This window comes from Tetrao urogallus (genome assembly GCF_951394365.1).
Source record: "Tetrao urogallus genome assembly, chromosome: 10".
NCBI classification, from domain to species: domain Eukaryota; kingdom Metazoa; phylum Chordata; class Aves; order Galliformes; family Phasianidae; genus Tetrao; species Tetrao urogallus.
In genome coordinates this window covers 6,031,998-6,176,176 of record NC_136823.1, presented here as the reverse complement: position 1 = coordinate 6,176,176, position 144,179 = coordinate 6,031,998, and the positions used below count along the sequence as shown (strand labels likewise).

Sequence of the window (144,179 nt, the reverse complement as noted above, 5' to 3'; positions counted from 1 at the left end):
AAACGCAATGTAATTCATGTAATTCCTTCGTTGTTTTTTTTTTTAAATAAAAATGTGGGAGCAAATTAATAAATGTTAATAAATGGCAACATTTTCTGCTTAAACCCTGGAGTGCATATTTAATATTCAGATTTCTGTCTCCTCTAAAATTAATAAGAACAACTGGAAATTAAATATGAAATAATTGAACTGTTTTTAAAAATACACAGGCTTGATACAAAAACAACTTCTACTCAGCAAGCTAAAAAATGGAAAATAAAGTACATGGTTATTCTCCCAGCCTCAAGTGATTTGTGGCTCAAGGTTTTACAAGCTCAGATTCAAATTCAGATCAAATGTTTGGGAAGGAACTTTGCTCATTCTGACTCCTGAGCTGACTCATCCTGTCCTGACTCACTTTACCCTGGAAGGTTGATCTGTGAAAGGCTCTTATCAGGCCTGTTTCTGGAAAACAATACGTTCTCTCTCTTACAGACCTCTGATAGCATCAATAAAACAGCAGCTCCAAGGGAATTGCCATCTGTTACTTCGAAGTTCAGGATGTCTTCACAGCTCTTGCATAAGATTTTGTGAAAGAAGTTGAAAATCATTCTATAATCAAATGACTCTTCTCTCTGACTGCTCTGGTAGGTTTCTTTTGGTCTCTATATCAACTGCACTTTTCAAACCTCTGGTGATATAACTCAGTGGTTTCTCTATCAGTTTACATCTGCACAGATTCTAACCACTGCAACCAGGGCTCTCCTCCCTGCCTTCTCTCACTTTTTCTAACATGATCTTCTCTATATCTTTCATTTTCTGTCTCCTCCTGTTCTTGTCTTTATTTCTTTTAATCCTTCTGTTTATCCTGGAGACAACCTCCCCAGTTTCTAAGCCACAGTGAATTTTAAGTTCTTATTCAAATTCTTCCTTCAAACACTCTCCTTCCCTAAAGTTATCTAAGAACACTTTACTGCAACTCCCGCAACCTTCAAATGATCCAAATGATCCTGATGTTTCATTTGCTGTTCTGTATGTTGCTTTAAAAATGGCCCGTCCCTCCATCCTAGGAAATTCCTATGTATCCCTCCGTATTACTGTGCAAGACCCACTTCACTGACACTACACAAATAAGCAATACATTTGGTAAGTTAAAAGAAAAGCCTGAAATTACTGCAGACCATTTGGTAGAAGCAGTAAATAAGGAGCAATTAATACTATTATCATTTACAGTTAGAATATATACGCTATCCAGAAGTCTGGCAGTTCAAAGGAGAGCTAAGAACTATATCAGTAGGCTGTTTTGTCTTGAATAATTAGTTTTATACAAGAACATTGATCAAAGGCATTGGTAGCAAGTTTACTGAAGTGTTCATCATGTACAAAGACCCTGGGAAATTGCTCAGACCTGAACTCAGCTCAGCCAAAATCAGGTAAGCCATAAATAATCAGAGTTAAAGATGAACTGTCAGATCTGAACAAAGGAATTCCACACACAGGAAAGAATGGCTACAGTCTCAACAGCAATGGATGTTTTTTAATTAGGACCCTTGCCGGACTTAAGAACTTCAGTACGCAAGATAGAGAAGGAGTCATCATCATCATACATGTTCCAAACAGCCACTTACCTTGCGGCTGCAGCTACTAATAGATGTGCTGTAGAAAACAAAGTAGTCTGGCTTCCTCATTTCATTAATCAAAATCCATAATTTTGGAGGGAGAAAGAGCAGGTCATTCGTGTGAATGCTGTCCGATGCCAAAAAGAGCCTACAATGACAGAAATGCAAGCTTTCTTAATATCATAAACAAAAATAAAGTGAAATATCAGAAGTTGTGGGGAGAAGTTCATAATGTTTTGTTGAAAACAGAGAAAACAATTCAGGCTTTCTGGAAGAAGTTCTTTCCTTCTCATCCTGCTGAAGTATGGGACAAGATTAGTAAATATTTATCTTCTGTATTTTTTGCACGTCTACAACTGGGTAATAAAAGGTCATCCCAAGGGGAAATAAACATAATATATTTCCCATGGAATCTTCTCTATTTGTGAACAATCTGTCACAATATGCCTTTCTGTTTTTCTGAATTGCTGGCAGAAGATTCATTGAGGACAGTTTGTGATACCAGTTCATGCTCTTCAGACACGCTCGGTACGGAAGTGAATGGAAAGCACTAATTCGTTTAAGTGAGCAACTGTCAGAGGCCAGTGACTTTTGACCCTCACTGATCAGGCTGAAAGTAAAGAGACTACATACCTCTGCCAAACTTTTGAGTCACTCTGAATTATGTTCAGCACTGCACTGTTTTAACCCTGTAGAATAGCTGATTTAATGTTGATGTAGCAGCTTATAGCACATACTTTTCATACTCCTGATTAAATTAATTCAATCCTAATTGAACTAGCTTTACAAGTCCATAAGACACATTTCCAATCTAAACTAAACCAAAATGTATGTTAGTTCAACGTGCACCTGCTGAAGTCACTGGAAATATATTAAGTCATTATTTCTTTTTCTGGGGATCAGGGAGGGAACCACAGAAGTTAACATCAAAACTGTTCTCTAAAAACTGTTTTTTTCCTCATGATTAGCATAAGGAAAAATAAATTAAAGGACCAACTAGATAACTAGATATTGCTTGAATTACTTACTAGTCCCTAGTAATAGTTACACTAAGAGCAGTAATCTTTCCCTTTCCAGAAATGGAGCAAATGGGAGCATTAGTCCTCTTGCTCTTTCATGCCACCAATCAACATACTAAGTAGTGTTTGTCACTAACAAAAAGTTACACTTTTTCATTCTTTGTTAAAGTTCAAATTCAAGACAAAACTCCAAGGAACTGAATTTGACCTTGAACTGATTCCAAATATTTGCGTGTGCACTCCTAGTTGAAAGAAAAATCAGGGATCCTGGCTCAGGGGTGAAATGGAAGCCTTGTTTGAACTATAGAATTAGAGCAGCTTGAGAAAAATGATCGCATAGTATAGGAACATAAATTAAAAGCAAATCATGAAAACAATGAAGTTTAAAAAAAAAAATCACTTTCTGTTAAAAGTCAATTATTTTGCTAGAAGGTCAAATATATTTTCAGTAATAACATTGTTCACCAGTAGACCATGAAGACCTGTGCATGTCTGAAATATGTAGATCTTTTAATACGTGCAGCAGAAACTGAATGTTGGAACGGTGTCAAACAGCCTCTGCAAAATTACAATGCAAGTTTGACCACATGAAGTAATCAAAGTCTCAGTTTATTAAAATGTGTTATTTATGACTTACAGAAAATATTTCTTGTCCGCAGAAGAAAAATGAGTTAAGAATTAACCCTTTTTAATATTAAAAGTTTCTTTTTTACATTAAATTTACAGATAACTATTCGCAAAGCGGACAAAACAGAGATGCAAAGTCTCCCACATTACCATCAACTGGATTCACTCTCTAACTAATAAATCTTCTGATGCACATAGTCTTTTTACAGAACCATAACACCCTATCCTGCTGGCTAGGCTTGCTGACATTCTGTCTGTAACGATTCCCTTGGCTGCTGGCACTGTAAGACACCGTACCATAACTGCAACTGAGCAAACAGTGATTTGCAGGGTTGCCTTAAAATGGTTAATGGTTGTCTTAGACCAATGCTCCTCAAGATCTTTTGTCAAAAGTAAGACAAAGTACATTGAGTCCTCCTGGATCAACTTATTCAGCACGAATACTGCTTTCCTCAACAGCAACAATAAAACAAACAGAAAAGAAAAAAACCCAAAAAACATCAGGATTTCATATTCTTTAGTTTTTAGTTTTAGGGTCGACTCTTTCTGTTTACAACTATATCTTAGTCAAAAAACTAAGGGCCAGTGTAACACCCCTTCAGTCCCAATGCCCCCTAAAATCTGTACAGTTGCAAAAGCAGCATTTTGAAAAGCATGGTTTCATCTCACCTGACATGGAAAACTCACGGCCAAAATTTGCCTCTACAAACACTTAGCAGTAAACCACTACCATGGCAGCTTACGCTTCCAGCCTGAAGGCAAAGCCAGGCTTTCTAGATATGTACATGAGTCTCCAATGGCTGCTTGATTAATACAGACAGGAGAAATTGAGCAAAAAGTCAGTGCTCGATATGCCTCTGCAGTCTTGGACTCCTACAGGGAGCCTTACTGCATGACAATACTGCCTGTTCGAGGAAGATGTGCATTACTCACACATGGACACACTTTCACCTTCAGCTTTTCAGCAAAAGTGAAGAAATATATTTTTACATGAAAAAATAATATAGAAAAAAACCCACATTTATACTTGAACGTAATTGACAGTGCAAATCGTTACAGTCCAAGATCTCCTTACTGGGGTTTCCTAATAAGGACTGCTTGGTTCAATATCACATGACAAGGTCAAGTGACAGCCAGGTTACCAATTGCATTAATACAACCAACATGTCCCACGTTCATACAGAACAGATTGAGAAAAAGTGGGAGATATTCACTGCACTCCACATTCGTGTATTGAATACACAGAAAGCAATAATTATAACTACGGAAAGTGTTAACTTACATTGCAATAAAATGAAGTTTTAAACAATTCTTCTGTTCTTGCCCATGTTGACTAATAAGTATTAGAAAAGGGAATGTCTAGATTCAGGCAGGGTTAAAAAGGCACACAGATGGCCTTAACTAGGCCTAGCACAGCAGGGTCAATGTGGCAGCGCCAATAGTATGAAAGAACAAGGCTCTGAGCCTTCACTCACAGTTGTAAAAAGTGTCTCAAGTTAGCGTTTAATTGAACTAGTTTGGTTGTATTAAAGGCTTACATAAGAGTACACAGTTAGGCAAGGAAATATCTTCAATATAGTGATCTTGTTGTTAGAATACAGGAAGATGCTTTTTTAACAAAAACACTTTGTATTGCATCTGTTCAGTGAGGTTTTTGGGGTTCTGTTTTTATTTCAAAGGCACAATATTGAAATGATAGTGGGTTTAACGCTTTCCAAATGCTTTCAAGTCTGAATACTTCAGACCTGATGTAAGTCTTCCCTTAGGGATTTAATGTATTTAATTATCTCTGAAGTTTTATCCATCATAATAGCTAAGTGAAATCATTGCTCTTGTATAGAACAAAGAGAAGCCAAATATATAAATCAATATTTGATTTTTTAAAGTTATTTACCAGAGCAACACACGACAGTCATTGAAGCAGTAAAAGAATTCCTAATAATTATTTTTAGAAAGAGATAACAAAAGGACATTTCTGAATAATGCTAATTCTTTCAGAGAGGCAGAAATACACTCAAGCAGCAAAGTGGGAGAGAGAAAGAGAGAGAGATGAATAATGATTACTTTTAATTATTCCTGCATTCATTCCAACCACAGGATCAGGTAGGACTTGAAAGGCTGCAGCTTATATGAAAGTGATCCTAAAGTTGCCCCAGCCACAAAAGACTTTTATAGTAACCCAAGGTAGCCAGTGTTTCATGAGTATTGCTCCACTAAAAACTTCATTCTCATCATTTTCCCTATGGTTGCCTACTAACACAGTCTCTGAAGTTCTGAAAGTGCACAGGCAGACTGATCATTTTCCACTTCTACTCCTTCAACCAGTCACAGCCCTCCATCACCAAGGTGCACAGAACTACAGATCCCGACGTAATCAGTCTGAAACTAGATTCAGAATCGTCTTTTAGCAAAGGTGTGATTTTTCTTATCATTTCCCCTACAAGTATGAAGAGGCTGGAGGAAATAAGTTCTTTCCCAGAACTTCAGTGCAGCCTGGAGCCACCATCTGCCTCCTGCTCTCCAAATCCAAACTCTGATCTGTCTTAAAGACCAGCCCAGGCTCCCTTATCTTCTGCTTCTCCAGTTGTAGTTGTCCCCATCCTGTGAAGTACATTCATCTGTAGTCTCATCCTTCATTGCCTGAACATCAGGAAACTTGTAGACTTTACCTGTGATCTGTGTGGGTGATTGCCTCTACTTCAAAGGCAAAGACCCCAGCTGCACCCCGCTTCCACTTTCCCCTGATAAATGACCTGTGTATCCCTCTCCTTGTCTCTACCTTATGAGTAGAGGTGACCCCTTGACCTCTATACGACCTGATATAACCTGTCACCTCCGGACACATCAGATAAGATCAAATGAGCACTGAACTGGAATTTGCAGTTTGTAATTTTGCCACTTCTGCCTTATATGTAAGGATAACTTGATTAAGCCACTCCATTTTTGCACTCCAATTTAACACAAATATTATATCACATCTCGTTAAGCAGTAGACTGCTGCAAGTGCACTTCTATAACATTTTAATCTAAACTGTGAACTGTAAATCCATGTGGAATTTGGGTACTGAGGCTGTAGAACACGTCACTTCACCTTCTAAAACTTTGTTTTGCATTACGTGCATTTCCTATCGTATTACTAAATACGCAGACTACAAGGAGTACAATTTGAATCATTTCCCAGGCAGGCATAAGAAACTGGGTTAATTCTCAAGTTCATTAATCAATGGTTTACCTCTTGGCATTAATTCCTCATTCTCCTCCACTGAGTGGTGGTGCTTGGAGCGAGCTGTCACTGGCCGCCAGCTGTACTGCCATTGAAGCTGAGAGCTGGCAGAGCAGTCAGAAAAGGAACTATTATATTAGCATTTCATGCTGACATGCCATTATTGGAGTCAATACTGGCATAAAAGTGGGCTGACAAAATGGAGAACGAGGACATGAATTCTGCTTTAATGTGGCATCTTTTCTACAGTACCTGCAAATAGATGCATTTTCCCTCCAGGATTTGAGATGCTCGCAGATTAGGAGGGCCACACCCTGCTTAGAGAGAGAAAGGCAACGCCACTCCTCTGATAAGCAAATTCAAAGCATTTCCTTGGATTTATGAACTCTGTGTTTCCCAACCCATGTAGTTTTTGCCCATGTAAGTTATGATCTGGACCTCATCTTCTGTTCCATTGCAAAACATGCAAAGGCAAACATGTTATTGCAGAAATACAATATGAAGATATTCAATAGATATCAGCAATTGTTGTTTCATTCTACTCCATATTATTGCACACAACTGTGAAATAGCTACTTTTTAAAAGGAGATCGATACAGAATTCCCAATTTACAAGTAAGAAAACCAAAGCACACAAAAGAGAACAACTTGCCCAAATTCCCAAAGGGAACCAGGGCTCCTCAGGGAATAGAATCCAGGGGTCCATGTCACAGAATCACTGTTTGATGTCATGCATTTGGTAAATATCATGGACAACACCAAATGGTAAACAATCTACTTCAGATATGCATTGTGAAACATCCTGATAAGCAGACTTGTTGTTTACTGTGAAAAAGATACAGTGATGCACAGTGAGACTGTGCCACACACATTGGATCAGCTGCTCAGTTCCAAATGAAGAGGCCCAACTGAGGTAAAATAATTATCCCAACAAGATTGTTAGAATCTGAGTTACTGGGCTGGACTTTTTGTTTGGTTGTTGTTTTTTTTTAAATCTCGTTTGTTTGAAGGTAACCCTGCAGCAATTAGATACCAATCACATCACCACCACAAAGTTATAAACAGGAAGGAAGATACAGTCCAACACTGCACCCAGGTTTCTCTAATCCCTTTTTCCTTTCAGGCAAATTCCAGGCTATTCTCACCTGCCTGCTGTACCCTCGCTGATCAATTATCCTGTTGAACTGAAAGTGAACCTGCTGCAAAGGGTTAAGGTGGCTGCACTCTCGTATAGTCAGTTGCATTGAAAACAAGTTGTATAAACCGTACCAGAAAAGAGAAATAATAATACAGATGTCTTCCTTAGAAAAGTTCTAACGTAGACTGTTTGTTTCTTCTCATTGAGGAAAAGGATCATAATGTAATTAAGGGTAAAAATTATGATAACTCTAGAAAGGATGAAGGTTTTCTGTAAGACTACCACTTTATCAGGCCTTAAAAGTATGCAGAAGCATGCCATGAACACAACAGCTTTCTGAGGCATCAGTTCATCTGTTTAGGGTATTTAGGGGAAGACAATGGCCAATGGAAGTCTGAAGCTCCTTTCACTATACTTAAGGAGGGGTATTGAGGGCAAAGGAGAGGAGAAATTTTCGAGGCTGAGTTTTGGCTGTCCCAGTGCAGAATCACAAGCACCAAGTGGACAGGACAGTGGTCACACTTCGGAAAGCATTCTCTACTTGCCTGCTTTGTTGAAGGTGTCAGTGCCGTTTACTGGTAAAAGTAATGGCTACGCTAGGACGACTATACTCTGCAAACAGCATCCTGCCTTACCAAACTCGCTGAATATCCTTTAGAACATAAATATTTTCTGTTACTAACAACCTGGACTAATCTTGAACTGTCTATTTTTATATATGACTCAGTCTTCTGGAAAAGCCTGCAATACACAGGTTAGGACACTGAATAATTCATGCTGTTCAAAGTTTTGCATCTTGTGTTTTGCATTCAGACTCTCTCCTCTGATTTAAATTTAACAGTTTATTCTCTCACTCCCCGTCTTCCAGAAGATGATTAAATTTTTGCTTTCCAGAAAAAGATAACATTTTATTTTTACGGCAGTGCTTTGTTTTCAAGAATTCTGTCTCTGGAATTTGTGAGAATTATCTTGATCTGGAAAAGATTCCCCCTTCCTTCATTCATACCTCAGGCACGTAGTAACAAGACAAGGTATTTGACGAATGTCAGAGAACAAATCTCAGCAGCATGCTGATAGAGTACTGACATACAGTGGTGACATGTGTTATCTTCTGGGCCAGACTGATGCACCGTATGATTATGCATGCCATCCTGTACCAACTCAGCTTGAACTGGAGACAATGGCAACAGAAGATGTTAACACTCATGATCTCATGAGAAAATGAACCTGCCATTTCACAACCAGGTGAAGCACTAACAAGTATTTGCACTGTCCTAGCTATAAACCTAAAAACTCTTTTCAACAGATATGATTAATTTGCTGCTTCTGCAGTATTACCAACCCCTCACTCTTTCAAAATTTGTGAGTCGAGCCCCAAAAGCTCATGTGACAGGCTTAAAGGAGGGGGTCTTTCTCTCTCTCCATATGTGCATAAAGACACATATGGACTACCATTTGCCTTTGGGATATCAAATCTCAAGGATATATGTTAAAATTTTCAAATTTTTAGAGAATTTAAGTAGGTGTTTTTAAAAAGCATATTAAATTATGAGATGAAAGATTACATTCAAATATCCAGTTCAAATGATATTCAGATAATGCACCAGTGAAGTTCATTGTGAAGTGAAAGTTTTCAGTTTGATTAAATTTTCTTCACTGGTTTCAAAGATTAAGCGACAGGTTTTCTTCCACAATCAGTTTGCTTAGTGGGGAGTCTATTCTAATAAAAGATTATTCTAACAAAAGGACATCTGATCATCTTTGTTATTAAATTAGTAAGTGAAGAACCTGAAGAAACTCAGAAGCTGAGTTTGGATTTTTCTTCATAATTTGCTCAGAAACATGTTATCCTCAACAAAGCAGTAACCAGACTGGGAACTTTCTAAAGTTAGATCCTCCTCATTTTGGTTAAGACAACATACAGTACTCAACTTTTTCTTAAAGAAACATTTTCCATTTTAAAATGTTTAGGAAAACCAACATATCAATAACCAAAGTGGTTAATTGAATCCTAACTCAAATACTTCCTAAAGTTGAGAGAAGCCTACCGATTTCAATCCAGTTGCAAATGACACTGAGTTGACAGCACTCAGGATGGCCATGCACCAATTTCTGAAGAGTCCACACAAACAGAAGTGTCATCGTGTGCTTTATTTGAATTACTTTTTTTCCCAAGAAAGTACATTGCCAATTTGCACTGGGTTACTGCATCATAAAATACAGCTACTTAAAATGTTGGAAGGTATCAGTGCCCAGCCTAGCTATATGAAGTAGCTCAATTACTGTTATATCTATCTGAAAGGGAGACACAGAGATCAAGCAAGAGTCCAGGAGTTATCCTTGACTTGAGTCATCCTTTTAAGCTCTGCACAAACTTGGCACCTCCATTTTACAAGACATCAGTGCTTTTTGCAGTGGAGCTGAGCTCTTGGAAGAAACACAGGGAGGTAGGCTGTATTAAATTGAACTACTTGCTTTGAACATACCTTCTACGTTTGCTAAAGTACAATAAATGCCTCGATGAGACTCAGTTTCAGAAGTAAAAAGGTGCTAATTCTGTGTAGGTGTTAATTCTGCTCACAGAGTTTACACTTTGAACACTGCCTATCTTTCATTTTCTCAGTTTGGACAAGCCAAAAGATTACTTTTGATTTTCAAGGTGCTGAGTGCTCTTATCTTGCTTTAATTTGCTACAGCCTCCCTTTTCAATGGGAGCTGAGGGTACTCAGCACCTTTACAAATTCATTTGGTGTCTTACAAAATCAAGGAGGTATTGTTCAGATCCATGTAGTTCAGCACAGCAGCAAACAGCAATGACTATTCCATGGTGCTGTTCTGCCATACATATTGATACTAACACTTAAAGAAGCCTAAGTCAGATACTGGTTTTCCTTCTCATTTGCTCCACTGTGTATCTTTAATGAGTTTTATTTTTCTTAAGGCCAAGGAAATTTCATGTACAGTGCCACATTTGCACAGGAGATGTAGGAATTTCCTACATCCATTGTGTATAATAGATATTCTGGCACTGAGACATGGAACTCCCACACTACTACTATATTAGTCTAAAACAAGCACAGGCAGATCAGAAAGACAACAAGCTGTGATAATAGAACATAATGAATGCGTAACACAGCTTCCAAGTATTTGGAAATGCTTTCCTACAACATCTTAACTACCATGCCAGAAGTGTTGCTTCTCAGACCTGTGGGGGATAATTCTCCATGTCAAATTCTGTAGTGTCAGCTCATATGAACATAGGGAAGCAAGCAAACAAACAATCAAAAAGTCGATCCAGTTAGAAAAATCACTATCTTAAACAGGGACATAATGTGTCCCTATGCAGCACAGACACATCAGAAAAATATTTGTCTGTAAAAAGATGAGAAATTGGGGAAACAAATGCACACTTTTAATTGATAGTAGTTGGGCGTAAGAAATATTCCCCTAGAATGCTAATCCCATATGCCTACTTCCACTTTTTATTAAAGCAATCATAAAACTGCCACGGTAACTTTCATTCATTACTTTCTAGGACTAAAAACAGGATCTAGCCCATAAATAATAGCCTCTAGGCCCATAAAGAGTTAGTTTTTCCCTTAAGTTTGCCTTGATCACAACAGACTGTTGACTTTGCTCTTGCATTTTTGTTTTTGCTTACAAAATCACTACATTTATACATTAAGACAACACATGAGATATTTCCCCTCTAAGTAGAAAATGGATTTGTAACTCAACAGTGCAATCTGGCTTTTCAATACTGCTCTATATATGAAGAAGGCGAAAAAATCACACTGAAAATTTTCATTCCAGCAGGTTCATTCCCTTGCCTGGGCAGAAACAAGATGCAATTTATGATATTTTCATGTGATTTATCAGAATAGATAAAACAGAAGTAAATCCCTGAGTAGCAGACCTAATGCAGTTTGATTGACCTCTGATCCTTGGCTTATGGTTGGACTTCCTGTCATCTCAAAATATAAAATTGTTTTCCTGTAGTTGAAGTGTTCAGACCATTTTTCACTTGTTTCTCTAGTAAGTGCTCAGCCTCTGCTGCTGTCTGTTCCCATACACTTGACCATCTGTTTTCATAGAACTTAAAGGAAGTATTGCCACTTCACCAAATCTAGCTGGAAATAAGTTCAGAACTGGAGAGTGATGGGAGAATCCCAACAGTTCCTTGGAAAATGAGCTGAAATATAATGGTTGGGGAAACAAGAAAAATGACAACAAAAAGCCTTCCTTAGCTATTTAACTTAATTGTCTACATAGACTCTAATAGCTCACTCTCTTTTTAAAACTTAGCATATGCTGTTGTAATCATTAAATAAAAACAGGGTTCAGGTATGCAAGATAAGCTTGTGGATAGTGTGAAAGAAAAATAACTTTCAGGAATACTATACTTGAGTATTTACATTCCTGTTTTTATAATTATCTTAATTAAAAAGTAATTATTTCACTTACAGATAAGCTTATCTCTAACATGAAACTACCTGTCTACAATTAAAAAAAAAAAAAGAAAAAAAAAAAAAAAAGAAAAGCATAAATATTGCATTTTTTTACTGTCTTTAATGGCCTCTCTGTACTTCAAATACCGTCTTCACCAGAAGGAAAATGTACTGTTATACTGAATTGGTATTCATAGTTTGTAAAAAGAAGTCAGTTTTCTAATAACGGAAGCAGGATTTCCAGAAGAACAGAATGAGCAAACAAAAACATGCTTTCACTTCGTGACAAAAATATAAACTGCTAATACAGGGTTAGACATGAATATTTTAACTTGACAACAGTAAAGTGAAGACTCCCTCGTCAAAAATGAATTGTCTTCTCTTAAATGTCTTTCTCCATCGTTGCACTGTGCTTCAGGCCTGAGGCCTTCACCTTGTCAGTCCTGGAAATGTGGAGCCAGGTGCAAGCAGGATTGCTGTTTCTGCATCTGATTAGAGTTAGCAAGCAGGCACATTATAAATTTATCTGTTTTGGTTGGCATTCATGCTCCAGGGTCCCTTTTTCAAGATGGAACTGAGTATCTTAAGACCTCTTAGATGTGTTGTAATGTGACATAAATGGCTGCTTCTATTTGTAGGGAAATAAAACCAGGCAAATATGACATAGAACATGTTTAGGATATGTACTTTCACAGGGAATGATTTGTCTTCCAGTCCCTTCACACCTGAACTGTGATAAACCATAAATCAAAGTAGGAGTGAGAAAGCAAAACAGTGTAATAACCTCACAGAAGTTGCTGGGTTATTGTTCTGGATGGAGAACTGGCAGGTAGGTGGGTCTACAAAATTGGTTACTGCACAGAACTTAGCTCACATATTTTGAATACCACTTAGAAATAAATTAAGCAAGGTCTTAGGAAGCTGTCAAAGCCACACTGAGCCTTTAGTACTACTCATTGGGTCCAGAGGAAGTATACACCAATATGAACACTGTCTCTAGTACGTATGCTGTTAAAGTACATCAGCTATGGCATCTTCTAAACCACTTATTCTCCCAGTCTAGACTAATCTGTTTTTTTTTTTTTTTGTTTTTTTTTTTTTAAGAGAGAGGAAAAAACAAAAAACAAACAATTGATCAATCAAACAAACAAATCAGCAACAACAAAAACCACAGGTAAAATGCCACACTCAGTTATCCGAATGTTTTACTTCCAAGCTGAACCTGAGCTTGTTTCTACTTCAATCAGAGTAACCTGGGAACAAGAACAGTAACTGGATTTTTAGTAAGACACTGTCTTCACTGGCATCAGTTGCTAAACTGCTTGCAGAGAGGGTGATGAGGCACTGCCTCCTCATATCAACAGATTTCTGCTTTCTGTTTTACATCATAGGTCCAGTGGCAGCTACTGCTTTATATGTCATGATGGAAGGCATTACATTTGTGGCATTAAAACAAGAAGCTGTAATCACAAGAAATGTGGAAGTCCCTATGACAGGTGCAAAGCAGGACGCAGAGGAATGGCCTTTCCTGCTTTAGGGGTGACACAAGCACAGCACACTTTGCATTAGTGGCACTTCACCCATCTGAAACACGCTCCCTGAATGCTAACTCACACCGCTTCTGCTGCTCCTGCTTGTTCCACCACAAGAACTTCTATGTTTACTTTTATGCTTCAAAGGTTATTACTTCTATTAGTCACAGGGAGTAGGATCAATAGCATACATTAGGCGTTTGTACTAGCAGCTACCTCATTGCAGTGATATGAACATTCACTAATTTCTGTCACGTTATGTTACCAGACTGTTGGAAGAGTGATAGTGAGGTTTTGCTGTATGTTGTTAATCATGTCACTGTTACTCAGCAGAATATACTTCCCTTAAAAACAAAACGGACACAGAAAGACTACAGCACCACTGCACCTAAGTCTGTATAAATTACACTTGTAAACAACTGGAGCTATGAGACAGAACATGACAGCACTATTTAGGCAAAGCCTGTGGACAGGATACACCACTGACAAGATTTTTTATTTCTGCAGCATGTTATGAGATGTAGCCTCGAGGAGGAGGGCACAGGGGCTCTTATTCCAGCAGACAAATAACAAGAATTTGCTAAATATTGGCAAAGTTTTGAATGATCAAAACAACTGGATTTTTCCCCGAATTATTTTTGCCTGAACTCTTTTCACTTGTTCAGCCTTAATTACTGCTACTAGAAATGGAGCTGAAGAACATGGAAAATAAATTGCATGCATACATAGATCTCTGCAACACGCAGAAAGCCCTCTTTTCAAAACAGGTTTCCTTTGTCTCTATTCTGCCCTCCAGTGGTTTAAGCATAGACAGGTCGGAATAGATGCAAAAGCAGCACCAACCAGAGCATACCAACTTATTTCTCAGGCTGGCTAACGTACTGATGGATGTAAGAAACAGGAATCATTGAATGCTAAAATTGTAATATATATATATAAAACAAAGCAGCACCACCTTAAAAATTAGGGAGACAAAGTTCCATCTCCTGTCCCCAACGTTAACTTACCTCCTAAATCCATGAGCTGGTTTCCAAACTACAAAACAGGTGAGTTGAACTACGTAGTCATTTCTTAAACTTCTAAGTTACATTTTCATGCCTTTGTGGTACTATGAAATTTTAAGTTCTTAAAGTATCTGATTACGTAGGATTTAATAAAGAAAAAAGGCACATGCCAAGACAGCATTTGTTCCTTGCCATTACGGATAGTCTAGCTGCTGAGGAGGAGGTTAAAAAGGGAAGAAAAAAAGTATATCCTTTCCTCAGCCACAGCAAGTAGATGAATAGTGGTCATTTCTGTGCCGGTGATACAGGGACTTTTGTTTCACTTTGAGAAAGCCTGGGGGTGGGAAAGCATCTTCCACTGAAAATTAAGGACGAAATCCCCCAGTGCTCATACCACCTAGCACCCTTAACGATAAAATACTACAGCATTGTTCAGCCCAGATAAGTACTTAAATGTGATGTGGACAGAAACTCATATTCTGCTGATCAGGGAGTGCACAAGTCTTAATAGGGAGACTGCATGCTCTGCTCTTCCTTCCAGATTTCGCCTCTCCGTTTCCATTCATAGCCTAAGCAAAGACCTTGGTAAGTTCTAGTGTCTATGGCTAAAACTGTTCCCTTCTCTTGCATATCACTTGCCTCAGTTCCACAGCTACTGCATTTTTTATGCTAAAGATCCCTAGAGGTTCCTATTTCTGTCTCTGCTTATACCCAGAAAATACCCTGCATTGAGACCTGCACTTAAACAGGACCTAGACCTCAGTCCATGCCCTTACAGAAAGTTGTGGTGGTAGGCATTATTAAAGAGCGCCTTACACAGAAGCAAGACTGAACTCTTTAGAAAATAAGTACAAATTTGTTTTAAGCTCTAATAAGCAGTAGAGGATGTTATTTTTGTAGTAGCCTGAAGTTAAGAAGTAGGAGATATGAGCTCAGCTGCCTTCCAGAGGGAGGTAGAAGGCCATAACCCTCGCCTTCCCAACAAAACTGTTTATTTGGCTGTTGTCCTGTCTGTGGAATATACACAGAGCGGCATGTAATTCAACATTCACTGGGAAAAAAACTTGTAACATACTCATCTTGGAGAGGTTAGGGTTGTGAGTAAAGTGAGATTAGTCTAAGTCCTGTTCCTGGCTCCCATATTTCCCCTTACACATTTTAGATTTTAAAAGGGCCGAGACAGAGACTTGAAGCTCACGTGCTGCTAGAAGGGACTGTGAGCTATGAGAGAGAAGACAAGACGACCACAAATTCTTTTGCCTGGACCTTGTTCTAAGGGAACAGGAAGTCACAGAATGGAATTGCACCTAATGTATGCTTTCACCAGTCTAGGTAATACTAAAAACATATGTCTAGTTAATAACATAGCTTTCCCATTCAAAAGGGAATGGCTGAAACTTAGCCAGCCCTGTTTACCCTCAGGTTGTGACTACAGCTTTATGATACATATTAATAATTGCACACATGAAATAAGGACTTTTCATCAGAGACCACTGACAATTACTACAAACCTTATAAAGGGAGCTTGAAAAAGGAAGCACAAAGTGAACATGAAGCTTGACAGAGGCATTGCAGCATGTGTCTTAAAGGAGCTAGATTCCTGAATTACTTTGCAGCCCGGAGCATAACTTTTGATACGTGAAGAACACCCCAACACCATGGTGATGAGTAGTACGAAAAACCTTATAAGAGGTAAAAATCTGTTCTTGTTTCACCTCCTGCTATTTCTGAATGCTTCACTTTCAATCAGTTACATCCACTATGCAAGGTTTCCTCCATGAGAGCACATGAAACTGGTCCAGTTTAAGTGCTGGTGAGGCTGACAGCACAAAGATTTGAAATTTATGAGCTAAATTTTCCTTTCTATGTCACCAAAGTAACTGAAATAGGGAAGGGAGTTTCTCTGATCTCACCAAACTAACCATGAAGGGAGGGTAATATTTGGCTCTAACTGAGAACGTTAAAACATTTTGATTGATCCTTGTGAGCTGTTAGGAAATGCCATCAGTACCTGAGCACCGACACAATTGTTGTTTTGGGTAAACTTCTGTTGTGTCCGGAACCAAGATTATACAAAACACAATAAGAAATGGAGAATGGGGCTCCAGCTTCCCATTCCTGTCCCACCACATGACACACATTTTTCCAAAGGGAACATTTAAACATTCTCTGTTTAATGCTTAATCGCAGATGTGCGGAAAAGGGGAAGGAAAAAAAGAGAATTAATGATTGCATTACTAAAATTAGTTACAACCTCCTGCAAAATTATTCCCTTAATTTACAAAACTGAGAGCAGACGTAGAGAAAGAGATGGGAACAATTCTTACTAGTTTTTAATAATTGTTAATAATAATCTCCATTGTTATTGTTACAATAAATCCCCTAAAGCAGTGCTTGTTTCATTATTAGTTCCTCCAGTGATCAGGAGAACACTGTTTTTTGTGGGTTTTTTTTTGTTAGTGTAATGCTAAGAACTTGTATTTTGTATGATTTTCACAATCCATAAAAATCCTGCAAATGCCATCTACTCCACTGACTCTTTTCTAGTTCATTAGGAAGTCTTCTCAGCCATTCAAACAGAATGTCTCTGGTTCATTTCCCATCACTTGGTATTACGAAAAACAGCCTGGCATTTAGTCAAACTAGGACAGCTTTACTGATAAAGCCACTGGGGGAAGCAAATAATTTGTCAAATCTCACTGCTCCTAAACATAAAGAGCACTGCAAATCAATACAAGGAAGTGTTCTCAGTTTGATTCTGACTGTAGAGAGGAAAGGGCAGCACCGTGTTCACTGTCTCCATGCTAACTGAGCAAGAGTGCATTCTCCAACATATCTACTTCTTACCAGAAAGGAAATGTGCAAGATACCATGTAAAAGTCAAGGGGCAGAAAGGAGAATTAAGAAAAGTTTTCTTGAACTGTACCTTTTTTAGGTGAACACCCCCATCCCTTCCTTAAGTCAACACTGCTGACTGTATGTCATCTGACAGATTAAGAACTGAACAGCTTCTCACTTCAGTGAATCTTGGTGAACTTAAATTTCATACCAGAGTATCTGTAAATGTATTACCAAAATATAAATCTACTGTGAGACCCTTAGATGCATGTGCCAGTATTACATTTTATCAGACACAACAGTCGTTGATGTTTTGTAAAGAAATTCAGAGCATTCATGCAGTCCATTTGCCAAAATAACATTCAAGTCTCCAAACTGTTACTTGTGTCATTCACCAAAACGTTTACATTTGTAAACAAATATTTGTATCTGTTACTATGATATCGGAACTTTTGCCAACTCATGCACTAATACTACAACCAGGAGTGTTTACCAACCTCCTAAAGCAGAAGTGGTCTCTTCAAATATGCCTGAAGACTTTGCTGAGAGCTCTCCTGCTTCTGAAAGGACAGTGAAGGAGGTGAGTTTTACGCCACTTAATCAGCAACGAATTGTCACAACTTGTTTAGGTTTGTTGGCAGCTTGGTAGTTATGTCAAAGAGGTCAATTTTATGCCTCCTATGAATACTAAGTATGATAACATGATTGCAGTGTTGACAGTTCTATCTACATCATCTAAAACTATGCAGTGAAGAAATCCAACTTTCCTGCACTTCTGCTTCCTTTTGATGTCTCAAAGCTGATCCTTGCTATGAAAAAGGAATGCAAGTGCATTCTTTTTTTTTTTTTGCGTGATGACGGCCTGCAGACAAAGAGTTCAACCAATTTATACATTATGTTGGTTTCATGTTTTTCAGAAATACACGAACCCACAAACAGGGCCTCTGTATGGCTAAAGATTTAACATAGTAATTCCTCCTCTCTGTGTGTGCTACGCCTTTCTACCAAAGGCACATTTCTCAACCTCTCTGAACAGTTTGCCTCTGTCCCCTTAAAGCCACTCAGTGCTACCCTACAGTCTGTTTTCAGATTGGGCTGATAGCCACCAGACTCTTGCTGGGCCAGTGTAGCTGAGGGCAGCACGTTCCATCTTCAGGACACCCCTGCCCTAGCATAGGGGCTTCTACCCTGATCTACTTTGGAAGGTAGCAACAGAACGAGGCCAGTTCAGTTGTTCCTTTGGCACAGGTTCACTGCCAGCAGCTGGTTCTGTGTGCAGGGTTATGTAACCAGCTGTGGGCAGCCTGCCACAGCAAGACAGCTCTCATCCAGGAGGTGCAGGCTCCATGCAATCTTTCAGCACTGAGGATTAGCCAAATTAACGTAAGCCCTTTAACTTTCCTGTTTGTGGGCTCCTCTGCTCCCCTAAAGCTTCAGTAATAACAGCATTAGATTTGTATGTTTTAGTAACGTTGACAACATTTACACAAGCCAAAAAACAATATGCATGCGTAACAAACATTTCACTGGGTTGAGCGTTAAGAATACCATGCAAACCACCATTTATTTACCCCCAATCCTTTGTTGCAGCAGCATACAATATTTCAGAGCTCATTGTCTTTGACAAAATCTCCTAATGCCAGAACTCTCAACCAGCCAATTCATTCTAATTCTTCCACCAGGGCAAGTACTCCAGTTTACAACACACAAAGGAGCACATTCTTAAGGAAATTTTCCCCATCTGTCGTGTTTACATTTGCATTCTGAGAGGAAAAATAGGAAAAAAACATTTTTTTTTTTTTGTAAAAGAGAGAGCATGAAATGATTATGACAAGAATCAGATGTACGGTTTTGTTCTTAAAGTGAACACTAGAAATGTGAACTAGAATGATTCTTTAAGGAGAGTATGTTCTGCAGTAGCTGAATATCAGCTTCTACCTAGAAGATGCAGAAGTGCTGTAATGATGACAGAGCTGTTAAGTCATCCATCCCTGTGCCCAAGGCAACTGACTTTCAGTTTGTCTGAAGAACTGAGAAACAGCTGCCTGCATGCTCTTAGGTATACTGTGAAAACTGAAGGCCTGTTCTGGATTTCAGTTGTTTCTTATAGGTCATAACCGAGAACAAGGGGCAGCAGATGAGTCTCTCTGAGGCTAGCAACAACTCAACTGGGTGTAAAAGAGTTGAAAGTGGAGGTGGAAACACAGGTGGTTAGACCATTCACCCCAGCAGCAGTTCTGCTCTGTGCTCCTGTTCTCACTCCCAGTAACGGGTCCTAACCACCATATAGCAGCTTTACTGAGTGGTCGTGTTCACTTCCCTTCCGCTGGACCCAGGGCATAATTCAAAAATGCTTTTACTGAAACAGCACAGTAATGAGTCCACACTGCTGAGATTAGAGTGCTTGCCTGCAAGGGAACAGTTCTGTGATCTGAACTCTGTTTCCAAGATTGCTGCTATATTTGGAACACAGAATGTAGTGCTTTAAAGGCAAAGAGCTAGTCCTGGGAGAAGGAAACTGAAATCTTTCCTCCTAAATGATTTCCCTGAGTCATGCTCACTCTGTCCCCTCTATTTGGCCCAATAAAAATTATTTACTACAGAGCTCAGCAGGAGCTGGGAAGACTGCCTGTGCCCAGGCTAGTCTGCTGGTTTTGGCATTCTCCTTCAAGATGGGACCTGAGGATGTTAATACAACCAGACAGAGGAGGAAATTCTGTATATCTCATTTCCTGACAAATCCCTTAGGACACTGAACAGCATATTTCAGAAAAACAATCGTTATTTGCTTATTTATTTTAAATAATACCAATCACTCTTTTGCATTTCTGCAAAAAGCCTGACCCTATCCGTGCCTCAGAATACAAATTTTCCAGGTCACGTTTCCCATTTAGGATGATATTTTTTTTGAACCCAGTAATCATACTGGTAGTAGCACTGAAAATGATATTTTCTAGGACAGAAAAGGATTGTAAAAATCTTTTGTCTGAAAATGATTTTTGGAACACAAAATCACTCAGTTCCAGCTTTGTGAGACTAATCTCCAAGACTGAATGTTTTAAACCAAAGTAGATGAATTGGTAAAAAAATGAAATAATGCCCCACAGTATCAATTTAACCAATGTATAACATACTGCAATATGGCATCAAGGCATTTACATACCTTAGGAAAAACGTCTCCTTACTAAAGCCATAGATAATATAGCATTCCAAACAGAGACTTTACAAAGAAAAATGATGCCCATTTACCTTGAGTCAGTAACATTATTCCCATGTTATATTTAGCTAACAGACAAAAGTTACAGGGCGTGAACAGTCTTTAGCAGGAATATCCTTTGGCAGCAGATTCACTGGGAGACATTGGTTGTGGCCTTGGGAGGAGAAGGCTGCAAGATTAGCCTTTCCCTTCTGGCAGGAGGAATGCCCACTACCTTGCTGATTACAACAGTCACAATTAACAGTGTTAGAAAAGGTTAGTGGAGGGGCATTAATATATGCTGGAAAGTTCATGTTCGTATACTAGAAGCAAATTGGATAAGAGTAATAAATGGCTCATCATCTCTCTTCAGGACTATAAACTGTGTCCCTCTTCTTCAGCCACTTCTCTCAGACTTTGCATTCAAATACTAATGCACTCGATGCACCCATGCCCAGTGTGCAAAACGCATGCAGAAAAGAGCTTCTACAGCTTTGCTTTGGCAGCACAATCCTCAGTGCAACTGTTAGCATGACCTGCGCTATGCATGTCCATCTGGTCTGAAACATGCCAAGTAGAAAAAGAGATGGGGGGAGAGGATAGATGTGAGATGTAAAGAAGCATCAATGAATCAGCCGTCCTAATCACCTAACTGAAAGACGCCATATTTTCCTATGCAGTTATAATTTAAAAACAAACAAACGAAAAAAACCAGTATTGGTAGAGAAAAGATGGATCAAGTTTGCTGCATTTTTTTTTCTTCCAGCTATTGTTTAAATAGAGAATTTAAAGGTCTTCCCAGTATCAGATTATTGCTGGATTAGCATAATCATATCCAATTGCATTCATCCCTGATAAAGTGAGATGATGTATCCACATCTCTATATTTCTTTTTCTGGAGTACTGTAATGCAGCCCTATGTCTTAATCAATAGATCACAAAGATGCACCACAGTTCCAAAGTTACTGAGGAGTAACAGGTGATGTTTTCCATCTACAGTTTATGTATTCAAGAGAGAACTAAATGACGCACACAACAGGCAGACTGACTAGCTGCTGCATACACACAGATTGATGATAGAACTGACTCATGGGCCTCTGCAGCACAGCCTTAAAGAGCACTTGCCAAGCAGACAAATCCCTAAATGAAAAATAATCACTCATGCAAAGAGCATTTCATAAGTGCATGTGTGGCTGGATATATAAAGAGACATTGAATTAGGGAAATATAATTGTTGCTAAAAATAAAGAAATGTATCTGTGCTTCTGCAAAGCTATGTTACAGTGGTAAAGTTCCACATCTGCAAGAAAACTCCCTTCCTGTCCTTTTGCAACCAGCTGACAGGGTTGGTTTGTTGCTCTTTCAGTTAGTAACAGCCATGCACAGAAACACATAGCAATCTTGGTGCTGTTGAAAAGAAAATAATTTTTTGTTTGTTTTTTAGTTACAAAAAGAATCACAGAATCACAGAATCACCCGGGTTGGAAGGGACCTCAAGGATCATGTAGTTCCAACCCCCTGCCTAGCAGGGCCAAACATACACATTTAGACCAGGTTGCCCAGGACCCCGTCCAACCTGGCCTTGAACACGTCCAAGGATGGGGCATCCACAACCTCCCTGGGCAGCCCGTTCCAGGGCCTAACCACTCTCCTTGTAAAGAACTTCCCCCTAACGTCCAACCTAATCTTCCCTCCTTCAGCTTGGATCCATTTCCCCTAGTCCTGCTATTGTCAGCCCTTTTGAAGAGTTTACTCCCCTCCTGGGTGTAGGTTCCCTTCAGGTATTGATAGGCTGCAATGAGGTCGCCCCCCAGCCTTCTCTTCTCCAGGCTGAACAAGCCCAACTCCCTCAGCCTGTCCTCATAGGGGAGGACATAGGTGCTCCAGCCCCCTGATCATCTTAGTCGCCCTCCTCTGGACCCTTTCCAAAATCTCCATGTCTTTCTTGTACTGAGGGCTCCACACCTGGACACAGTACTCCAGATGGGGCCTCACAAGAGCCGAGTAGAGAGGGACGATCACCTCCCTGTCCCTGCTGACCACCCCTCTCCTGATGGAGCCCAGGATCCCATTTGCCTTTCGAGCTGCCAGAGCGCACTGCTGGCTCATGTTAAGTCTCTCGTCCATCAGGACCCCCAGGTCCTTCTCTGCTGAGCTGCTCTCAAGGACCACTCCTCCCAGCCTGTACAGGTGCCTAGGGTTCTTCCGGCCCAAATGCAAAACCTTGCACTTTGCCGTGTTGAACCTCATTAGGTTCACCCGAGCCCAGCTTTCCAGTCTGTCGAGGTCCCTCTGAATGGCATCCCTTCCTTCCACCGTATCAACCGCACCACTCAGCTTGGTGTCATCAGCAAACTTGCTGAGGGTGCACTCAATTCCCTCATCGATGTCATTAATAAAGATGTTAAAGAGCACCGGTCCCAAGACAGACCCTAGTCTGTGTATACATTAATCTTTATCAAAAAAAAGGAGAAACGAGTTCTATTCCCTGAAATCTCTGATCTCATGACATGTGCAGTTTCTCTCTTGGCTGTCAGGCTTAATACTATAATGCAGAGCATTGCTATGAAAGCAGTTATTCATTCCCCTAGGCAGGTATCTGAAGCCCTGAAAATGGCTGAGTAAAAGGACTGGGCAGCATCCCAGTATTCATACCTAGCTTCCCAAGAGTGCTTGGTTTCCCGCTGTTTCCTACTTGTAAATGCTTAGGAAGGAAATGGAAAATACATCTTTTGATGTACCCAGTGGACTCTTCAGGATACCCAGTGAAGAATGCAGGAAGAATCGAACCACGGTGAGTTAGGAACTACAATGGTTTTGAGGTACACACCAGCTTAATATAGGCAGTGTTCAATCAAGATACTAAGCATGTCCACTCTTGAGAACTTAAGCTGCAACTGCCTGAGAAGTGCTGCCAAGATGAGAAACCTTAAAGGAAGATCCTGGATGGAACTGCTGCGGGTTAACGAGCAGAGATGAACAGCTGGAAAAGGGCTCCTTCACCTCACATTAAGTTATCTTGGATTAACCTAAATACACGTAGGGTATGCTCTCCTTTCTACATTTATATCCAGTGGTAATATCTGGGAAATAATCTGAGATCTGAGTACACAGTCAAGAAAGGGAAGGATGAAGACTGCTCTTAAAACGCTCTCAGAGATTCTGAAAAGGACAAATGACACCACCTTTTTCTAGCCCCCAAAGGTCTTTTGTACTTCTGCGAGCCTTCCCCAGGGAGGATATGACTGTCCCTAGAAAACTGACAGAGAGAATTTGCAGCAGGAGCGTATGATAGCAGCTTCCACGGCCAGGAGCGGTTATGTCAGGGGTGATGGCCAGGACCTGGGCAGAGGAAGGAAGCGTTGACAGCATAGCAGGTCTCCAAGAGTCTAGAAGACATAGAATCACAGAAAGGTTTGGGCGGGAAAGGACCTTAAAGATTATCTTGTTCCAATCCTCACTGATCTTCACGATTCACCCAGGACAGGCAGTCAGGGAAGTCAAATACTACCTGCCTGTTGCTAATGCTCTGAGTGCCCCAGACTTGGAAGTTACTCCAGCAGGGTTATGCATGCAGAAAAGCACAGTGATCTGACTATACTGCCTACCATGTTCAACACATCTTATGTTGAATGAGCTGTAAAACAGAAAACTTTCATGAAGGAATAGATCCGTCAAAATTGACACCTGAAAATAGCACAGACTAAAGCACATGAAACACTGTTTTCCACTGAGACGACAGTGGGCAAGCTCTATCTGTAAGTCAGGTTTTGGCAATAAGCCATTAACTGTTCTAATATTTGTAACGATGATCTGCAGTCTGATATTTCTACTGAGAGAAAACAGAAGGGGATCTTGGGGAGTGGTGAAGTGAAAACAATATATTATGATGAGAGAGCAAAAAATATAATGGAAACGCATGGCAAATAAAAATTAAATTACACAGTAATAAAGGAAATTGAATTAATCGTTTATAACCAGTTATAATTTATTTTTAGTGATTCAAAAGACAATGATGTTTAATAGAACATACAGTTCCATATATATCAATGTCCAAGTCCTTTTCACACCCTTTCCTATATTTATAATTAAGAAGGAAGTCTTCCGATGACGCGCCTCAGGAAGAATGAGAAATTACTTAGGTAAGTTAAATAGCAGTTTCAAGTCCTCCTGGAAAATAAATTATGATCAGAGGTCACATTCATCAGTAGGACTAAATAGAATGAGAGAAACTCTTTGGACATACAATTTGCTTATAAATAAGCCATTTATATATTTGTCCAGTCTCCCCAATGTATGGCACAAATAAATATCTTCAAATGGTGAGCTTCCTATGAACTGCCAAGAATTTGCTTTCAAAGGGCTGTTTTTGTTACTTGGTGAGCAGAGATCCCACAGTAAAAATACAGCAGTACAAAATGGTGGCTTCAGTTATGTTAGTGAAATAGGAGAGTCTTCAGGCATTGGATAGCATTTTCAAATATAATCCAAAAATTGGTACTCATCTGACACCTGACCCTGGCCAGTGAAGTCAGCAGAATAGCTGGCTGAATGCTGTATGCAAGCAAAAAGCAAAACTCCTCCTGCTCTAAGCACAACTGCATTTACCTAGGAACATCCCCCAACAGCTCACATCTCCTCATTAATAAGATCTGAATGTAAAGCATGCACATAACGATCAGGGCTGTGTACAAAGCGTAGGCAGGGAGAAGCCAAAAATGCAATTTAATTGAAACATTCTAAAGCAATTTAATGCTAAACAGTAGCATCTAAATTTCACAGTTTTTACTTCTGTGAATGAGCTTTAATGAGTCATTATAAACAAATACATTTGACTGTTTCCATCTCTGAACATCATAAAAATGCTTGCAGTGCAAACTCTCACAGTCTGTTTCCATTGTACTTATTGGATCCTGAATCTTATCTGGATAGAGAATTTTCTTGTCTCCTTGTAATATATTTTGTATTTGTAAATTTGTTTGTCAGTTTTGTAAACCTCCAAGGCCTCTCTTTTTCTGGAGGAGAGCAAGCCTCTGAGGAAAGACTTTTTCAACCTACAAGTATTTTAATTCTCTAAGTTAGTCTCCTCGTGGAAAACCTGACGAAAATGAAGTGATGATAAAGAGAAGATATGGGAAATGAACTCTCAACATCACTTCATTTTCTAACCTCCAAGATCTGCCTTCTTCCTGCAGTCACAAATTATATTTTGATACTATTTACCATTCTATATGGCATCCATATTATAAATTATGGATGACTTTTACATATTATGCTAATATTCAGTTCTATATTTGTCTAGAATTTTGTTTGTCTTTTACTCAGCTTTAATATACCCCTGAGATTACCATTTTCTTTACATAATCAGTCCCATAACTCTCACTATGAGAAAAACAAGTCAGTAATGCTTTTGACAAATCTATAGAACACAGGAGAGAACAAACTGCTTGTAACATGTTACCACCAGAACTTCTGTTCTGTTGCTTTTTTTTTCTTTCCTGCATTGTAAGATAATTATAAGGTCCAGCCTGAAATGACCTGGGATTTACCCACCTGAGTTACTGTTTTTCATCTTTCAGCTTCTTGCCTCTGATTGCAAATAAATAAATAAAAAGTAAAAAGTAAGAAATGGGTGTTCTTTGGGTGGATGCTGGAAATAGTTCTTTATCTTGGCCCACGCAACTGAATTTGTGGCCCTCCTGGGCAAAATGGGAATAGAAAGGTCCAGAGGAAAAAAAAAAAAAAAAAGACCCGAATAGTCTTTAAGCTGTCATCGTTCACCCAGTCCAGCCCAGGTTTGATAATACCATTTTGCAAGATAAGTGCTAAGAGGGGAGGTTCATGCAGTAGGGCACCAGCATCTGGGAACAGTGCCCAGTACCTCTCCCAGGTCACTATGCTACTTGGGAGACTAAGCCAGCAGCATTAGAAAACAGAACAACACCAAGGAGTTGCTATTATTGATCAAATGAACCCTGTATCTAAAACCTGGAATAGCTTTGAACTTGTATAATTTTGAACAGGGGTATCTGGATGAGTAAAGCTTGCATAAACACTGAGGAAGTCAGTTCTACTGGTGTCAGGGAGGCTGTGCAGCGTGCCTGGGTTTGCCCTTCTCAGAGCAACCGCTGGAGCCTCTGACGTGCCTAGATGTAATCTAGCTTGTTTTGGTGACGCATGCTCACAGGTCACATCTTGTGCGTAACATGAGGTGACAGATGTAAGGAAGTAGGGCACATCAGTTATCTTGAATCAGCAGATTTCATCTTTTAAAGTTTACAGTGAAAGTTTCCTTCAGAAATACCTCCTTTTCCCTATCACTATTTTCATTTGTTAATGAAAAAAAAGTGATGTGCCAGGGTCAGCAACGTACTTGGCACATGCCTTTCCCAAGGAAAGAGGTGACGCAATGACACAGACGGCCCCACAGCACAGAAAGCTGCAGATCACAGCCTGGCTCTGGCATTTGTCTCTGTGGCCATGTCCCTCTGTTTGCACTCTCCAGCCCTCCCAACTCACAGCCCTGACCCCTCAGTTTCTTTTCCCCAACCCACCCATGTTTTGCCCTTACCTCCTGTGGCCCTGGAGGAAGCCTGTCCTGTCACATCCCAGCCTCCTGCAATGCTCTCTGCTGGCTCCATGCTGTCCCCTGTCCCAAGGACATCTTACCCTGCACCAAGCAGAGAGTCTGTGCTGATCAGCTGAGGGAATGCACCCACAGTGAGGGGGGGGGGGGACATTGCCACACACTGAGCTGTGTCATGGGACGCCTGCTGAGGGAACACACTGTGCCCCTAAAACCTGCCCCTAAAACCAGCCCTTGCCTGCTCTGTGCCAACTGCCCCTTTCCAGGTGGCTGCTGACCCCACTGTATCTAGTGGGAAGAATACCCTCAACATCCCACCCCTCTCAGCACATCCCACTCACTAGGCCTACCTCATCCTTGCTCCTCCCTCTGTGTGGAGCTGCAGGTCAAGCCTGGCTATGGCTGCCTCCTCTCATGCCTCTGCCATGCCTCAGTCCTAGTTCTGCAGCTCCTCAGATCCAGCCCTGCCACAGGGGAAAAGTTTTATTTCACTTTCCCCACCAAAGGAGGTTTAAAACACCCAGAAAAATCTCAATCCCCTTCTCCACATCCCCCTGCCCCCAATCTCCTAAGAAACCCTATTGCAGGAATAAACACCTTTTGAAGTTTTAAAATTGCTGGCTTAGGATAAATGCGATACTTTCTGTTCCTTTCTCTTAGAAGGAACAGAGAGAGGAAATTGCTGGGAAAACCCTGTAAGAACCTAATGACTTCGCTGGAAGGTGCAGGAAAAATTACTGCCAGGCAATGCAAGAGTATCAGAAACCACTAGATGTCATCATCGATGCATAAAAAACAATGGACTGTTAAAATTTGAGCTGAAAATGCCTTATGGCTTTCAGCAAAGTTACTACCTATATATGACAACATTTTTTAAAAACAGTTGGCTTACCAAAGACATTTCTATGTCCAAAAATCCCAAGCATACTTGGGCGGTGGAGAGACTGTAACTTCTGTGCAACCCTCCCCAAGTTCTGGGAGTGAGGACAAAATGCTTTTGAGTAATTCTGGACAGTTTCAGCTACATGCATTCTGCCAAGACTGCAACTGCCACTCAAACTTCAGCTTGAGTTGGCCATCAGGTAAAATAGAAATCTGCCTTGTTGGCAGGGCCCTCTGCTGCTTTTGAGATACTGCTCTGCAATGTCTCCTAACCCTCTGTCTTGCAAATGCCATTAAACTCTTCTAGTTTCTTTAAATGAGAGTAAGCTCATGTTCCCCAAGGATGCTGAGGCAGAGGACACTTGTAGAAGCAGGTTTTCAAGGAGAGGCCAAAACTAAATGGACTATGTGTGTGTGAAGAGGTGTCTGTTCCTCAAGCAGCACAGTGAAAAAATTGTATCAGGGATGACATAGAGAGGTGGATACTGCTGCGCAGAAGAGGCAGATGGAAGAGTGGAAGTAGACAAAGAAATATGTGCTAGTAGCCCCTCTGATGTCTTGACGGTGGAAGCAAGGATAAGGTGGCACTTTGTGTACTTCATGATAATGAAACGAAGTGAGAAGTAAAAGATAAAACTGACATCAAAAACCCTCTGTAAGATAAGAATTTACCATGTGGGAAAGAAACCTGAAAGAGTTTTACATATACACACACACCTCCATTTATACCAGTAAATCACATTAGTGGGACTAAACTGATTTTAAAGAGAAAAATGCCTTAAAAATGTCCCTAAGTTACCTAAATCATGAAAATCCCTAACTGTTCTGCTTCTTGTTCTTCCCTGAAGAACCTTGTCTGCACATTAATTTGCTGAAAGCCAGAAATCTAGTAAAAATGTAAGTTTTCCTCACTAACAGCTGGGAAACCAACATTAGTTTCAGCAGCTTGCTGAGTAATGGAGTTAGGGGACTTAAGGTTGACAGATATGTCACACAACTGAGTTGAAGGGCAGCACTATCGCTTTTATTTAACTCCCTGACTCACATACCCTTCAGACACAGCTCAGAAGGCATCACTTGGCGTATCTCCTTAATCTGGAAGGATATTTCTATGAAAAGATGATCACAGAAACATTGCTTTAAATTAAACTATGAGCTAGCACTGTAATACTTGCACATCAGACACTTGCACAACTAACAAGTTCCAGGAATAGGAAAACTTCACTGAGAGAAATAAGTTTACTCACCAGCATCAGCCATTAACCCAGGAAGGAGCCAGAATCAAGTGAAATGCGTTTAAGGTCAATGCCAACATTTTTACCCAAATACTTTTGGAACAAATTGGACAACTTGAATCATCATGAGTCGTCATTTATATGTATATATATATATATATATTTTTTTTTTTTCCTGGGGGTTCCTTTGCAGTTCTGACATCATCATCAATCTGGGCAGAAGTTAGTGGTCAGCTACACAGTTATGGCCTACTTCCATCCCTTTTCAGAATGGAAACTGCAACTCTAAAGTGAGGCTCTTCTCTAAGGCAACTGAATTGAGTGAAACTTGAGTGAAACAACTGTGATAGTCACCTTACAGCTAGCATTAAACTTCCTACTGCTGCTGACCTATCACGCTCAATAAAGCTCATGATAAAGAAATACTGAATTTGCCACTCAGTAGGTATCGGGCTGACCGATAACCTGGTTAAAGCTTTGTCCGCAGTCATCCAGGGGCTGTCAACACACAGAGGATGAGAATGCCCACTGTCTGAAGACTGAACTGTCTACATCACTGACTGAAGAACCATTTCTGAATAAAACAGACTCAAGTTCTGCAGAGAGTAGATTATTGCAACTATCCAAAAGCAATGAAATCAATTGTTCTGAAAGTAACAGAAGGCTGATATTTAAACTTGTAATGTCCATTTTGGACAACTACAAGCAGAGGCTCTTTTAAACATGTGGTCTAGAAAGTCAACAAGTATTTTTGGATTCATTATCGTACTGCTTGTATGTGGTGTAATCCTTTCATTCAAAGTTTCTAAAGACTTTGCAATAAACTCAGCAATACATCTCAGCTGTTTGATACACGAAGATACCTAACAAGCCTGGTGAGACCTCCAGGAGAGAGGATTGTGAAAAGAATCCAGAAATACTTTCAACTCACAGAGATACAAATTTGCTTTGTTTCTCTATTAATATATGACCTATTATTCATAAAGGCAAGAGAACATAGGATTAGAGCCCTGAAGAAGCCCTGAAACTGCATTTTCTCCTCCTTTCTGAGGTTTCTCACTGCCCTTGGTTATGTCTCTGGCTCACAGATGGACAGCTGAAGATTGACTTGAAGCATCAGCCACAAGCACAATTGAAATAAGAGCAGAAAACACGTGCAGAACAAAGGCCTGGTCTTGGCTCACATAGGACAACTCCATGTCTTCAGAGTCTTTAAGGAAGTTCGTAGTTTTCAAGAACCATTCATTCTGGGTGCTTCAGGCTTTGGCACCCAAGATACCCTACTCCATATCCCACTCCAGAAATCACACATAAATTGTGTTTCCAGTAAAATGTGATATTTCTCAAGGTCTGCCAACTAGAATAAGGAGGAAGAAACTGATCTTTGTAATGGAATGAACTGGTTTAAATGCACAAAGGAACACTGAAATACAATGATTTTACTTTTATTCTTCTGGTTTTATAGTTCATGGACAGACTTACAAATTAGAAATTCTGATACTGAAAATTGGCTGATGAAAACATGTTTTTTTGGAGTGGATTTTGAGTTTGATTGCTCGATACAGCAGATTATTCATTTACAACCAACATCTAAGAACTTCCTTTTGCATTTGCAATTAGTGTTGTTGATTAAATGCATACTGGGGAAACGTGCTCTTTGTGGCATGAACATGTTTATAGCTTTTAAGAAATCCACCACTTTGCCAACGGACACTGGAACTGATGGGCAAAGGAGAGCAAGTGCTGGCAAATTTAATTCCAGTCATATGATTGACGTTGGCATGGTATGGCTCATTAAAATCCATAATGTTTATTTCCAATATACAGCTGGCAGGGATCCCAAGACCCCACTCTGTCAGCAAGTATAGTTTTCTGCTGGGTTAGACCTGTGGGCCACTAGCAGACTAAAACAAGTATTTTTCCTTGCAAATGAAAAGAAGGTAAGCAGTATCTTTAAACAGGGAGAAGATATTAAAAGATGTGGTCTACATAGACGCAAGGTTCAACATTTTGCTGCTACCCCTTTCCCTCAGTATTGAACTAAAAAGGCATTGGCTAGAACCAAACTCCTGACTTAGAACGCAGACTTCAAGGTAATGCAAACTGGCATGTCTTCACTGCATGGCATTTGCAGTATAAGCATCCAAAAAGCAGAAATGCTACTCCTCCTTACCTGCTGGCCAACCTAGCTCTCTTGTGCTTTTACTTCTCAGAAATAAAGTCAAGGACAGCAGTCAGTGATGGAAATCACTTTACTGACACATCTGTGTTTGAATTTCGTGCAGGTCTTAACTGTATGTTACTTTCTCCCCTGTCACTTCTCTTATTCCTGCCTAAAGTACAGTTCTCCCCCTTCTGCAGAAGAAATCAATTTTTAAATCCTCTGAGCTCATCTTCTAGTGATAGTACACACCAGAGCAGTACAAGCTGTATGCTACTCAGAGTACTGTGCTCCGCAGGGCCTCATTTTTCCCATAAAGATAGCTTCAGACACAAAATGCCTGAGGTTATTTAGCCAGGCACTGAGAGACTAGTCTGGAGTACTAACCATCTCCATGGTGGATGCTACAAGGCAGCAAGAGGCAGAAAGCAATCAAGTTGATATTTATGTAAGAAACTGCATGAAGTTCTCTACAGCCCACATATTCTTTTTAGAACATCATGAGTACAGACACGTATGACTCAACTGCATAGAGCTCCATGCTGCTGTGACTGCAAACTGCTCAGTTTGAAGCTGGCTCATGATTAGATGCACATGCGGCAGTCACATTTTTGATTGCCATTTAAATCTAACTGAACAGTCCACACAGCATCTAACATAACATCTGCCAAGTGTTTGAATTAGAAAAGTAATAGTTTATAAAGAAATAAAATGAAGTCCCCACCTCCAAACACACAAAACACTACCAACAAGAATTTGCTTTCACTGAAAGATGATGAACAGTTATAAAGGGACTCCTGAAGACATTTACTATCTCAGCCTCGGTTTATTCAGCCCATTTCCAGTTTGGCTTCTTATGGCAAGATTTTCACTCCTGCCACCATTTGTGGAAGGAGCATGCTGCCTCCATTATCCAGCCTCCTGGATGAATGCCTCTTGATCTTCTTGGAGTTTGTCCTACTGTGGAGAATCCACCTGGCCAGTGCACCTGGTTTGGCCTCCCAAGGGGAAAGAAAAACAACTATGTTTTAAATGGAAAAAAAATATCACGCATTAATCTAATATAGAAAAACACAGCAAAGCACTTTAACCCTTCAGTGAAAGCAAGGAACTTGGTGCAAAGCCAAATCCTAACTGAAAATCTCTGGCTTCAATGAGAGCATGGCTAAGCTTCTTTGAAGGTACTACAAAGCACCCCATAGAAGCATCAGAACAACCTTGCTGTGACAAGAGTTGTGATTCTTTCTCAGCTTCTGGGGAAACCAAAGAAACAACAACCCACCACCAACCTGCACCAACATCTGAAACAGACACATTGTAGCAGACAGTAGGATTAATTACACAAATGAACCACTTCAGGGGAAAAACAAGGACAAAGTAGAAGCAAGCGATGAAGGCACAAGGAACACATAAGTGTTAATGACTTCTGAAGGGGTAATGATGCACTCAGATATTACTTTCACAGTCATAACTCTGTGCTATTTATTTTTATGAATTTTTTAAGTTCTTTTTTTTAAATAGGCAAGAGCACACTGCACAATATTTTCCCAGACTAATCCAGTCCACCTCAGCATTTGTATTGTAAATGATTATTTTGGGATTGACGTGTATATATATATATATATATTCAAAAATACGTAGATAGAAGCTTGACACATAGGCTTACAGACAAGGAGCTCTTAGAAAATGTTTAAAAACAAGAATCCCTTGTCTCTGTAGCTTATAAGAAAGTACAAGCACAAAAGTTGACAAAAATGAAAATGAAGAAGCCTTTCTTTGGAATGTGTTGTTTTTTTTTTCCTTTCACGATAACAACTGAGCAAACAGAATGAAAGACTGCAGCTCTGCATAGGGTACATACACGTCACTAAGGAGCTATACTCACTTTGGGCTCTGAACAAGGGTAGCTGATTTGCCAAATCAGGTAAGCAAGCTTTGCCTGCTGTACTGCTCTCCTCTTTCTTTCCCATACTTAGATATAGTTCCAGAAATAAGCATCTAAGGAGGTACAGGAGCAGCAAACTTGGAACTCTTCAAGAGCATCTCAAGGCCTGTGAATAGCAAGGCAAAGCTGTGCTGCTGTTACTGAATATAACTGACCTTACTCATACAAATGAAGTAGTTATTAAGCCGTCCCTCCTTAAGGCCTGAAGGAGTCTACCTCCTGCCCATCAGTGCAGATTCGACCTTTTAGCAAAGGGGCTTGTGAAAAGATATGGAGTAGATTCCCTCCTCTGTAAATTCTCTTAGATTTGAATTAATGTGGAGGTGGAACTGCAGGACTTGCAGACCTTGTAAAAGATGGATTTATGGGGCAAGTAGGTTGTAAATGAACGCTGTGTTTTGGTAAACATGAGCATTACATTCATTGTGATTTAAGCATATTTTAATATGCATATTTGAAATTGTTCCAAGAGGAAGTTGGATTTATGTTACTCTCTTTATGATCTTCTGTGCATCATTCACTCTAGCAGCCAGTGCTTGCCAAAATTTAATCTGCCTGGGATTTAAAAAAATAAATATTACATAAATAAGTAACTCAATAATCAGCGTGGTTGGCTAACATCCCAAGGCATGATTAACCTGCCAAAGCCATGAAGCAGAGCTGAGTGCTGAGCTGCATTCTACATAGGCCTCATCTCTTTCGAGGTCGAAGGAAACAAAAAACCTTTCATAAAATATTTCAGTAATAAGATAATTTATGTGGCTCCTTTTTTAACGAGTTACTATGATGCTTTTTTGCCATCTAAACACAAAGCTAAGCTTAACTGGCATCTCCTTTTACCTCAGGGGAGCACATACCCCAGCCCATCCTCACACTTAAACTGCACCCTCAGGACAACTTCTCACTGGAAGCAAGTGACCAGGCATGCACTTCTACAGTTAAGCTTCACCTGGTTCATGCATCCTTGAAGCACACTATGATCAGTAGATCTCAGGCTTGTAGAACTGGCTTCCATATTTTGTTTTTTTTTGCTACTGCTTCACTAGGACTCCATGCAAGTCATTTCATCTCTCTGGCATTCCATCTGACTCATCTAGACAGATCTGCATCTAGGATCAGGAGAGTCTGTAACCAGCTTTGAAGTATCTGGCCTAATTAACAAATTTTAGTTGAGAAGGGATCTGTAATCCTAATAAAAGGAAATGTCACAGTACAAAAAATAGCCTTCCACTTGCCTCTAGGGAGGGGAAAAAAAGTCTTCCCAAGCTACTCTAGAGCACCTGAATAAAATATTTTCACTCCAGTCTGATTTCAGAAGCCTTTCATATTGATTTGTCACAGCATTGCAGCAGTTGAACTCAATTCTGCTTTAGAAGTGATCTACAGCGTACCGTAGCTCTTTTCACTTCCTTTTCTCATTTTTCAACACTAACAATACCTGTAGGATTACTAGACAGATATTCCTTGCTAACTTGCTTCTGGTGTTAACATGCCGATTGAAGTCAAAAGCTGTTCTCTGTGTCTGATTCTGCTGGGAGCTGTGGAAATGACTGCAGCATACCCAGATATTCAGTGCTAAATGCAGCCACTCTAGAAGAAACTTCTCGTCTCTGTGTGAAAACATCAGATTGTCATGCACAGTGCTCAGGCTTATCTCTGTTTAGGGCAAGTGTTTGTCTAGGTTTCCCCTGGCCTCACAGCGGTCTTGTGGTCAGTGTGCATCACTGTGACATGGTTTTGGTTTCTGTTGTGAGGAGTTAGTCCAAAACATTTTGAAACATAACGCCCATCTTACGGGCTGCACAGGTGACCATTTCCTGGCATGAATATAAGCGTATGTGCTGTTTGCCCTGAAATGCTTGAAGGTTCAAGTCAGCCTGGGATGTGCAAGGAGGAAGGACAGCAGGTAATTCCTGCAGCAGGGCACCCCCAAGACTGCACAGAACCCATCTGTGAAAGAGCAGAATGGTTCACAGCACAGGCAGCATCCAAAAGATGACATGAGTGAACAGACAGGGACCTCAGAACAAACCAGAAGATAAAGTTATTGCTTGCATTGACAATCCCCATTTTTCACGTTGATAAGCCTCTGCTGCAGTACCACTCACTGTTTTTGTGTCACCTGTATGCGAACAAATGAAGGACAGAAACAAGCAAACAAAAATTCCTACATCCATGGGGAAAAAAAAAAAAAATTGTTATATGTAAGTATTAATTAGAACACATTTCTACAGAGATAAAAACAGATTTACTGACACCTCATGAAAAATCCTAGTGTGTGCTTGCCCTCACACTTCTTAGTTATCCTGCAAGGCTGCTGCTGCACAGAGGACTAAGTATTTTTTCTTAGCCATTCATCACAACCTTACACTGCAAATCAAAGCAATTCCTCCCCACCAAGCAAGAATGCTGAGCAGAGCACTAGGTGGTAGCCGTGAGCCGCTGTAGAGAGCAGGGCTGGCTTCACACTGAGACCCACAGCACAGTGAAGAGAAAAATGTGAAATATGTGAAGTAATAACATATCACTGATGTGCATAGACGTTTTGATTTGGAACAGCCCTCTGGGTCAGGGAAGGTACGTCCCATAGGTAGGGGCAGGCAGCAGCCCAGGGCTCTGTGGCTGAGGGAGTTCCAGGCACAGCCCACAGTGGTGGGCATCTCCCAAGGTCTCTGAGGGCACTGCCCCAGCAATGGTGGTGATGGATTCAGGGAAGAGATCACCTTCACCAAATCACAGTTTGAAATCTACTAGACACCATGATGAAAGAAATACCAGTAGAGTCTACGGCTGAAAGGGATGAAAACTCCTACAACACCCTCACATAAACTGTGAATTCTTCTCCTAGAAGCCGTAGTTTAGGAGAGAATAAGCTTGGATTTTCATGGCTACTTGGAATGAAGTGAATCCAAACTCTGTTTCTCTGTCAGGTAGAAAGTGATCTTCCCATTTTTTTCTTTTATTTTTTGTTTTGCTCTTGATCTGCGTTCTTTTCAAGACTGCCATACAAAACTTCACACCTTCGAAGAAATACTTCACAGCAAATTTCTAAACTCCTTTACTGTCTTCCTATTTCTAGAAGATATTTTGTATTAACATTATATATACATATAAATGGATACTCCCCCTAATTCATCCAAGCTATCAGTCCAAGATGAAAAAAACTGAAGGTAGAAGTTGGAGCAATGCAGTGAGACTGCAGCATAAAGTTAAGTGGAAGAAAAGAAAAAAGCAATCTATTTGGCTTGATTTATGTTTCAGTACCACATTAAAGGCAACAATAAACTGAAGGTCAAGAGCTGATATGCATTGTTGACGGGCAACGCATCCCCTGCCTGCTGTACACCAGCTGGGTTAGAACAGCAAGCTGATTGAGCTGCTGTACCAGCCTGCTTTGGTAACTGCAGTAACACCAGAACAGGAGATTCCAGCATTATTCTGAATCACCCACAGTTATTAATTTCTGCCCAATCCTTCTGTGGTGGTTTTCCCCACCAATCCTTCACAGAGCTGATGCATTGCCTTTCAGTCCTATTGAGTGCGCCTGTTCTACAGAGATGTACTCTTCCCAGCCACTTGACTAACGAAGCCAACTGAGAAGCCAGCAGGAATCTAGATGTCTCAAAGCCCAACAAATGTTTTCAGCAAAACAGTCTTCTGATGAACAAAATTCTGCAACAGAGCCCGCTTAGCAGCAGGAGCAGTAATGGGAGTAATAGGGTAGCACAGTGCTAACTGTGGTGCACACTGACTGTGGCTCTGCCTGACATTGATTGATTAAGAGACTGAAACTCTGACTGTGGCACTAGGCTGTTAAGAATAAAACAAACTTTCGCTTCTCATTTGCACACATCCATCATGAGCAGACAAGTGTTAGCTTCTGTAGCAAGAATTGCAGGATTTTTGGTTTTACTTTTTGGGATATGTGTAAATGATATTACTGATTTTTCTTGTTTGTTTCCTGAAGTTTTTTTTAGTTCAATTTTTTTTTTTTTTTTTCAAGGATCCTTAAAGAAGAAATGTAGAACTTGGTAACCCAGCTCAGCTATCAAGGATTCATCACCTAGTTGAGAACTTGGCTAGAGATCTGGAAGGGAGTGGCTGTAATTCCCTGGGGATGCAGTAGTCAGTCCCCACCCCAGGACAGCCATCAGCACCTACCAATGTGTCAGAATCTTGTTTGCATCACAAGACTCTGAAGCCCTGCCCTAAATGGACAACATATATGAATTCTATGAAGGGCATCTCTATGGGATCAGTCTGTGCATTTCAGGATGCTGCCAACTTTAGCTACTGCGCAGTGCATACACTTCCATCTGTGTTAGCTTTGAGATTCACAGTGGTTGTAGCTATTGTAGCTTGGTTATTGAGCATGTTAGCAAGCAAAGTCTGTATTTTAGACAATGACAGCTTGTAAGAGAAAAAAAGAAAAAAAGACAGGAGGGTCCACCTTACTTTGGCCTCCGCTTTTGTCACTGAATATAATGCAAGCACTTCATTCAGTGACACTATTATGAGCAGTTGTGGAAACATGACTTAGAACTTCATCAAGACATCAAACCACAAAAAATGAATCAATAGGATCAAGCAAAGTTTCTACAGTGTAAGGATTATCCTCAGGAATAACCACAATGCCACAAATTTCTGAAGAGGTAATGGCTCTCAGCAGAGGCTCAAGAATTCAATATTAAAAAGCATTTAATACTGCAATTTGAAAATGTCATCATAAGTAGAGACTGAGTATGAAAACAAGAACAACTCAGCTAAACATTTAAGCAAGTAAATTATTATCAGTTGAATTATATCTTATCCTACACATGGCTCACCTGGGAGTGGTTTGCTAAACCCAAACTCTCAGGACCACTGACATTTAAGTATCAGATCACAATTACAATGTAATCAGATTGTGAAGAGAGCCCATGGTTTTTTGAGAACTGAACACCACCCTTAGATATATTTGGATCCAGTCTACTTCTCCTCCTTCTTTCCTAACCTTCATTTGTCTTTGAAAACAATATGGATTTCCATTACGATCAAATTGAAGTCCATTCAGAAGCTTTCCATTTTGCGATATGGCCTATTTGCAAAATACAAAAGCAAAAAACTTCTACAAAAGTTTCAGGAGAACTTTACCCAACCGGGACATTTCAGCTATTTGAAACATGACAATCATCCAAAGTCTTCACCATCCTCACAGTGCTACTGCAGCACCAGTGTAAGGAGATAGCTATTGGAAAAACTCTCAGAGACTTCATCCAACGGCAGCACCTCTTGCTTTGTTCACTGCTTCACCCTGCACAGCTTCTCTTTCAACCTGTCTCATCCCCTTACTGTATATTGTCATAACCTTGCTGCTTGGCAAACAGACAGCCCCTTTATCACATCATTGTGCATCTTTCAATGTTATGATGATCCAAAATGCTGCAGCTTTACACAGGAGCACATAATCTCCACTGCAAATGAGAAATGGAAGCTCCCAAAGGTTAAACACTGTCGTCTTTATATCTTTATTGGCCTCAGAAAAAAATACTATGTAAATTTAGATATCAGTTAACAGCATTAAAATAATAAATTTAATTGCCATTGTACTGATGAGCTACCCAAATAGGTAACAGCAGCTTTGATTATTTTCAGGCTTGTGAACTATTGCAGTTCCCTAGCAGCATAAACATAATGTATTACATTCTTGACTAAAACAGACCTCAAAAGTAAGACTAAAAGTCATCACTTGCTGGTGTCTGCACTTCCAAGTTAAAATTAGCCTGCCGCAAGCATTCTCATTGCAAAAAAAGGAGGAGAAAGAAAAAGCCTATATGTTCATGCAAGAGAAAAATACAAAAGAGTGCGAGTGTAGCCAAAGCTAATCCATTCACGAAGTCGAGCAGCTATCTGCAGAATGCTTTTTTGGAGTACTCAATCAGCTCAGACAGCTAGGATGCTTTCCTCTTCAAAGCACGCCAGCCTTTCATCTACGATGGCTTTGTGCATAAGTAAAGTATTTTTAGCAATGCATTGACTGATTTGACATTGAGAGAACTGAGGACTTTGTCAAACTGGGAAAACTTGGATTGCTAGTAGTTGTCCTGTACCAAAGACTTCCTGGGCCTGGTTTCTCCTCTGAGAGCAGCCTGGAAGCACTCATAGGCTCTATAATAATTTACATTTTTAGATCATGCATTAAAAGCAAACAATAGAAACCCAGGAAGAACAGGCTTTTATCCTTCCTTGCCCTGTTCTCCTAGAGAATGCTAAAGCATTCATGCTTGGATCTCTCTCTTCCTATTGCAAATTCAGGAGTTTGACAGAGACAAGTCCAAAGACACTGCAACAGGAAAGCTGCCTGGTACTTGAGGCGATATAAAAAAAAAAAAAAAAAAAAAAAAACAGAAAGAACAAAATCTGTCCACCAATATAACCCAGCTGTCCAGTGAACACGGAACCATTGGAGCAGACGAATCCTAGCAGCATTTGCAATAGCAAAGGCGGTTTTCACAGAAAATTTCGGATTTCTTGGCTATTCCTACTGCAGAAAACAGCCCTTTGCAGCCACAGCACTCAGGCAGCTTGGCAAGCCTGGGCAAGAAATTGCCTCAACCCAGCAGTCTTGTGATGTATAATTGAGGAAAGTGGCTGGATGGTATCCTTCTCTCACTGTCCCTGCTAACTTCCCTGTACCAGAGATACTTTATCAGCGCCTTGAACAAAGCTGATATAGGAAAGATACACTGCATACTGATATTGCACTGTACAAGAAATACCAGGATCCACAGGATCCACACTTACAAAGTGATACTTTCACCTTCGTAACCAAGGGAAGTAAGAGCTAAAGTCTTTAAGATATTATATTAGTATTCTGCAACTGCAAACCCTGAATTCAGTACCCAGCTAAATAGATGTTGAGTATTATCTACATCACATAGAAAAGATCTGCACCATTTTTTTGCTATTAAGAACTGTAGGTTTTCATCATGCAAAGTACTACTGAAAGCATGACATTCTTAATGTCTAGCTGAGAAATGAGAGCTAATCAATATGCAAAGCCTTTAGTAAACCAGAAATCTTAAATTATGACTGTTATTAATTACATATAATTGAAACAATAAACTCCCTGAGATAAATCATATGTCAGTTGTAAATCTTACAAACATTTTCCTAACATTTATAAATAAGCTCTCATTTATAGGCATTTACAGATTAATGGAGAGCTATGGCTATAACTTCTTTGTAAGTAAACTATGTCAATGTCATGGTTATTCATAAATCTCTAGCCTGCACTTTTTTCTCTAATCAAAAGGAGCAGATTACAAATCAAGGCAATTTTTACTGTTTGTTGTATAGGTTTTAAGAATCAGAAATGGGCTTTGAAATCTCTAATTTCCCCAAAGGTTACGTAACAAAAGTGACAGAATTGCAGTTACTACAGCAATGTTTTTGATGGCTATATTTTTCCTCCAGAAGAAAGTAATTTGAATTTAGATTAAGACACTGTTATAACTTGCCTTATAAACTGTTGGATTAAAGTTCCCAATTCCTCTGTATGAAAGTTTGTCTGCATGAAACAAAATTAAAAACGTAGGAAGAGCACATGCATTTCACTGACCTTTACATTAGTTACACATTTGAATTTTAATGTATCTGTGATGCACACTTCAATTAAAGTGTAAACCAGAACTCTGAATTCAGATTCATGATCTGTGTATCACTGAAGCTTCATTCTAAACCCAGTTCTGCCAACAGGCTCCTTGGTGGTAGGAACACCATGGCTGCATAGCCCATAGTAGAAAACAGCTTTTATGTTAGAGGAGAGAACTTCCATTCAATTTATCAATTAAAAATAAAAACATTTTCCTCTGCTTATCTTCCTATTCAAGCAAAAGATCTAGCTGGCTTTGTAAATTGATACAGAATTCTCTTTTGCCTATACCTAATGGTTTTGTAGTATAGTTTCTCTGCAGTTTCCGTCAAGTATAGGATAGTACACACGTGCTCATCTTTCTGATGCAGAGATTTTACACAGTTCTTAGTGTTTAACTGAACTATTTGGAGATCAGAGGAGTTTTCCCAATTTGCTTGCTGCCACAAAAGACAAAGGCTGTATTTCTCCCACCCTCAACATTTCATGGGAGGCTATTCAGTAAATAATAAAAAAAACCCCTTCTGCACACACTACTGTGGGGTACACAAGGCTCAGAAACCAGTCTAAGTACTTTCTTCCATATAAAAATGGAAGGCAACAAGCATAATTTTAACAAATAATCACTCTAGGGGATATTAGAAATAATAGATTCCTCAGATTGCCTCTTTATTACCTTTCCTCCTAGGTCTTTAAGAACTGTATATTTATAGTGACTGAAATACATTCATCAAAATAACCATTACTGCAATGTTTCCAACATTTTCCTTTTATTTTTTTTTTTTCCTTCCACCTTCTCCTCTACTGCAAGCTACTCAATTCCAGAAGATGATAGAAATCACCTGTTTGAGGAGATTTCACTGGGGATTTCCATTGACTTTGATTAGATTACTCGTAAGAATAAATGAATTAAAGAACAAATTGGTTTCTTGGTTGCCCTGCTTCTCTTGAGAGGCCAGACCACCCTTGGAACTAAGCTTCTTCTGGAGAATGTGATGCATGGCCTACGTGGCCCTCAGGAATGAAGTAATCCAACTTGAAAAGCCTGCCTGTATCTGTATTTCATCAAGAAAGCATAATCATGACAGGAATCTCTGGTTTGCAGTTTTCTGTAAGTTTGTTTAGTTCTGAACAAAAACCTTGAGGTAGAGTACTGATATTACACTTTTCTTAGGTGTAGTGGCAGTACCCATCACGTTTTTTCTGACTATTTTGGCTGAGGAATGTAATGCACTACCTTACTTTGGATTAGTGGATACTCGTCTTTTTAAAGAGACCTTTATCCTCTGAAGCTGAGAAAGAGTTCTGGCAACAGTTTATCACAAATGACAAAAGATTTTAAAAATACTGTTCTCATTCTGGCATACCTATAATGCTTAGGTATTGTTTTCACTCAGAATGTTGTCTCAGAAGAGCCAAATTATTTGGCTTTAGTGGTGTGAACACAACCATAGAAGCCAAGCCTCAGAGCCTGACTGCTCACGCTTCAGGATCACCAGATCAGCACAGGGAAGCAAAGCTCCGAAAAGCAGAACTTTGAGAAAGAGGGCCTACCTGTAACACCAGAGTTAGGCATTAGCTAGCAATCTGCATTGTCCATCACCTCTGAAAGCTGTTTGCTGTCCATTGCAATTTTTGCATATTCTATTTAAAATAAATAGTGTTGGCTCAGCACATCCCTTAACTTGCACTTTGCTCCACCTCAGCAGTTTCATGCTTTTTTTTCTTTTTTGCAGCCAGGCTACATTAGTTACATAAATTTATGCCATAACTGAAGGTAGTGGCCACCAGCCATAAATTTACTGGGACTTGTAAAAACAAAAACATTTGCACAGCTAGAAAGAATTATGGGGCCAGAAAGGGTATGACAGCTGTAATATCACCTTTCTGTAATACTGTGCAGTACACAGGCAAGTTGTGAGAACAGAGAATCATAGAATGGTTTGGGTTGGAAGGGACCTTTAAGATCATCTAGTTCCAACTCCCCTGCTACAGGCAGGGACACCTCTCTCTAGACCAGGCTACTCACAGCCCCATCCAGCCTCTCCTGGAACTCTTCCAGGGAAGGGGCATCCACAGCCTTGCTAGAAAACCCATTCATGTCTCACCACCCTCACAATTAAGAATTTTTTCTCAATACCTTTTCTAGCTTAAAACCTTTTCCCCTCCTCCTGCTGTTACATGCCCTTATAGAAAACCTCTCTCCAGCTTTTCTGTAGGCCCCCCCCTTCAGGTATGGAAGGTCATCATAAGGTCCGCCCCCAGAGCCTTCTCCAGGCTGAAGAACAGTAGCTCTCTCAGCCTGTCCTTGTAGGGGAGGTGTTCCAGCCCTCTGATCACCTTTGTAGCCCTCCTCTGTACCCCCTCCTACAAATCCATGCCCTTCTTGTGGTGGAGACCCCAAAACTCGACACAGTGAGACTCCACCTGGAGTACAAGAACAGAGCAGAGGGGCAGAATCACCTTTCTCAACCTGCTGGTCACACTTCTCTTGATGCAACCTTCCTGGCTGCAAGCACACATTTCTGGCTCATATTAAATCTTTCAGCAAATGACACTCCCAAATCCTTCTCAGGGCTGCTCTCAAGCCATTATCTACCCAACTTGTATCTATGCTTGGGATTGCCTTGACCCAGGTGCAGGACCTTGCACATCACTAACTGCCCACTGAGAACAAAGAGCTCTACCTCAGATTTCAAACACAGCACCAGTCAAATTTCTCAACCTGATGCACTGACAATTTACACAACACAGACAGCTAATTAAGCAAGGTCACTGTGGGTATAACTCTAAACACAGTGGATTCCACAGAATGACTTGGAATCAGTGCAGGTTGTGCTAGCGCATCCTGAGCCTGGCAATGTGACTGAGGCTGCAGCTGAGTGAGGTGGAGGGTGCAGGTGTGGGATGCAATTCCTGTGTAGGCACTGCAGTAAGAAAACTGCTAATTAATTCAGTACCAAAATACTTGCTTAGGTAAAAGGCTGCTTCTGTAATCTGTGCAGATTTAAACAGCCAAATTGCAGCTTCGACATTGCTCTGTTTGCATTATTTTTCTGAAAGGCTCTAAGACTTTCATCTATGTGAAGAAATAACTGTAAATCATCTCAGTTCAGACATATGTGGTGGCACCCCCATGAAGCCCACACAGCAGAGTTCCCACTCCTGTCCTTAAAGCTTGCGTATCTCTAGAAACTCTCCTACCACCCCTTTCCCTCTCATTCATGAGAGCCCCTCTAGATCCACAATTTCAACGGAATGGAAAGCAAAAGCCAAGAATTTCCCTTTGTGTATCTGTGGGGTAAGGAGCGTGTCCCTAACACTACTTGGTGGTAGGCACCCAATAAAGTACAAAATGCAATTTCTTCCATTTCAAACAGAAAGAGAGGAAACTACAGCACAGTAGCAGCCTTTTGGGGTACCTTGCTGTGGGAACAAGGAGCAGTAGCCTGGGGCCGGGTCTGAATTAGAGCTTCATGGGACTGGTGTGACGGGCTGAGTTACTACAGAATCAACTTTAAGAGCTGCAATCCAGAAAAAGCAAAGGACTTTTGTTGGTTTTCCACTTTACAATCTATTGTTTCACACAGCGATGGATGGTTGAGAAGGAAAAATAAATAAATAAATAAATCCAATGAGCACCAAATTTTTCCTATTAAATTTTGAAGAAAGTCTGACTTAGAGGATCCTCAAGACTGTCCCTTCAATCGATTTGCTAAGATTTGCATTTCTATTCCTTATTACTATTAATTTCTATTTATAGAAGTTGGATAACAAAATATGATTTAATTATGATCATACAGTTTTCTAGCTTAACGCACAGCACATACACATATTTTCATGGCACTTGTATGAGACAGAAGACCATTACATTTCACCACATCTGAAAAAGAAAGGCTGATGGACCTCACAGGCAACCAATACTTTTCAGGCTGAATGCTTTGACTAATTTAGGGGAAAGGAGAAAAAGAAAGAAACTTCTTGAAGATATTCTAAAGCATAAACTGGTGATCTAAGGTTACATTGAATGTTTCCATGACCACAATAAACCCTGGTGTTCTAAACCTTTTGTGCACTTATGCCACATCTGTCTGGCTCAACAATCTTCTACAGAAAGGGCAACTAAGTACACGTAGTGTATTAAGTGTATTAAGCTTCTGCCTCAACCATAGGACAACATTTAAAGAAGGAAAAGAATAAAATAAAAGAAAGGAACTGTTGGGTTTTTTTTTCCCCCCTGTAATTATTCCTTGAATGCAAAATGCAGCATATCATTCACAGTCTTCTCACCCATCTGTTCTGGTATTCCCTCTGAAAGCTGCAAACAGTCCTTGACAGCAAGTGAGTTTGGTGTGGTTTTTTTTTTTTGGTTTGCTTTAGCTTATGTCAGTCCATAGTTTACAGAACAAGATCAGTGGCTGCTCTAGCTTCGCGTGGTTTGTATTTGTTCTTCATAACAAGTTCTTTCTGAAGATGCTGTACGTTTCTTATAGGACAGACACATTAAACCAAAACTGGGGAGATGATCATCTCCAAAAAAATCTGCAGACTTTCTGCATTTCTCAGGATCAGCACCTGGGGAGGTCATTAGGATAAACACTGCATTCATTCAATCTGTGGGGAGGCAGCAAACAACAGGAGAAATTATTCTGACCCTCTCCTCTTCTAAATGAGACTCGTGTTTTCCATCAGGAAGCTGGTAAAGGGAAACTTAAGCACTTTATTCACTGAACATATTAGGTTATTCTGCACTACAATACAGATGTGATATAGTACAGCCCCTAAACCAGTTCTGCCTACCAATGTGGTAGGACAAGACAACAAAAGCACTGTGAGGAAGCCTGAGCATTGAACTTCTGCAAGGCTAACTTTGCCTTGCAGAACTAACTGAAGTTACTTCAGCAAGCTTAACAGGACTCATAGGAGTATTTTTCAAATTACATTTTTATTAAGACATTTAGGTTAATATTCAGCTGCAACTTCTGTATTTTCCCCAACTATTTAGCAACTTCTCTGCATACAGTCTACATTAAAGGCATCTATTTTAGTTGGGGCTTGAATGCATTTCAATTCCGCTTCAAATAAATCACTTGATCGGTTTCCATCACTTACTATCCTATCGCTGCCTGTCCTAATAAGTAACACATTGAATTTATCACCACCTTCTGCCACCATTTATCATAATGTCGACTGCTATCATCCTTCAACAAACCTCACCTCAACACTGAGGATACATAGGATTTTGCCCATGTGAACATAAGAGACATAATTTCTGAAGCCCTTCTGATGTTAGTAACTCAGATGGCCTGTATTTTGGTTGGTTCCCTCCCCCTTCTTTTTCCAGGGGAGTTAAATGTGGCTTTACTGCCACAATAAGTACATTTATAGATATTGGACTATTTTTTTTTTTTCCATTCCTGTCTGTTACTTAAGGCCTAATAACAAACAATGAAGTTATTATTCAGTACATAGGACACCCCTAATTTAAATTAAGATCCAGTACAAATGACTGCTTATTGAAACTTGTTAGGTGAATAAACATTCAGCAACAGAACCCAGGAGGGTATCAAAATAAACTCTTCCTCTCCCATCCTTTGCTTAACTTCCCCAAAGCATCCAGGACAAAACATACGTGCCTTAGAGGTGGGTAAATGCAGACAATTTTATCAAGTAAGATAAGATTGGGAAAACAAGTCTACAAGTCAAAACCTACCAGTGTAATTTTGGTCATGAAGATCTTGGGATACAAGAGAGAGATAAAATTTGAAAGGGAAGAAATCATATCTTTGTTGCACATAAGGATGCAGTGTTAAAAAGCAGCAAGCTACAGGCTCAAAAATGCTTTTTCAGCTTGTATGTTTTAAAGCTTGTCTGGTGTTTGCTTTTTTTTTTTTTTCCAGGTACATCTCAAAAGTGATGCTATCTCTCCCTGCAGGCTTATAGCGCTTAAAATGTCAACTCTTCTTCAAGATGTCTGCTTTGTACCTTTCATCTGTTTGCACAGAAGAAGCTCTCTCCTGTCCTCTCCTGTCATCCCTCCCACACTCCTGTACATAATAGTTTCCAATTAATTGATTGTTTTTACATCAACATTAACCTCATTTCCCTACTCAAAACTAGTGGCAGAGACCACAGAGCGTGCCACATGAAATTCTGCCTATAGGACCCAGCACTCTAAGTAGGCAGAAGAAAACTTGCCAGTAAGCTCAGTGCAATATATGCATGATAAAATCAGTTTAAAAATCCTGAAGGAAAATCTAGAAAAGGATTTAAGGGTAAGACTTGTGGGTGTAGTAAAATTAGCTTCAGTTCTTCCCAGAAGAAATAAGAAAGACTAAAGCAAATTGGAAACATTCTAAACTTGTATTTCATGTGCTTAGATAGCATTTATTTTTATTGTATCTGAAAAAAAAAAAAAAAGTCTGTCACATGTCCATGCAGTGCATGTTAATGGACTGCACGTATCCCACTCTAGGGGAAAGCAAGGTGAATGGAGCTTAGCAGATTTGTCCACTTAGTGAATTCCATAGAAGTGCAAGGAATTAAGCTCTGGTCTCTTCCCAAGGAGGTGCCCACAGCACAGCAGCTCTCTGTCCTTTGAAAAGAGCATTCCCACAAACATCCAAAGCCAAAACAGCTCCCTTGGGTGAAGTCCCACCATGGTTTTGCAGAGGGCAGAAGGGAGACTAGGCCTTTTGGCAAGCAAAGCCACATACATGCTCACGCTCCTTGGCCTCACTCTGCCAGTGAGAAGCGGCCTGAATACAGATACAGCTTATACCCACTGAAATTCATTTATACACTGCTAAGATGCATGGTGACCCCAGCAATAAAGAAAATGAGGCCCAAGAAATCCATGTTCTGGGCTAGCCTCCATCTCAGCAGCATACCAGCAGTACCATCTTCCAAGAGCAAGGGACAAAGCCACAGACCAGGGCAACGATGCCTGCATCCCTAATGAAGATCACAATTTTCTCCCAGGCACAAATGGAAAAGATGCAATCTCTTGGCCACAGCTGCTACCTGAGACAGCCCAATCTTTAACAACCCACTCTCAACGTGCAGTCACATCACAAATGCTAGCCATGCTTGCGTATTCATCGCCAGCAAGAAATCCACCCACTCTTCTGGCTCCTTTCTTCAACATTATGTCAGTCTGCTATAAGCCAGTGAAGCCAGCTAGCTCTCTGCTCAAAGCCCTACGCTCATATAATCTAAAATAGTCCTTCCTTCTGTTCTTGCCAGCTTTCAGCAAGGGGGAAATCTTGCTTCTTACCTTTTTTTTTTTTTTTTTTTTTTTTTTTTTTAAAGCCAGCCACATGCCACACCGCAATGACTTCATCAAAGTCTACACGCTAATCTTGCCAACCCATTTGCTGGCAAGTGCATCTGCTGAACCATGGTAAGCCTCAGCACTTAAAATTTGATGGATATCATTCCTTGCAGCAATGTCTCAAAATGGGGCTTTCCAATTCTACATAGTGGAAAGTCTCCAAGAGCACATCTCCCCTAGCTTTCAGTATCCAGCACACAGAGATGGGGCTCACTGTGCAGATCAGATGGTCATGGCACAACAAATGGACTGGCCTGGAGGTGGGCTACTTCCCCAACTGCTACTCATTAGAAGTAGGTAATGACCCATACAGTTTATTGTTTTAAGGTCCTTAAAATGTTATACCATTAAAGCTAGTTTTAAATGTTTATTGTGCCTGTTAGCTAATCATTAGCTGACAACACGAGTAGGATAACTGCAACCAGTTCAGTCATGGCTTTTACCAATTGCACTTAGAATAAAGCCTTGGTTTTGTGGAACTTTATTTTTTTTGTGGGTGATCCCCTGTTTATTTTTCTTTTTAAGTGGTTCTTCCATTTATTCCCTCCCTTTGATAAACTGATTATAGGCTCTTGGAGTTTTCTTCTGAGTTGGATAGTTTGTTGTTTGCTGGAACAAGAAGAGAGGACAGTAGGACTTTTCTTAGGGAGCTCAAAAATCCTCTTTTAGTATAGTCTAGAAAATGAAGATCAAATCAGAGCATCTCCAATATTTCTAGGAGTCTTTACATGTACTACACATCTTAAGATGACTAAATACTGTTCAAGCAAACTGAGGTGTCTACAAAAAGAAAAAAATGTAAATTTTGTTTAACATAGGAAATCCTTTCATCTCAGCATTGAATTGAAATGTGAGAGTTATTGAAGATGTCAGCATTTCTACAGTAACAGTGATTATGAATCATCAAGGAAGAGGACTCAGAACTGCACATAGCCTATCCAACACCTTCAGACATAGGCTGCACTTCTGAGCTAACTGCCCCAGCCCAAGTTTCCTCTGGGAACCTCAGAACTCCAAGCACTGCGGTGAGCTCCTGGACCTCTGCCACAAAGCACAAAATATTCTTGGCAACAGCGATAAGGGCACTTGTTCCAAATAAGGAGAAATATAGAAACTGGTTTGTCTCAGCACCCTTGGAGCCAAGCAAACCTAGTCAAAACTCATGGAGACGGACATGGGAAGGAAAAAAGAAAAAACAGAAAGGCCCATATGAAGCAATACAGTGAACTTATGACTGTCTGTCTAGCCGGTACCCACAGATCTCATTAAGGAGCAACAATGATGAAATACATTGACAGCAAGCACAAAAATCTGATGAAAGACCTTGAAATGTTTATGCTAATACAGCGTTTCAGTTTCACATTCCACACAAGATTTTAAAATAATAGCAGTGCCAGAAAACAGAAGAATCATCTTAAAGTTTTGACTTGAAAGAAAGAAAAAAAATCCTGGCTGCCCAGTTTTCCAGTAACGCCTGTTTTGCAGGACAGGTTAAAGAAGTGGTTCAACTTGTTTGCAAGACAAACCAGAGGTGGAGTTACACACTTCATCAGGCTGCAGCATGGCCAAAACCTTGACTTAGAGTTTGGAGAAACAAGGTCCAGGGGAGCCCCTGGTAGCCAGCAGCAGAGCTGCACAGGTGGATGTGGCACAGCCTCATTTTACACCATGGAGAAAACCAGTCCACCACATTCACAGTTACTACACAAGTATTTACCAACAAGATACTGATGTGCAGAGAAAGAACAATTTAACATCTTGAAAACAAGAACTAAAAAAATACACATGGGGAGCTCACATGCAGTTTCAACTCCAAACAATTATTACTGAATCTGACTTGCCCCCATTCTATTTCCTCTCTGCTTTGAACAACTAATGGTCCAAGAAAAGCAATCAGCAGAAGAAAAACATATTCTCTCTATCTTCGAACTGCTGTGACAAGTTTAAATGCATCATTTTCTGTGCTCTCATAAAACATATTTCTTCAGTGGCTAAGATAAAAAATAAGGAGAAAAACAGTAGGAGAAGGTAGGGGGGAAACTATTATTTTATTAAGTAACTAGATCAGTGTTAGAAGAAAGTGAGCCTGCCCACAAATCTTCACATTATTGATTTTGAAAAGAAAGCTGCAGTACAACTGAGATAATAAAATACCTTGATTTGCATTTGAAAATGGCAATTCCTGCCTGCAATATAGCAATTTACAAAATAATTCAGTTAGTGTAATGGCAAAAACCACTGACAAGAGGCAAGTTCAGGAAAACAGTGGCTTCAGGTAGCAACTAGTCTTGGACTTTTTTTCCCCCCCCTCAAAATCTTCCAGTGTCAACAGGTAAAGAAATCATCCCATCAGCCCTTCACTTTCTATGACCAGTTCAATCATTACCATGCAACTACTTTCCCTGAAACATGTCTCCACTTCAGCTGTTCAAGACTGTCAGCTATATCACCATTAAAACGAGAAGCAAAAATGAGAATAAAAATAACCAGGTCCATATCCACAACATGCCTCGAACTGAGTGAAGGGCCTGAACATCGTGCCAGACACTACCATGGCTATGCCCACTGCCCTTCCCCAAGTTAACTGATAGAAGAGGTGATGCTTAGGGACATAAGCTGAAGAATTCAAAACCATCAAAAACTTTTACATAGAAAACATGTAAGAACAAGTATATAACATTAAACACCACATTTGATTTCTTCCACAAGTGCACTCAAAAAAAAAAAATTAAAAAAAAAAGGGAAAATAAGTCATTATTTATTAGTGATTTCCCACGGCACTCATTCAACCACATGTTCTCTGGTAATTCCCAGCAGCATCCAGAACAGCTGCCTTCAAACCTGCCACATTGCAGAGTTTAAAACTGTAGCGTAATTTAAATTGCTGTTCTTCAGATTCTGGACTAGCAGATCAATAGCACTGCTGTGAAACTAGCAAGCTGCTAACAATGGTGCAGTCTCTAAGCAATCAATGAAGAAAAGGTAGATGGGTTTTTGAATGATTGTGGTTTTGAACTTTTTATAGGGACAGATAGAGGAAAAATGCCTCCTACAATAGGGGGAAAACCAAGAAAACCATAGGATGCAACTGCAGAAGGGAAGAGAGGCTGCAAGTGGAATTCATAAATGGAAGAGATGAAGATTGCTGCTGATTTAGAAACACAAAATACAGTGTGGAAGTCCAGAGATCTCTACAAACAGGCAGACTGTGGGCACTGCTAAGTAGGGACTTCTGCAGTCCTGAGCAGATAAGTTTCATTTGTGCAAAGCAACTCAAGCCTCTCTGCACTGCATGCTGAAGACTTGGGCTCTATTTAAGTGACACACACATTTCCAGCACAACATACCTACAGCAGAGATGGGGAACACTTTGTACCTCCTTTTCTCTAAACACTTATCAATCAAAACAACTAAACAACAATAACAAACCAATCCAAACCAGCAGCCCACACTCTCTTCATACAGAATAAAGGACTAATGGAAAGGTTGGAGAAGTCTTATACTGTGTGATTAATACTAGTTGTCAGGTCTTTTTTTTTTTTTTTAAAGCATCTTTCCTCTTCTTCCCAACTTACAAGTAAAAAAGAGCCTTTAAAGAGTTGCATGGAGTAACCATAATCAAATACAGTCATCACTACCGTATGCGTCAGAATCCCTCAGATGTAATTCATGCAACACAACAGGCATCTGTCATGTACGTACCTCCCTTCCTCTCATCGGAGAGAAAATTAAGTTGCGATTAAAGCTCTGACTTCACTTAACTTTCACTTCAGTGGAGCTCTGCATCAACAGCTACAGAGAATATTGGTCATTATATACTTCTTTGTTTTTTAAATCAATAACTTTTCTTACGATGTCCTTATTTTCAAGGTAACTGAATTTTTTCATCGTTGTTTTAAATTTATTAGTGCTACCCAAATTAGCAGAAGATGGCTAGTGGTACATGGCATAAAAACTCTTGTGACCCCACTTGATCCCACCCCTTCCATCTCTGGCATCTGCTACACAAGACTTTCTGATCACCAGGAAGAAGGAATCAGCAGAATTTATGCCAGTCTTTAACCTTGGAATAATATCTATGTGACCACAACATACACAGTTGATACCACTGTTACAGAGTAAAGCAAGAGGGTGTATTTTATAACTCTTGTATTGAATGCAAGAGCTTCTGGAGGCTGTAACTAAGTGCAATAGATTTGCATCCAGTGGTAACTTGGACAGAGCCCAGAACAGATTCTGGATTTTCTGAGTCCCAGTCAAGTACTCAAGCCTTTCCAATTAATGGGATCACTTGCATCAGTAACTGCTGATTTTGTATAAATAAGAATGCAGGCTCTTGCATGTGCAAGTCCAGTTTGGAGAACCATCATCTAATATATGGGAAGATACAGGAGAGCGTATGCTATAGAAAAACTCACTCTACAAATACAACTCCTGTTACAGACTCCCCTGAACTGCAAATTCAAGTGCTATGCTGATTTCAGAAATCCTTGAAGATCACGACTGAGTTCCACACTTGTGCCCTCCCAACTCCAGTGATACCAAACATGAGTTACTACAGAATTACATTTTGCTCTCATCAATACCACAGCACATTCACATTAATTTACATTAGGCAATACAATATATTGGTTATAATACTGCTTACTTGGCCTAATTAGAAAAACATCTGAAGTGTAGAACATTGTTATTGCGACACATAGCTGATGATTACGCTGATGGCCAGTCACAGCCCCCCTTCCTACCCGCAGTAGGTATTTGAGACAGCATTGTATATTTACTCCAGAATTATACTCTTGTACATTAGACACTCTGAAGCTGCATGAAATACTGCTGGTCAATGTGAAAGCTATTTCTCAAAGGTACACCTGAAAGATAATAAGATTAATTGTAACAGTTCTCTGCAGCAGTTAAGATTAACTAGGATTATTCTTTTATAAGCCTGTGAAGGACATTGGTAAGAAGAGAGTGAACTTCACATTCACTGCAGCAGCTCAACATTCTATCTTAACTGCAGAACACAAAAAGTTCCCCATGGCAGCAAGGGAAGACATGTTTCAATCTACCCTGAAATGCATTTGGGAGTTGAGCTTTGCCATCCCAACTTAATGAGGGAACATCTTCACTTTCAAGGTGCAGTGACCAGTATCTACTGGGTATTACAGCTACAGTCAGATGTGGCCTGTTCTGTCTTATAGTTATAACAAGGATCTCTCACTTCTATGACTTTTATCCTTTGCTTAGAGAATATACTTTGCCATTGCTAACAAAAGCAAACTTTTCATCACGATACATTGCCTAGAAAGATGTGTGCTTGTCAACCCCATATCACTCTTTACATATTTGTTCAAATTCCCAAAATGGCAGCACTCTACTTCAAACATATTCCATTCTAAGGTTATCAGCCTTTTTCCCAAGCTGAAAGCATTCCATATACAACTCCTTGCCATCGATACAAGGGAGAATCCAGAGCATGTGTCTGCAACCAGTAGTTCTGTAAACACAATGAGCCAAAACCCCTGTTTGGAGCATAGCTCATTGGTGCCCACAATAACCAGAATGGCATCTCTACTCTTCCATTCTCTCAAAGCCTTAATATCTCCATTTAGCATATCTTCTCTTTAATTTAAGTGGAATCAGTTGTTAATATTTTCCACAATTACTTTCTAAAAATGATGACACAGAGAGAAGTTCACCACTATGCATGTTTTGCTATTATTCCAAAATAGAATGAGACTTCTAATTTATTGTGGGGAATTTTTGCAGTTAACACAGTTCTTGGCTATGTCTCAGAAGACTTGTTGATGTACAAAGGATCTTCTCCCCTCCCTCCCTTCTCAGTACATAGGGCACCACACTGACATCCTTTCCTCTTCATTCCCAGCTAAAAACAGAAAATCCATAACACATGTTAGAATTTATAACCTTATTCTATCAGGAGCTTTTACTCATGGTAAGCTAGCATTGCACCTTTCCTGAGAAGCCACCTGAGCCAGGTAGGCTGAAAGATACCATTCCTCCCATACACCAGGCAGCAATGAGCCCACAGAGCTCCGGAGCAAGGAGAGGCACCAACCTGCCATCTCTGGCAGTCTGTGTCAGGGTACATTGAACAAGAGCCCTTAAGGAACAAAAAATGAAGGACTCCTAAGCTCTGGAATGGTCCCACCCATAGATTACTATTTATAAAGCACAGGCAAATGAGAAAAAAGTTTTAGAAGACAAAAAGCTCAAGTTTGTGACTTTCATTTCACATGATGGAAACTGGATATAATTAAATCCTAGTTTTCAATAGCTGTTTCAAAATGAACGTCTCCATCACGCAGAGAATCCTAGAAGTGGGAAGACATTTTTATTTAACCTCAGAATCTATTTTTACTCTAGCATCCTAATTCCCCCCAGCTGGAACTTTCTCTTCCTCATAGCACAAGCAGGAATAATGGAAATATGAAAAAATAGAAAACAACTATAAAGAATAGGGAAGAAGAATCTGCAGCAGCTTCCCCCCATCCTGCAAACCAGATGAAAGCAACTTTTGCCCTTCAAAGGTCTAAAGGAAAAAACTTACCTACCCATAAAAGGACACTGGTTTTAATCACACACACAAGTCTTTACCTAGGACTACACAGAAACCCAGATTCATCACCATAAACATCACCAAATAACCATAACAATCTTACTTTTTTGTGTGTCTTGCTGTTCTTTGCTTTCCATCTTGTGCATGCAGCTTCAGCACTCTCTTCTTTCTAGACACACTCTGAAAAGCAGCACTTTTCAGAACACCACCACCACCTCCAATACCATACAAGCAAATAACAGCACAAGCACACACAGACCCAGCAGGCAAAGGAGAAATAGCCCTTGCCCAGTGCCCAGCTCCACCCAGAAGCTGATTGTAGGCAGGTGTTGCTACCAGCAAAGCACTACCAGCTGGGGACACAGAGCCAATTTGTTAGCTTCACAATGATCCCAGGCTCCCAGAGCTGAAGCAATCTACAGGTGAGCAGTGGCCCAGGTAATATCCATTAACAGGGAGCAGCTGTACCTCCTCCAAAGAAGTGTGTGTGCAGGGGAGCTATCTCCTCCTCGACTGACTGCTTCTCACAGCAGAGGAATGAGGAGAAGGCTCAGGATTTCCCCTGCTCCCTGCAATATCCCCACCTTGTACTGCTAATGTTTCAAATGGGACCTTTGCAGAAGAGCCCATCACGTGCCATAATATTAAAACCATTATTGCTGTTTATCCTTTATTACAGTATCAAATTCAAAAGATGATTCAAAATATAAAATCCCTAAGTTTGGAATCTTTCTCTGTCCCAACTTGCAAGAATAAGAGATACAAAGTGTTGCAGAAGTTGAACAGACCAGCAAGGCAGAGTTAGAGGCCGAGCAACACAAAGATATAAAGAAATAAAGGTGGATAAAGTTTTGTTCATCTGATCTTGGAGCTAATAGCAGAATTTGAGTCCACTAAAATTTACAGCTGACTCTTCAGTGATGTGCAACCATACTCCTACCCACCAGTATGAACAGAACGAGAAAGGCATAAGAAGAGCACTCTGATACCTGTTTTCTATATTAAACTCACAAAGGAATACTAGTACCAACTCATCAGTACCTGGAGTTATCCATATGTGTGTATTTCTACATACAAAGAGATAGGAAAATACTTCCTCCCTGGTGCAAAAAGGAAGCCATTCAAAATTCTAGCTAAAAAGCAGCTTTCTCACCCACGTACTGCTACTTACATGTTAAGAAAATTCCAGTCAAAAACACCCTTCATGTTTCAAACTGTAATTGACCCGCTCAAGTCTCCAGCACACACACAGGTTTTCATTTCTTTTTCCTTAGTCCTCAGGACTGCTGGATCACCCAAGAAATACAATCACCAAATACAAAGAGGTCATCTCATAGAGGCAGGGAGTAAATAATCTGAAAAATTAAACAGAACACCCATTGTTCAAAAAAGTCACATAAACCTCATTTCCAATCTTCCGTTCTACCACCAGTCTTTTCTTTGCTTGGACCAGTTGCAACAAGCAGCCATTTCTATATGTATCAAATGCCTGCTGTACACAGTGCTAATGATGACATTTTTTAATAACATACCATTTTTCTTATAATCGTGTGCAAAGCCTTTCCTAAAACTTTCTTCATCAACTACCTGTCTATAAAATGAAAAGTCTGTGCTACAAACTGCCAGGTCCTTAATATGATTGACTGCAGTTGTTTGTAGTCAGCAGAAGGTCTCTGAGTAACAAATGCCTTGTCCGTTTGTTCTCTGACAAGAAAGGCTGTTGGTGCATGAATATCATTTATACTCAATCACATACTAATGCTGATGGAAAACTCTGGGTTTCAGTGGCTCCTATGTGTCCCACTGGGGCATGGAGAAACATATCACCACTTAACATGTATGCAGCATAATGAATCTGGAAGGCTCTCCTATTCCTTCTTACAGTTGCCTTTTCATCTTTCCAGGCCTGTAGCTGTAAGATATGCATTAATTGAGATGACAAATTGCATAAACATGTGCTTCTCTGTCAGTATTTCTTTGCTAAAAGCTTATGAAACTGGTAGCTATGGAAAACAAAAGATAGATGGAAGATCGCTTTTACAAAATTACTTTTATAGACAAAAAAAAAAAAAAAAACAACCAACAAAACAAACAAAAACAAACCAAGACACTGAACGTATGCAAACGTTCAGATATCCCATATTTTACAACTGAGGAATAGCAATATTTCTTCTCTAGCAGTAAGTCTTTATGATGTGAGACACAGAAAGATTTCTGCTTTATCTTCAATAAGGGAGTCTGAATTAAATAAGTAATTTACCTGGAGTGGTAGAAGTTGGCCTTGGGACATAATGAACACAGTACATCTCCCCTCTCACCCTGTTGGTGGTAGTTGTAAGATTTTAAGATGTATTTCAAACAACTATTTTTACAATATAATAGAAGTATTGATTATAGCATAAAAAGCCGTAAGAATTTAATTTCTCTTTCTTTCTTTCTTTCTCTCTTTTTTAAAAAATTTTAAGTACACACCGGTCAAAATAAGAATGACTGTAGCAAAGAACAGATTATCAAAATGCAGTGTAAATATATTGTAGCTATGTTTTTCCATCAAAACATTTTACGGAGTAATTATGGCCAGAACAAAGGAAGTTCAGTGAGTTTCAACACTGGAGCTTTTCTTTTCCCTCAGAAAAGAGACTCTCTGATGTTCATTTCTAAATTCTAACAAACACTTTGATTATACTAAGCTTTACCACATCTGGCCTTCAGCTCTGGACCTCTTCCAGTTTCCTGTGGAACTAGAGGAAATCCAACTCAAAACTTAAGTTGTGCTGTTTCTAAACGGCATAATACAAACCACCAATTTAACTAGCATTTTCCTCTGCGTCATTTGGTAATACAACTGAAGTAACTTTCCTAAAGAACAGAAGCAACTCCCCTTTTGTTTATTTAAAATTGCAAATGATTCCTCAGCAGCACACACAGGACTTAAAATAAAGGGCAGCAGTTGATTATTTCCACATTTCCTCTTTGACTTTCCTTTAAGAATTATAATACATCTAGTCTACACAAATGGTTACCTAAACACAGTGCTTTTGTGCAGAGAAGAACTCAAGAACCTATAGCAAACTACTAAAAATGGCAGTGCGAGCTTTTCCCCTGAAGCACAATATCCTCTGAAGGCCAAGATCTTGCCAAAGTCTATCACAGGAGCAGTCCTACTAAAGCAAGGCTCAGTCATAGGCTTGTTCACTGGTGGAGTTTTCTTTTATTTATATATATTTTAAGGCAACATATTATAAAAGATGGAAGGAGGAAAACAAACCTGTAATAGGAGGTGAGTCAACTGTCAATGCATATGCACAGCCCTTGACACAGTATCTTAACAAGGAAAACTTCAGCGGCCAAACCATAAGTTTGTGTAGTAAAGAGAAACTGCTCAAGCCTTTTTTCTCCTAATGCAAAAAGCAATGCTCCTAAGTGAACATCTCTCCTCTCTAGTGTGACCTTGCAGATGTGACTAAACCTAAAAGTAATTTCTAAGAAAAGATTCCTGCATGTAACACAATGTATGTACTGCCTTTCTAACCCTTCTTTTGCTCATTGTCAAATGATGATGTGAAGAATTACATAAGAAAGCAAAACAACAAAGAAAAAAATTAACTTAATTTACACAACCAATAAAAAAAGTTTAAAGCAATGACAGAAAAATAACATAAAGGCTAGATACGTTAAATGCCAGTTCAACAATATTAAGCTTTGGTAGAACAGGTAAAGAGCATAGCACCAATAAATTCCAACGTCAATACATGCTTCAGTATGCATGAGCTGTGATGAAAATGTAAATTTTGGCAAGAAAAGTAGTGTATGTTCCCTGACGCCACAGTTTCATTTCGACATCTAACAAAAAGTCTTTAGGCTCTTTGACCTGTCGCTGAAGATAGACAATGCCCGTGTATGAGTTCAGCCTCCGGGTGCTGAAGTAGTTTTCTTCGTTTCCTTTGTTGATAGTAAGGATTATGTTGTCTCCAGCATAGGCAGGCGATGGTCCAATACGGAAGATGTGCGCTGGGACCATGATGTTGGTTTGGAAGTTCAGCTGGTAATAGGTGATACGCACCGGGGTATTTTGGCAGTCCAGATAATTAAAGCAACTGATTCGTTCGCACCTCCTATGAGAAGCAAAATGAAGAACTGTCAGTGTCCATGTAATGGGTAAATCATGTATGCATTTCAGAGAACTGCAACGTCAAGGAAGTCTTCAGCCTGTGCTAGGCAAACAAAAGTCCCATCCTTCACCTGTGAAATCACCAGCTGCTTACTCTGCTTTTATAGCATCCATAAAGAAATGGTAGAAGATAAAATTGTCAGAGTACAACAGAGGAAGAAAACAATCATGGCACAACAAACATAAGCACAGAGCTTGGAGGGAGTCTGATTCATCACTGACAGCGTAAGCTTGGGACAGTGCTCCAAGAAGATCAAAACAAGGGAAAACCAAGTCCTCAGCTTGAAAAGCTGCTAATCCTATTAGGCAGGAAAAGACTGTTTTAAGTGATAAGCAACTAAGATTTCCTACAGCAAATGCAGCTTTGCATTTCTGACGGAAAGAGATTCTCTCCAAGTTCCTCCATATTTCTGTTTCTCTTGCAACTCAACTGTTTCCCACTCTGCAACCCAGGAGTTTTTTAAACTTTCCTCTGGCTTTCCAAAGTGCTGGCAGGAAATGGGCAGGGAGATGCTGGGGCTCCCACGTCTTCTTAGTGGTTTAGGAACTGGGTGCTATGGAGTCCAACAGTTCCTGAACCTGCCAGCCTTCTTATCCTACTGCCCTTCAATGTTTCAAGCATCTCTGAGGAGCTGCAACACGAATTTTAACCAAGGAGCCCTAAAACCACTCAAGGAGTTGCAGCAGTAGATTTTTTAAAACTTAGATACAGAGTCCTTTTAGAGCTTTGGTGAGTATGGGAAAGTATGACTGAAGCTCTGGTGACTGCTGTTACAGCAGCAGGAGATAAATGGAATCTCTGGGGTCTGGAAGAAGGAAAAGAGAAAAACTGACAATTCTGTGCATGAAAACTCTATGTGCTCCAGGGACCAAAGCAGTTTATTACAGCTCTGAGTGCTTAGAACCACTCCCACACCAAAGTACTACAGAACTCCAACATGGCTACTACTGCAGTGGCCATACTTACATATCAGACACCTTTCTGTAGTTGGAGGGGCACTCAAAGGACAGGCAGCGGAAACTGCCCTGGATGTTATAGCAAGACTCCGCAGCTGAACAGTTGTGGGTTCCTATTGCACATTCATCAATATCTGAGGAGAAGAAATCAAAGGGAAAAGACATAGTAAGTAATCACAATTTTTGGGCTATAATGTGCTTACGAGATGGACTCTGTGTGCATAAGAAGCAAGTCAGGGTTTGGTTCTGTGAGCTGAGGGCTCCCACTTCAGCTGCTTGGTTGCTGTGTCCTCAAGTGATTCAGCTCACTGCCCACAGATTGGCTCTGTGAGAGCCCCAGAAGAAACACAGGATGTGAAATGCACAACAGGTAGGCTGTGTCAGGTTCACCATGTTGCTTTTTGGCTTTTGCTGTTACAACTGAAGCATATAGATTCCAATCCTGTTATAATTCATGTCTTCTGTGAGAAAAAAAAATTGTTTCCTTGACGTTATCAGTTAATAAAAGTAGTCAGTACCACTGCACATCACACACAATAAACAAGGGAGCCCACCATTCCCTTGTGCTTTTTGCAAGTCCTCTCTCTGCATGCCAAAGGCCATGGCCAGACATGGCCAGGGCTGACTTCTGCAATGGCCCAGGTTTGTTTCTTGTCTTTGCTAACATTTTCACACTCCTGTGAACCTTGCTAATCTCATTCCAAACATATCTGATGCAAAATGGGGTTTAACTTCCAGTGGAGAATAACCATGAGAAAGAAAAGTTTTAAAACCCAGTATCTTCCTGTCTTGACACTTCCCACTGCAACAAAACAAAACGTAAAAGGTTCAAATTGAACAAGAACATCTAGACAGAACCATGTGCGTTGTCATTTTCTTTCTTGGTCCTGATGCATCAGAAACTGCAGTAAGTAATGTTATAAGCTAGGCTAAAAGAAACAGAATAGTATAATCAGATAGTGGTAGGCTAAGGCAGCAGAAACCTTTTCAGAACAGCTAATCTGACCATCCCCGCAGTGCTCTGTAGGATCCCCACAGGCATGCGGACTGACAATGGCTTTTAAACAGTTTCATGAGTAGTTCCATGCTCAGAGCTAGCCTATGCCTTGCAAGATGTTTCTAAATGAATGAGATGCTCGTATGGTTTGGTGTGTGAGCACAGCAATGAGCTGAATAGCTGGCAAACATCTAACTAACTAGCATTTATATGGATTAAGTTAAGATTAATGCAATTAAATTAAATATGAGGATCCCCTCTTTATAAGAAATAATGCCACAGAAGACAACAAAGAACAGTTAAAGCTCAAAGACACTTAATGGCCTAGAGCATAAATGTTGGTCCCTAAATAACACATATACCCAAGCCATGGACCTCAAAACACTGAAAACCAGACGCAATAACAGGAATCTAGCTTAAACAGAAAATATTGGCAAGGACCTCACAGTCACATTGTGTACTCCCAAATGTCTAGACAACGCACGGAGGCTTTAAAATGAAATAAATGCTAACAGACGAACCACGTGAACTGTGCAGCACTCTGCAGTTCTGCCAGTTGTCACAGAGGACACAGACTCTTTGAAGGGAACCTATCACCTCCCTCTCCCCACATCGCCCCGGGATGAGAACTGATCTCATACACCGCGCTGACTGGTTTGTAAGTCTTGCAAAGAAAAGTATACAATAGGAAGTAAGAGAGAATCAAAGTAAATTAAATCCCTTGCTGATTCTCCAAAGTGCCTCTAGGTGAAAAGAAAATTTCTTCCATATTGTAATCATTGTCATGAAAACACTCACTTCACCAGTTTGGCTACGCTGCAAAATACCATACACAGTTTCTCCAAAAAGATCCATATGTCGAGATGCTTTTACATGAGACACGACTCATTTGTCTGAAAAAAACAGGGTACAAAGAATGTACCACCAGTAACTCCTAGCTCAGATGATAGGCAAGTGAGGCCAAATCCTCACCTGATGGAAGCCAACATGACCTTTTTTATTATAATCCAGCTGTTATCAATTCAGACTGTTTTTCTAACCATATTTTCAGGAGGCCTCAATACCTAACCCTGCCTAGACTTGTAACTACATGCTTGCAGACCTCAGAAGTCTGTGCTGTGTGTTCATTTGTGCAAAAAAAATGGCAAATATCCAAGTCTTCTTTCCAATGCCTGACAAAGTGCCAGCTTACCCAGCCGTCCACAGAGCTGCTGCACATCTGCTGAGTTCTGCAAGTAGACCAACTTCATGCTCTAAGGAGGCTGCACGTGCCAGATGGTATAGGTTCTTTGGAAAGGTTTTCTGTATGTTACCATTCAACTCAGCAAGGGCAGCTCCATGTAAAAGGAGCGCTTTTCACTAAGGCTGAGCATGCAGTGAGGATTCACATGATAGACAATGCAAGTGCAATCTATATGTGTGTGTGCCAAATGTTCTTCTTTCACCTCTACGCCAGGAGCACACTGGGTATCTCTGGCTCAGGAGGGCTGTGCTGGCAGATTAAGGCAATGACTCACACCATTAGCTCTGGAACACATCCTCGTCTCCAATCTCAGTGCTGGCTGAGGTGGCAACAAGCAGGCCAGCACTCAAAATTAACGGCAAACACAAAAGCCTGAGGAAAGTGACAGCTGCAGGTTTTCTGGAAGGTGACTTTTACATATAAATATAAGTGCACATGGATATAACTGGAGGTGGATTCTGAAGTCTTACTCAGAATCAGATTAAAAACAATAACAGCTTGGTAAGATTCTTATCGTTCAGTTCCTTTCTCTGGTCCAAGGCAGGTTCAAGTATGCTCATGCCATTTGTGATTTACACAGTGTAAATTCACTGCAGTTACCACCAAGAAAAGAATTTAAGCATAGGGAATACGTAACCGAATGCTATATGAAGCGTTCCTGAAAAAGTAAGAGCAGGAAATGCCTGGTAGTGAGTGTAACCGAATGCAGGAACGCGTGTAGAGTACATAGAGGTAATCAGATCTTCAATCTTCATTACAGAGTTAGTGCATCCTCTGGAAAAGGGGTATTTTTGCTTCAAAAACAGACAGCTGCACACCAGATGAAAAACATGAGGCACTCAGCATACATTTCTATGAATTTGGAGACAAGGGGTGTTGCAGGGGAGGACACATGTCAGTTACACTAATACCGAGAAACACCAACATAGTTAAGATTAGGTGTCAAACTTCACTGTGCCCACATCCCCATAACAGCTCCTACATTCACTTTCCTAGTTTTCTGGTGCAGGAAATCACAACTCACAATGAAGCCACAGATTTGCACATCTGGCACCTCCAAAAAAACAGATCCGATGAACCATGGTGCCCAGGCAAGCAACCGGATGTCTCAATTCAGGTGATGAGGTGAATTCCCATAGGAAATAATTAGCTCACATCTACAGCTAAATAGACTCACCATTCTTCTCTAAAATAGGGGATAAATGACACTGTTAACACCAATACCTGGCAATCTTGTCAAATACTGGCATTTTAACAATGGCTAACATCCAAAATAGAGACTTGATTAAATAATCTTATGTCTTAAATCATTCTGAGGATTAAACCTTCAAGACATACTCCTTTCAGTTCCTTAAACTCCTCCTTACCTCGACAGGTCCTTCCATTTGCTGCCATGGTATATCCCTGCTCAGGACAAGCACACTGGTAACTGCCAGGAACATTCACACAGCGGAAAGTGCAAAGAATGCCCGCGCTTTGCGTGCATTCATCGATATCTGGGGAAAACGAGCAAACAAACAGCAACAAAATACAATTACAAATATGAAAAGAAAAAAAAAAACATTAGAAATCTGAAAGGAAAGGCAGTAGAATGCAAGGAAATTTGTACATCATTCATTTCTAAAATATTCTTAAAGAAAAATGCAACCATGAAGATTTGACATTGCTCTAGTATGGCCGATGGTGCTTTCGGAAACATCAAACACCGAACTGCTCCTTGAACTCATGGAAAGGAACAGTGAGTCAGGGGACATTTGGGTTTGAAAATGCCATCCCAGTACCTTGGCAATTCATCCTCCAGGATTGTTTTTGGAGCTCTCTTGTGCTTGGAAGACTGTTCACCATTTCTTAAACAGAGACTCTCTAAAGTACGTGTCAGTATTGCTAACGTTAAGAGAAAATCTAAAGCCTTCCTCACTCCATTCTGATCATTCTGCTGCTCATTCACTCCTCACCAGCAGAAGTCAGAGAAAGCCTCCATCCAGACTTGGTTGAATGGTAGTTACAGCTGATGATACATAAGTAAACCCCTCTCCTGCCTCAAGTTTTTCAGCTGTAAGCTGTAGCCCCATGAAACAATAACATCACTGGTTGTATGGTACACTGGTACCTTCCAGCCCCAAGTGGGCATGAAAATGACTTGCAGTTACGATTTGCAGTTTCTGCAGCAGGGTGTAACTCACAATTATCCTCAGGCATCACCTGCAGCATCGGGTGCTGGTGAAATTTAGACAGCCCTTACTGTGAAGGAGTGATACGTACTCCACTTGACCGACAAAGCAGCAGCCTTACCTTTACAAGAATGGCCATCTTCTGCTAGCTGGAATCCTTGCCTGCAGTAACACTGATAGGAACCGTAAACATTGGCACACTCCTGGCTGCAGGGATTTGTATCACATTCATTCACATCTGCACCCAAAAATAAAGGTACAGACATTGCCTTATTGGTTCAGAACATGATCTCTCATTATTTCTTGCCTCCAAAATCAGCTATCAGATTCTACTGACAGAGTGGATAAAGATAAGCCAATATGTCCCAAGAAGACGTGTCTGCTCCCTGGACAGAGAACCAGGAGCACGAGGATGTACAATGCACCTGAATTTCATTTATGTATATGTCAATGTAAGCATGGAAACACTGGTATATGTATATGCCAAGGTAAGCATGCCAACATCTGTTTCGAACTTTATATGCTACAGTTAATTAAAAATAGGTTAAAAATAAACAAATCTTTTCATTCTATCTTTTTTTTTTTTTAAGTTTTGTCACTACTAAGTTTCATTTGTATTAAAATTTGAATGAAATCTCTCCTATTCTAACACTACCATTCTTTCCTTTTTTTCTCCTCTGGAAGGAAAGGAAAAGGTATTTGAGGGAAAAGAAGAAATTGCAGAAACAAAAACGAAACAATCAAAGCTTTGTTATAGCTGAAATATTTTAAACGGGATCCAAAAGCTTCTACAGAATTTTTGGTTGCTTTTTAAGTCACGGCAAAAGTGACTGTGGGACAAAAGATGTTCCACTATAACATTTCAATTGCAGTACTCCTATCTTTTGCAACAACAGAAATTTACAATAGCTCCAGATTTTTTATAAAAGAAAATAAATATTAAGAGAAGTTTTACTCATAGTGAGCACCAGTGAATTTGTAAAAGTAATGTATCCAAATCATATATACTGGAAGGTTTGTCATAAGAAACGTTCTTTAGTTGGAGAAGAGTATCTCGGTATGCATTAAAACCATAATCCCCTCTGCTTTGATACACCAATGTTTTCCAAAGCTTAAACAAAATGGTAATTGTGTTGCATAAGGCAGAGATGTCCAAAGCCAAGGCTGAACAATGGCCAATCACTTCTCACTCTATTGAAAAAAAAAGAAAAAAAAGAAAAAAAATGGAAGCTTAAGAGATTATAGCTGTACAATGAATTATTAATATAAGATGGGGTAGGAAAAGGTGCCCAGAATGATTTGTGTGTCTTAATCTTGTAAGGATATACTGGGAATCAGTTTTGCAAACCTGGCAGCTTTGCCCAGCTCCTGGGGAACAGAGCTTGTGTGGGAGCTATAGGGAAGACTTTCAGGTGCATTGCTGACTGGGTAAGTACAAGGCAGTAGGATGTGTCTGCTCCAATCTGAGTTTGAATGTTTAATTCAGTACCATGCATTTCAGCATGCATACATCATAGGCTTCCTGTATTTACACTTCATCTCAACTTCTCTAGAGCTCCTTGATTCACACTGCAAATTCACCCTCGTGGAAAACAAGTCTCATACCTTCACAATGCTTTCCATCATAAGACAAGTGGAAACCAGAAGAACAAGTGCAATGGTAGGAGCCAGGGGTGTTTTCACACGTGTGCTGACACAGGCGTCCAGGGTAATTCCAGCATTCATTTATATCTGACAAGATAACAAGGAAATATACAATTGACTTAGAAACAAAAGCATTAAAAGAGATGCAGGATATTTTTTTAAGTGTCAGAGATTGATTTGCAGAGCAGGAAATGCTGCAACCTCAGATTTTTTTCTGTTTGTGCTCTAATTGGTGTATAGCAGTGATAAAATACAAAATGCTCTATCATGGTCTCTTACGAAGGAAGTTGAGAAGACTTTAGAAAGACAAATTTCCTCAGCAGGAGAAGCATAACCTGCAGGAAAATACTTTGCAGATGACTTTAACTGATAACCTGCAGCCAAACTAAACCAAGGACACCTGGTCCACACCCATTGCAGAGGGGCAGAGCTCTAAATAGCTGGTCGACTGAGCGGCGGCTGCTTTGGAGTTGAATCCATTATCTTCTGAGGCACTGCATTGCAGAACTAATAACTGCACACTACAATGGTGCTAAATACTGCCTTGAGGTCCAAGGCTCAATCAATCAGTTTTTTCATCTCAGCCTGCACCTTACATACCAATGCAGCTCCTGCTGAATGCATCATACTGATAGCCCATCTTGCAGTCACAGCGATAAGCCCCAGGAAGGTTATGACAAATCTGTCCTTCGCCACAGCGGTGCACGCCAGTCTGACATTCATCCACATCTGAAGAACCAGAGAAAGCAATTAGTTTAAATAAAGTTTGCTAAACGTCACAATTTGTGGAAAGAAAATAAAAACAGAAGTAAACAACAAGGACAGAAAGTATACGATTTGTCTAATTGATGGCAGAGAGAGTATTGTTTTGCCCACTCAGTTCTTCTCAGAATCAGACTCACATATCTCTAAGCCAAACTTTTGAAAAGCAATGTTATTTTAAAAGTGAAAGTGGCAACTTTCAACGCAGTGGAGCTTTTCAGCACCTTCTGCATTTCAGTGTAAACACGTTTTAATTCTGATCACACCATACTATTTAAACACCCTGTTCTGATGCTCTGCCATTGTGTGAATCACCACGAGCTTTCTAAAGCAAACCAAGAACCAGCCAGAAATTCTGCTCATCCCTTAAACAAAAGCAATTGCTGTTGTCAATTCCTGTTGTCCTTTCAATCCTGCTTCTGTTGTGTACCTTTTGCTCTTCCCCACTGTTGATCTTTTTTACTTATCCCAGTCTACTCACACTTTTATTTCCCATAGTTTCTCATCTGAAATCCAACACCAACAAATTAGCTGCTTCTGCACTCACATGCACCACTTCCAATCTCATTTTAAAAACTCACAGATGGAGATGAAAGTTTTCAATACAGGCTGATTTACAAGACTCGCAACATGGCTAAATAGCTCATCAGTATTTAACAATTCTCTGTAACCATCTGTGACAAGAAGCATCAGAAAGTGTGATTAATCCACAGAAACTTGTATTTCTTCAAGTATTATGAGTACCGCCATTTCCTAAGCCATCAGATCCTGCTTCCTTCCTATTATCCACATCTTCAGTTACTTTGACAATCCAAGTCACTGTTCATGTAAAATTGTTTGGAATGTCAGTTTAAGGTAGGAGGATCTCCTTACTGCAGTGCTTTCAGTTACTGCCCTATTTCAACTCATAAATTCAAGCACTATTTCATTTCAAAGGGTTCCTGGACAGTTCTTCACCACGCAACAGCCTTCAGCTCTGGAAAGCAGTCACTTTCTATAGAATGATAGGGAAATGGGAGCAAGCTCCTTATAACAGAATCTTGGATTTGGAGAAACAGAAACTGTACCAACCATGGTGAGATGTGCAAATACTTCAGCAGAGATTCCTACCAATGCAGTCCCTGCCTGCACTGGGGCCGGTGATGGCAGAAATGCCAGTCACCCAGGGAAGGATTCCTGATAGGCTCATTTCTGCTGAAATGCTGTCTTCTCATTTTTTTTCTAAGATCAAAGGTAGTATCACTAGTATCACCACAAAGAAGTTTTAAATTGTGGATAAACATTTGTAAATTAGCAGTTTTATTTGCAATGAATTTGTGAGTGCAACCACCTCATTAGTTTATCCAAACTGTATCTCCTGCTGCATTCAGTCTTTAACTAGTGCTCATACGTCATCCCATCAGAACTGTGATGTACTTCATGATAGTTACAGTGCTTTTCAGTTAAATCTAAGAGGTAGCTTTTAATAATTCATTTACTGGATCAGAAGAACTATCATTTTGAAGACAGGAGAATCCTCTAAATAGAGATGACCACAGAAGCTTAGTTCTGCTGGACATGTCCAGATGGTGAATTTACTACAGTGACTACATCTGAACTGGGAATCTAGTTAACCATTGTAATGCCTTGATGAAAATAGCTTTTAGCATACAGATGGGAAGTTAGGGCCACATGTTCTTCATTTTCATCCCCATGCTTTCCACCTCCCCAAAGGAAGTCACACCAATAAATATGGAAAGAGACTGTAGACAGAGTTCACACAGCAGAAATCACCAGTCAACCTCAATCATTAGTTTTCCCAAACTAGAGCAGCACCCTTATATAACCTCCTTAAAAAGACTGTCAGTCACGTAATTTAAAGAAAAATGTATCATCAGTAATTAGAGTGGTAGCCCCAGAACCCTTGGATTCACCACGCTTCAAGTGGAGCAAATGTACCCAATCTCATTGTCTGTGATGAAACAGGACTGATAAAAATTAGAGGAAGAACTCTTTTTACACAACAGCTGGGACAGATGTTCATTTCATAACACTCAGAATATTTCAGGCTACTGTATTACAAGACAGCAGATGAGACCACACTGCTGTCCTAAGTTTAAGAAGCAACTCCCTAGAGCTGTATTAGGAAGCTTTCTCAGTTTCCTCAGGTACATTTTAACTGTCCCTGGCATCCCCCACTTAATTTTTTCCCATTTTCTCACTGGCAAAGGAGAGCTTGGACGGCCCTGGGGGAAAAATCATGAAGGATAATAAAAAGAAAATATGAGAAAGAGGAAATTTTTTTGCCTGGGGTCTTCTATCTATTCCAGCAGTTTTCACTGCAGGTCAGTAGACACGGCCAAGTTAGCAGATAGCCTCAAACATGGCTACCACCCACCTCCAGAATCATAAAAACAAATTTTATTTGCCATCCTTCCTTTTATTCAAAGGGAACTTAAGTAGAAATCATTAAGATTTCATCACTCTCAAGTGATCACAACAAGTGACATTACAAGTGTTAATGCCATTTGTTACAAGTGTTAATTTGCCAATTATGTTTCCAGCTCTTGTTTTATGACTTCCAACCCCATGCAGGACAGGACACAGGGATTCAGACATACAAAGCCAGCCTTACCAAGGATCAAGCTTTCAGCCTTCTTGTTCCTAATAGGGTCATTTATGGAACAAATGCTACTAAGATAGGACATACACTATTCTGACTAAGTAACTCCATACACCCACTGAAACAAATACAAGACAGTATCGAGCTGCACGCCAGTATATGTGAATATTCCAATATCCTCTTCACAAGACAATTAGAATTTATCCTAAATGTGCACAACTGGGTATGAATGGGGAACACCTGTAGTGCCACAAAGAACATGCACTCCTGAGTCCACAAAGTCATTCTTTCCAATATGCTGCATTGCACAGATTCAGGTCATACTGCTTACAGTGAGATACTGTGCAAAACAGTGAAGGATCATGATTCGAGTGGCAGAATGAGATTGAAAAGCAAATAAATCATATTCACTCCAGAAAGAAAGTCAGTAAATCTCATCAGCAGCTGAAAGCAAAGTCACTCATGGTACCCAGAATTCCCTGCAGCAGTGAAGCATCCTCGAGTGCAAACAAACCACTGAGCCACTTGGACAGCAAATGCATGTAACAAATTCCTACTGTTGGAAGTAACTCAAGACAGTTATTTTAGACCTGAAATGTACTTCTTCCTCTGAGAAGGCACCTGGGTGGAGACTGGAGCTTGGTCTTACCAACACATCGAGTTCCATCCTCATTGGAGTGGTAGCCTCTGCTGCATGTCAACATGTTCCTCTGGCAGGTGTAAGACCCAACAGTATTGATGCAGTTGAACCCTGGCTTACATGGCTCAGGAAGAGATGTGCATTCATTAATATCTAATGGGGGAAAAAAAAAAGAAAAAAGAATTAGAATAGTGAGAGAAGCTATTTAACCTTTCAGGTCTGTTTTCTTCCAGCTGTCGCTTCTTTTCCTTCATTTCAATTTATTGTTCTCTGAAGATAAAAGCTGAAGGAGGTCTGCTATGATAGCAGTTTAAAATTCAATATGCAAGTGTGCGTATCTCTAAGAGAGCAGCAATGTTTAACTTCACAGCAGATGTAAAGAAAAATACGTGCAGTCAATGCACACCCCTTGAACAGGCTAAAAGGGAGAGAAGTTTGGCAGTGCTGCTTTACGTGTGATTGGTCAAACTTACCAACACAGTTTCCTTCAGGATCTTGTAAAAACCCATCCATGCAACGTTGCTTTGACTCACAGTAGAATGACCCTTCTGTATTCTGACAAACGAAGTTTACCTTGCAGCTGTGAGTTCCGCTCTCGCACTCATCAATATCTGTTAAGCAGATCACAACACCAAATTGTGACTAGTCATTTTCAATAGACTTCCTGGCTTGTTTTTAACTTTACTCAGAAAGGAAGTTAGGAGGCATCATTTAAATAAAATATCCAAAACTGCCTTAGGGAGAATTGCTGTGTTTGTTCTTCAACAGCCACTTCAGCACAAGCTTCAGAACTTGGTAGGTTGTGCCACGGTTTGGTGCAGGTCCCTGCTGCTGCGTTCACAGCATCTGTTGCAAACTACAAATTCTGAAACATCTGCAGATTTCAATCCTGAAGGCTCAAATTAAAACTGAGTGTGAATAAAACATATGCAACACTATTTCAAAAGCAAAATAGTCTCATACAGTTTACATACCTCAAAAATTCTAGGTACAAGCAGCTTCCACTTATTTTGATAATAAAAGAGAACCTCACATGAACAGGGCTAGGACTTCATTTTGTATACAGGCACACATGAGGAACTCCTCGTCCTCCAAGCAAACAAGGGGAGAACCACCAGCCCCCTCTCTTTCCATTCCAACTCTTCAGTCAAATGTTAAGGTCACAAGAGAACATCACCAGCCTCCCAGAAGATAATTATATGAATAACTCTTTCCATTACATGTATAGACTGAGATAAAGAAAAATGTGGAATTGGTGATTTCATAAAACTGCAGAACAAACCGTTACATGTGGGCAGTTTTACACTGAGTAGATCTGAAATTGCAGACTTTCCCGTAACTTATTAATTTTAAGGCTACTTATAATAACAAATTGTAAATTTTGTAACTTGCTGCAACCTAGCTTTAGGATTAGAGAACAATTTAGAATGGTAATAAACGTTAGATACGCCATATTGGTAATAAATGTTTGATATGTCACAGACTCTAATGGAATATAACTGACAGCCTAAGAAATCCGAAGTTTACTTATGAGTGCTATAAATAAAGCAAGAGTTCAGATTATTTCTATTTTACAATGTTGAGCTACATGCCAGGAGCTAAGTTCTTTCCTTAGGTACCTCCTACTCCAGCTGGCAGGAAGCTCTTGTGTAAAAATAATTAAAACTCTGATTTTGTCCTGGAAAGCAGGGCGCACGTGTCTTATGCACACTCATATACTGCAGAGCAACTTCTGCCAGGCTATTGCTGCTGAGCTTAGATCCTCCATTAGATCCACATACAGACCAAGAAGGGGGGGTGAGGGGAGGGGGTTAAAGAATAACTTCTTGACCCCATGACCATTCACAATGTAAATAAATGCAGACAGACATCCTAAACACAGGAAGGCCCACACTGAGCCAGCCCCATGATCTGTTCAGGCTGTGATTCAGTCCAACAGCAAACAGCATCAGACCCTTCAGAGAAGAGCAGAGCTTCCCAGAGTAGCACAGTATGAATTCCTTCATTACTGAGATCTCACTCTAACCCCCTGAAAACAGTGCAAATCCTACTTCACAAGGTTTCCTATATTTTCCAAATTATTTATAGTTATTGTTGGAAATTGCTTCAAATAAGTGAAAGTACTGAACAGACTTAAAAAGCCAAACATTTCCATGAAGTTCAGCCTTTTTTTAGTTCAATCCTGATATCACAGACCAGCAACAATAAAATGCCTTGTAATCCCCTCCCTTCCCTTCCTGATAAAAGCAATTGCTTCAGTGCAAAAACACTTGTCTTACCAACACATTCTCCATCCTTAAGTTCATAACCTGGCTGACAGCTCAGTTCCTGGAGACATTTAAATGATCCCATCGTGTTGACGCAGTACTCTCTCCGTTGGCAGGTGTGCGTATCCGTTACACATTCGTTGATGTCTACAAGAAATGGTTAAACAATTCAGTGCCTCATGTTTATGAAGAAGTTTGTCTCTTCCTGCTCTTGTTTGGAAGAAGTCAAAAGCTCAAGTCAAATCATTTATTGCAAAAGATATGCAGTGCGGACGTTGCCGCAGCGTTCTGATGAAGGACCTTCTGCTAATGCAGAGTAACATTAAGAGATACAATGGCAGAGAGATTTCCTTCTTCTCCCTCCTCCCCAGACATTCAGGGAGTAGTGCTGGACAGGACATGGAGAAGAGGGAATGGCTTTAAACTGAAAGAGGAGAGATTTAGGCTAGATGCTAGGAAGAATTTTTTACTCAGCAGTGGTGCAGTGCTGGCACTGCTGCCCAGAGATGTTGCTGCTGCCCCACCACTGGAGGACTCAGGGCCAGGTTGGATGGGGCCCTGGGCAGCCTGAGCTGGTGGAGGCAGTCGGCCCATGGCAGGGGGTTGGGGCTGGATGAGCTTTCAGCCTCCTTCAACCTAAGCCATTCTATGATTCTATGAGAGAAATGATGAAATACAGTGATGGGCAGAGGGCTTCCAAATTAACTGGATAGAAACCTCTTGGATAACTGAGAGTGAAAGCACTGATTGCTCATTACCACGTTTTCATAGCTCAGACTATGTATCAGTCCTGCTCCTTCTTGCTACACAGAGGAGCTGCTGGTGTGGAACTGCTGTGAGAGATAGGTACTGAAACCTCCTGCCTTCCTGCAGGTGGAGTCATGGAATGGATTTACCTCCCAAGGAATAATGTAATTGTAGCTGGATAAACATGAACACATGGAGGGAGGACCCCAAAGGCTAAATCAACTTCATAAATTTGTATTTACGTCCTTTAAAAGATCTGATTTCAGCAGGTAGAGCACTGGAAAAGTTATTTCAAGAATCACTTAAATACTAGATTTTGGAATGTAGGATACAGTTTGGAAAAAAATGTGCCACACGTTGTGATAGCTCTGATAAAATAATTTCCAATTCAGGTTTTGCTTGTTTTAATAGTGAAAATGAGGGATATCAAGATGAGCAAATAGAAGCAACAAGGAGAAGTAGAATTTGGGAAGAGAAACTTTCTCCCCATTCCGCACACACTCAAACACTTTCAGAGATCTCCATACAGCTAAGATGCATTTCTAGAACAAAGAGATGCCAAACACGACCAAAGCTACCACCAATCATCTGACTGCCCTGCACACAGAGCTGTTTACACGCCACACAATAAAGCAAGCATTGTTTAAATAAGATTTTTGCTTTGGCTGTAGAACATCATTCCCAGATAAGTACAACATCAGAGATATTAATTCCCCTTGAGGAGAATGAAAACAGGAAAAGCCCTGTTAGAAGCTTTTGTCTTCAAAAATGTGTCAGCTTGTTCTCTGCCAAACAAATGAAGAGCGGCACCACGATGTTTCTGTTCCTGCTGAAGTCAGCTAACGGGTGATGTGCACTGAGATTTGTAAAACCAATGTTAGCTTGGGGTCAATCCACTTTTCACTTATTTATGGGGTTGTTTTTTGGTTTTGTTTTGTTGATGGGTATTCTATTTGTTGGGCTTTGTGTGTGTGTGCGTGTTTGTTTTGTTGTAGTTAGCTATTGCTATTCACATGCTGTTGACTTGCTTTCCAAAGTCAACTTCTGCAGCAAGGTCACTGCTGTTGGCTGGATATCTTTCTGCCTGTCCCACATGATGGTTCTTCATTCACTGGCAGGTACTATTCCAAAGCCTTTGCAAGGTTATGTCTCCCTTGCAGTTTCCCAGTTTTTAACCAATACCATGAAGAGTAGACATCAGCATTCTCAAAAGTGATCATGGGGAAAAAATCAAAATAAAAGAAACTCACATGCTGAGAGAAGAACATCAACTGTGTGGACTTTTCCCACCTAACTAGACTTAGTTCTCCAATAAACTTGAAATTAAAAAAGAGGACAAAAATACCAATAAAGAGCCACTCAACACCATGTATTGGAGCAAGACTTGACACTGATTTAAAAGACTTTGCAAGGCTTTTCTTGCCAGCCACAAAAAGTCCCATATAAATACACTGTCAGCACAGCACTGCATTTTACAAACTTAGATCACTTCAGTATGAAAATTGCAGCAAGGATGAAAGCATGTTTGAAATACAACTTGAACCTATAAGAAGTCTTCCATCTGAGCAGTGCATGCAGGCAGGTAAGAAGAGGGTTAAGATTTCACACACACACACACCAAAAAAAAAAAAAAAAACAAAAAAAAAAAACTAAAAAACTAATTAAATTTCTTGTTTTGTCTATGTTTTTTTTTATTTAATTTCCAAAATCCTGAGTACTTGAGAAACCAAATGGAGCTGGTCAGAACGCAACTTAGGAAATCAAAAGCACAGAAATGTAGAAGACTGTACGCAGACTCTTTACTTTCAATGAAAGTTTTGTGCACAGGTCATACCCTGCCAACATCTGAAACCTAATGATTGTGACATGGGCTGAGATGCAAAGACTAAACTAGGAGCCATGCCACAGAAGGAGAGAAAAACTGCAGCATCTTTCCCATGCATTTCCGTCAATCCATGCTGTTGCTATCACCATCAAAGCCTATCACAAAACAGTGTCCCTTCACCTGAGGGTGGGAAGAGGCATCTTTGGTTAATTATGGTCCCAGTTTGTGTTGTGGTAGGCACACAAGCTTCTGAAGTAGCTTTTTTCAACCCAGGCTGGACCCAGTATTGTTCTGCTCCATCCTTATGGCACAAGGTAGAGGGAAGTGAGGTCTGACTATGTTTAGTTACAACCCTACCGGTTACCCATAAAAAAAAAAGTGCCCATAACTGATCTGGCTCCAGTATCAGAAACAACTCAACAAGTCTATAAGATGTTTGGCAGAACACTGGGAAAAAAAGTATATTTTCAGTTTCAAACAAATTTAATGGCCAACACTGAACAAGCACTGCCTTCCAGCATGATTAAGACTGTGAGTTAGGACAAGGTTTTATATATAAAAATGGGAAAGAAGAAAAAGTAATTTAGTAAAATATTAAAAACAAGTTTTACAGTTAATTTTTGAGAAATATTAACTCTATGTGTGTGGCAACATTCCTCACCTTATGTCAGTAAAAGCCAAAATGAAATTTAATCATATAATACTTCTCTTTCTCCTGGAACTGTTGTTGAGCACTGGGACGTATAAAATAGATATGCTTAGCTTTCATGCATCTAAGAAACTGACATTTTTGCAAAGGAGTATCAGCATTTACCTACTGCTGTGTTGGTTTTTTTGCAGCACTTCCTTCCACATTAGAGTAACATTTTTGCACCTTTTTTTTTTTTTTTTTCTTGCATCTCTAGCTTCTCATGAATTCTTTCTCTTCAAATACCATCAGCTCAATTTGTTTCACGGAACACACCTGTTTTATTTAGATCTGTCATTATTTTGCCACCATTTCTTAGTGGCTTTGCTGAAGTACAGTCCGTACGAGTCAGCAAAAAAATGACCACTCGCTGCTCACTCCAGTGGGAGGAAACGTTTGCATGGAAATAGCACAGAAAATACATCAGTAGTCTCTCATCAGTGTATCTGGGTGGTGGTAACGACTTTGCCTGAAAGTCACCAGGAAAAGCAACCCTTGTTGAAATCTCCCAGCCTGGCTCTGAGGAACGTGGGGCTTTCCTCCTTAAAGATATTTTAATGTCTTTCCACAGCATCACACAAAGCTGGTGTGAGCGATTCAAGCAGCTGGTGGCTCTTCATTGTGCATGACTGGATTTAGGGAATTCTGGGTGCCTGCTCCTGAGTGCACCTGGAATTATCAGCTTACAGAGTTTGACTAAAGGAAACTCAACAAAGAAAAGGTTATCAGCTGTTTTGTCGCTGTGCAAGGGCTGTTCTTCCCATCCCTCAAGTGTGCAGCTACATAATGAAAACAACAATTTGCAAACAAATGAACAAATCTTTCCTCCCGCGTTTGAGACAGTTCAAGATGGAGCACAGATCAGCTAAGCTGGAAAAGGACCCTTGGGGAAATATAGCTGCAAATGAAGCAGTTGAAAAAATCAGGAGGCACAAAGTGCATGTGGCATTCCTCTTTGACCAGAAAAGTAGGAAAAGTGCCAAATACAGCAAGCGTTCTCCAGGCAACACTCACAGAGCAGAGCTGCATAGGAGCAGGGAGAACATGGAGTGAATCTAGCCAGCAGGAAGTGAAACATCATCATTTCTTAGGTTGTTTAACAAGGAAACCTCTTGAAGAACTGATCTGCATCAAAGAAGCACAGAGCTTTGCTATTTAGTGAGGCAGAAGAGGATCTTTAGCTTTACAAATGGCAGCTGTAGCTTTTGTTTTATTAGCAATGCCTGAGGTGTGCCTTGCATTAGTCACAATAAAACTCGATAATAATGTCATGAGATAGAGGACAGGAAAGGAAGATAGTGAGTGGAAGGAAGCACTTGGCATCTGCTGCAGCACCTTCTGCTTAAGCTGCTGACAAGGGTGAATCAACTTAGCTTCAAAACACCGCTGACAGATGCAGAAAAGGACAGATATGTCACTAATGAATAGTCCAGGAAAAACACCGGGGGATTAATGGCAAGATCTTCAGAAGCAGAATGGAAGGTGAGGCAGCTCCTTCAGCTGCTCACTTGCCAGACCTTACGCTCAGAAGCGTGGTACCTGCAGCAGGCTCTGTGAAGCCATGAAGACGCCGTGCAGACCAGCCAACTGCAAGTACTGCAGTCCATCTCAGAAGCCAATATTTTATTACAAAACGTATCCTTCCTTCCAGTGGCATTCTCTCAGCCATTTATTCTAAACAAAGCAATTTCATTAATTTTGCATGCTTATCAGTGTACCTTTTGATTTTAAAAATCAAATTAATCCAATTTTCACAGTTTAAGGAAACCAAGAAGCTAGTAAGTCAAAATTCTACTCTAAACTATGAATCTGTATAAACTTCCCCCTCACATCCTCATGCCATATGATGCTCATTACTACACTGAGATCACAGAGCTTTAAAGGATAGGAAAGAAACTGAAGCTGTGACACTGTGAGAGTGTGATGGTGATAAAAAGAATGTTAAAAAATTGGGAGAAGGACACAGATGGAAGAAGGTGAATGCATTCACCCATGACATTGTAGCTATAGACACCACTGCTTTCATTAGTGACAGGTCTCCAAGTGCTCTGTTTTTCCAGGCGTTACTATATAACACTACAGCAGCTCAGGCCTGTGGAAAAGTACCCCCAGAAGAAATTCTTTCATAAGCACAGGTCCTGCCTTCTTAAATAAAAATCTCCCAAACACGCTTTTAAAAATAGATTAGTTTCCTACAAGAACATTAATAGCAGGGATGATATAGCAAAAGTATGATGCATCTTTGACTTTTATACAAGAAATTTGTGCCAGAATTATCAGAGGACTAATCCGAATTTTAGAATTCCAACATACTTGAACAGATCTTTTCCACTGCCTGGGCCTACTCAGACTGCTTTAGCTTTATTTATGAAGTTTTGCTGTTTCCTACGTCTGGGAATTTGGCAGTATGGACACTGTGCAAGGAGATCAACTGCTATGCAGTCAGTCCACTTCAACAGCCATCAGTACAGCCGTGTTCATCAAGGTTATGAACTTTTATGATTTTCAAGCAAAGTTATTTGTATCCTGAGGATGTATTGCTAAGGAAAAAGCTGAACAGCATACAACTCTGATGTTAAGTGGCTGAGCAAGCCGTGCACATGTGTTTTTACTAACTCATATTGAAATGTCATATGCAAAGATGGCTAGAGAAAATTTTAGCACAAATGGTTTAAATGCATTGCAGAGCATGGAGAATTATGATGCTGTGGTGAACCGTTTATACCTATCATCTTACCAACACATTCTCTATGCCTGTTGAGTATAAAGCCCTCTGAACAGATCACTCTGTGGTTGACACAGTAGAATGATCCCAATGTGTTCACACATAATTGTCCTCTGGAACAAGCGTGAGCACCTGTGAGGCACTCATCCAAATCTGTATCAACATGTTGCAACCAAAAGGGAGAAACAGAATTCTATTAGAACAGTTCCTGAAATGAAACAACATTACTTTCACACTGGAGATCTCTAAATGAAGTGTCTTGGAGCTACCACATCAGCACTTGCTATAAAAAACCACAGTGTTAGGCTGAACATACAGCTGGAATAAACCATCAGAGATCATCTAGTGCTTGCTCATGCCTCTGCGCCCTTGTCATCCCAGAAGGAGCCCTTAAAACAGGTTGCCCACGGAGGTTGTGGATGCCCCAGCCCTGGAGGCATTCAAAGCCAGGCTGGATGTGGCTCTGGGCAGCCTGGTCTGGTGGTTGGCGACCCTGCACATAGCAGGGGGTTGAAACTAGGTGAGCATTGTGGTCCTTTTCAACCCAGGCCAATCTATGACTCTATGATTAAAAGTAGGCAGTGACACAGATGTAACACACATACTTCCCAGGTAACATATTCCAGTGCATTATCACCTTTACCATCAAATACTTTTTAAAATGCAGATTATAAATGTTTCCTGCTAAAATTTAAACTCATTACTTCCAGTGACATTCCAGAATTTCTTCACCTCCTGCAGGATCTCCTCAAGGATTTCGCCTTGAAATGTCCCTTTTGATTCTGACATTAATTAATCAAATTAGCTTCCACCACACTTGAGTAAGCAATGCACAGTGGATATTTATCTGGCGATATTAAATTCCCATTTTCTTCACAGGGTATCTGGAATTCCATCAAAATGATTTGTTATTCAATAAGATATGAGATTAAGAGGGATGTGGATCACTTGTGAGCAATTCTGAGTTCAGAAACTTCTACTTGCATTTCACTGCTGGCTGTTACTGTTCTCATACTTATAGATTTATAATGAAGGTATGTCACAGGGTGTTGCTTCTGACTCCAAAATCTTTCTGGAGCAAAGACATCCTTTGTGACTACACAAACATGTCAATTTAAAACTTATATAATGTGAATTATAATGGTGCAGCCTTGAAATTCACTGTTCATCATGTGGATGCCTGAATTTCAGTGTCAAGTGAAACCCGGGGAGCTGCACCAGCTCACAACAGCACGTTCATCCTACCAGTGAAGCCTCAAATTTTCAAGGTAAGCAAAAAAACCCAACAGCAACAAAAAACCCAACAGTCAAAACAGAAAACTCAGCAGATCTGTAGCTCTGGGAGGGCTCCTCAAGGAAGCAACATGCCTACATTTTGCCAGCTACTATTCTCAGGAAGAGAAGCTGCACATCTTCAGCTGAACAGACATAGCCTGGGGAGAAGAGGCAGTGGGAAGAGACACCTAGGAGGGCTCAGAATAAGTCTGAGACATCAGGGGAAAAGAGCACAAAACCAGGCTTGTCTTCATCTGATAATAGGCAGACTGGATAGACATGCTTCAGAAGTTAGTTGAGAAGCAGTCCTGGTACTCCTTCTGCCAAATGCTCTCAAAGGATGTAGTTTTCTCTGTACTGCAATTCACAATACTGAAAATAAAGACTCCTTAAGGAAATACTTTGAGGTCAAAGACCATTGACCTCACTGACAGCACTGGTGGGCAAAGTAAGGGCAACTGGTGTCATCTAGCTGACCTTGTGTAAGGCTTCTGACATGGTCGCAGACCACATCCCTATCTCTAAATTGGAGATGGATGGATATGAAGGATGGAATTCAGGGCTGTGGTCAATGGATCTATGTCCAGGTGGAGCCCTGTCACAAGTGGTGTCCCCAAGGGTTCCATCTTGGGACTGGTGCTCTTCAACATCTTCATCAAGTACACAGACTGTGGAAATGGATTTAAACTGAAAAAAAGGATATTTGGGTTGGACGGTAGGTGGAAATTCTCTATTCAGTGTGGTAAGGCACTGGCAAAGGTTGCCCACAGAAGCTGTGGATACCTCATCCCTGGAGATTTTCAAGACCAAGATAGATGGGTCCCTACGCAGCCGAATCTGCTGGGGGGCAACCCTGCCCATGGCAGGGGTTGGAAGTAGATGATCTTTAAGGTCTCTTCCAACCTAAGCCATTCTATGATTCTATGATTTAGAAATCTTTTAGCCATGTTGTTGTTGAACTTCAACCACTTACCTTCACAAGAAATCCCATCAGCCATGATAGTATATCCAGACAAACATGAGCATACAACATTTCCTTCCACAACACTGCAGATATGCTTGCAGGGGCCATTATCTATACAAAATAAAATTGCAAAATACATTAATATCCACAATGCAGATCAGCTGAAGTTACAAATGGCTGGCTCATCAGAATATACTCCCATCTTAGACAAAGGGGAGTGCAGTTTGTAAACAACCTGTCCAGGAATCTCTAACCACTACTTACAATCCTCCTATTACACAGAAACACACCTGTGCCACCCCTATTGTTTAAGTTACACTGCACAGCTGAGGTGGTTACTTTAAACTAAATAGCAGGTGTGTAATAACCCTGAAATCAGAGTACAGACTCCAATTACCTCCTCAGGTTTCCCTTGATAATTCCTCAGGCTTATACCAGAGGTAAATAACCGAGGATGTGCACTGAAAACAGATCGGTGAAGGGATGTGCAGAATTTTATTCTGGCTCTTCAAACATTCCTCATCCATTTGCACATGCAATTTATCCCTCTGACATACCTTTACACTTATCCTGCTCTTCTTGTAAGGACACAATGAGAAGAGGCTGAGAAGGAGAGGCTGCTGGGGGGATAGTGGCTTCTACTTCCAGCCTTGCTACCTGTCCTCGCTCAGGATCTGTAAGGAAGGGAGGCAGATGTGGGTTAGGGGTGGCATCATATCCTCCAGGAACCCCACGGTAAGGGTACCAGTGCATTCATCCCATTTCATCATGGTTTGTAGGAGAAAACACTTTGATGACATGGACAACTGTCTATGAATGGAGCTGAACAGTTTGTTTTGCAGGATGCCAAGTGTTTGATATGAACAAGTGTAACAGTGCACACATGCAGAGAGCTGCAAGTTAATGGAGATGCTCACAAACACCACGGATACGGACTAAGGAGTTAGGTTGGATAACTTCCATAGAGTAAAATACATCAACATCTAATGAATCAAAATGCTAATTTTTTCAAATAATGGTTTATTTTAAGGATAGTGGCTGTTCTTCATTTGGAATAAGAAGGGAAAAAAAGCAGAACCCAAAGCAAGTTCAAACTCTTTCTGTATTTCAATAAAAAATGAAAAGCAGATGCTCACCTTTAAAAGGATACCCTGCAATGGCTTTTACAAAACCAAGAAAGAAACATGACAGCTGCTGTCATCAAGATTTCTAGCAAACAGTAACTTCAAAGGTATCAGAATGGGATTTTGGTTTGTTGGTTCTTTTTTTTAATTATTATTTTAAAGAAGCTCTGTTACATTGCTAAGAGTAATCCAGTTTCTAAATATCATCAAAATGTAAACTTAAATCCACATTTCTCATCACCCAGAGAAAAACATGACCCAACAAACAATGACAACAGTAAACGAATAAGTGCAAATGCTATACAAGTTTTAGGTTGGGAAGAGTGATTTCATCACAAAACAAACCACAGGCAATGGGCCACAGTACAAGAAAGACCAATGAAAGACACACAGTTATGGCCTATCCAAATGCCACGAGGCACTGGGGCAGCTAGAAACATAAAACATAATACCTACCCACAGGACAGCAGAGTGAGATTTAAAGATGTCTGATGAAGGCCTCCACACTCAGAACATGACAGATGTGCACATACACAGGGGAATGATGAGGAGCAAAAGGCCAGAATGCCACACCGCCAGGAAGAGCACGTATGCTTTAGACACAGATAGTGAGGGAAGTGCCCTGCCATCTCTCTTGCCCAGACTTTAATTGGACTCTACACGACACGATGACAGTTGCAACCCTTCTACACTTCACTCTTCCTATGCATCTCAGCTGTGTCATTCGCAGTTCTCTACACTTGTGTCTCAACTCAGCTCTCAGCTGAGCTCTGTAAACCCCTCTGCACCTCTTGGCACAGCCAGAAGCACTGCAGTCTTGCAGGTCTTCCAAGAATACTGACTCCTTAGATACAAGATTAACCCAAATCCGCGTTTCAACGGAGTTAGTAATAAGAGAAGCAAAGCAAAGCAAAACAAAAAACAAAGATAAGCTCCAGGTGGATGATCAAGCCAAATTTTGCAGAACTAAAATAAGAACCACTTTCTTTACCTCTTTTGGATCAGGCTCTTTCCCCAAAATTTTAATACACATAACAGAGCAGACAGCTGCTGCAGAAATGCTGTCAAACACATTATTGATGTAAGTGCTGTAACATCATGTTGAGAAGAATGACATAATGAATGCTCATTATTTGGCTTGGGCAGAAAGAATGTGAAGTCTGAGGAATTTTGTCATGGGATAGCAACACTTCTTTTGCTTGTTAAGTAATTGAAAACACTTGCAACTAATCTAAGGTTTCAACTTTTTGGGTTATCTGATTTGAAATCTTGCCATTGGAGAAGTCCAGACATCAATACAATTACTACACTATAAATGCTTTTTTCATGACTTCCTCTGCAATTGACATATTTGGATTTTAATGATTTAAGATAAAAATTGAAGTTCGGGAATTAACGCTGTGTGTCTGAAGCGAATAAAGTTTGTCTAAGGGAAAGCTAACTGTGAAATAGAGAATTACTCTAAGGAGAAAAGATACTCTATTAACAATCTTCACAATTCCCTGTCTGAAAAGTGGAAACAGTCTTGCTTTGAACACAGTAAATGCCCACCCTGATATTATGCCATAGATACACAAAAAATGAAACACAATCTAAGTTTCCTAGGGTGTTGTTTTTCTTGACATCTTTAACCAGCACAATTTCCAGGGAAAATATCCCTGTTACAAACTTCAGCATCTACAAAGAAGATAAAAAAAAAAAGCAACCCTTGGTAGACCAGTAAAGGCAGAAGAAGGCCACCATTATTCAGTGTTTCCTGCTCACGTTCCTCACCTGGAGAACAGCTGGTCCCATCTTCTTGCAAAGTAAATTCTGGGAAACACGAACACTTGTAGGACCCCACAGTGTTTATACACAAATGCTGACAGAGCTCCCCACCATACAGAAGACATTCATCCAGGTCATCTCCAGGCAGGTTATTTGACAGTTCGGCTTCATTACTGATGGACAGAGCTTCGTTGTGATCTTCCATCTCTGAAACTAACACAGAACAAAACATGCAGGTTCTCTACCAAGTGCTCTGGCATTAGGTCTGCACAGTGTGGAGCATTTGTTTATGCAAACTCCAGATACAGTAAAATCTACTCAAAATAGTCAGTTACTTCATGGACAGGAGAAAATGCATCCGTCCTGAAGATAAGCCCAATGTTGAATGCCCACTGTGTCTTTCAGTAGAGATGTATGGACAGACATTTCACAGGAGCCACAGAGAAAAAGACTGATGCTGCGAGGTCACAAGCTCCCCTTTCACCCTAACAAACACCACTATCACCATTTGTAACACTGTGCCACATTGAAGCCCCATCTGAACTGCCTCCATTGCAGAACCTCACTGATATTTTTTTAATTTCAGGAGCAAAGGTTAACCAGTTAGTCTGGAAACTTTTCAACGCCACTACCTACTTATTTATTAGTTAATTCTGCAGCCAGCATTACAAATATTCTGGGGCCCACTTAAAAATGACATCTTATCTATTGCTTTTGATCACTGGCAAAAGCACTCGCCATCTTTCATCTCTTGACCAAGTTTGGGGAGACTTCGTGATATTAAAATGAATTCTCCAGTGAGTTTCGCAGTCAGCTTGTCTTAAACACTTACGCATGAATTTCATTTCTCAGTGAAATCTCTGCTAAGTTGAAATAAATCATTACTTATTTTGACAAGAGAAAAAAAAAAAAAAAGAACAGCAGCACCATTTATCTCATGAGAAGAGAATGGACAAAATGTGAACCCTAGCCTATCCAGGAGGTTACAAAACAATTCATGCATGACAGGTGGCTGCAGAGTGATGCTGGAAGGAGTGTGATTTTGGGCTCAGGGAGAAAGCATAGCTGTTTGAGTTCCACATTTGTCATGCTTCCTTTGTCACACTTCATTTGCTGCAGGGATTTGACTTAGTTCTTCAGCACTGTTAACTTCACATGTTGAAAGAACAAACTAAACTTTGCAGTGCTTTGGGACTTCTCCAGTGTGTGCACCAGGACAGCTCCTGTAACGCTCAGTAGCACAGTAGGAAATCTCTTCTCTGCAGGTTTGATTGCTATCATAATGGATGGGACTACTTTGTCTGGAAAAAACTCATAGTTCATTTCACACAAAAGCTTTCAGGACAGCTTCTGCAAAAAGGCAATGACAAACTTCAGCTTTGGTTCTTACAAAGGATTGGTGGCTTCCTGTCCACCAATGGTCAAAAAAGATCTTTGAGATTAACAAAGAAAAGGAAAAAAAAAAAAGAAAAAGAAAAAGCTACCATACAGGTTGCACTCAGCTGGTCTACACGTTACGCTCTGCATGTCACCCAGAAGAAGCAGCACTTCTGTTTGATGTGCAGCAGATCTCTGTACTGAGCAGTTCGGGGGAATAAATCGCTAAAGGGAAGGTATGTTTTGAGGATTAGAAACACCTACATATATGTTTTTCTACTTCAAAACAGTTTTTAAGAACAAGTCTTGCTTCTGAGAGGAAAGGCAACTTGCATACTTGGTCTGAGAGGAAAGGCAACTGCGCTGCTACAGCATTACTATTTGCAGCACCTCCCCAAGTGGCAGCATGAGATGGAGCCTGCATTTGCAATGTCTTCAAATTAAAAATGGACACTTACTCTTCTCAGGTGTTGCAGTTGGCGAAGGTTCAGGATGCTTTTTTATTTCTGGATGGATGAAGTGATCACCGCCTTCACAGCAGGACAGCATCACGTGGCTGCAGGGGTAGCCCAGATTTATGTTGGACTCACAAGTTTTCCCCTCACTCCTTAATCGCAGGCCCAGATTGCAGCAATCACAGCATTGCTGAAAAAGAAAGAGATCATTAGTAATGAGGGTTTCATAAAGTCTGCTTCAGGGAAGAGCCCCCCCACACACCTGGAACTGATCTTCACTTTCTTTAACAGTGGAACATCTGGAAAAGCACTTAGGTTGCAAACATCAAAGCTTTACTTGTGCTTGTTTTTGCCATTCTTGCACAAGTGGATCAGTCATAATTAAGATACCCACAGTTTTGCTGTTGCACCAATTTCAGCCTTTCCCATGGAAGGATGTAGCAGTGCTACAGACTGCCTTTTTCCAGCTCTTACATGTTGCTTTGTTTACAGTATATTAGTACCAAAATAATACAGATACATACATCTTTGCATTAGATCTTGAAAGATGGCCTGTTGCTTGAAGCAATGTGAAAGAACTGTAAACACATTCCATAGACATGAGGAGCAGCAGCAGCCCCTGAGCTCTGTCAGCGACACTATTTCCCTTACAGCACATTGCTCTGCAGAACCACTGTGACCTTTACTTACCTGACTGTCCTGGACCCCATCCCACCAAAACGACACCCAGAGAAAGGCCAGGAAGTATTTTACGACCTATTTGCCTTCTGTTTCTTCCCGAGTGAATCCAAAGCAGCAGCTTCACTGCTAGGCTGATGCAATGAGGCACCCCTTAAATGCAGTCTCTCCTGCAGCTTCTGCTGCTGCAGGCTGCAGACAAAAACAGCCTCGTGCTTTACTCCAGCATGTATAAGCCTACTGCACATTTAGGCCAGAAATGTTCTAGACAAATTATATCAAACCCCATACACACTTCAAAAAGTCCATACTGTATGCAAAGCGGATCCTTAAGCAAGCAAGGAAGCTGAGGAACTGTCTGATATAGAGACATACAGAGGTCATAAGTGAATTGAAAATATTTGTCTGGATTTAAATAGAAGTGCCCTGACATCCCTAGCACAGAGATTTAAGATGCCTTCACTCTGATTGAATAGTTACAAAATTCAGGCTCCTTCCCTCTGCAGCACTTCTGCTAATCAACACACCCAGCTCAGCAGCGCTCATTTAGAGTTTGCAGCTAAACTCCAAGCACCTCTCTGAACCAAGAGAAGTGATTTCAGCCTACTCAAACATTCAGTCTCTGAGCAGACGTCAGACACATAAAATGAAGGCCATAACTCAAACTGGCACCAGTTAGCTATGTCAACGGAAAGTCCAAGGGCTGAACAGAAGAAACTGAACTAAGCTCTTCCTTCCCAAGAGAGAGATCTCTGACTTGAGGAGAGCGAGTAAGAAAAGCACTGTTGTAAGGGTTGGGCGCAGTATGGGAATGGAAAAGAATCGTGTTTCATGATTAACAATCCTAGATTGGCATCCGCATTAAAACCAAGTCTGTCTCCACCAAGGAGACAGGAAAACTTGCTCACCAGCAGCGTGACCTGCAGAAACTCTTCTGCTGAGTCACTTTCTTCAAGAGTCAAACACTGCAGCTTCAGAGTTTGTTGGGCATTTCACTGTGTGCCCTTGAAAACAGCTCATGCCTTATGTCCAGGATTTTTATTCTGAAAGCTCCCCAAACATCATTGATAGTAGAAGTTATTCAGTGCTCACGTTTGCAGACTTGTGCTCCCCTGAAGATTTGGCATTTTTCCCCAAGATCAGGCTGACATCTGCACTCAAATGCGTCTGTGAGAAGTTTACAGCACAACTCCTGAAGATGCTAAATTTACTTTTTGACTCTGAAGGGAGTAAACCATATGTCCAAATTAATCATTTTAAAGAAATCTAACTATCATAAGCTATGGTCATGATAGAAGGTTAGGGTTAAGAAAAACCCTGTTCTCATCCAGAATCTTCACATTCAACTCAATTCAAAATTCTATTTTCTGTAAATATATTTAGTTTTCATATATGTATTTCAACTTCCATATTCAGAATAAAAGGAGTTACATATAGTATATATTTCACCAAAGTGCTGTAAAATGTTGTAATTTTTGCCATGAAAAATGTGTTTTTTTCAGACACTTTTGATTCACAGTTATCCCATGTGCAGGCATCACAGAGGGCACTAAATCAGTCATACACTTTCGGGTTCACATATTTTCCAGATGAATACAGATGTCTCATTTTCCAGTAGAAAAATATATGCACCAAAAAGTTTCTTCCAAAAAGCAAAAACTTGAGCAGCTTTGACTTTCTGTACCCAACTTAGGGATTTCACCAGAATTCTAAAACTCATTTAATAACAGATACAACCGTTTGTTCACTGACATGGTGAATCATATCTTGAGAACTGTTGTGTCATTCACAACTTGCTCTGCTCCCACACGTTTATTACCTGGAAGTAAAAACCCTGAGAACATCACACTGGACTGGCACAAAGGACTGTTCTAGAAGACTATTTTGTGACTCGCTTCAGCTAAAACAGGAACGATGCAGTTTTCCCTCCCCACTCACTCCTAGGAACGGCACGTGCAATAAGACTTACTGCATGCCCTACGCTCTGCCTGGTATGCAAAAAACCCTTGGTGAAAACCTAATAATTCTATCACACTTCAAAATTATTTTGTCTGCTTCCAAATGCAGAAATTCTCTTTGTATGCTAATGGTAAACTCCAGGCTTAAGTAGACAGTAGTTTTGAAAATGACAAATTGTCAAAACTGATTAAACTTTAAACTCTGGAGTAGATGTTCATGCATTTTGCTTTTCCAGTGAACAGTTATCCACAAGAATCACCAGCATATAAGAACAGACAGAACTAATGAGTTTCCTGCTGAGACAACAGAAGCTGCACTTAAACTTAGATATAGCTATGTAAATTATTATCAGAGTGAAATTAATTCTGAAATGTAACCTTCTGTTAAAAACAAGGCAAGCAAGATGCTGAATCTTCAAACTGGTTTAAATTGGTTTGGCTCCAGTGATTCTCATAAAGCAAATTTCATTTATACAAGCTGAGGCTGTGGCTTGTGATTTGTATCGCTGGTTAATGGCCTGCCATGGCTTATGAACAAAAGCCTCCATCATCATCTAAAACACTTGTTCATCCAGTTCATCGTTTTGTTTAAATGAGAAATGAGGCTGAAATTCAATATTGTACCCAAGCAAACTGTTCAATAATGGGTTTTCCCATTATATCTTCGATTGAATTTTGCCCTGTCATTTTCTAAAGTCTTCCACCACCATAAAAATCAAAATGGTCTTTTCCGTTATTTGCAAAGAAGGGAGGCACAAGTAATACAGCAAGTTAAACCTTAAAAGTAGAGAAGAATGTAGTTCATATCAACATTACCACGAAGTTCTAAAAGAGGCTGCATCATCAGGCAATTGAAACCTCAACACTAACAGCCAAAAACCTGCTGTTCTGCATAATTCCCTTGTCTCACTCCTGCAACTTTATAGATTACTGAGCTCCATAATAATGCATCAAGAAGTTACTGCTAAATACATAAAACGAAGTCAACTTATATTCAGAAGAAAGCTCCAGAAGCAACACTGCAGCTCACCTTATATGATGATCCTCCGCAGGTATCGCTTTCCTCTGGTCCACACGCATCTCCCTCCTTTGCAGCAATCATGCCAGCCAGGCAGCTGTTCTCCTTGACGGTGGAGATGCAGCACTGCTTCTGAGCGATTCTGCAAAGGATCACAGAGGGCAAATGCTCACTGACGTTCAGAGGACATCAGGATAGGATGTAAAAAAAGCTACTGGATTCACAAATACATTCCACACATTCAATGCCTCTTTGACATAAATGTCAATATTAATATAGTGCAGTTTATACCATTGAGCTTTGCAGGATGTATTTTTTCTCCTTTCTAATAAAAAGACACGCTGATAAAGGCTCATAAGGTCAAGTGCTGAGGTCACTGTCTCTCAATGTCTGGCCATCAACATACCTTACATCTCACGCTTGTGCAACAGTCCCTCACTTCCTTCTCAGGGGCCTCCAGAAGGTTTCAGAAAAGGAAACAGATACCTTTTTCTCTAAAATCAGGGAAAGGAAAATGTACCTGCACACACCTCTTCAACAGCCACAGGACAGAAGCTCTGGATAGTACTAAGGACTGAGAACCTAAATTTCCTATGCATGTAGCTCTTCAATCAAACATGTAACAAGATTCACTGAAGGTCAAAATGAAACAGATTTGAATCACAAACAACAAAATTCCCAAATGAAATTTAATTAAATTGAGTTCATTACCTACTGACTTTGCTAGAGCCTACTTTAAAATCTACAGTGGATTTTCTACCCCCTATCAGAGAGATACCTGTTTTTGTTTTTTTCCATTCACATACAAAAGGCAGACAAAATGATCACCCTTTTCCTTTGGCTTTGCTCCCTGGATCAGCCCATTGACCCATGCACCATGCAGACTGGCGCACCTCAGGAGGGATGCCTGGTTTTGTGATAGCAAAGGGCTCTATGATGGGAAAAGTGAGAACTGGGAGATGCAAGCTACAGGGAGTCTCCTTGATAGGTTATATTGAAAAGATGAGCTGTACTTTGGGCATTTGTGAGAGTGAAATCATCAAACCTCAAATGAAATCCTGTATTTTCTTACAATTAAGGGTAGACTCTTGGTTTTGGGCAGATTTGGTGGTATGAAGGAATTGGGTGGTTTTTCTTTTCCCAAGAACAACATGGATGTCTGTTTGTTGCTGATGCAGAGTAACAGGGCATACTGCCTCATGGGGGTCCCTCATACTGGTGAATGAAACGTTTACAAATTCCAACAACCAGTCTCTCAAAGCAAAGCAACTGTCCTGCAAGAGAAATATTTGCAAGCAAACAATTTTTGTCAGTCAGATACTATTATCACTGCTACAAAATACGGTAATCCTTGGAAACAAAAGCTATTCTTTTCTAAGCATTGCCAATTCAGAGCTTTCAATCTAATGGATCAATAAAAAAAATTTAAAAAATAATAAAAAAGAAAGCCATATCTTTTCTTCCAGTTGGAACCAACTGGTGACAGCCACTTGGCTACTTTCAGAATGCCAGTGGTTGGTTTGTCTGCTTTACAACCATATGCTTATTCTGGATTCCATAAGAAAAGCGTAACCAGGCAGTGGTGTTTTGAGTTTGATTACAGGAAGGGGATTACCACCACCACCACGTTTTGCATTCTAATCTAGTATTAATTGCCAGCTAGATAAATATATGTATTTTTTTGAGTTATACGAATGCTTATTATCCAAATACATTCAAGAACAAGCAACTTACCTATTACAGCTCACCAGTGCAGCAATGCCACTGTACTAAAGTGATATGAGTTGCTAACTGCAATGAAGGGGTCAGCAAAGTCACGACCTGTACACCTGATGCTGGTACCACACAAACAAACATTGCTCTGCTCTGATAACACACTGCAGTCATGAGATAAAAACAACTAAATGGGGTCAGATGACGTTTCATCCAGACTGACATCCTGTCCTTAATACAGCCAGTGGTGCATGCGAATAATTTTAGATCTGGCTATCAGTGTCCCAGGGTTTCCTGTAACTTGCCTTTTTAAGTTCATTCATCTAGATGAATTTCTACTCTTTCAACTTTTTCCTGGTAATCCCAGTTACAACAAACATCTCCTACATTCCTATGTAATGACTTCCCACTGTTTAACAGTACCAACATTGTCTGTGTCATCAATGAAAACAGACAAATCACATTAAATAAAGATTTCAGATAAGAAATGTTTGTTTTACTTTACTATGACATTTAAGAGTTCTGGATAAAATGGAAAGACCACAAAATTCACACCACTGTGCAATGAGGTTTTGTATGAAACCTTTGTGCAGATCAAAAAAATCAGCGTGTCCAAGACTGAGAAACACTTCACATTCTACTGCTCAAAGGAAGTAGGGCATTGCACTTTACACATCACTTGCCCCTACCTGCCTGTTCTTAAGCTCTCTGCTAACCCTAGCCTGAACACTTCCAAAGGCTCACCTTCATCAATTCCAATTAACATATTTCCCACCCTGCAGTTAGTGTTGTTCACTACACAAGATAGGCTAAGTCAGGACGTGGATAGAAAAAGTCTAGAGCCATTGAGATACATCAACAAGCAGCTTCAACATTTACGTTTTTGCCACGTGAAGACTCCATGTGGAAAAATTCATCTTTCAGTGCACTGAGGTCACCTATAAAACGCAGATTTAGATATCAACTACCCTGGAAGAACAGTGACTAATTCTTGCAATTAGTACCTGTTGTCTGCTTCTCAAACTGTAGGCACTGAGCTGAGTTAGCAGCAGCTCAGGAGCTTGTGCTACTGCAGGGATTCTGGCACACAAGATGGAACACTGGGCATACAGATATGTGAATGGTGAGCAGCTTCGTGTGCTGGCACAGATTCTAATGAAAGCAGCAAGATTTTTCTCTGCTTTGAAGTTTTTCAAATACTTCTCTACATTAAATGTACCTTTAAACAGGATATTTAGAGGTGTTTCTTAAATCCTTAAAACTGGGACAGAACAGAAATTCTGAAGTAAAACAAACAAACTTCTGCTTGCATATTCTTGTAAATCCTAGGGATTCACAGGGACTGAAACATTTAGGATACGACTTTTTCATCTAAGCTCAGCTTCAGATGTGCAGGTGCAACTCATTAATGTATTGGATTTGCACTTATGCTGAGGCTGGAATTTTTTAATCTACCTTTACTTTGTGGACAGTTGGTGTGTATGGGTTATGTCATGTCAACTCCCAGTGAGGGCAGATTTTGATCTCCCAGTAACTTCACAGAGGTGCAGTGATACAAACTTTGATTAAAAAAGAAAAAAAAAGATTTTGCCAAACTTCTTTAATGCTGGGAACACTGGGATCACTCTCAGAGGAATCTACTTGCTTATGTTGGATCTTTGGAGTCTCTGATAGCTTTGCAGTCAGCTCTCCCTGAAGCATGTTTCAGTGGCAGGGGCAAGAACAACAGATGGATGAACTGCAGCTAGCGTAATACATTGTTCACATTACTTTGCACCCATCCTCCTTTTCTTAATGAGTTCAAACCTGGCACCCTTGCTCAGACCAGATGCTACTGATAGCAGCAGTGTTATCAATGGCTGAAGTAGCAGCCATTCAAACTGGAAAGTAAACACGCCATTTAACAGTACAGATAATCGCTGCCTTTAGCACTTGCCAAATGGAATACAAACACATTTAGATACTTTGCTCTTCTATTTATCTGCAACTCCACAGATGTGCACAGAACTCAGAAACAAAAATATGTACTCTGCTCGCATGAGAGGAAGAAGAAACCTTATTAAAAGGCTTTGCTCTGATTAGATTTTGAGGAAAGGGAGGAAGAAATCCTTCTCCCTGTGCTACCATGGTATGTTGCAGTCTATCAATAACTTACATCAAAAAATAAAACAGTTTGCAGTTTCTTGGACATTCCATTAACTGGAAAATCATCTAATTTATTCCAAAAGGCTGCTCCCTACATCAGTACTACATGATTGGTTTTGACTTACGTACCTGCAAATATCACCATCCACTCCACTGATAGGAGTTTCTGTGCACTCCCCGTTATCTATAGCCCACTGCTGTCCAGCTCCACAGCAGCTCTCAATCAGTTCCTTTGTAGAACCTGTACAAAACACACACAGTGAATATTTGGTGTAGAATGTATTGTGTTTGGCTCTGCTTTCTTAGTTGAGAAGATATTTTAAATAACAACGGGTCCGGATTTTTATACATTTTATTTGATCGTATGCAAAACAATTTCTTGTTAAAATATCAAAGAATTACATGATATTAGCAAGGAAAGGAAACAGAGTTCTCAGTAAGTGGCTGTCTGCTCACTGACTCTGTTTGAATCAACAGAATTTGGCCTTAATCAACCTTGGAGTATCCAAGCTCAAGCCTAACTGTACTCAGCTGCATTCTTAGAAGACGGAAATCCAAGTAACTTAAAATAGAAACTTGCATTCATTCTTACATATCATTAATATTACTTACACTAAAATCCACTGGACTGGATTTTAATCTGCAGTGTAACCCTCCTCAATACGGAATAATAACTTGGCCAATGGCCACTATCATAACATAATTCTTAACGTGCTGGAATTGTATGCATACTACTGCAAGAGATATTTTAGTAGTACGTGGTGTGCTTAGTTATATATCATACCTCGCAAATTCATTCTACTAGTGGCAGATATGGAATCACCAGCCCTCTGCCCCAGAAACACAACAAATGATCGAAAGATAACACTGATACTAGCAGTTCCTTGATAGAATGATCACCTGCTCATGTCTTTCAGTGTAGCATTAAAGAAAGAAGACAGTTTTAAATAGAAGAAAAGACATAACTGCCCTGTAGACAACTCAATCTGATGCACTTGAAAAAATAAACTGAAAAATGTTGTTTGGCCAGCTCCAACCCAGAGCACATGGCCCTGCTTCCAACTACCAGATCCCAAACTTTGGGAGCAGTTATACACTGTTGGGCAAGAATACAGTTAAGTGATTCCTTTCAGAGAGACAGGAGCCGTGCTATAAATGCTTCAGGGCTGTAATTTCACAGTATTGACATACATGTCAGCACACATAATAAAGACAGTGCTTCAGACTAAGAGGCAGTGGCACTGTGCTGACGAGTTGGAGCAGTGCCTGTTCCCTTCCATCTGAAGTGCTTTAAAATCCATTTATATGGAGATAAGGAACAATTTGTGCATGTTATTAATCCTCCCAGGCCTGTCTATGGCATGGATTGTTACTATGAAGGGGAACCAAGACAAAAGCACCCTGAAGCTGTGCCTCAAGTTGAGATGTAGACGCGTGGAACGACATAATTCCAAGGTCATCCCTCAGCCTCTTTATAAGTTAATCTCTCCCGAGTCAGTTCTGCCTACAGTGGCAGAGCAGGCCTCTTTCTCTACAAGGGCTTGGGGAAAAATGACCCTGCTACAGAATGGAACTGCTGAAGATAATCTGCTCCCTGATCTATACCATTTACACCCTGATTTTTACACCAACAAAACTAAACATTTGGAAAACAGTCTCAACTAGACTGGCTTTGCACTATGTTGATCTTAATAGGGAACTAGGGAACTGCATTCAGGCTTACAGAACATCTCTGCTGCTATCCATCCTAATAGAGAACTCTCTCATCCTGCATTTATGTTAGATGGCAACCTCTCCAATAGGCCAGATTTGTTGAAGTTAGCTGAATCCTCTCTTTTGTCTGCATTTGGTATGTTGCATCATATGTATATATATATATATATATATATATAGCAATATATATATATTTAAATCTAACACAAGTATAAATGTTGGCTGAACTGGTTACAGTTCAGCACTTTATGTATAATCTTATAGAGCTAAATGGCCACTGGATATCAAGATCAAGGAGTTTAAATGATGTGTAGTGCTATCTTCAACATTAAGAAAGTTGGTACATCTGCAAATAATAGAAAACTCGTCAATGATAAACTATTACTTTGTACTTGCTGCAGTTAATTTAGGAGACAGTATTATATTTTGGAAACTGTAAAGTTCTCATCACCAGCATGGCTTGCTTTAGAAGAAGCAACTAGAAAAATTAAATATATATTCAAAACATGATGCTTGCTATCACAACATATCTGTTTATGAGAAAACCACTTTAGAAAACTGTATCTAAAGGAAAAAAAAAAAAAAGAGAGAAAGAAAAAGAAAGTATGCATGTTGTATTAGTGACTGAGATCTTGCGAGATAAAAATGAGCAAGTTGCATTTCCTTTGGCATGCCTATGAGGTTCATTTTGCACACACTGTAGCTGTGCCATAACAGTCCTGAGCACAACGGAGAGGAGCAGCTCTGAGCACTCCAGTTGCCAGATGGAGCCCTGCTGGGGATGGTCTCGCCATATGCCTGTGCCACAGCATGAAGGATGGGCAGGATGAGAGGAGCTCAGGGCTGAACCTGAGCTGCCTTGGAAGTGAGGGGGCTCTGCACGGCTGCTGCCAGGTGTTCTGCTTCTGCTGAGCAGCAAGGACCCAGAATCTTGCTTCCAACAAGGAGCCCACTTGGGTTACCCACTTGGGGTAAAAATATTTCCATTTTTTAATTACAGTTTCCAGTGAGAAGGGAAGATGGTCCATGGAAAATAACTTTTTGTCACTAACTCCGATGGATGGAACAGCAGCAGTCTCATGGCCCATAGCAGCAAACACTGTGCCACCTATCGCCCAGCCCTTCGGTATGCTTTGGCAGTGAATCGACCAACAGAGACTCCAGAAAAGCAGTTAACCAGTTTTAATAATGGACAAGAGGCATGGTTGTGCTTCCACAAAAAAGAAACCATGCTTTTTGCGCCCACAAAATCCAATCATGATATTCTATATGTTTACAAGAAGTGAAGAGGCACAAAAAAATTCCTGTGCACAGATCCTGAGTCTTGAAGGGGAAATGAGGCTGCACCTCACATTTTTATAAGTTTTACCTTGTTTTCTTGAAGTTTTAGGGGGAGAGGCAACCCAAAGCAGACTCAATGCTGTCCTTAAGAGGCTTGAAAGCTGTGTTACATGTAAGAGTTGCTACATGACATGAGAAGAATGATATCTGCATTCAGAGTAAGCAGAAAATACAGCTGGTACCAGATAATTACAGAACATTACTACAGAACAGTTTTTCAACACAGTTTTAATTCACTTCCTGGTAGAAACACCATTAATTTTACCAAGTGTTGAAACACATTCATAGCTACAGTGTTGCTAGTTTAAGAACACAGCAGAATTACTAATCTATATTGCACTATTCTACTTGATTTATAATTCAAATAAAAATGAGCTACTAATTCCTCACTAAAGATTCAATATCAGATTGCCTCATTGAAGTGCCATAATATTAAGCAGTCATATTTACAAAATATATTGCCTCTTGTTATGATCTTACAAATAATTAAATCTAGAATGCAGTTACAATAAAATGAACAAGCTATTGCATTTCATCTCAATCAAGAATTTAAAAAAACTGAATAATTCATAAGAGTTCTTGTAGTCATTAGCATGGATTTATGAGATTTTGATTGTACATTAGAGAGAACAAATACGTACAACTAGATACTCGCACAAGACTGAAGATCACAAACCACTGGTTGGAAACTTAAAGCTGGATGTATTACAGACTTTAAAATACCTAGAATTTCGATGGGATCTTTGTTTATCTGAGGCTTTCATGATTTAGAAGTAAATTTGCCTCTCTCATGGAAAGCAAACTCATTTGAGAAAACCATATTCCTGAATATTTGCTATACTGTGTGCATTTTCAATACTTCATGAAGTCATTTAAGAAGATACCTCTTAACAGATAATTTACTATTTATGCATTTCTTCACTGAAAAAAAAAAAAAAAAGGTAATTTATTTCAGGCTGTACTGCAAGATGGCATCATGTCTCCTCGCTTGTTTTCAATTTACTAACTTATCTTCTACAATTATCATTCTACATCACTCTAAAGATATGAAACTAAAGCACATTTTGGCCTAATCTCAAGACACTGTTTATTGACTTTTAGAGACATTTATAATTTAATGCAAATATTTACAGAAACGTTTCTCCCTCCAAAGAATTTTAACTCATCCATCTCTGTGCCTTAAAATGTCATGCTGTCCCAGCCCCCAGCCCCAACCTTATAGGCAGTGGGATGACTTCTTATTGACCTGGGGTCACATTAAGGTTTTCCATACCCATGCAGCTCTTATGTGCTGCTTCCAAGGAAGCACATGTTCAATTCAGAAAAAATCTGACATATGTGCTTTTTTAAGAACTGAAGCTCAAACATTACACTAAGGAAAACACACAGTTAAAGGTAACTAGATTATATTTTCCCTGCACAGTGAACCATAAATTTGTTAGAATAGTAAAGCAGACAAAAGAGATTTTCAAGAAACATTCCCCACCAAATTTTATTCCCCAGTATTCACAAACTATGCTCCATGAATTGTGAAACATCAGCCAGCTGTATGGCTGATCAAGCAGGAAAAGAATATTTCAGCTTTTCTTTTTTTCCAGAGGTTTTTGACATTAAATCAAGTTTTACTGATTTCAGCTTCACCTGAATTTCCACTCAGAGCACTAACACAATTTAACACCTCTGATTTCTTCCATTCTTACTTGGGTTTTGCAGAACATTTGCACCAATGAATCACTCCAGTCATGCAGATACCCATTCTTTCAGCAAATGCCCAGACTCACTGACTGAGCTGTTACTATATTCTTGTCCACCATTCCCCTGCTCACAATGGTGGTTTTTTTGTCTACCCAGCACAAGGCAGATGAACCTTAAGTCTTCTGCTTTTCCTCAGGGCAGATGAACCTTCATAGCTTTTCCTCACGATCACACCAACCAACTCATCCACCTCTCCACTCAAGAGCAGCACACGCATTACATTTTGGCTATTAGCTTTAACATTACCCAGATTTCATTCATTTAAAGTAAGCAATGATTTCCCTCCCTACTAAAAATAACTGTAGGAACCATAACACATTAAAGAGCTTTAGATGATAATTACAGTCAACAGAGAGATAAGCATACATATTGCAGGGGCTTGGTACATCCATTCGATCCAAGACACAGCTCAACTTTAATGGTAACACTGTTCACAAATAAAGATTTCCATTATATAAAGTCACTGCCCCATGTTCCAGATGAAGCACAAATCACTGAGATGAGCAGCATTTCAGAGGCTGAGCAACGTGTTGGGCCCTGACTCCAAGCAGCTCTCTCCTTAACACTGGCTTTAATTTATGCTGCTAATTGCTGGACTCAGGCACTCGTGTGAAAGAGGCAACAGTCACAACTGAGCTTAGTGCTTGTTCTTTTAATGAAGCATGCTGTTCAGCTGCTATAGCAGAGGAAAACAATATTCCTTAAAATTATTGTACTCACTTTTTGGGGGAAAATAAAAACAACAACAAAAATGTAATCAGAAAACAAACAAGAAAGAAATGAAATAAGGAAATTAGTTTGTGCGCTATGAGTAACAACAAGGATGTAGAGCCTTCCAGAAAATAAGAACTCAAATTAGAACACGTTTTCATTTTGAAGGACCTCATTGCTCATCCAGACGGGAACCTGACAGCCGCAGCCCTTAAGCTGGAAAGAAATGTTGAAAAAGCAACTGCACAAACTGCCCATCTGCACACAGGGCATAAACCAGCCACAGCCACATCACCTGCAGCAGGCCAAGGGAACAGCCCAGCTGCTGGGTGCAGGCAGTCAGTGGGTCTGTCCAGTGACACCCATGACTTCCTCAGTGGCCAGGCACAAAGGCTGGCTCCCGATTCACTGGAGTACAGCACCAGCGTTTATTAACATCTTATTTGGTGTCAAAGCTCATCTGGTGGGATAGATTGCCTCTAATCATTGTCACTCACCAGAAATGAGTGCAAAAGGACCGAAACACCATTAGCTCAGAACAGGAGTGGTTTCCACCGCCTTTACATCAGCACACGTGGCTGAGGAGGGGATCAAAGCACAGTGATGCTTTTCCTGCCTAGCCAATGCTCAGGACTTGCTTCCCTCTTCATTATTAAAAGAAAAAAGTGCTAAGACTTTTATAGCTTTATGTCTATCTCCCCTTTTAAAAGAAAGGATATCTATAGACCTGTATACACATATCACAAGAATTATTTGCTTGCACAGGAGAAATAAGGCATTGTATTTCTTTATCAAATAATTTTCTGAGAACATAAAATCATATATTACAGCAAATAAAGAAGAACTTCAGACAATGATTAACTTCAAGCAGTTTTTGAAATACTGAAAAATACATGTTTGCAGTGGGACTTTTATCCTCTCCAACTTCTTCCTCATTTAAAGATTTAATAAATAAAAAAATGTACTCTAGCTTTAGCTCCTAATAGGTTGTCATTTCTTATCTTATCAATAGTTTGAGAGACTTTATTAAATTCCCTCATTGAATTTCACCATTTGGTTGTGTGGTGTAACATGTTCTTCTCTTGATTTATCTGAGACAGCTAAGAAGACATTTTCATGGAGGAAAGGTAAAGTGGAGAAGAACATTTGTCTTGGCAAAAATAGGGGAGGGAGGGAAGGGTGACAACACAGCCCTAAATCCAGCTGCTTTCACTTGAAACAGAACTATCACTTACATCATGAGGACTGGTTAAGCTTTCTTCAGGACCCGTTCCCAGATACATTAGTGTAGAGGTCATTCCGTGCAGCTTACTGCAGGCTCCTCAAAATCACTCTGTTCAGGAGCATACTTGACCCTAAATCTTACTGAAATGAAAGTTGCTCCTGAGTGTTTCCATGACCAAACCCTCAGTTAGCCCATTGGTGGGGAGGAGGTTTAACCCACCTGTGCTCATTAGGCTTTTAGGCTCCTCTCATTGCAAATAACAAATAAAGCAGATTGCAAGAAAAATATAGGCTGAGCTGACAGTTCAACACACATCTCATGGCTTCAGTCCAGTTCCTAATCCTTCTCTCCTCTTTTCCATCATCTTCTTCCATTCCTACCGGGCTCAATTTGCCATGCCGTCACCACAGTAATGTAAGAGTTGCCCACCACACTTGCAGCAACTTGCCTTCATTTTGAACATCGTGCAACAAAGCATGTTTCTGCCTTTTCCTACTTCCTCTTCAGTCACCTGTGTCTCTTTAGAAATCCTTCCCACCATCCACCCATGTTCCTGTTATATTGCCTTTACTCCTTGGGAGGCATCTGCTTTCCATTTCAATCTGAAAACGCTCTGTTTCCTACATTATTCTTTTTTCATAAATTCCTTATGCTGGCTTGCTTGGCAAAATATGAAGAGTTGTGTCTGCCCAAAGGCACAATGAAAAACTGGATAAAACAAACTGAATGTTCTCATTTTACTATGCACTGTACAATACAGACATACATCAACATAACCTCGGCCAGGATTGTTTGGCAGATTTTGTTCAAAGTGTGAATGAACAGCAACCTTATATTCCCTCTGGCTTTAGTTCTGGATAATCCTAGTAAGTCAAAACTTGCATTACCTGTGCCAGAGGTCAGATAATGTAGACTATGTTTGGTCTTTAATGTTTCCATGACAGCGCCCTTTATTAGATCCAGGTTGAAAGGGGGGAGGGGTCCCAAAAAACCTAGCTACATACATTCTTTAACCTTTCCTCACCGGCTGAAAACTTAAACAATTTCTTTCTGCCTTTAAAAATTTGACTTATTTGGATTTATCCTTCTGTCATTGAATTTAAAGTGCAGCAGCTCATACACAATCATCCTTCAATTAGCTACTACAGTAACTCAAAGGAGGTGTAATGTTTCTTGCCCTTCAGAGTAGCCTCGGCTGTATTTACCTCCTCAAGGTTTTTTCCCCAGATATTGCACAGAGTGTATTTGTGCTGTCTGTTAGCTTTCAAAAGAGCTGGGGCTAGGGAAAGCCTGGTTCTGATTATTCTTGCAATTCCCGTGTAGAGAATTTTATCTTGGGTAAAGAATGCTCTTTGCGTGCTCCTTTTTGTGGCTGGGTAGGCTCCTTCCTTCAAAGCTGGCATTTCCACCAGTCCTACCAAATTTAAAGTTAAAATTAAGAGGTGTAGGACTAATGATGTAGTCAGGGACAGACTGCCAGAGCACTTGGGAAACTTGGGTAGGATCACTTAATCTACTGTTTAGTAATGAAAGCACTTTCAAACGTGTTCTTAGATAAAGATTGACCTGAGGTTGTAATGGTAAATAAATTACAGAAAAAAATGCCCCCTTATTATTTTAAATTAAAAAATATATATATTAAAAAAGCAAACAAAAATAAAGAAGCAAATGTATGTGTATGTTAGGTTTTAATTTCAGGCTATGTGCTCTCCTACTTCTGTGTGTTAAAATCATTTATTTCACCAAGCAACTGTTAAAACCCCCACACTGTTCTTGTAGGGACAGCCACCCATCAAGACACACTGATGCATGAGAATGTAACAGTGAAAAATGTCTGGGGTCTATGGACTGGGACAAGGACAAACCAAACTACTTTGCTATTCTGGAGTTCAGTTCCCTAAAAGTGCCAGCAAAGCTTAATTGCAAAGAGCCAAAGCACAAGGGAGCTCATTACAAAGAGTCACATGAGGCCAAACCCACAGTCCCTCATCTTTTGTGATGCAGTTGTAGGCTGTCAGGTAATCAGGTAGTTGTATTCTGAAAACAAACAAACATCCCAAGCGGATAACCAAGCTTTATCTGCTTTGATCAGGACACCTGCACACAGCACGGACTCTGAATACGCACTGAGCAACATTGCAGGAGACCCTGTGCAGAAACTGTTCACCATAAGCACTCTTAGATTATTTTGTGGAAAAAAGGCCAAAATTTTCTCTCTTCACAACCAACTCATGCGAAGAAGAAAAAAAAAGTGAAGTCTATCATAGAAGCCATTCACTGTGAATTGAATGCTCATCTCTATTAAGAACCACGCTGAAACAAACCGGGGAGATGCATTCACTGACTCATCACCAGCTGCTGGTGTCAGCTCATTTTCTCCGCTACATTTTTCAATACAACTTTGAAAGTAACTTAATAAAGTACATTAACAGCATACACAGCAGGCCCAGCCAAGCAGCCTTGCACACCTTCAGAAGGTTAGAAACGGTGAGATTACATACTTCAGGAGCCTGCCTGCTACCCATGAAGCACATGCCCTCCATCTCTCTCAGAACACAGCTGAGGATTGCTCACCAAAAAATTCAGAACGTAGGAGTAAGGAAACCACTGAGTTTCTAATTAGTGCATAGGGATCCTTAAACTGAGCAGAAGAGTCGTAGGGCTCCAGCCTTCCTTATTTGGGTATCCTACTGTACTCCTTGCTAGTCCTTGTCAGGTTTATAATTATAAATTAGATTGTTTATTTATTTTATGGTGTTCTGAAGAGCTCTCTCATTTCCTTTGGCTTTTCTTTATGAAGTTCTGCAATCAGTGTTTGTGCAAGACTTTCAGCAATAATGATGGCAGCCCAGGGCATTTCCTGGATTAATGATGGGCTGGAAGAGCTGATGGCCCACGGTTCTGCCTTGATCCATTAACCCCAAGGAGGTTTAAATTCTCCAGGAAGCACTCTGTGCCAGAGCGGTTATTGCAATGGAAATTCAGCAGGATATTTTAGTCAACAACATAACAAACTTCCTTTTATCCCCCACAAATGTAGGAGGAAACACTAATTTGGATGGGTGAATAATGATGTTCGGAATCTTTTAGGGGAATTCAGCAGCCACCAGCAGGAAGTGCATTGGTTAATTTCTCTTTTGCTATGCAATATGCATCAGATTTTTAGAAATTAAAGATTTGGGATTTTCAAGTTGTAAACGAAGCACCTTGTTTGATATTGCTACTGTGGTTTTACAGGGGAGGCACTGTGTGACTCATTTTGCTCATCTCCAGGCTAAGCGACCTGCTCACCCTGTTGCAGAACTGTGTGTCCCCACTGAGCCTTTGGCCACCACATACTGAAAGAAATGCAATGACACAGAGAGTTTAATTCTCTCTTGTCAAAAAGTAATGCCTCCCACATCACACACAAAACTCACATTTTTTGTTTCACCTCCATTTTGCTGATTCAAATGAGCAAGTCGTGCTTCTTTCTGCTCATCAAGAAAAAAGATACCACTGTATATTTGCAAGCACTGTTCCTGAAGTCACCTTGAAATAAGGTCACTATTACTGCAAGCTGTGGCAAAGGTGGATGTTTTCACTTAACTCTGTAGGGTTTTGACCAGCACCCAAGGCAGCCTACAAGACATATCTGATCTTTATTGAAAGGAGAGCACAAAGCCCTTCAATATGCAAAATAACTTATAAGCATGTCTATTTTACAGTAAGTCCTTAGTTCCATGGCACTCATAAAGCTTGTCCACATGGTGAATGAAGCCCTTTGCTTACTCAAGTCCTGTACAAGGCACAGTGGGAACAAGTATGACAGTGCTTCCTATAGGAAACATTCAACAAATTAACATCTGTCTCCTTCAAAGCATGAAATAAACATAAGAATGCTGTGAATTGATTAGAATTTCATTAGCTGACAGCTTCTATCTGTCTCTCCAGAAACTACTTCTTCAGCAGACTCAGCATTTTATGGATTCTGTGAGCTGTAGAGATAGCTGCCATGCTTTTCCTTCTCAAGATTTTACATGCACATTGATTTAAACAAGCACAAACACAGCTGGAAAGGCTCTAGCTTGGCCACACAGTCAGTAAGAGCTGAGATCCTGGCCAGCCCCGCAGGGCTGAGTGCTGCAGAAGCACTGGTGCAGGCTCAGCACCCTGCACACAGCACCTGAGATGGCTGCAAGTTAACTCTCAGCTGGAACTGCATCTGCTGCAATGGACTCTGGCTACACTTCCTACTTGGAAACTACGGACTGCAGCCAATTTTAAAGGAATTTACATTCCTGAACATACTTTACTTTGGAACCAGAGATGAAGAGAGAGAAAAGGGACTGACTTGTGAAGAGCTCTGTGATTTGAATGTTTTGGAACATTGAGGAAAAGATGGCAAATTCTAATGATGGGTGGAGGAGTCTTCTCACCTCTCCCACAAAGACTCTATACAGTTACTGTGAGAGACATCCAAAAGAGAGAGAACAAGAGAATATTTTAAAAAAAAGGCAGAACTTCATATACTGCTTCAGCTATATATTTCCAAAATACCGGGTTTGTAACTTGTACACAAGAAAGTAAAGAGTCAAGTGTTCTTTTTCTTTCCTTTCTGATATTCGAACATGAGCTGGGAAAGCAACATCTATCTATGGACAGCAATAGTTCAGGGTGACAAAACAGAAGGTAGATAAGGGAGATGATGGAGAACAGAAGTAGGTGAAAATCAAAGCAGGGGAGTAGTCTTAATGGTCTGTTCAAAGATCAAATTATAGCTAAATGATAACATTAGGATGGTTCAATTTTGAAAATTATTGTCCACATTTCTTGTTCCAGTCAGCCTACTAATAGGTAGTAATATGTGTAGGGTTTTAGTTCTGTATCAGAGGCTGTTGGCTATACGATCTACACAAAGCAATTCTCAGTGATAGAAACCTCTTGGGGGAGCACTTAAGAAAGGAACTAAGTGTCTATATACTGAAAGCCAGAAAAATCTGGATGTAGCTGCAAATGGAAAATAACTTGCTGAGTCATAACCCAAGAAACTGGGATCTGGGAAGGGGTTGAAACATCAGGCTCTTAGTGGCTGAGAGACTGTGGAGTACTACCAAATCATGCAAGTCCACGTAGACAAGCACAATGCTTAGGAAGATAAGGATCCCTTATAATATTCTTTGAATTCTGGTTGTTGTTAGCTTAACAACTGTGCTCCCTTAGCTGAATTAGCCAATAGTTCCAAATGGGACATTGCTCATTTATAGTCCCATTCTGCAAGATGTTGATGCAGAGTCAAGCTTTGTAATGTTTGCATGTGTTTAAAATAAAAGATTTTCTATCACCTCTCTAGAGTTGTCAGTGGCCAAATAATTTCTAAGGAAAATGAGTACAATCCTTACATCTTCACTTAGAAGCCCATGTTTTTCTGGATGAAGGAAAAATACACTCACAGCCCAATAAAACACAAGTAATATCTTCATGTAATCCCAGTAATTACTTCATACAAAGCTTCTTGTATGCTCAAGAGCTACAAGCACGATCACAGTAACCACTGACATCATTAAAAGCCAGTTACATAGACTGCCTTCACTCTAAAAGCGGCTCCGCAGTCTGAGCTTGGTCTCAAGTGTGTGGTTACCACCTTACTGTGCTTCAGTCATCCAGCTGCATTACCACCCTTGGAATCAAAAGGATGTATTTATAACCCGCACAGCGACCAAAAAGCACTGGGCAGGTATTTTCTTCAGTGCTTTTAGTTCCTTCATCAATACACTTCCTGAGAAACAGGTTCTCTAAGCAAGGTCAGAGCACCAGAAGACGAGTGAAAGATAAACTCACCCCCTCCCATTCTTTTAATAGAACCAGGACAAGGAGAGAAACATCTCAGTGCCGAGTTCTCATATGCTGTCTAGGCACACTGGCTGTACTATTTATACACACTGACATCATTCTGTGTAAGGCACTGTAATGCAGATTTTTAATTCTGTAGCTGACAACCTGATTTATTTTGTTAGTTACGTACATGAAGGTACTCAGCAAAAAATAGCTCTTTTACAAACTACCCCATAGAAGCAGTGCTCTACACATAATAGCAGGATTCTCAGACACTTTTAAATGATGACTTCTCTCTGAGGTCTAATCTGCTTTTCCTTGCATTTGCCAATTACACCTTTATATGCTGTGTCTGCAGTCTCAAATGGATTTGAAATAAAGCTTAAAAGCCAAATACAACACTACAGAGTATCCAAAGGAAATCCATAGCACTTAGGAGGGTACCAGCAGCATCCCCTTATGTTCTCTCCCTGATTTTCCTCTGCAGATGCAACTTCACTCCAACTTCTCATTTTCAGAAAGGCCTATGAGGATCCACGCAGCATATCCTGCACATCCCGGAGGGGATCTTGGTGGTGGGAAAGGAGGTGAGGTTCTGTGGCAAGGACCCTCCTCACCTTCAGAAGGCCCCAGCTCACATTAAAAACAAGTAAATCAGTAAGCCCAATACCTGACTAACTTGTGTGAGCAGAAATCCTCTTATAAAGCGCTCAGCAGGGAGCACAGTGGGAGCAATGTGTGACACAGAGCAGGATGGGACAGCACGTTCTTCTCAATGGCTGGGCACCAGCCAGATCCCTCCCCCAGCAAGGAATGTATCTTTCTTCATCAAGGAGAGGTTCAGCTTTGAATCTGCTGCTTCTCCCAGCCAACAAGCACTCTTTGTTAGCTGCCAGCTGTTTTCTAATCACTGGGAGACACTGGCTTGCATGTACTACAAGCACCAAGCAGGCCTGAGAGGTGGTGAATTATTCCCTCCCCAACCACGCAGTTGGAAATACGGGGTCAAATTCAGACTTCTGGTGTGGATTTGCCAATGTGGGTAAACCTGCTACAAAGAAGTGTGGAATGAAGATGGGATATATATGCCTACAGCTGAGCATTAGCACACGTCTTTACAGTGCATGGCAAACCAGGAAGAAAATAAATAAATAAAAACCAGAAATCATTATTACATCAGAGACGTGAAGCTTATAAAAAACTGAAGACAAGTGTAACAGTACCTGTTTCCAACAAAGAAGCACTCTGGGAAGTCCCAACCCAACCAGCCCAAGCTGCATTCTGTTCCAAAGGATTCTCCAGTCCTTTCCTCAGACGAGACAAAAAGCTTTCTGAGGCCTAACACCGTCCTTTTGGCTGATGTGCAGTCTCAGAGCACAGTTGAAGGGCATTCTGTAGGGGCAGCGCAGCCAAAGGCAGGAGCTGCCATGCTGGGGGGAGCCCTGGAGCTCCAGGAGAAGCACCCGCACTGAGCCACATACCCTTCAGCAAGGTTAGGACCACCAGCAGAGTTTATTGGCAAGGGTGCTCGCAGGGAGGCGTTGTTTGCTTTAAAATTCAAGTGAAATGCATTGCAACCACATTGTAATGAAAGATCGGCTATAGGGCAAAAGGCAGGAAGAAAGCTCTTGGGAACATCAGCTTTCTAGGCAGTTTGTTACAAATTCAGCTTTTGTCAACAGAAAAGCACCATCCACATGTTGGCAGGTTAGGTGTGCTCTCTCCAACCTTCTTGCTTCATCCACATTACACTGGCTATTGCAGTGATGTGCAAACAGCTGTGACCAGGAGCTGAGTGCCACTCCCATGGCACGGTACTGAGCAGATAAGAGCACTGGCAGCCCAGCTGCAGAAGCAGACACAGGTAACTACAGCACCAGTCCCCTACAACACGAAGTGATGCCATCTGAGCCCAGATGGTTTCCTTTGGCTCTTACCCTGGAAGGTTTCTACCTTTCACTACTGGTTTTCATCTCTAAGTTCCTTAGTCTTCTCCCTTTGCTGACTGCACACATACTTCCTATTTCCTCTTTTCTTATCTCCCTGAAAATGCTATCACTTTTCCTGTGTCTTTTTGGAAACACTACAACAACAGAAAATAAAATAAAATCGCTTCCCTTCTGTGTCAGGACCCCAAACAAATAACCATCCAGCAAACCCTCAATTACTGACATTATGTTGATGGGGCACCACGCTGCTTACAGGATCCATCTGCTCCCCTCAGCCCTTAGTCACTCTTAAACCCTTTTGCACATTCACTCCTTGACTCAGCAAAGCTGCCGATTGCAGTCAGGGCTCCCAGTGCTTGGAGTGCTCAAAGTGCTCTCAGCCCTGAGCTCATTCCCAGCAGGCATGGAGGGCCTGGGAAGAGGCGATCCATCACACTGCAGGCAGTACCAGCATGCGCTGTGTCCCTCTGCACCAACCAATGGATGAAATGGAAGTGATATGATACTTACATTGAATCCATACAATTGGAAAAGATTACATTCAGGTGCAGCAGTTCACTGATTTAATATGACTTTTAATCTCCACAGTGTGCACATGAACTGACTGGCACTATAACTGAGTGAATAGCATTTCAAGAAGCTGAAAGAACATGGAAAACTGAGTTAACAGCTTTCATGCATTCATAATGATTTTAAGATTACTTACATTTGCAGCATATGAGGTATAAAGCAAAACCATCTGACTTGGCATGACAATTTGTTGTTTGAGGCTAATTACTTTCCCACACCATCATCTGTTAAACTAATAATTAGTGCAACTCTATGCACTCGATTTGCAGATTATAGTTATCCAGAGAGGAAGCAATCTTAAACACTGAAAGAAGTGAAAAGAAGCCTTCTGAATACAATTTTGCTTTCTACCTTCCCTTCCTCTGTAAAATTTCTCCCATGTTACTGTTGCTGAATTGCCTAGGATTGGGGAAACTTTTGTCTCACAGCTTCCCAAGGCTTTGTGTCAATTTGCATCTAAGACAAAAAGTTGGATGACATCAGCTGTCACTGAGAATCAGTGATTAAAAAAAGATGTACAAACATCTGTACCAGGAGATTGGCACATAAAGCAAGCAAACAAACAAAACCCAAAAACTGCGAACGAGAACAATGCATTGGCATTTAAACCCAAAAGATTACATTAATCCCCAAGAGCCAACATCTGGCTTCAAACAGTCTCAGCCCAAGAGCAGCAAGAGCCCAAATTGCCCAATTCTCTGCCAACAACTTACAGATCCAACTCGAACAGTAACAGTGCCGGCAGGTAAGACTTTCTAAATGTTATTTCCATGGAATAGTTCCAAAACACTTCATGTTTAAGAAGTCAATTAAATTTGATATGTTTTCTTGACATCCAGTGATATTTGCTAAAAAGAAAGACTTGACATTTTTAACTCTTGAGGTAATATTTTCACAATCCAGGCCAACATAAGAAAAGAAGTTATAAACTGAGTTTGTGAACCATATTGCCAGCACCATCCACTCAACTGTTGCAGGAGTGCAAGTGATCCAAAACCTGACAAGGCTATACCTGCAATCAGCAATTTAAAAAGTATTCTGATAATAACTACAGTCATATCCCAGCAAATGTTCCCACTGCAATATGTCCACGTCCTCAGCAACTATTTGTATTTAACTTCTAAGGTCGGCCTGACCTGACACCAACTAGAATGACTTCCAGCTGAAGATGCTTTCCCTTCAATAAAGCCATAAATTTGAATCCTAGCAGTCTAACTCACAATAACCTCTCTTTATCCATAATCTTGAAAATCTTCCCAATGCCTTAAGAATGGCTTTGCCTGCTAAAATGAGGCATTGCTCCCATTAATGAAGTTGTTTGTAGCATGGTTGAGGTAATCTTCATTTTATCTTCATTGCACACGTGACTCTTTTCTTCCTTTGTTACCTCAGTGAAACAAATACGTCCATCACACATCACCTTTACAGAATGTTCTTGGGTTTTTTTAGATGTAGAGTCCCAGCTAACATGCAGCTTTATTTTTGTTTTGTTTTTACTATCTTAAGAAGGTCTTTTTCTTTTAATAGCGGCAGTCTCCACTTTCCAGAGCTACGGCAATGCAAGTCCCCCTCCTATCCTCCTTCTCTCATAAAGAAAAGATTATCTTTTTTTTTTTTTAATGAAAAAAACACATTCATTTTCTTTTTATAACTGGCAGGGTTTAAGGAAACTACATTAGAAGAATCATGATAAAAGATAACGCTGTGAGCGAGGTTAATATCTCCCAGTTCTCCTGGCAACAGCTCCTCTAAAAAGACTCCTCTAACAAGAAGGCTAAACTTTTAAACCAAGCTCCTGCTCCATGTCACTCTCCCAAGCAAAGTCTGCCAGCTCTCATGCCAAAGCTTTCGCTGGTGCCAAGTCACTTTGGCTGCCGAGCCAAAGGGAGAGGAGGTGCAGCACGGCTGCTACCTGCGAGGTGCCAGCAAATTCCCTCAAGTCGGATGAACAGTCAAAACACCTGGGTGCTGGGATGACCCCACGACACCAAGAGGAGCCCCAGGCACTGCTCATGTGAGGCAGGGCCCCACTGCTGGTGCCCAGTGGCACAGCCCAGGGCTGCAGCTCTGCCTGGAGCAGCCTACATCACTCCTTCCTCTGGGAAGAAGCCAGCAGATCGTCCTATCCAGGCAGAAATTATCCTTTGAGTAATCCCCACCTCTGCTAACACTGAGAAGTTCACGCAAACTGTGTGCATTGTTCACTTGATTTACTATATCTATGCAATGTGCTCCCAACTCCCCCAGGCAGACTTGGCTCAACTAGCTCTGGCTCACAGGTATGAGCATTATAGTAGTAATGATTTACTTACATAGAAGAGAAACAAGTTGCATAGTTGCAAGTTTATTTCAGCTGGCAAAAAAAACCCCAAACAAAACAACAAGACCAGCCATATGTCTCATTACATCTCATGTATGGCACTCTCTACAGCTTAATCTGATAGCTTAAAAAAATCAGAATGGCGTAGATCTGCAGTGTCTTATAGAACATGGCACTTGAATAACACTGTCAAGGTTTGTATTTATGAATAAGCCATGGACTATGGACTAAGTTGAAAATCATCTCTGGAAGACTTCTTTTGAAATATCTACCCTCCCAAAACTCTGCTTGCACAACCAGTATTTAGGACAACTAAGACTATATTTAAGTGAAGCAATAAATGTTGATAATTTTTAAATGGGTAGACCTACATCTTCTTACACAAATACTTCTCAGTGCAGAAACTGCAAGAGGAAAACACCTGTGAGATTCCTCCTCCCACAGAGGCATCTCAGAGCTCTGGAGGAAAATGAGTTTGGCTGAGCTGGTTGGGCTGATGGAATGGAGGCCATCCTCTCACCGGTTCTGCAGAACCCACAGGTGCCTGGTGCTGATTTCCTGCTTAGGGAGCTCAGGCACCCCACCCCCAGGTGCTGCCTTTACCTCACTTGTCTTCCTTCCCTCTTTCCTTCCTTCCAGAAAACTTCAGCTGAAATATGAACTGTTGGAGCATTACGTAAGTCTATTAGTTAACTAAAACTATTTTTATTCCCCCCTCACACACACAGAGTGTTGCTCATCCTGTTCCGATCACAGCAATCCTGATCACATAGGATCACAAGGCACAAAAATAATGTAAGTTCAGTGGGGAACCACTCACAGTTATTTTCTAGCAATTCTGTTTTCTTAAGGTATCAAATCTACAGTAGAAGAAAATGCCTCTAAAACAAACAAGAAAGTTTCCTCCTCTTCTGTTAGCTAATAGGGACATTTAAAATTAACTCCTTTAAAATCGAAGAAGCTGCCACAGCTGCCTGCTGCCTCGCCTAGAGATAACAAACCCACTACATCTGTAAAAACACAGACATGAAGTGACAGACTGAAGTTTTGGAGCGATACAGAAACCCACTCATCTGCTCATTAAAAGACAATTCAAAAATAAATTTCTCATCTTGTTGAATCAAATTACTAGCAAACAGTCATTAATGCCACTAAATAAATCTTGCAGCCTCAGACTCTTTAATTTCTTGATTGCATATGTAATACATACCAGGAGCTTGAGGTAATACAATAAGCAAGAGGACTGAATCACTTTTTGGCTATATAAAGAGGAGATAATTTAAAAACGTAATTTTAACAGACTGACAGCTGAGGTAACCACCTCAAGTGACAGATTTATCTCAGAACTGTCTGAGGCATGGCCCTGTGCCACAGCTCCTCATTCATGGAGGGAGTGCTGCTATCAGCATGCAACTTTACTACTCGGACTTCTCCTCAGTACGGAAATAAAACCTTTACCAAACACAACGTATGAAGCTTAAATACCTGCCAACAATATGAGGAGTGGGAAAGACAATTAAAACTAAAGATCTTCCATAGAGAATCACACAAATATGCAGCCCAGGAGTCACGTTGCCATACAACTAATAACAGCACAACTCTAAGGACCTGTGGGCCAATTCGGAGTACTTAGCTCAAGCAGTGAGGGCTCAGCAAACCAAAACAAATTGTGTATTCATGGCACTGCGCTGTGTCAGACATCAAATTCCATCAGAGGCTGAGCATGACGAGCTACCAACAGGACTCCTGGCAAACAATCTGGTGGTGTTTGACAATCAAACATTAATCATAGCATTAAACCTCAAGAAGAGCACCCTTCCAGCTAACTCTCACATGTATTCTGCCCTTAAGACACCTGTGCCTCATGCCTTCAGCCCCAGGGGCACACGAGAGTTACACGAGGCTGTGCTGCACAACAGATTCAAGATGTGAAAACGCAAAATTTGAATTTTTAACTCACAACCTTTCTTAAAACTTGATTTAAATTTGAAAGTGCAGCCAGAGCTGCCAGTCACTTGTATGCTAGAAGGAGAATGAAAGTCCTTAGCAAGGCATACATTCTCACAGCACAATAGCTTTGAGAGGGGAGGATAATGATAAAGAAGCTGACTCAGATTGGGAATAGACATCTTGAGAGCATCTGCAAAGGAGAATGGTCGAGATCTCCGCTGTGATGAGTCACCAGAGAGATGCAGGAAGTAAGGATCACTCAAAACAGGAACAATTATCACAGCAACATAATGTTGCTTAATGGGAAATTAATGTTTTATTCAAGTGATGTTTGCTGGATGTAATTCCTTGTATCCAAGCATGTCTAGAACTCCAGCTCCACCTTTTAGGCTTCGATCTGACTTTCTGCTCCATTATGTCTCCCAGAGTTGCGCAGACAACAGACTGTGCCTTCTGACAAGGAGGAAAGCTGCACAAAACAAATTGAATGTATCATACACAATGTATATGGTTTGGCTGTGGGTTTCTTGTTTTCAGTTTGTTGTTTTTTTTTTTTTTTTTTTAATACATAAATAAAAGCTTTTTAGAAGCAAACATGTATGTTATAAAAGATAAAAAAGAAGTGCTATAAAGCCTTCCATAGAGTTTGAGAAAGACCAACCCACAAAGAACACTCAGCTCCAGCCTTACCCACAAATGTAAACAGTTCAAGGGGGTTGGTTGTTGTCCACAGCCTGCAAGTAATTAAGCACTAATTCTCTACCACCTACTGAGCAAGAAATTGGAGAGGATATATGACACAATGGTAAGCATGCACTTTTTAGGCCAGGCTCAGCTGATGTATTCTGTGCATCTCCAGCATCTTCACCGGACTGGTACCGATTTGTCCTCCCATCTGAAAATTAACAGATGGAACTAGGAATTTCCAAAAGCAGAGCCACAGACTTTTATCTCAAAGTGAGAGATTTCCAGTGCAAACTGCGGTAAGTTGTCCTGGTAATTCCAGTGCCACCCACAGAGCAGAAGGATAGGAGGAAACACTTCCATTCCCTCCAGCGGGACTCATTTGCAATAGCCAAATCCTTGAAAAGACCTTCATCTCATTTCACCAAAACACGTTTGTGTTTCCACTTTACTTGCAGATTCTTTTTCACTGAAAGAAGATGAAAGGCTTAGAGGCCTTATCTGTAATTAGACACACATTTGCCACACATTCCTGGGACAAATACACTGAATTTACCTTAATGGGATGCTTTTATCTATCTGAACTACTTTAAATTTGCTGCTGCTTTGTTGCACGGTAACATCTGCAAAATAAAAATCATTCACAGCAGAGCAGCATTATGGCATTTTTTCTGAGCTTTCCAGACCTCCTGGGGCAAGAAAAAAAGAGGAAAACGTTTGAAGCTTGAAGGATTTTTCCCTTTGCAGTGTCTCCAGGCCCATGTGAACCCATGCTGGAGCTGCTCGGTGACGTCAAGCACAGCCGCGTGCTCTGAATCACCGGCTGCAGCAGCGCGAGCTTCGGCGTGACTCCTCAAACCCACTCAGGTTTCATCACTCAGGTCCAAGTTTTGCTTTGGCGGACAGACTATAAGCTTAGTCCAGACCTCTATTTTCAATTTAGACGAGTAACCATGGCAACTATGATACTATTTTAAACCATTCCTATTTAGCCGCCTCCGGGTTGAAAGTAAAATAGAAAAACGACCAAGCCCACCCTGTCACCCACCCCCCTCTGACAGCTCATAGTATGTGACAACACAGGACACACCTGCCTGCTGATTTACTTACTTAAAATTTCGACAGCACTCTGTTTACCCTTTTGTGGGTCTGAGCAAAAGAAATGCCTTAATTTGGCTTTCACGCTCTCATTTACCTGGCTCCTCTGCAGGTGTTCTTTGTCCCAGCAACCTTCCTATGAACGTGCTCCTCAGCTTGAGGGTAACCAGGTGCACAACTGAGGTCCCTCACAAAGGCAGTTTCCCTCCACTCCCAGCCACCACACCATGCCTGGGACACCCCAGGTGTGCAGCTCTATGCTGGAGCAGAGGATGGTGTTAATTTGTCTCCTCTACATGTGGGGCACAATGCTTGATAAGCAACTTAGTCACATGCTAGAGTTTCACTTTGTCCTTGTTCTATGCAATACTTGTTATGAAAGGCAGAAGTTTGTTAAATCCATCAGTTTGCATAACTGGCAGTTATGGAAGAAAAATCCAGGCAAGAACAAGCTGTGAGCAATGGTGCCCTGAAACACAGTGCCAGGTGAAGCCTGTTTACATAGTCACTGCTGTTAGCAAGCTGCAGTTAGAAACGCAGAGCCCCACACATGTTGGTTTTGCAAACCAGGACCTACTTTGCATTGCTGTGAGGATTTACTGAATCTCTGGGCTCAAAAGTTACAGAACAAACAGCTTCCTGCATCCCTAGGGGTGCCTCGTGCTGTGGCCCGACCTCCAGTTGCCAAACCTATGGGGACCTCAGCAACACTACACTTTTTCGGAACAAGACTGGATTTTCCATGTGTTTATATCTTAAGTCTTTTCATTCAGCTAGCAAGCATTCCTGCGGCACTGTGCAAACCCATGGGTAATGCTGCCAGTTAAACACTGCTGCTTACAAAACGCCGACTCTCAGTTACATAAATGGTGGCAGTGGCCACCACCACCACCACAGAGCTGACCTCTCCATTTGGGACAGCCTGACACAGGCAACATGCTTGGAAGTGCTTCAGTGTCAGGAAGAGAAGGATTTGGCTTTGGTTTGTTTTTTGTTTTCTAAAGCATGTACAAGGGACTAAAAGTTGCTCAGCAGTTTGAAAGTCAGTAACTAAGACTTTCTACCTGGGAATCAGAAAAGAAGGCAAGCAAAACAAGGGCATTTTCCAGCCTTATCTAAAGCTCCCCAACACACAGCTGGAAGTCACAGCACCTTTTAAAAAGCATTTGACACCCAACAGAGTCATGTGCCATCCATACACCAGCACTGGCTGCATTTGCACATTCATCCCGCATGTTGTGTAACTTCTGGAATGAACACCAGTTTGAAATTCTAGGCTCCAGCTCAGCCTGCATCCCTCTGCATGCAGGTACAGCTTTGTCTACTCTTCTTACTGGCTGCACACACAGTGCCAGCCCAAAGCTGCTCTGCAGGAGCTTGCATGCTGCATCTTCTCCTAATTAGATCAAGATACAGCACAGATAAAACCTCAACTTCACCCCTTCAGTCCCATGTGAGACAATGTTGATAAACCTGCTTTGTATCACTAGCTCTGCCAGAAGGAAGGGCATGAGAGCAGATAATCTGTTTTCCATTCTTGGGAGAATGGCAACACGTACCCACAGCACTGAGCATACCACAGGCTACAGTGCCAGAGATATCAGTGCTCTTTACTCCATGGCTGACTGGCATTTTCTTTGCACTGCAGCTACACTCTCTCCCTTGTATTCATCATCAGCTTTGGCAGTTTCCAGGTTCTGATGACTCTGGAGCAGATTCAAGCAGCCAAAGAAAACCTCAGCAAGGTGGCAGCAAACAGCCAGCCAAAACAAACAAGGCAGGGCTAGAAAGCCTCTCCACTTCATCTCTGAGAATAGATTCAAGCACCACTTCAGCACAGTGGCCCTCTGGCCTTCCAGAATATGGGCTAATTCCTTTATTTTGCAGCATATATATTTTTTTCTTTCTTGGCATTAAAGGATATAAAATATGAAAGTGCTGTGAAGGTTTCTGCACTAGTACAAATGCCTACTTGTGTTGCAATTGCACCAAAGTAGGGCAAGATTTGCTCCAGGAACTACAGTATTCCGACCTAGTATGAAGGCAGTACATAAGGACGATCCTCACGCTAATATATTTATGACATAACACAAATACTCTAGGCTTATCAAATATAACAATGAATTGGTCTCTCTCAATGGAAAAATAGAGCTACAGTCACCTGAAAAACTGACTTTAATCCATGTGCTTGTGGTCAGGCACATGATTAACTCCATGGGGGAGCATGGGCTTTTCCACACCAGACATAAAAAAAGCAGTGTGAACATTGGTTCTGTTGCACTAGCATGGATAGGAGAAGTCTGTTCATCCATCAACACCAGCACTTTTTTTCCTAAAGGAAAGGGTTTGCAGTGCCACATGAGAGGCACTGAGCCCCCCCTGCCTGCCATACATAAGGTGGCTCGCTCGCGACCTCGGTGCCACGTTGTGCTGTGTGCTCTCAATGCTATTGACTGCATCTCCATAAACATCCATTATCCAGACATTCAATTTGGGGAATTTACAAACAAAAAGACAAATGGCTCTAATAACGTATTTGTATAATGATCAGACATTTCACGAGGTATTTGCTTGCTATAAATTAACTGTAAGATCTGGGAGAGGAATTTGAGCCTGACAGGAAATATAACAGACAGAAGCAAATACGGGTTTTTTGCTGCAAAGAAAGCCTTGTGGAGTGAGAGCAGCTCACTTCACCAATGCACACGTGAAAGGTAAGGAGGTCTTCTTTAAAGAGGGTACTTTGTTTCCAGGATTTCTAATGGTTAACAGTTGCCCTTTACTATTTCACAGTAATATAGGAAGAAGTAATAAAACTGAAATGAGTATATACCTTACTGGAAGTAATGGGGTTAATATGGCACTGACAGAACAGGATTTGACCTTCAAAGTCTTATTTCAAGAAATGTTACTGACTCCATTTAGAAGCTGAATGGATAAACTCCCTGAAATCTCAGGGTCAGATTTCAAAACTGCATAAAGCCGCTTCACCGCACTACGAAGGGACTTCAGTGTTACCTAATAAAGGTCAGATCTCATAGCCTGTAGTGGTGCAGACAAGTAGCAGTGCAGGTGAAGCATCCCACCATCCTGCTGCAGATGAGCAGCGTGCCCCAGGCTGTGCTGGCATGCTGGGAGGTCGGCACTCACCCAAGTGAGAACAGTAACACGGTGCTGAAGGTTAAAGGTGAATCAGTTTCTGCACCAAAGAGTTTAATTAATTTAACCTTTGCACTTGAGTGTGAGAATAAATAGTAAACTTAACTGGCATCTGCTGCACCATACCAGAATTTTTCAGGATACCAATCTATTCACACTGAAAGGCAAACATTGGTCGACTCTAAAAGCTTCCACTGACTTGAACTGGTCAGTTATATCCATCAGAAACAACAAAGAAACAAGTTGTATAACTCTTTTTCATCTAGATTGGTCAACTTTCACCTAATGCCAAGGTGGTGGGAGCTTCTGCCTGTCCCACAGTGGATTCCAGGCATGCCGCAGCACAAGCTGTCTCCTGTTGTGCCTGGGGCCAAGCACAAAGGAGAAGGGGTACATGCAGTCCAGAGAGCATTGCTGCCCACTGCCATACCTGGGCAAGACACAACTCTGTATTTCAAGAATATATTTAAAGCATGTTAATTAGTTTACTGCAACAACCCAAAGTCTGAGACGTACACAGGATCTTGGAAAGCCTACACATTTATCTCCAACCTCACTCAAAGATACAAGCAAAACCACAACTTGCTTGTGACTACACATAAGCCAAACCAATTGAAATTAAACATTTATGTAACCTGGTAATGTAAAACAGACTTCGTACCGAACTCTCTTTTGATTTCAATGCCATAAGTTAAGACAATGCTTATCAGCTTTGACTGAGAACCAGTAAAAGTTTTATCATTAATACACGAGACGTTACTTAAGTGTGTGTTATCTTCAACAAAAACAGTTACTCAGAGTAAATATCTTGCAAAATCCCTTGGCTAGAATAGTGTAGTTTTGAACCTGGAAATGGCAACTACTGGTAGTTTCATGAAACAAGCAATTCCAACACAAGAAAACTTAATGCAAATTGCAGATGAAAATTCTTGGATAAGGGAAAATTATACTAATCCGGAGCAGCTTATAGGCCATAAACAAGATGTTTTATAGAGGTATCTGAAGAACTGCAATTGTGCCTGCTTGTGCACTGCAGAGAAATAGCCATCAACTTGCTAGTTCCTTGAGCAAGTACCAAGTAGGGCTTTCCGTGCCACCAAACAGATAATTAATTGACTTTATATTCTTTATATTCTTAATTAATTGACTTTATATTCTTTATAGTCTTCCTGCTAGTGATTTCTCAGGACCATTATTTAAAGACTTTTTAAATATCTTTAAACCAATTCAAAAGTTTCTCATTCTGCTTTCAATGCAAACCACCACTTTAACCTTAAGAAAAGAGTTGTAACAAATGACTTCTTTATATAGCAATCTCTGCTTTCATTAAAAAGACACTTTTTCAATAAGGAACTATACTTTCTGGAATTCCCTTTGCATGTGTCATGCACTTATTGACTCGCAGGAGGTTTGGTATTATGTATAACACATTCTGTTACAAATCCCTGGCAACAAAAAATGATTGTTTTCTAAGACTCTTTAGGATGATGTCTCAATCAGAACATGAATACAAGAAATATTTTTGATTCTTCACTTCATACAAGGTGCATAACCTTATAATGTTAACCCATTTAATCTGTGCTCGGAAAAGCATTCCAGTAAGTAACACGCACAGCACATCTCAAAATTCCAACAGGAAGTAACATACATATAGTGAGAGGTACGACAAAGAACCTGAAGTATCCCCAGAAGTTTTGCTGCAAGAGCTGATTTTTCTCCTCAGTTCTGTTCTCTGCAGATAAGCCAGCTCTCTGGCAGGTGTCTAACACAGGTGAAAGGATGCTTCCTTAGCCACAAGTCCACAAAAGTTGGCTCTTCCAAGCCTATCAGAAGGGAAAGAACTGACAGGCAGCACAGGTGGAGGGGATAAATCCACTATGATGTTCTGTGATAACCAAGAAAAGTATGAAAGGTAAAGATGCAGCACAGTTGCTCACCAACATAAGGGAGAAGATGGACATTTTTCTTGAAATTAAATTTTTACATATTGACATCATACAAAATAAAGTTCATCCTAAAAAACATATTTATCCATGAGAATCCATGAGACACATTCACATGCTCAACTTAAATTACCTTAGTGGAAAGGTATATAACACTGTAAACAAACCTAACTCTTTTGCAATACAGGCTGCCCAAGATGCAAGCAGAAGCTTGCCATAGGGTTGGTAACAGCAAAAGGGGAGATTTAGGTAAGAAGCTGGGAGGATGTTTTTTTACTCAGAGGACAGTAAGGCTGCCCAGAGAGGTTGTGGGTGCACCAACTCTGGAGGCATTCAGGGCCAGACTGGATGGGGCCCTGGGCAGCCTGATCTAGTGTGTGACAACCCTGCCTAAGGTAGAGGGGTTGGAACTGGATGGGCTTTATAGCTCCACCAACATAAGCCATTCTGTAATTTTGTTAGTAGTTTTTAAACCCAGAACTGCTGGAACTATAAACATGTATTTTAGTATTCAGTAATTCAAAACTACAAATATCTCTGAGCCCTTGTAAATGCAAGCAGCATCCTTATAGCTCACAAAAGCAAGACAAAAGCAGCTAGCACTTGCGACAAGGAAGGAGAAGGAATTACAGTTCCACATTTTTACTTTTTTCCTTTTTGGTATTCAAACTGCACTCAGCATGAGCAGTCTGCCATGGGCACCTGGACACATCTAACCTCAGCTACATGCACCTATCTGTGCACCTCATTTGCCCCTTGGTCTCCAGACAGACTGCAGTGAGCAGCTGCCTCCCTGTTAACACCCAGAGCTCCCGTGTTAGCCACTGTCCGCCACCTAATGAGGTACATCACCATCAGCAGGGTCTATTGATGGAGTAAATCCCAAGGCTCCATCAGGCAGCGAGCAACTGCAGACCCTCAGGCTCTATAACACCACTGCTTGCAGACCTGTTCCCTGCAATGTGCTTGTAGCAGCAGGGCAAAGGGCTCTGTGAGGCAACACAGCCCCCTGCCCCAAGTACTGGCAGGGCAACATGCAGCAGGGTGTGCTGATCCAAATGATAGCATGACTGCTTTTTTCCTGTCCTTCCCTCAGACTTGGGCTTGGTGTCTATAACACCAGTGCTTTGGGGTAGGAGTTTTGGATTTTCTGGTAGATTTAGAAGACAATCAGTCATCTCAGACACAGCACAGACAGATTGGGAATAGTCAATAAAACATAAAACCCACTCACACATAAGGAGATCTTTATAAAATCCCAATTACTGCTGGCTTGTTACCTAAGAATCCCTCAGAGGTAAGAGATATGGCTTGCTGAGAGGCCTGGGGTAATGAAATTACAAATCCTTTCATGAGTAAGCATATGCTATGTTCCTCTGGCCCACATATTTGAAACTGTTCAAAAGGTTATTGTCTGACAAAATTTGGAACAGAAATTACTACTTCTATTTGCTTCCCTCTAACAAGCTATACTCTGTGTCAATACCTCAGTGATTGATTATAACACCACAAACACTACTCCAAATAAGTCTCATTTTAATTCTGTTTCTTAAGAGAAGTACTCTCAGATACGTACTATAAAGGTGCCAACATCTGAGATACCCAGGAGCCCAGGGTTCTTGTGTTTTCAAGAGCTTAATTAAGTGGCACAAGACAACCCCCACCTCAATTCCACAGTTTGTCTCCAGCACATTTTAATTTCATAATTGAGATCAAACGTTCTTGCAAACCACAGATGAAACTAACTTATCACAAAAGATGGATGATGTTTACCTCCACAAAATAGGTACAGAGAGTGAGTTTCCAAAGATATTTTGATGCCCAGGGGTTTTAGGGGATAACATGTTATAATAAATTAGATGCTCAACTCCAGTCACATTTATTATTTCAACATATTGGATTTAAACTGTCTTGGTACCCAAATCCCATGAAGTTAAAGGATGCCTGAGAATACCTGCCTGTGTCCCATGTCACTGCGGAAAACCTGTCCCAGGCAAACACTGCCTTTTGAGTTCACATCAGGGCCAGCAGTGAGGCATGCACTTTCATCCCATTTCACTCCTTCTTCAAACATTGTCTGCGGGTGCCCTTGGTGCCAACACTTAGCACAGTACATTCCCTTATAAGAAAAAGTGCTCCAGTCAGCCGAATGAGTAATAAATAGTACTTGTGCTTCAGGAAGAAGAGCACAGTGTATAAAACGTGTGTCAGTGGATGAAAACCTGACCAACCCACATCATCGCACCAAGTGCTGAGAAAAAGATTCTGCTCTTCAGGCAAGATTAGCAAGACCTGAAGGAACGTACAAGTTCATCCCACCTTGTATCATACATTGTAGCTGCCAGCCATTGTCCCCAGGAGTTCAGAGCCTTATGAATAAGGTCACACTGAAGTGAGCAGCTGCTCTGTTCAACTTTATGGAAGACAAAAGAAAACAAGAGACCCATCTTCTCCAACAGCTCAACTTGCAAGGTCAACTTGCAACAGCTAGTGACCTTTGGTAGGTATCTCCATTCTATTAAAGGGACAGATGATGACTGGAACAAGGTCTGTGGTGAGAAAGGCTTGGGTGAGGCTCACAAGGGGGATTCTTGCAAAAGAAAAGAAAGAAAAGAAAAAAAAGCAGAAAGAAGAATGCACTAAACTCAGAGCTTTGTGGATCACGTGGAATCTTGGCAGTTGGAAAGCCAGCTACAGCCTGACCTGCAGCAGCTCCCAAAACACACACAGGCGAGCAGCAGTCATGCAGCAACTTGTCTAGAGAAATCAACTAGGCACAAACACAAAAACATCAACACTGACCTAGAAAGCGTGCCCCTGGCTAGGGCAAGTCTGGATAGTCACAATTCAGCTGCTGCCGACATGCCCAGGCCGGTAGGTTAGGTCAGCTCCTGGTTTGTGCTCAAATTCCTTATGAGGAACCGTTCAGAGCACTTCACATGAGCTCAGTGGTGCATCCACTGAAAGCAGGAGCTCAGTCACATGTGGCAGAGCAGCACCTGGAGATTTGATAGCTTTGGCTACTGTTTATTTCAAAGTCTGCAAACAATTAGTGTGAATGCTCTCCTTTTACGTGGCTGGGGCAGGGTTTGGTTTACTGTGCTGTGTTCACAGTCCTGTGCCATGAGCAGTGTCAAATGCACACCAGCCTGAAGTTACTGCTCTCATTAACATAGGAATGTAGCAAGAGATGAGCAAGGGGAGAGGACTAAGAAGAGAAGCCCCTGGTACACGGTAGCATTCAGATACCACCTGGCAAGGTGGGAACGACATTTTGGGCAGAACATCTATTTTGTGGTTCTCTCTTAAAAAGCTTCTCTATTTTATTGCATTTTCATCCCTTTCTTTCTGTAAGTACTCTTGCCTGTCTTACACTCATTGAAGCTATCTTCCTCCATTATCCCTCTCAAAGCTGTGCCTACCCAAGAGACAGCTGAACACTCGCCTGGGGCTGTAGCTCAGCCCAATTCACACTGCTGGCCTGGAGGCTTTTTTCTCCCTACATCCCACTCTCCCCGGGTTTATTTTTATTCTGCAGTTATCTTAGTTTGAGGTTTCAGAGCTGATTTCTTCCTGCTGCAGAGAGAGCTGGGACCAAGTATATAATACAGATTTAAGCCTGAGGTAGTGCAAGTAAACATGAAAAAACACATCACCTAATATTTAAAAGTACAAAGTAATTGCAGTTTGAGATTGTGCTTCCAAAGCTTCCCTCTTTCCCACCCTCTGTGCCTTTTACAGCAGCAGCAGGATGAAGGGGTGAAGAGTTGGTGTGCTCAGGGAAGCCCTCAGTGCAGGTGTGCTCCACAGATCTCTTGTTTCCCATCTGTCCTCAGTTACTAAAAGCGAGGTCTTTCTTCATAAGCCTCGGTCCCTGAGCAAACACGCAGTAGGTGGATGGCTGAAAAACCTGCCTACATCCTCAGGAATTGCACAAGAGCCTCCCAGTGCCTCCTTCTGATAAGGATTCACTTGCAATGACTGCTATTTTCCAATCCACTGATCTTGTCTCACAAATTTACTTCAGTTGGAGAGCAATTATCCTTATCTCTGAAAATGACCATGATAAACTCATCCACAAGTGGTGATTTTTTTAAGTGGAAAAATACCTCTGTTCTGAAACACAATAGTTCCAGCTAGACACAAATTGCTATTCAGGCTGCCAAAAGCAGAATGCAAATCATAAAACATTCACATCGAGGCTGCTCGCTACCTGAGCTACATTTATCCAAGGAACAGCACTGCTCTGGCAGAGCTTGGGGAAATGGAAACAAGTAGGAAAAAAATAATAAAAACCTGACAGTAAGATCTTTAAATATGTTTTATTAAGCCCTTCCCTGTTCAGGGCATTTTTATTATGAGGAAATAGGAAATACAGAAATTAAAACTCCCTCTGTTGCTCCTGCAGTAAATGACAGGATAAGATCAATGTTTGGAAAGAGACTGTATCAAGACTATAGTCTCTATCAATCTCATCCTTTCCCTTGGTAACAGTATTTAATTTACACTTTCTCAGCTGAGTAATTACCTCTACTTTACGCTTACTATTCCTTTAGGAGTGGATTAATTAGCATTTGCCACAGCAGCTTCAATAGGTCTGCATGTGGCTGGAGAACTCTTCAGTGTACAAATGGGAACTATGACAAGTGCAGTTTGAAGACAGAAGTGTTTCTACAGCAGAGTGGTGCGGGCTGACACAGAGCACAGGATGGTGAACCCCTGTGCAGCAACAGCCACCAGCCCTGCTGGGGCAGGTACCATCTGCTGGGCTCAGCTCTCCAGAGCCACCAGTGTCCCCTTGGGCCTGCTGCAGGGCCACTGGGGATGACCACAGCAGTGCCCTCTCCCTCCCTTGGCTCTGTGAGTGCTGGGCTGCCATAGGGAGCCATGGGGCCCAACCCCATGTAGCACCCAGGCAATCAGCAGAACTGCTGCTTGAGGAAAGCTCAGAACAGCTTTCCAGTATCTAGAGGGGGGCTGTAAGAAAGAAAGGGACAGACTCTTTAGCAGGGTTTGCTGTGACAGCACAAGGGGAAATCGTTTCAAACTAAAGGAGGGGAGATTTAGATTGGATATAAGGAAGAAGTTTTTTTATACTAAGGGTGGTGAGGCACTGGCACAGATTGCCTGGAGAGGCAATGGTGCCCCAACCCTGGAGACATTCAAGGTCAGGATGGAGCAGGTTCTGAGCACCTAATAGAACTGTAGGTTCAGTGCAGTGGACTAGATGGCCTTTAAGAGTCCTTCAAACAATTCTATGATTCTAAAACAGTAATGAGGAAGAAATCCTGAAAGAAATGGCAGTTTGCTGGAGAACATGAGTGAAAATGCTAAATAGATAGGCTTTGCTGGAGGTTGTGAAACACAGTGTGATAGCACACCTCATTGTACACACCTGTGTCTGACAGCAGCAGCAGAACGCAGACAGATTTGGCCCAGCCCAGACCTCACAGCCTCCAGCTGACATACAGATGGACAATGAAGCACAAAAGGAGAATGTGCATCAAAAGGCAAAATTAACCCGAGCACCTACTCACGTTGTTTCTATCATAAGATTGCAGAAGAGGCAGCAGAGACTTGGCAGATGAAAGCTCAGCTACATGTAATACTGGAGTGAGATACAGAAAATATAAGTCACAAAGCCAAGTGATTAACCAGAGGCACCAGGGATCCAACCACTGATTCCAGGACACAGCCAATAGGAAGGGAAAAAAAAATGCAATAGCGATCTACTCTAGGATGAATTTTCAGTGGTAACAAATGTTTCTGTGAAGACCCTTATACTTCTCTAAGCTTCCCAGAGAAAGAAATACTAAAATAAATAACACAGTATGTAGAAAGTCCCCAGAGACACAAAAAAAATGTATCACTTGGGGACTTGGGAACCCAAATAAAGACAGGGGAAAAAAAGCAATTAAGATGAAATTTTAGTAAGTGTACTGAAGATTTCAAGGAAGGACAACCTAAAATAAAGCAAGTCCACCCCCACACACAGACTGATGAGAAAAGCAGGAGAAGTCAATTAAGTGCAAAAAGAACCGAAGCAATCCCCTAGGCCAGCCTGCTTTGCAGGGCAGCCAATGCTGGGCACACACAGCCTGGGGGCTCCCGCATCCCCATGCAGCCAGGCTGGAGAAGATCCTCCCCAGAGCTGCAGGCAATGAGGCTCACATTGCAACCCCAGAGCTGGGCCTACCCACATCCCTTGTAGGGCTGTGTGCAGCCCCCAAGGGGAGGCTGAATGCAGCTGGAGGTGTGGCAGCACTTTGTTACGATAGCAGCAGCCCTGCTGGGAAACAGCAACATGGCCACGCAGGTTTTAAAGATGAGAGGAAAAGATATTTGGCAATTCGAGCAGATTACACCACTTCGTAGTTAGAAATAACATGCACAAAATTTATGCTTTCATTCTACATCTGCAGGCAGAATTAATGTTCCTTTCAAGGCTGACTAATGTCTTCACTTGCCCTCTATCACCAGCTCAGGAATCACCAAAGAGACAGAAGATGTATGTGTTTTATTACATGGAACATATGGATCTGCTCACATGAGTCACAACCACATCAATTAAAAGAACACCGCCACCACAAGAGAAAATCCAGCAGTCCTTAGGCACAAGCACTGCAACTAGTCAGGTCCAGGGAGACTTCTGGTTTTGGGAAAGGTTCTGCAGCTCCCTCACAGCACACGGGCATCACTTTTTGTTACTATCCAGCAAGAACCTCAGCTAGTCCTGTGCCAGCCAAGCAGTTCCCATGGATGACAGCTTGAAAGCATCCTAAGGAGACTCCAAAATGTGGCAGCTAGTTCTATAGAAGACCTCTTTCACCCCAAAAGCCTTTCTTAAACTCTATTACTGAAAATTTAGGAATGTTTCACCAATGTCTCATTTTTGAGAAGGGGAAAAAAAAAAAACAACAATTTAAGTAGACTGGATTAAAATATCATCAGAAGATAGGTTCTTGTTCAGTGGTACTAACTCAGACCTATGTATAACACAACCTTGATACACAGCTCAGAAGAGATGTTGCGGTAGGCTGCAAGAAATGAGGGAAGAGCTTTAAGCATAGCCTGGCAGTGTAAATCTGAGCACAGGTGAACTCAGTGCACAAACTGGGCACCTACTTTTTGCCACTCACATTTCACAGAGCAGACACAGGTGTTATTCTTTCATTCAGGTTAGACAAACTGGAAGGTTGGAACCAGTTTACCCCTTGGATCATCAGTCAGCCAGGCCTAGGAGATTCATCTTTCACAGAACAAACGTATCTAGATGTGAAATAAAACAGGCATCTATGAAGAGAAGGTAGCACAGAGGTAAGGCTTGAAGCATGTAAACTATCCATCACATCACATTTGACAGCCTCCATCTGTTAAGGACATCCCTCTGCATGGTATGTGTGTTCAGCCAGTGTTTTCTCATTTCAAGGCACTGGGTTCAAGCTGCCTTCTTGGAAGCTGCCTGGCTTACTGTAATGCGGTAAAGTTCTGCAGGTAGAACTGATCTGTAGAGCACTGTTCTGCTGAAATCAAGACATCAAGGTCTGACGGATTATGGCTGCTATCGCTGACTATGAAGTCAATTTTTACAATAAAAACACACGTGAAAGAGAAAGAAGGGGCTATCGTCTCCATTCATGGACCTCATACCCCTTTAATTTGGTAAACAAGGCATGCTGCTTACACGGGGACCAAGAGCCTCTGCTCTTTCTCAAACCTACCACCTCCTATCTCCCGTAAACTTCTCGAGTAGATGGACTAACACGTAGAAGGGCTACCTAGGTAACCCAGGAGGAAATGTCACTTTCTAGGGAGTAATCAGTATTCTCGACTCAGACTGCAAGTATTATACATTTGAGTTCTCATGAGAACATTTTGTGCCACATCTTGAAAATGGAGATATTACTCTTGATTTGATGAAAAATGAATTGAAAATATGAGCTGTATACGTGCTAATTTATAGCGATGAAGTTTGCATTCATTACTGTAATGAGCACTGCATAAAGCGTATAATCAACATTCACTGAAGATGTCAAGAGGAATCCAGAGGCAGAGAGGAAATGCATACACTTGCCACAGTTGATCATAAACATCATCAACTTCCAGCCCCCAAAAAAATCCAAAGCAGGAAGCAGTCCTTTCTCTGTACTAGTCCTCAGTGGTGTTTGAATGTATCCACCAAGTTCTTCTACTAATGAGCTTAGACAGCCTTTCAGCCATAGGATAAATATTACAACAAGTGCTGTAAATGTTTGTGTAGGATGCACGCTGTGCCCTAGAAGCATAACCATCTCACTCCTTCCTCTAGTAAAGGATGAAAGCTACAAATATGATTACATTCAGCTGGTAACTGGAGAATCCAAACAGATAAATAATTAAATCCAATTTCTTTCCTGTACAGTAGAAGATTTCTCTGACCTTGCACTAGAAATGAAGAAGAGAAAATAATGAAAGGTAAAATCATTATCTGAAATAAGGCAAGCAGTAGTGAAACAGTAGCAGTGGAGTCATATGAAAGACAAGCCACCTTCTGAAAGAGCTAAAAGAAGATAACTGGAGATTTGCTTGACTTCATATTCGTGTGGAGTGAAAATAAGGAAAGAGAAATGCCACTGCAAGTAAGTGTTACATAGACATCTACATATCTACACTGGAAATAGTCCTTACCTTCTGGTAATCTGGGGTTAGCGTGAATAGAGTTGGGGTCCCCAACTTCCTCAGGATGGTAACGATAAAGTGTCTGTGACTGCTTTTGGGATGACTGACTACGGTCTTCCTTTAAAGCAACAGGAGGAGAGGTTGTTGCACTGAACTTTACCTTGGGAAAGGCATTTCCCTCATGTGTTTCATGGGAAGATTTTGCTGAACTTGGCTCTGTTAAATTCACCTCTTTCAAGTCTAGATGAATACTGTTCCCCGGGTCTTCTTTTCTGGCATGCTTTTTCATTTTAGAATGGGGTGCTCTTTCATGCTCATTCCTTTCCTTGTCCCCCTGCTTCCCCTTTGGTCTCCTCTCCAGTTTTCCCAGCTGTTTGGGTGTCTCGGTTGTAGCTGTGGTGTGCTCCAGAGGAGCAACGGTTGTTACTGGGGCTTCCTTATACGTTGTTTGCTGGGGAGGTGCTGCAGTAGTGCTGGGCACCCTCTTTCGCTCAGTTCTTTCTGTGGCACTGCGAAATTCAGAGAGGAGCTTTGGTGCTGGTGTGGTGAGCGGAGTGGTTGTTTCCTCAGCATATGTATCAGCCACAGCTGAACTTGAAGGGGCAATGCTGGCTGGTAGGTAGTCGTAATCCTCGCTTTGCTCTTGGCTGATGCTCTCCTGCTCGAAATGGGAAGAATAGCTCCTGTATTTTTTTGGAGATTCCACCTGGGTGTTGTCTCCTTCCGGTGCCTCCTGGTCGTAGCTGTACGGATCGTCGTAGTGCCTCTCTGGTTCGTTGTCTTCAGCATCCATGGGACTCACGGTGTTTAAGGCGAACGTGTTACAGTCAGGAAGCTGGTAGCACATCAGCTCACCACCAGCATTTGGACAATGGCAGACCTTGCACGGGGGCATGTGGAAGGTATGTCCTGCTACATATTTCTGCCCCTCGTGGAGGCAGCCTATTCTTCCACACTGAGGGCACCCGTCCGCTGGCACCACCGCATCAATGCAATTTGGGGGCAACTCTGGGCACAGCATGAACTGGCAGCTGATCTTACCCCCTCCCTTGGGGCACGAACACTCAGTGCTTCCAAAGTCCACGAAGTAAGACTGCCCTTCGGGTACTTTGCCATTGACGAAGCCCACGTTGACACAGTCATAGTACTGGTAGCCCTCACATGTGCAGCCGTGCTGCAGACACGTGGCACAGCACTCACCAGGCTCCAGCACATCGTCGATGCAGTTGTCCAGGGGCTGGCACTCCACACCTGTGCAGTCCCTCTGTGCATGGGAAACGCCGCTCCACAGCAGCATGAAGAAGGCAGCATTCAGACAGCTCCGCTGCCAGCTCTGGTGCTTATCCATAGTCTTCCCAAAAACACAGCTCCAGTCCAAAGCTGCACTTTTAAGCGTTGCTGGTTTCTTTCCTAGAAGGCTGTATATTCAGCTCCAATTCTGCAGCGTTTTCCCGAGTTACCTTTTCTCATGGACCCTAGAATTATGAAAGAAAACTCTGTTAAAGACTACACTCAGCACATATCCTGTTAAACATTAGAGGTCTTTAAAAGTTGGGATGAAATCCAACATCTGGAAACCTAAGTATGAAATTAATCATAAAGTCTTCCAAGCATTGTAGGCACTAAGTTTGGAGTTACAAGCTCCCCCCCTGCTACTCCAATGCCTATTTCTAAAAAGAAAAAAGGCTTTTACTATTCTATTTTTAATCTGTTCAGAATATATGTGCATATTAAAATAAAAATAAGGTCCTTATACTTCATGTCCCTTTGTTAAATCATTCTTTCTAGGAAAAAAAAAAATGAGAGAGATTTTTTTGGCAGATAATAAACAAATGGACAGTTGCTCCTCTGTAGATACAAATTTAAGATATTTAATCTTTTTGTTTTAATTAGAAAGATCCAAATCTTAAGGATCTTTCAGGGCCAAAACTCAGCCTGAGAATTTGTCTGTTAACACATGTGAACTCGAAATAACAGGAGTTTTGTTCTGCCTCCTTCCTCCATTTAGCAATCATTTGCACTTCAGTTCTCAGCATTAACAGTTATTTTCTTGCCCCAGCGGTGCTAAAATAGAACTTCTTTGTATACTGCTGTTACCGAGTGGTTAAACATCATATTAGTTATCCTGCAATACATATTAGAGGCCGGATCCTCAGCTCAGAAGTTGGCTCAGTTCCACAGCAGGCCTGCAGTGCATGGGGGATTGATTGCATGCACTGGAGTTACAACCAATGCACAACCAACAGGCGTTCACTCCGGTTCAGGATGCACCACCAGTGGGAACCGCTTCTTTTCTTTTTGACAGCACGACTGTTCCTTTATACAGAACTTCTACACTGTGAATAGAATGGCTATTTAAAAATCAAACAAATTGGCACGATAAAACTTTGCTAAAATGGGTTGAGGAAAAGAAAGTTGTTGTTATTTAATCATTCAATCCTTTGACTGTGGAAAAGTCCAAGGAAATAATCTGTTGGCCTTTACATCAAAAGCATGCTCAAAATGCTATACTACTAGCATGGAAAAGTAGATAAAACAGAAAAAAAAAGTTTGTGTATAAGATTCTATAGAATTTACAATGTGATTATTTTTCCAGAACCCCTCCCAAAAAAAAGAAGAAAAAGAAAGACCCTGAAACTTTTATCTAGCGGGTTAAATGTAGACACATCACCAAGAACAATAAACCACACACGCAACAGGAATCCTGCCAGAAAATCCATTCAGAAAGATTACTTCTCCCATTCAAACCGGGCTTCCAACAAGTCTGCTTAGGCACTGCTGGAAAGCAGCCAGGCCGTGGGAAAAGCGTGCCTGTTCTGATAAGATATGGACAAACTGTGCTGAGAATTTCCACAGCTCCATCCTGGAATCTGAATTACTTCAGTACATCGTACAGAGATACAGTTCTTATAAATGAAAGGTTTTTACTACTATTTGAGTATATTAGTTCAGCATGCTAACGGACACCAACAATGAGAAATAAAAGCTTCAGAATGTATGCTAATGGCTTGGAAGAAGCTCACTTTTTCAGAACTGTTCCCAGAAGAAGGATATTTTGTCCAAGGGAGTATTTTGCAATAGGTGGTGCTGAAATTAATTTTTCAGGGTGCAGTCTGGGAATCAATAATTTATCCTACTTCCAGCAGCTTCTGTGGGTAATCAAAGTGTGTAATTATTACCTTGCTTTAGCCAGGGAACAAAGAATGGAAGGTCAGTTAAAAATAAGCTCCCTCAGTAAGGTTCCCACAGCAGCCTTTTGTCATCATTCCCTCCCATTGGTACCTCCTGGTGTTAATGCTTTGGCACATGGAAGTCAGTTCTGTTCCTGTGGGATCACTGCTGGTGCAGCTGTGCCCAGCCCTGCCCATTGTTCCTCTCCCATCCCAGTTCTTCCCAGGTGCTTTGGGTGTCACAGCCCCACATTTGGCCATGCATGCAGGCAGGGCACTAGTTGCCCACAGCTTGTGTACAACATCCACTTTTTACATCCAAACAGCAACTGTTCACGGTCCAAAACAGAAACTCCAAACAAGAAACCCCCAAATTAGCTCCTGTCTTGAGGAAAGAAGCACAAAGCCATTGATCCAGCCTGCCTAGAAGCTCAAGCACTGCTGAAGATTTACCAAAATAAACCTAGGAATAGCAGATTGTTTCCCCCTCTGCATTCTTCCCATCACCTCACAAATACAGTCCCATTTTCCTGAAGGACGTCCCTGACTGCCCTACCTGGTCCAGCTGCCTCCACCTCCTTGCTGCCCGAGGGTTTGCATGTTTGCCCAGGCACTTCCAGTTTTTCTTCTGTTATTTCCTTGCTTCCTTTCCTCTCACTCACGCAGAGGGCTGGAATGCTCAGGGCCATGATGAGCACCATCTCTGCTCACCACCTTCCATACTTGCTGCTCAATGCCTTGTTCAGTCACTCAGACACCTTGTATCCTTTCTTGTTTGATACCCTGAATATTCATTTTTCAAGCTACCAACCTCAAACTGATAAGGTCCAAATCCTTACAAAGCCTTTTTCTGTTGATAACATCACAATTTTCCTTATCCTCAAGCTCATTTTCTTTCATCAGAGACTTCTCGTTTCTGACTCCAACAAAAGCATTTCTTTTTATTCCTCTAAAGCACTGCATTTTCCCTGTACTTTCTCCATCTGTTCCCCACACCCATGGCTCCCCTCCGCGAACCCATAAACTTGCATATCATAGACACAGCCTCTATGTCAGGCACAGAGAAAAAAATTGGAGTGAAGCAGGCAGACGCAACTGTTGAGCACCACTGAGGAAATGCTCCCACCTGAGCAAGAGAGCCCTGCCCAACCCACACAGCAGATGTGGGACAGCCTCTGGATCCTTGCTGCTGGAAGGGGCTCTGGGGACAGCAGCTAATTACTAGCTAACAGCATCAAAAGCTAGAGCAGTGAAATCGTAATGTCATACAATGATTCCTCAGCTCCTTCTTTCCACACAATATCTAGGAAAGGCAAAACACTTTATAGCAGCTTTAAAGAAGTGAGATTTTAGATGAACATGAAGGGCAAGCACATGTCTTCATGGAAAAGGGAATGAGAATGCCTCACGCTGCAGATGAAACCACTACCTGTGCACCATGACCTTGAAGGCTAACATCAGCAGCCACCAGAACTGCAACTAGCACTTTTATTCAGTCTGGGGACAGAAATTTACAAATACTGAGATTGCTGCAAAACAATATCTCAGAAAGTGATTTTCTTGAATCAAAGTCATAACATAAAGTCAAAATGAAGAATGTTGACTTGATTAGTTTGGTATTACTTGAAAATGCTGATGAAACCAATGTGTTCCACACAACATCCAGACATTTCAAATGTGCAAGATCTTTAAATTATGAGGAGTACTTTACTGGGAGATTTTTTTCCAGATGGTTTCATTTCGGTGCTAAACCATAAGGCTCATTGTAAGTAAGCAGAGGTGACAAGAGGTACTTTGCTTCAAAGCCTTTACAGGAACATGATCTCTCCTGGTGAAGGTTGTTCCTGAGACAGCAGAACAAATGCAGAAGGTGTACATGTGTGAAAGAGATACTGCAGGATCAAGAGCATTCTTTCAAACATTCATGGGAAAAAAAAAAAAAAAAAGACAGAAGTTTATAAACAAAAAGCAATAAGCAGAATAAATTCAGCCCACTGCAGAGAACACCTGCATGAGATCCCACTGATGTCCAGCTTTGAAGAAGCATCTGTGATTTAGCCAGTCAGAGCTATGACAAACTGTGTATGCAGAATTATTGTTCTCTCTATCCTACCTCTATGTCCCTCACTAAATGGCTCTTTGCTGGAATAGTAAAACCAGCAGTAATGTTCTGCTATGCATTTTCTCCTTTGGAGCAGCACGTGGGGCCAGAGGGGCCAGATGCAACCAAACGAAGGCAGAAAATGGCAGACAACTGCCCGATTTGTCCTGCGCTGTGCCAGGGAGCACAGTCCCTGCAGGGAAGAGCTGTGAGATGCTCTGCTTGTCTGTCCATCTATACAATCAGGTCTCATGCATATAGAGAAGGAAGCCCACACGTACACTAATATGGTTAGATAGCAAGAAGGGAATGCAGTAGTGGCACTCACCACCTGTGCACAAATCAAGACAGCAATGCTATCAAGGATTCTCCTGGCCTCCTGGTGCAACCCAGTACAATCTGGCTCAAGTTGCACAAAGCCATGACCAAACACAGGCCCATTCTCTGATGCTGAACCTCTTCCCTATCACATTGTTAAGAGCGTTGCAGTAGGTACAGTAGAGGCTGAAGCACAAATGCACACCCATATCGTACACACAACAAGGCATTCTGCTTGTGTATTTAGCACCTCTCCCCAGCCAGACCTCGCTGCTCTGCTGCAGCTGCCAGCAGCTCTTAAATGGCTGCAGTCATAGCTTAGACTACGAGTGGAAGAAGGGAGGGAATGGAAGGAAGTATCAATTTTAAAACAATCCCTTTAAAATGCAGGAGAAAAATGGAAATTTTTGAGAGGTTTTTCATGTATGAGAAACAGAAAAACCCTAAGCCCAGTAACTCCTGGCTGGGCTGTGCCAGCCCGTGGATTAAACCTTCCTTTCACACCCTTTCAATCCGGAAACTTGTGATCTCACCAGGCACTGGAAGTGATTGCTGCTGGCTGCTCCCAGTCCATCTTGCTAGCAGAGGTAACTACAGTGCTATTCACCAGATGGATGAATGAAAAGCAAAGATTTCCTTTACTGCTCTTATGCAACATACAGTGTGCAGAGCCATTCCCTTCTGCCTAATTAATGAAACCTGAGATGAGCTGGAGCCAACCTCCTCATTTGGGGCAGCTGGGCTGGGTGAAAAGACAAGTACAATAAACCCCAGTGAAAATTCAATTTGAAGGAGCTGCCCTTTTCTTATTGAAAGTAAAGCACAAGATACTTAGTCACTTCAGAGTTGTCAACGCTCCAGTTCTTGGCAAAATCAGACAGTTTTCAAGAGTCATAGCTTTTGCAGGTGGTTTTCCTTAGCTTTATTTGCAATAAGAAATAAGTTACTGCAAACCTTCTTTTCATGAAAAAGCTTAAAAAAAATGGACATTTGGGAGCCCAGAGGATCATTACTTAACTCAACAGAGAACTCAAGTGTGAGACAAACAAGGAGTGAGAAGCACAAAATCATAACTCACGTGGATTCCTGAGAGCGGTTCCGACAAGACCTCCCTGCCCAGCACAGGCGCCCTGCAGAGATGCTCCTGATGCTCTCCAGGATGCTGCCCGTGCTCAAATCCAAACAGGAACCCAACACGCCAGAGTAATGGAAAAGTATCGCCCAAGGTATTTCAGCTGAAGCAGCCAAGCGTTAGGAATAGTGACCAGGCAGCTCTGGGACATATTCCTCCAGAATGTATAGCTTTCAAATCCATTTTTGAAGAACTGGAGACTAAAGGCAGCCTTGTTCCAAGTGAATGACGGGACAAAGCTGTGGAAGGGAGAGTCATGTCTTGGGTGTAGCGCTTCAATGCTCCCCCTTGCTCCAGCCCAGCCCAAAACAACAGGGCAGGTATTTGGCTCACTGAACAGCAAAATTCTATGTCACTGGGAGTCACCACTGCAGTAGATCCAAAGTGACTCAGTGGGAGGATGGCAGCTGCATGGAGTGATAGAGAAACGACTCACATGGGGGAAAGGAGGGGAACGGCAACAGCATCCCGCCCAGCACACGTGGAGGAGCTGGTCCTCGTCCCAGCTCTGACACACTGGCAATGGATTGCTCAGCAAAGGGGCTGTGTGTGGACGGGGGGCTGGAGCAGCCAAAACACGTGGAGTGCTGCTATGGCTGCAGAAAGCCTGCGCCACACGGAGGAGAGGATCATGGGTCCTGGAGCAGCGCAGACAGGCAGAGACATGCAGGCTCTTAAGCCAGCCCTACCCACCATTTTTTAAAACCTATTTCCCCATTGTGGGGCTGCGGGGCTTCCAAAAGCACAAGAGATCGAGTCTCTGTCAGTGCAGTGAAGATTTGGTTTCCTTCAGGACAATGTAAATGCCATGTCTGTGTACAGCAGGATCAGCATGCACTTGCAGCCAGACCAGGGCCATGCAGCTATGCAGCAGCCTAAGCATTTACTTTTAGTGAAAAGGTGTTTAATATCAATATACTTTTTTTTTTAATTATTACTTTAACATCACCAAGTTTCAGCTGACTGTATTTGAACCTCCAGAACACAATTAAATAATCCACCTATTTCCATTGCAGCCAAAAAAATCTGGGAACAGATTAAAGCAGAGCCAACAAGAGCCATTCAAAAACATTTCCCAAGGCGCAGCCAACAAAAACGTGTCAAAGCTCATAAGTTATGAACTAATTAGCACAGGGAGAGCTCTTCTGGCAGCACTCAGGCAGAGTGCGTCCCTGGGTTCCCCAGCACCAGGAGCAGCCACACATGGAGACACAGCTCTGCCACTGGAGCATCACCAGCACTGCCTCAGTGCTCCAGGCTCAGGTTAGCACTGTAACTACTGGTAGCTGCTTTGATGAAAGGAGGAAAGAAATTTTTAACATTTGCCTAACAAGTGATACTCTTCAGTTTTCACTCAGGAGAAAAAGTCCCTAGTTTTCACAGTACTCCCCATTATGGAGGACATTCTGATGGAAGCCATAAGTAACCAAAGCAGATCTTGTGCCTGTGTTTGGTCTCATAACCTGACTCCTCAAAAATAATCCTTTCAGGTCATGAGATACACTTCTTCACTTCCCTGACTTTCTCCATGTTAATCCAGCCCTCTGCCTCTTCTCTCTGCTCACCAGCACTCACACATTTTCAGGGCTGCTGCTCACTGTTACTAAGGAATCATAGATACATTATGGCTGGAAAAGACCACCAAGATCATTGAGTCCAAAGGCCAACCCATCCCCACCATGCCCATGTCACTCAGTGCCAGATCTACATATTTTTTAAACACCTGTGGGGATGGCATCTCTACCACCTCCCTGGGCAGCCCTTTCCATGCCCTGGGAAAACCCAGCTGCAGTCTCAATGACAGTAACATGCAAAATCTGAATACCTTGTTTTCACACACATCTCCATCCCCTTTCACTGTATCCAACAGTAGCATGTGATGATACTTAGAACTTTCTTTGAAGAACGGATTCAAGCTTTGGGTTTGTTTCCTTAATCCAGTCTTCTGCTCTGTGGGAGCCCAGCCAGCACTTTGAACGTCACAAGCCTTTGCAGTGAGAGTCAGTACAGACCTTTTATCTGGAACAGCCAAAATGCTTCCCCACCCTAAAACATAAATTAGTCAAAAAAAACCCTACTATTTAACCAACAGCAGTGTTTTTTCACATGTACCAATTTGGAAATAATTAACAACTGTTCTCATTGAGAGAAGAGTGAAGGGAATGGCAACACTATTTTCCGTACTTTATCTGTAAGGCAGGACCTCTCACCAGCCTGAACTTTAACTTCAGAACTGAAGAATTTGGTTTGAAGCTCTCCAGAGTAACACAGAGGGGTTTACTTCATCTGCAAATTAATTTCAAATGAATGTCAAAACAAAATGCTAATACTATAATTTTGTAGTAAGTAATTTTTCAGTACGTGTCTTGGCCTTGTCACTGACATGATTAATAGTGAAACCCTATCTGCTGAGTTGAAAATAACCCTGACTGTAGAGTGAGCATTTCATAGTCTCCTACTATTTGGGGTTCACAGTTTCTCCACATCTTCTATACAGAGTTCTGTCAACGTACATCTTTTGGTCCATAACACACACACAGTTGCTGTCTGCAATCAGGATTTTCCTAGGAGAAGGCCATGCATGACATCTTCCAGACAAAATGCACAATGATTTTTTACATTGTACTGAAGTCCCCCAGAAAGGCCTGGGATCAAACCTTTTCCCTTTGTGACTCAACGGGATCCAAATCTGTCCCTCAAGGGAGCAAACAGGCTTTCAGTAACAACTGTAGCAACAAACCAACTCCTTTCATTAGCTACATTCAGCTCCACAGCTGAGAAAATACTCCTGCTCTCCCAGCTGCAGCACGCACCTAGCTGAGCCTCACAGGACACAAGGTGAACTTCTGCACACCCACTGCTCTGCCTGTGCTCCAGCTCTTAAATTAATAACACATAAGGACAGCACAGGAGGCCATCACTGACTTTGTTCCATACAGAGAGGGCAATATTTGCCCTCTTACTCTGGATAAATGCTGTGGGAGAAAAACCGGGATAGGGAGCGGACGAAAAGCTAGCTCAAATTTACTCATTGAAAGCACACAGTTCGAGATCTTTGTCGGGTTTTAGAGGCACTACTCTTGAAGGCTGCTGTCCTCTTCACCTCACATTTCAAGGAAATGTCTTTGTCTCGAGTCATTGAGATTACAGCAAATTTTCCCAGAATTCTTCATTTCCCACATCTTCACAACCCTGGAACAGCCCTGAGCACATTCTTACAGCTGGAATCACCCCAGATTTGCTAGTTCTGCTCCTGACATCGATCCTGAGAGTTTGCTGCACTCTATTCAGAACAGAGAAGGGATGAGAATAAGCAACACGAGAAAAAACAATTGCCCTCACCATCACTTCTGTGTCCAAGGCTTACCAGGAGCGAGCCCAGGATGAACTACAAGCTCCACAACACAGCACATTGCACGTATCCTTTGGTATGACAAAGATAAATGGGGTTTATTTCAGCACTCACAAACATACCATCTCTCCACCCACATATGAGACGACGGACTGCAGACAGAGCACATCTGTGGTGAATGCATGTACCACGAGCCACATTGCCTATCATAAATTAATAAAGTCCAGAGAAAGAAACAATGATCAATCCTCCAGCAACAGTTTCCTATCATATGGTGACAAAACAAATCCCAAATCAGTTATTATATATACACCAATTAAATTCTTTTGCTAGAGAAAAAAAAGTCATTGCAATGTAGGAAAAACTAGAACATTTGGTTAAAATGTTCTCACAGAAATGTTAATTACCACAGGCATTAAGCAAACGGAAATCAAAGTCTACCATTTGTTGAGTACTTTTCAAAGTTTTAATGCAAAAAATGTGCTTGAAAGAAACCTTCAATTTTTCCTCATGAATGAAAGCAAATCCCTTCAAATGAAGCCTACATCTATCATGCTGCTAATCAGTCAGCAGCCACAGATGCAATCCATCAAAACCATTCCTGTGCAAACTTTCCATAGAAGATAATGAAATTAATTTGTTTTGTTGGATATCAAGATGTGAAAAGATGCCCACTCTGTTATGTCATCTTGGAGTCCCTCATTCAGACAACAACAAAGCCATGCATAACTAATAGAAGTTACTCTCACAATATCACCCATCTTCAACCCTGTGTTTATTCTTTGCTGATCCTCTAAGACTGTGAAGAGTTGAGTAAGAGAACTTGAGGACTGCTGTATGATTCTTGGTTTTGGAAAGTAAACCACAGATACATGGGCTGAGCAGGAGGGAGGGAAATTTTGCTTCTCAGAGAGCAACAAATCCTCGAGGTGACACGACAAGCAGGTTTGGGGCCCAGGCACCCAACTCACAGACAATGCTTGAGACCTCTTATGGTATCTTCTGCAGCACACAGTGATGGGAAACAAACTGGATGTTGCCCAGTAGATGTCTACTTCCTACAGACACAGCGAACGAGCACCCTGCCAGAGGAGACCTGGGTGGGCAATGCCCTGAGCCATGCTAATCCTCTGGGAGGCACCAAGGCCAGTAATACTGCCTCATTCACTGAAGATTAAGATCTAGAGGTGTTCTAGATGAAATAGCCTCATTAAAACTCACTGACAACCAACCTGACACAGAGTTAAAGCTTTTCAGGGGCTGCCATAAAATAAAAGCAATGTACTTTGAAACTTGTGTAAGTAGAATACCTAGTATTATTTCAGTCTGAAAGGTGGCAACATGCAAACACACACACACACAAATAAATACACGTATTTATTGTACTCCCCTCACATGTAAGGATACTTTCTTGGAGAGAAGACCAGTGCTTTTTTCAGCAGACTGTACAGAATTTCATGCAGACATACTCAGTCATCACAGATAATTTGTTCTTCATCTAAACACTTTTAGTCAATTTCTGCCCCTGGATGCACCTATTTAGTTCTTGTGATCACAGTGATTTGTGGTTCTGTACACTATTTACCCTACAGACCAGAACAATATTAGAAGAGCAAGTGTTGTTTACTTTGTAAGTTATGAATCACATTTTCCATTACCGCAGGAAGTTAGTATAGATTGCTGTGCAAGTAAGCTACCCATAGACCTGAATATTTATCATCAACAAATACAAGTAAGCCCATCATAACTTGCAACTAAAGGTAGGGTATTCAAAACTAAAAATTTTAGCAATCCAGAAATGCTGACAACACAAAGCCCGATTTTGTTCCAGTGAGGAACATGCTATATTTTAAAAGATATTTAACAACAAGGAGATTGGGCATCAACTACCACCCACAAGAAAACAGGTCTTATCACTGAAAGAACCAAGCGGACTTACTATAATATTTATGCATGGAAGTCAAATACTTCTACATAAAATAAGAAGTAGCATATACCCATCTTCTTGCATAGTATTTTTGGAAAATTAGAACACTGCTGATTTGATTTTCATGTCAGACAGCACCCAGATATTCCTCCTAAGATGGAGAGAGAATCCAGAGCAATCCACTGCTCAGAGTTCTATTTTTGCATTAAATCACGTGCGTTCAGCTAACTCTCACTAACACAAAATGCAAACTGATTATTTTTTTTCATATATTACTTGGTAGATGTGCATATGATTTAAATAACAGGAATACTTCTTTTCCTTTGACAACATTTTTGTTGCTGTTTTTGTTCTTGGTACATTAAGATACGCACGCGTACTTTGGTCAGTGTTTCTCCTGTGACGGGAGGAAAGTATTTTATTTTCCAACTGAAGACAGCCTGCAACTCTAATATGATTTATGTACGGGGAAAGAAACTATTAACAGAGGGGAAGAAGAATGAGAAGATAACCACATCCCTGCTCCATGCTCATTATGCACAGGCCAGAACAAGACTGGCAAGAGGAATTAAGATAGAAAAGTTGCTAGTACATACAAGACAAAATAAAGTCTCCCAAAATCACAGGACACTTGGTTAAAAGGAAAAAAAAAAAAAATTTTAATGTGAACCCAAGTGATTAGGATTCTTCACAGTGCGAGGAGAGGTATTCCAGCTGTCCAGCCTTCCCTCAAATTCCTCTGCTAGAGTTCCACAGACGCCGGTTCTGAGCCTGCGGTAACGTGCAGCCATCCGGCAGAAACGGCACCTGCAGAGAGCCTTCCTGCGGCACGACCCCGCCGCTCCCCACAACGATTTTAAACGCTTTGGCAGCCCAGTCAGACGTTCACAACCATCTGACTGCCTGGGGAGGCTGGGAGAGGGAGGATTTTCATCTGATAGCCAATCGTTGTAAGAGTGCTACAACTTTGGCAGAATCATTTTTAAACACAAATTGATGATACCGTCTTAGGTACAAAAAGCACAAAGCCAGACGGGTCCATGAATCTAAAGCCTCTATAGATCAATGCTTTAGTTTAACTCCAGTTTTATAAAAGTTACTTCACTGATGAAGCTTCTTCTAGTCTGTAGAGACATGAGTAGAACTTTAGAGAGCAATTAATATTACCGACTATCCATTTTAGAATGGTACTGATCCCCCCCCCAGATGCGAGCTTGTCTTTACGCGCCTTATGGGGACATTCGGTGATTAATTCCCTTATTTTCACGTAGATAAGGCTGAAGAACACATGATTTTTCAATCTGCAAAGGAAAACTTTACAAAGAATATGACCAAATTTTACAGAATTGTTAGAAGGAGAAATTCTCACCAAAGCCGAACAGCAGAAGTACGTAGGCCAATGAGGAGAAAGGAATAATTCCCCCAAATGCTAGCTGGTAGAATTGCACTCAAGCTCTGAAAAAATGATGGAGGTTCATCATCCCTAAGAGATTCTGGACACTTAGGAGAATAGCAAATGAAGCTTCTTGAAGTGTTAGCATTCCAGTGTTTGGCTTTAGAACACACTTTTGCAGGAGGTGCAAGATGTGAATCACAATGGAGATGTTCTACTCAGTTCTACTGGGATAGCTACATTATACACCAATACGATAAAGACTGTCAGGATTCCATTTTTCCATCACTTCAACAGTATTCTCAGAGAACAGCCAAAGTTCTATAAATCAAATAAGACAGAACTTTATTGCATGGAGACAAGATGAGAAGACATAGCTAATCTGTTTGATTGTAAGCGTAATGTTCTTTTTATAAAGAGACTACTGTCAGTATATATTGCCCATGTTCCATTCTTACCACTGCCTTCCAGATCCTCACATATATGATTTCCCAGTTGGGATATTTAAGTGAAGAAAATGTTCACCTTTAAACTAACATTAAGCAGTAGTTTTCCATGTTACCTCCCAATGCACACTACCACTTTAGATTACACACACTTTTTTTTCATTCATCAGAGAATTTCAAGATGTTTGACGGTACCCTGTTTATTTTACACAAATGTTATTCCTTTCTTACAGATGGATACGATCCATTGAAGACCTGAAACATTTTATCCCATAGCAAAACTCATTCAGTGTACCATCTGTTCTTCCTGCAGGGGCACAGAAATGCCAGAAACTGTTTAACATTCCATAAATTAAGACTATATAATGGATAGCTCATTGCTGAAGTGAAGCAAGGAATCATTTAGAACCTGATGACAGATATTTATTTATCTGGGATTTTGCCCTAAAAATAATGTCCAATATATTGCTTTGTGTTTGGTTCTTTAAAAACACTGCACACAACATCAAGCAGCAAAAGCATGTCACAGCCTAGACCGCCTTAATTCTTGACTTTATCTCCACTTTCATCAGGGTCAGCAGGGTCCTTTCTAATGACTCCAGGGGGTTTGTGCTGGTCCAATGGGTTAGAACAACTTCACTGAAAATCCACATTCTGTTCTCATTTACCCTGGGATATATCTGTTCCACGTGCAAGATGAACTCCCCAAGAGAACAGAATTCAATCCTTGAGTTTAAGAGTTTGTAAAATATGTCTTACTTTGTAGGTGTTGCACTAATATGAAACACTTACAAACACATACATACATCTTTTCATTTATTTGTAAGAAACACCACTCAAAAACGAACCATTATTTCTTATTCCTATCTACATGCAAATGCTAAGAGATGCAGAATTTTAATCAATAGAAGGGCTGGACATAAAATCCTGTTATGAATATGCATCATTTTGCCATCCGTACAGAGAAATGACAGTTTAAATACAAGTCGATAACCAAGAAAACAAAACACGCAAAAGAAATCAATGGTGCCTAATTGGAAAAAAATGGCCCTACGAGGTCCTCCGCCCAAGAGAGGCTCAGTGGCACGCTGCCCAGTGCTGCGGGTTCCTGGGGACACGGCATCCTCCTGAGCATGCAACCCTCGTCCCACGCCAGGAGCTGAGTGCCAGCTCTGCTCCCCCGGCTCAAGGCACAAGTTGCCCTTCTTAAACCACAAAGCTACGATCTATCAGTGCGTTTCAAAACACGTTAGCGAAACGGAGCAATCCGTGACCCTTACACACTCTAAGTGGTAAAAGTTAGCAGCTAAAGCTCGAGCTATTCGCCTGCAGAGTCATTAGTTAAGGCTCTGTAAAGTAAGCATATAGAATTATTGCCATCCCTTTGTGAAGCTCTCACTGGGCTATAATCAAATTCACAGAAAGAAAGCACTTTTAACCAAAGCCTCACCATTTCCAGAGACAATGCATATATATTTCTATCCCATCAGATCCCTGACGGCGGGGGAAGGGCAGAAGTGGTGGGAAGGGGGAAATGCAACTTGAGTAGTGGTAAGTGTGTCAAAAATTTGAATTACTTGGAGATATTTTGCAGCACAATCATCCTTTATGCTTGTGCAGCTCAGCTCATATGGCTCACATTCAGCCTGTCACACCGAATCACTGCTATTTCTTGACTTACATTAACAAAAACAAACCGAACTTTCGCTTCAGTATGTGAGGTAAAATGCTCTCTGAATTCACAGTCAAAAGGCCAGAAGCAACATTAAAAATAACTGTTTTTGTAAGAAGCTCCCTTCTGAGGAGAGGCAAGAAAAGCCTGTAAAGATGTGACTAATAGCACTAACACACATGTGGTGCTTATGGAGAATTTTGCAGAAAAACGTACTGTAAAAAGCTTTGTCCCTGAGCAGAGTAGGCACAGCTTTAGCAGCCTTAACTAACAAAGCAAACCCGCCTCTACCTACTTAAGTCTTTAAACTCAGTTAAACGAAGGTATTAATCAAGAGTTTTAGAGTCTGATGAGCAGACAGAAAGTAAATCTGGAAAACAAAGTATGAAATCAGAGAGTAAACAGCCAGACACAATCTTTGCAACTAGCAGAATGTAAGGCATAAAGCAAAGCCAGCACTCAGACAAAGTTATCTCATGCTTCTCCCAACAAATCTGCAACAAACATCCAGTTAGGAAAAATTTCTGCTGACCTGTGGATGCGCAGCACTGTAGATGCAGAGAGTTTTCCTATCACCTTTTGTTCCCAGCCATGTCAGCTGTGCTCTGCTCCAAGTGCTGCTCACACTCCCAAATCCCCTTTTCCAGCTCTATCTTAGGAACTGCCCAGATTTTGTAGTGTAATCTGAGCAGGGAAGTACCATGTGCCTATGATATGGTCAATTCACGTTTTACCCCCTGCAATGCTAAGGAAGCTGCTTCGCATTTCAAAGCCGTGTGACCGCCTGACCCAGGTATGGCCGGAGCACACAGGGCTGCCTCCTCCACCCAGATGGGGCTGATAAGCAGCTCGTTTCCAAACACCAGTCCCTGGGACAGGGACTTGCCCGG

At 41.0% G+C, this 144,179-nt stretch overlaps 1 protein-coding gene across 1 annotated transcript; it reads right to left on the bottom strand.

Moving 5' to 3' along the window:
* Positions 1 to 58,732: 58,732 nt before the first annotated feature.
* On the bottom strand, positions 58,733 to 129,151 carry FBLN2 (fibulin 2; the record flags this gene model as incomplete). The annotated part of the gene is made up of 16 exons (XM_079540470.1): positions 127,788 to 129,151; positions 93,018 to 93,129; positions 89,043 to 89,172; positions 85,380 to 85,566; positions 83,551 to 83,757; positions 81,211 to 81,327; positions 80,663 to 80,764; positions 72,442 to 72,576; positions 70,636 to 70,773; positions 70,172 to 70,315; positions 66,759 to 66,887; positions 66,120 to 66,245; positions 64,636 to 64,752; positions 63,711 to 63,839; positions 60,114 to 60,237; positions 58,733 to 59,090 (listed from the first exon to the last, which is right to left on the bottom strand). The coding sequence occupies exons 1-16, from the start codon at positions 129,124 to 129,126 to the stop codon at positions 58,733 to 58,735; spliced, it is 3,594 nt and encodes a 1,197-aa protein (XP_079396596.1). The 5' UTR covers positions 129,127 to 129,151.
* Between the last annotated feature and the right edge of the window lie 15,028 nt (positions 129,152 to 144,179).